We start from the raw sequence: 144,179 nt of genomic DNA, 5'->3' as shown, positions 1-144,179 counted from the left end.
AGTGAGGTTAGATATGGTTGTGTATGGTCTGTACATAACCTGAAAATCAGCCCCCCAGGAACGCATCTTCAATTTATATCACTGTCGATGGGAAAACATTTTTTTCATGCCACGCACTGTTTTCATTGACCGTGAGGTTCGTATAGCGAGGGGTGCCAGTACTTGGGTTTATAAGGTACTAGACGACCCGTGAACCCGTTGGGTTGTGACAGTGGTTGATGAAAAAAATCATTTCAAGAAAGAAAAAAAAGATAGCTCCAGCGAACTATACTGCTGAGGTTGTTTGCATTGATCAAGTTCTCCTGAAGAGTACTTGACTGAATCGGGAATTGATTTTTTAAATAATTATTTCATTGCCCGATTTGAACGAAACTTGATACTGCACACCGCAGGAGAATGGTGAGTAAGGTGGCTCTAAAAATTTTGCACTATTGTGTACAGTTTTGGCTGTATTTCGGGAACATACATACATACAAGATGAGAGTTTTAGTAATATATCGATAGATAATTTGCCCCAGAATTAATTGGGCATAATTTTTTTTTTGGGGGGGGGGGGGTTGCTTGCCCCAAAACGTCATGCTTTATCAATCAAGTAGTCCTGGGATTACAAACAATGGAAAAAAAAACCACTAGTGGCAAGAGTCACCCACTCAAATACCAGGGCCATCACGCCCAAACCAGGCTGCATACAAGTAGCCATTCAGCATCATTACGGGTGATGTAATCACACTTCTTGATTCTGTGCAGGAAGGATGTAAAATGGCGGACTTTCCCGAGTCTGTGCAGGCAGAGAGTTTATCTTGGAGCTCCACCAACCACACAAGTATGGTTATCAGTTTCACTCTGGTCAGGCCAGTTTGTACAGCATCAATTAAGAAGTTTGTGATGTCGCATGTAAAAACAAAATTATGTATGATGTATTATTTTGTGGCAGCCAGTGATAGTGTGAATGCAAAACGGGCCTAGTCCTATGTGGCCTCGAAGACTTCTTCGTTCGTATGCAGCACAAGGCTGTGGAGTAGCATCATTGCCTGTCGTTGTAGCTGTGCCCCCTTTAGGTTCGGAGAGGAATTTGTAATTTGGCCATCGTGCCAGCGAGAGCTCACCTCCTATTCGCAATGGACACCTTGGGATCTTTAATGTCCACCAAATGCTGGCAGATGGGACGCTCGTTTAATGTCCATCCAAGGGACGGCACACACATTGATACATCACCCTGCCTTTGAAGCACTGGGATGACGGTTTATAGCTGGGTCGGGATTTGAACCAAGGCTAGACAGCTTTAAAGGCAAGTGTGTGTTCCTTTCGGCCATCCTGTCAGCCCTGAGGATATGATCTAGATGAGCCTATTGTCTGAGTTTAATGGCTTTGTTTTTATTTTTTTTTTAATTGTTTTGTTTTTTTTTACTCCAGTGCTCAAATCTTGTCTGCTTTTCACTCCTCACTCTCCCCCACACCCCACATACATTCTCTAGTTTGAGCAGCACATGCTCTGGAATGTGAATCGCAGGACATCTCTGACCAAGAACCAGTTGACAAGCCCCATTTCTCAATAGGATTTTGGAATCTTGTTGAGGATCAGACATGCCCAGGCCATATTGTGGTTAAACCCTTGCTTATGATTCACCAGGATGCTTCATCATATCGCCCCCATTAGAGTTTTTATTTATGGCTTTTCTGAAATGTACATTTTGCATCTTAACAAAGGCATTTTCAGGTTATTTCTCTCTCGTGCTAAATGTTTACATGTCATATAGCTTATGCTTCATGGATTACAACGGCTATTTGGTGAACAATTTAATTTAATTCCAACAATTTGACAGTGCAGAAATACATCTCTCGCTTTATTACTCTGCCTAATAAAAATGGTTTTCTTTCTCTCATTCTCAGATAATGCATTTGGTGTAGGATATCCAATCACAGCTAATCAAATCAAAAGTGCACCAAAGTTATTGAGATTAAAGAAAAATTCTCCTGAACGTTGAGGCCAAGATGAAGTTGGTGTCCGCGCGGTTACTCTGCAGTGCATCCTAATTCGGCCCTAAAGATGGGCATCGATCAGACGGAGGAATGGAACTCGTGAAGACGCATTTAAATGCGAGGGGCGGCCATTGTTTCCGACATCCTGTGGTGATCCATCTCAAAAAACCGGTTCCTTGGACGTCATTGTATCTCATCTCATCATGTCACTGCCGTCCGTACATAGCCTGACCTTATGTGGTAAATAACCAGCCGAGCACCATTTCATTATAGATCTCCGGAGGGTGTTTTGTGTGGTAAACATGAAGATGGAAATGTTTTGCGCTCTTACAAACCCATTCGTTTTAGAAAAAAAATCGCTTGCCCTGCACACCTTTACACCCACCCAGTGTTTGAGCACTACGATCGAGAGTGAAAACACTGAAAGCAACACGTTGATGAAAAGTTTCATTACAAAGATGAAGCTGAGTGCTCTTTTCACCAGCAAAGGCCAAAGGGATCACAAAGTCTAAAACCGAGTTTGAGGCTGGTTGAATTAGGCCAGTGCATGAGCAGTTGTGCAGGTGGGCAGGTGATTTAAGGAGACAAGGCAATAAACGGAGGGGGGAAGTGTTTGGATGGGTGTATGGGTATGGGATACAAAAATATGAATGAGATTAGAACAGGGTGAGAGTTGGATGGGAGTATTGGGGATGAGGGTTTTGCCTGCATGCTTCATTGGCTGTCTGGATTTTGAAATCCATAGAGCACTTCACCAGCATGAAATCAAACTGAGACACGTGCGTTGACCTTTCTGCATTTCCATTCTTCTTTCAGCGCAAGATTATTTCACTTTGAAAACTCCAGTTGCAAACAACTCCCAACTTTTTTGGATTTTTTTATTTTATTTTATTTTTTTTGGAGTTTGGATTGTCATGCCCATACACCAGTCTGGAATGTCGGTTATTTAAGCTTCAAAAGCGTCGCATTAACCTATTACCAAGACTGGTGATTAATGCTTATCCCCACTAACCGCTAACGCGACAGTTAAGTTGCGTTTGTGTTGGGAATTATGTGATGGGCAAAGCCGTGTTTGGGCAGACTGGTGGTGACTGCATGCAGTTAGATAGGTGTGTGGGTTTTATTGAATTAAATTGCATTCCTTGATTTATACGTCACAGTCTGAGACATTGCGCCACTCCAACCTCGGTGTGAGATGTTTCCAAAACCTCTTCACCAAGACCCTCATGAGTATAAATCAGAGGCTTACCAGGAACGAATCCAGGATTTTTGCGAAAGGATTGGGGGGTGTATGCTCTCCATCAGGTCATGAAAGCTTTTGATATATCTCTTGGTTTGAGAGTCACCTTGCTTGCTTTGTGTAAAGACTACTTGTTCGCATCATTCAATGTGGACCCATAAAGCAAGTAATGAGTACATCTCGTGTGTTATGGTACAAATCTTTGTCTTGTTAGCTCAACTGGAACGTAGTTCGGGGAGTTTATGGGATGGCGTTTCGTCCGTCCATCCGCAAATACTTGCAACTTCTCCTCTGAAATTACATATGCGGTTTTGATGAAACTTTACCACAACATTCATCACCGTGTATGTACCAAAGTTTGTTCATGACAGTAGAAAAATTGGGGTCTCAGTGGGTGTAAGGTGCGGTTGCCCCCCAAAATATTATTTGCTTTCTTTTCCAAAACCACACACGATTCTGATGAAACTTGACCACCACCTTCATCACCCGTGATGGACTAAGGTTTGTTCACGACATTAAAAAGAAAAATCCATAGGTATTTACTTTCTTCTCCGTTACATATTTTGTGGGTCATCTTTGCCTACCAGTGGTTCCCTCCTTCTTATCCGGCCGTGACCAGGTGAGTGCCCAGGGGTTTTGCCCCTATGTTTTTGATCTTTTGTTTCGAAGTCACCAGAGGCATTATGTTTTTAGGTTGTCCGTCTGACCATGCGTCCATGATAGGTTTTCATTACCATGATAATTTAAGAACGGCTGAATGGATTGAAGTCAAACTTTCTACAAGTATGTATAATGATGTAAAGATGAATTGATTAGATTTTGGAGGCAAAAGGTCAGAGGCCATGTTTAGGTAAAAATGCTGTTACTGCGTGAACTTGTGAACCAGTGATTGTATTTTGACCAAACTTGATACTGAAGGGATCCAAGTCAAATTTGGTACAAGTATGTGTCATGACATATACATAAACTGATTCGATTATGGGGTCAAAGGTCATGGCAGGTAAAAATGTGGTATTTGAGAACAGCTGAAGGGATTTAAATCAAACTTGGTACAAATATGTATATAGATGTAAAAGAAAACAAAAAAAAACATTATGTTGACGGCTACAGGCACGGACTAAATAGTCCTCATCGAGGCCAAGCCTTAAATAATAGAACTGCATGAATGGAAAAGTAAGGAAAGAGAGAATAGTCTAAGTTTTTGTGAAAGTAAAAAAAAATCTGCTTTGTGCAAAGGGGAAGGTCATAAGTGTTTGGGAAGACATGAGAAGGTAAAGAGTTCCAGAGTTTGGCAGTGGAGGGGGAAGAAACAAACATCGTAATGGCCCACCCTTGAGTTGCCAATGGCCACACAATAATCATGTGATGTAGTGGCTTGTCGAGTATTCCTTGGTCTTGCTAATGGTGGAGGTACACAAGCAGCAAGTTGTCGTGAGCAGAAACTGAAGTAATATTTATAGAAAAGAGGAAGAGAGCCTTCTATGTGGCATAATTTGAGTGAGTCGAGTTTTGAGGTCACATTGGGAGAGTTGATAAGTCAAATAACTTTGGGTTTAAATTCTGTCCAGTAAGTATGTGGAACTAGAACCTCCCCAGATGTGAACGCAGTACTTTATACAAGGACAAATAAATCCTTTATAGAGTTGGAGCAACTGTTCAGAGGAGAAGAATCTTCGACATCTGAACAGGACTCCTAATTTATTCGAGGCAGCCTTCGCTATTTGTGTAATGTTTGGATTCCAGGATAAACTTGCTGTCAGTGTGATACCTAGTAGGTTTATTGCATCACATGGTGTAATTGTAGAGCTTTCAAAGGAGATTGGAGAGTTGAAGGGAGTTTTAGAAAGAGAGAGGAGAGGAGATTGGGACCATACTCTTTGCAGAGCGTTAGTGCTGCTTCAGCAGTCTCCTTGGTGATTGGGCACAATCCTGGATGGGTTGCCACTCCAACACAGTATACCAGCAAGCTGGCACTCATTTTGCCGACCTCGTAAGGATGACAGGCCGAGTTAACCCCACCTGGTATTAATTCAACAGCTGAGCGGGATTTGAACGCGGGACCCTCGGATCCAAAGCCCACCACCCTAACTATTAAGCCAACACCAGGTGTGAGAGAGGAGACAGATTGAGTTTTTGAAGCATTAAACTTAACTTGATTACATTTTCCCCACTGGGAGATCTTGTCCAAATCCGAATTTAAAGAGGTGGTTCTGATGAAACGAGATGTAGATCGAGTGAGGAAAGATATGGAGATGGAGGAATGTAATGTCGAGGCGTCAATATATGAGTACATTTGACTGTTTGTGGAAGAAAGAAGGTCATTGATAAAAAGAAGGAAGAGTGTTGGGGACAGAATGGAACCCTGAAGTACACCGCTGTTGATAGGGAAGGGTGGGGGAGATGTTGAACCATCAACAATTACGGAGACAGAGCGATTGGAGAGAAAGTTCGATATGAGAGAGCAGAGTGAAGGAGGAAAGCCGAAAGAGGGAAGCTTGGATATCAGATCCCGATGCCAAACTCTGTCAAAGGCAAACAAAGGATTCCCCAAAGTCTCTCAAAGAAGAGCCCCAGACATTCGTAATGTAACAAAGGATATCACCTGTAGATCCTGCCTTGCGAAAACCGTATTGGTGATCAGATAAAGTATTGTGAGATTCAAGATACTTGATAAAATGGGAATTGAGAAAACATTCAAAGACTTTGGAAACAGTAGAAGTCAGAGCAATAAGATGGTAGTTTGTAGAGTTTGAACAATCACCCTTCATTAAAATAGGTTGTACTAAGGCATGTTTACAGGTGAGAGGAAAAGTTTGGGTTTTTAAACAAAAACGAAACAAGCGAGCAAGCATGGGTACAAGTTCTGAAGCACATCCCTTTAAGACACCTTGGGCCATCTTGCCCGTAGGCCTTGCTTCTGTCCAGAGAGAGGAGTATTTTTTTGACTGCATGAAAAGAGATTGTAGGGAGGGACATTGGATTAGTGAGGGGAGCATCAGAGGGAGATGGAATGTTAGTCATCCAGTGTGGAGTTAGAGGAGAAAAGAGAAACAAAAAGAGTTGCTTTATCGGTTGAAGAGACAGCGATAGTATCATTGGAACGGAAAAGCGAAGGAAAGGTAGAGTTACAGAAGTTGTTGGAGATACTTTTAGCTAAGGACCAGAAAGATCTATTAGTGGAAGAAGATGAGAGGTTGTCGCGTGTTTTGAATAAAGGAATGCTTCGCCTCACGAATAACATATTTGCAATGATTTCTGGTGGATATGAAAGCTGAATGCGAGTCGGAGGAAGAAGGGTTATTCCACGTCCGATATGTGGCATCCCTTGCACGAATGGCCGCAGAGCAGGAATTATTGAACCAATAATTTGTCGGAGAGATGGATTTGAAAGAGAAGGAGATACAAGCTTCCATTCCTTCATCAATAACCTCAGATATACGTTCAGCAGAGATGGAGGCATCGCCCGAGGAGAGGCAGTAGTCTTTCCAGGAAAAGTCAGAAAAGAGGTTTCGTAAACCAGTCCAGTGAGCATTATTGAAATGCCAAGACTGGCATTTCGTCGGAGCAGTCGGATGAGAAGAAGTGGTGGTTAGTAAAATGATGTTCACAAGATTGTGGTCAGAAGAACCAATTGGAGGTGAAATTGTGTAGTTGTAATGCAACGGATTGGAAGTGAAGAATAAATCCAAAGTATTGGTAGTGTGGTCATGACGATCTGGGATATGGGAAGGGTGGGTGATAATTTGTTCCAAATCATGGAAAATGTAAGAGCTTCAATCCCCCCAGCCATCCGTGTGGGAAGATTTCAATCACTCCCTGTGGTGTACATTGAAGTCTCCGAGATGGAGAAATTCTGCTTGAGGGTGTTTGGATGTTATGGCAAGAGTTAAGATAGTCAAAGAAAGCTATAAAGTTTGTAGAATTGGGAGAGCAGTAAGTGAAACAGAGGAAGACATTGATGGGCGAGAGACAAATCTTAAGCCAGATGACATCAAAGTTTGGAGATTCGAGGTCCACAAGGTGGACAGCAGGCGTGTTGATGTTGGAGTGGACACAGACTCCTCCTTTGAAGGGGAATCGTGAGTGATGGTTGTAGTTCGAAATGTAAGAATTAACATGAAGGTCACGTGATAATCGGGTCTCTGTGAGAAGCGAGATATGAGGAGAGGAGCTTGCTTGATGATGTTCAACAGAGGAAAGATTCAAGGAAAGACCACGGATGTTGGTGAAATGAATTGAAAAAGAGTCACGTTGGTTCAAAAGGCAAGAGTCTTGGGAGGGACCGATACTACTACTACTACCTGAGCCCCCTCCCTCTCGTTGGCATCAGAGACAGGCAGATCAACGGAGATTCTTCGCACCCCATAATACCGGGAACTAGGGGCCATTAACTTTTTGGACTTTATCATATTTATATTTCATTGCAAGCTGTCTGAGGGAAATGAAAGGAAAGAAAAATAAAAGAGAGAATGTGAAGTGAGGAGTGAGTAAGAAAAGTGTATATTGTTTGTTTGCAAGAAAGAGATATTAGAGCAAGCCCAGTAGCTATAGTTTGAGTGAGACAGAAAGTAAGACCAGCAATCCTGACAAGTCCGTATGACATGTCCTGACACGGAGAGTGTAAGATGGTTCCGGCACCACTTTAACGCTCCTAAGTCAGAATGGTAGTACCAACCTGAGCAGTTGCTGTCAACAACCGACAACCTAAAAAACCTGTCTTTCCGGATGGGACACCATCTCCTTACTGGATGGCCGTTGGCTCCTTCAACGAGCTCATCCGCCCTTTAGCAAGTGTTGTTTTTAGTCCTGGCAGGGTGTCACAGTCACCCTCCCCACTGGCAAAGCTAGTGAAGGGTGTCGCTTTAGTCGCCGACTACTCGACCATGCGGCAGGTAGTACTAGGTTACATGTTACCAGTGGCAGTCAAGAAATCTGACTGACCTGACAGAATGATGATGAATGATGGGGGCGGAAGATCATCTGTCAGTGAGCAAACAGGAAAGCTTGAACGAGTTGCCTCGAATGTCCTTGCACCAGGACAACGGATTCCATCGACGGGAATTGCTCGTGTTATCCTCAGTCATCACAAACCTTGTGTAGGTCTTGGTCCTCTTCAGCTTTTGTAATGTTGATGGATCGAGTGGATGCCATCATGAGGAGGGAGCGAATGCTGGGGAAAGAATCGACATCACCAGCAGCAAAGACTGGATGCACATCCCTGCATGGGTGTCATCACCTTTCCATGCAAATCGTTCTACCATTTCACTTATGAATGAGGATGACCCAGACCTAAAGGTATGCACACTCGTCTCTGAGTCACCTAACCTGGTTTGAATCTCAGCCTAGCTATAAACTGTCATCCAGGTGTCTCTCAGGTAAGGCGAGGCATCGATGTGGGTGCTGTCCTTCTGGTGGACGTTAAACTGCACGTCTCATCAGAGCCCACGGTGTCCTTCGCGAAGAGTCTGTGAGCTATCACCAGAACCCTGAAGAAATTGCAAACTCCTGCTCTAACCTACAGGTGGCATTGCATCAGCGGCATAGTCATATGCAGCACAAGCCTGAAAGTTGCCATGCCACTCAGGCTTGTGCTGTATATGAAAGAAGAACTCCTCTACACTGACCCCAGTCAGCTGGATGATCCCATCATACTTAGAGCTGAAAATGCTGTTGATCTTTCTGCTGGTCTTGATGTTTTGAATAACTGTGTAACCATTCTGTGAGCTTCAAAGATATCTTTGTCATGCTTCTGGAAGTTGGTGGAGAACAGCTTCACTTCATCAATGATGATCTGGGTCATGATGAACACAGCCATTGTCTGGATGAAGAGGTGAAGCTTTCAGCCCTTGTGTATTCATCCCAGCATCTGTCTTTGAGGTCATCAAAAAGACATGAATTGGATGGGACGTGATAAGAGAAAATGGGATGATGTTGAAAGTGGTGTGAGAATTGCGGATCGAAGGTAAAACACTGAAATGGTAGAAAAGAGAAATCTGGATAAAATCACAAAATGGTCCAACACATGGAACATGTCTTTCAATCCTGACAAATGTCATACTCTCACTGTGTCTCTCCGAAAGGAACATCTGGAACCCCCCACCCTATCTACTTTCTCAACAATCCTCTTGAAAAAGTCCTTTCATTCAAGCTTCTGGGTCTCACTATCTGCCATGACCTTTCCTGGGAAAGCCATATTTCCAACCTGGCCTCCCAAACCAGTCGCCGACTGGGATTCCTCCATCGTGCAAAGTCCTTCCTCGGCCCACCCGAGCTCCTGACCACTTACAAAGCTTTCGTCCACAGCCTGATGGAGCACTGCTCTCCCCTCTGGGCTGGTGCTCCCACCTCTCCCTTTTCCTGACTTCACACTGTGGAGACCAAGGCATTTCGGATCATTGGTATCTCCCGCGATGAGGCTGAGTCTTTGGATCTCTCATTCTCTCACCGCAGGCAGGTCGGTGGTCTTTCTGTCTTCTACCGTCTCCTTTCCGGCCTCGCCCCCCTCCCCTGCCTTTCTCCATCTGCGATCTGTCCCCCCCCCATATTTCCGCAGGGGGCTCAAGGTCTGCCAGCTACCCCCTTCTGGCAAAACTACCAAAATCAAGAATCACTGCTCACCTTCACTCTTTCATTCCTCTTTTTCCCGCCTTTGGAACAAACTCCCACATTCTCTTCAATCCCACCCTTCTCTCCAGGTCTTCAAAACAGCTGTTCACCACCACCTCTTATCTTCCCCCATCCAAAACCATGATCTTTTCTACCCCCGTCAATCCACCCCAAACCAACCTCCTTCAAATTCCCTGCTTTCCTTCCTGAAAGTCCCTGTAATGTCCATCTTGTATACCCCGTGTTCCCCGCCCCATCCCTCTCCCTTCCACAGATCTCCTAATGTCTCTGCTCCTCAGGGTTTTGTGCCTCCCTCGCCCGCCCCTCTTTTAAGGCGTGTCTGGGCGGTGTTTATCTCTGCATGTTGTTTGTCTCCGGACGTGTCCAAGCAGAGTTTGTCTCCGGACATATCCAGGTGGAGTTTGTCTCCAAACGTGTCTGGGCGTTGTTTATCTCCGGACAGTGTTTGTTTATCTCCAGACAGTGTTTGTTTGTCCTCGGATCTGTCTGGGCGGTGTTTGTCTCTGGACAGCTTAGCTCTGGATGCATCCACACGGTGTTTGTCTCTGGACTTGTATGTGTGGTGTTTGTCTCTGAACGTGTCCAGTTGGTGTTTGTCTCCAGACAGCTTAGCTCCAGACGCGTCTGCGTGGTGTTTGCGAACGTATCCAGGTGATGTTTGTGTCCGACCAGAGAAATCTACAGAGTTTGTCTCCGAACGTGTCCAGGTGGTGTTTATCTCCAGGCAGTGTTTGTCTCCGTGCATGTCAGGACGAAGCTTGTCTCCTGACGTGTCCAGGCGGTGTTTGTCTCCGGACGTGTCCAGAGGGAGTTTCTCTCTGGACATATCCGGACAGAATTTGTCTCTGGACGTGTCCGGACTGTGTTTATCTCTGGACATGTCCACGTGATGTTTGTCTTTGGGCAGTATTTATAGTATGACCGGTAGAAAATGGATTCCAGACATTATTTTGTTTCCATCTTCACTGCTATTCTTTGTGGAAGCATTTTGATAAGACAGTATGAATCGTATTTAACACTCCACCACACGTCTGCCTTCCCTTCCTTTCATCTCTCGTTGCCTTCCCTTCCTCCATTCCTCCTCACTATCCCTCCCTCCTCGATCCCCCACCCCCTCCTCACTCTCCCTCCCTCTTCCCTCTTTCCCCCACCCATCCTCACTCTTCCTTACTCTTTCTCCCCCACCCCTCCTCACTCTTCCTCCCCCTCACCCCTCCTCACTCTTCCTCCCCCTCACCCCTCCTCACTCTTCCTCCCCCCCACCCCTCCTCACTCTTCCTCCCCCCACCCTCCTCACTCTTCCTCCCTCCCTGCTCCCCCCACCCCTCCTCACTCTTCCTCCCTCCTTGCTCCCCCACCCCTCCTCACTCTTCCTCCCTCCTTCCTCCCCCCACCCTCCTCACTCTTCCTCCCTCCTTGCTCCCCCACCCCTCCTCACTCTTCCTCCCTCCTTCCTCCCCCACCCCTCCTCACTCTTCCTCCCTCCTTCCTCCCCCACCCCTCCTCACTCTTCCTCCCCCCACCCTCTTCACTCTTCCTCCCCCCACCCTCCTCACTCTTCCTCCCTCCTTGCTCCCCCACCCCTCCTCATCCTCCCTCCTTGCTCCCCCCACCCCTCCGCACTCTCCCTTCCTTCTCCCTCTTTCCCCTCCACCACTTCACTCTCCTCCTCTTTTCCTCCTCCCCTTTAGTATTCCCATCAGCGAAGTGACGGGTGGTATTTGCTAGTTATTTAATAAATCGTTGAATCTTTGACTCGACATTTTGATTGGTCCATATATGTAACTTACATCACAAGTGACCCGTATTCTGTGGGTTTGACCCGTATTTTGTGGGTTTGACCCGTATTTTGTGGGTTTGACCCGTATTTTGTGGGTTTGACCCGTATTTTGTGGGTTTGACCCGTATTTTGCGGGTTTGACCTGTATTTTGCGGGTTTGACCTGTATTTTGTGGGTTTGACCCGTATTTTGCGGGTTTGACCCGTATTTTGCGGGTTTGACCCGTTTTCGTATTGTTAAAACACACAGAGTGACAGATCTGTAGGAATCTCGATCCGATATTCAAGGTACCACTCTCGTCTGACTCCATTGGCTGGGTGACGTCACGAGCCTCACCAAACCGACCAATTCCTTCAATCCTCACCTGAACTACCTGTACGCGTCACTTCCTCTCGTCTACCATTTGTCGTCACCTCGAATCAATCGGTCGGTCTATTTGTTTTCCAATTCGCTTTTTGACTCCTTACTGTGATATTTATCGGAACTTTTGAGTATTTTGAATGGGAGGATTCGATTCGGGTTGTTTTCATTGGTAGTGTTACGGCTGTGGAAATTCGCAATACACCATAAAGGGTCCTCAGATCAGTTATGACGCTAAGTTTATGTGCAGATAGTTCCCCACCGTTGTGTAGAGGGGATTCTTCATGTTCACCGGGCTGCGACCCTTTGAGATAGCCGTTTTTCTTTTTCTGTCGTTATTTTGTACCAACCACGTCTCAACCACCATTACAACAACCACCTTAACCACAATGCCAACCACGCCACCATCACAACAACCACGATCGCCTCAACAATCAACCACAAACGAACCACCACCACCAATGTCACTCTCAACAACCGCTTCCGAATGGCAGAAGGAAAAGCACTTGAGAAGCCTGTGGGTTTTTTTTCCCACCTGATTCTCCCGCCTGATCTTCCCCGCCCTTGGTGTGGAGGAGGTACGATCCGAGCGGGGATCAAAGGTCATGTGAAGGAGGGGTCTGATTTTGGGGGAATAATTCCCTGGCCCCGAGCCTAAACTGACTTTCCTCGTCCCCCGCACGGCACGGGGAGGGGGGAGTGAGAGGGCACGCCCCTTTTTGGGAAGCTTCCAGAAGGGAGGTGGAGCCAGAAACGGGGCGGGGTAAAGGGCGGAGCCCTGCTTTACAAAAGGCGAACAGACGCGAGGCTCGGGGGTCTCTTCTCGGTTCATGCTGGCTCGTTTGTTCTTGGTCTCGTGGTGCTGGTCACCCCTTGGGCTTCTCTTCTCCCTCCCTTCGTTTGGACCTCTTTGTTTGGACTCTTCGTTTTGGGCTTCTCTCTCTCTGGTCCTGAAGCCCCTTCTGCCCTTCACTCTTTTGCTTGTTTGGTCGTGGGTCGTGGAAGCACCAGCAGCAATGCCGGAGAGAGCTCGCTGACCACGCCAGGGCCCCAAAGTCAGGCGCAGCTTCGCAAGGCCGTGGGGAGTCGACGTCGCGACCTGCCCACCGTCGCGCCACGAGGGAGCGGGTAAGACCCTTCGGTCTCACGAGACCCGTTCGGTCCTCCAGGTCCCGTGCCATAAAGGTCCGCGGACCCTGTCTGCCACCCTCGTCCTTGGGGGTGGCCATTTCTTTGTTTTTGTATGCATGCTGTGGCGCCGTGTCCTGCCAAGTAGAAACTGTGTAACTGTGCATGTAAATTGATCCTTGCTTATAGTCGGTCGTATTGCTTTTGTTTTCTATTTATTGCTTGTATATTGCATGACTGCCTTGCTTATGAATACGTGTGCTGTATGAATAAATGTCCTTGTGTGAAACGTATCCCGTTCGTTGCGTCCATTTCCCTTTTGAAAGTGCCATCTTGCATCACGGAAGAAATTGGTAGAGGGGTGTAAGCACCCGGTAAACAGAATCACATCCGTCGAGGTCGGCGATAACACCGCTCGGTTATCACTGTAGCACGGAACAGACCGCTTAAGCGGTTCGTGTCCAAGGCCGACCTGTGGCGAGGTACGATCGCCCGGTCGACTACTCGCGCAGGTACTTAGGTAGGTCGAATCTGGCGAGCAACCCTATCCTGCGCGGGTGGGCAATTGGCACGATCGTGGTGAGGTTAAACCCCCACCCGTGACTGGCTCCTGGCGGTAGTTCCAGGAGGGTCACGACTGAATTGTCCATCCGGTGGGCGACGCGGTTGCGATTGGAGTTACGCAATCGCTCGCACGCCAGGCGGGCCAGAATTCGTAACAGTATACAGGGTGTCCACAAATTACCGTTCCAAATTCACACCGTCATGAAAACATGAATGGGATACAATCATGCGGTTTGATGGTTGTAAATAAACGAACATTTCTCAAAGTTTTATTGTCAAGGCTTGTCAAGATCATCATGTCGCACTGATCACCATTTATCATCACTTGGTCTTTGTAAACCAGGTAACACTGCTCTTTATTGTGGGGACGTTATTTCCAGTAAATGTGACGTCACGCGTCACAGGTGACAACTGAAAATGAATGAAGTAAATATATCTTGAGAAATGTTCTTGTTTTTTGAGAAATGTTCTGTATGTATGTTGTCTTACTTGCAATTTCCATCTCATTACTGATTAGTCAACCTCTTGATTCTCGTTTTTACCACGTTTGGTTAACCCTTTGCATGCTGCATTGTTTACAGCCGCATGGTTCCTGTTGTCTGATCTTTTTTTTTTCATAGGGTTGTGAATTTCAAGTGGTACTTGCAAAAAAACATTCTCAAATGAGCTAAGATCCTCGTCCTCTTAATGATGACGTCATAAAAAACGAATATGACGTCATTGTGATGTATCAGGTTTGCGATAAATGATCTGTGCTAATGCCCGGCTTGATTCCCGCAAACAAAATTCAAACAGCTTGCCAAGTTTCGGAGATAATGGTATAGGCGATTTCCATTAGCGGCGATATTATGACGTCAACTTTTTTTCTTGGAAGAATCTCCAAAATCGGACATGGTTACTGCCTGCGCGTGGGCTTTCTGCATATACATGGCAAGTTTCACGAAGATCCGATGAAAACTCTGAGTTGTGAAAGAAAAAATGTCAAAAAATAGAAATGACGTCATAAAAATTGATATGACGTCATACTGATGTATCATACGTGCGGTAATTCATCTCTGCTAATGCCCTGTTCGATTCCTGCAAACAGAATTCAAAAAGCTTGCCTAGTTTCGGAGATAATTTTTAGGCGATTTCCATTAGCGGAGATATTTTGATGTCATAATTTTTTTTCTCGGAGGAATTTCCAAAATCGGAGATTGTTACTGTCTGCGCAGGGTATTTTTACATATATATGCCAAGTTTCAGGAAGTTTCGACGAAAACTGCAGGTTGTGAAACAAAAAAGTCCACAAGAACAACAACGTAAGACTTGGAGATCCTCCACGAGGATCTAAAAACACAACTTGGGTGTTAAGTTAGACGGATGACCAAAATTAAAACAAAACAAAAAATTGTTTCAATTATTTTATCTCGTCACAAAAAAAAAAAACAACCTGCTTTCGATTCCCATCAACCCATCTTTTGTCACCTTCAACTTGCCATATATGATGTAATACAGTACAATCTGTATATAGGAACGATATGAAACTTGTTTTATAAAGTTTCTTTCATCCATATTATTAATCTTTACTGCTGTGTATAATGAACGTTGATTAAACAGAAAATTTCCATCTGTGATGGGCTCATTAAGTACACAATCCCATCTACAAATGACATACAATGAGGTATGAGAAGAAAATTGAAACTGCAGAAATGGGGAGGGTCGAGGATTATGGGAAGAGGTAGGGGTGGGTGGAATGTAAAGGAAATGTGGGGAGGATGTGGGATTGCGTCGTTATTTAAATACACCTAAACCACAGCAACCACGATATTGCCAATCTGCAGCAACCACGCGCAACTCCAGCAACCTGAACAATTGCATCCTCACTCCATCATTCCTGGCACACAAATGCACTCATTTTTGGAGTTGAGCAAGTAATGGAAAGAAAAATGATGAACTTTCTTGGGTTGTAACTTATCAGCCAATCCATCATTGCTGGTCCTCATCAACAGAATCCTCATCCTGGCGTTCATTCATTTCACCCACGCGCGCGTCATGTCGCGTCTCCTCGGGGAGAGTGAGAATGAAAATAAAGGTTAAACCTTCACGTTACTGTAATGTGAATATATAAATGAACGCTGTGTGGGTGCTGATTGTGTGACACAAAAAATAATCGATGAATGCAGGTTGAAGTTACAGGGAGGATGGGGTGGTGGTGGAGGTGGACGACTCGCTGTGTAATATTCAACACCATAAATCACCAGTTCCTGCATCGATGAGGAATCTTTGCTGCACATAGATCGAGGCTCATGAAAGAGTTCAAAATAATTGTGTGTGTGTGTGTGTATTATTCGTTATCTCCATATGTGGGTTTCAGAAGGTGGAACTTGTCGGTATCGAAGTATTCACCTCCGTTTCACTAAAAGCAGTCATGATTCATGGACCAAGCTGTGAAGTTTTGTTCCGAGGGCTCTTTTGAGGATTGGTACTGAGCCCCGGACAGCTTCCGATTGTTGTTTCTTTGAAGTAATATTCCCAGGGATGGTTTTTAAGATCTCTGTAAAGTTCATCTTCATCATTCCCTTTGCTTCAACTATCACTGATACAATTTTGGATCTCTTCAACTTCTAGGATCTTTTCACTTCATTTTAACATTTTGGTATTTGGTCATTTTCTTGATTTCTGCATCGTTTTGTCCAAAATCGCTGCTATTAACACCTCAGTTAGCAATGCCTTCTTCTCTTTTTCTGTTTTTTTTTTTTTTTGCATCAAAGTATGATATCTGGTCGCAATGCTTCGTTATCGATGTTCACACTCGAAGGGATCATTAGGTCGTATGTGAGTGGTACTGATTTCATTGATTGCGTTTTGTTCATGTTTCCATGAGTTTTCTGGAAGTGGGATATTGAAGCTTTTACAGATGTGCCAGCAGATTACGCTGCGTACTTTGTTGTGCCTTTGTGTGTACAGCTGCTTTGACATGAGTTTTTACATCCTAATAGGAGGCGGCTCGTGCTTTCTGTTTCTACCCTGAAAAAATCTACACTTGTCTCACCATTTTTTTTAAGTCATTGGTATAGTGTCCTTGGTTTTGGGCATTTATTATGATTCGTTCTCCATCTCAGTTGAGCGGACTTCTTCAAAGCCACTCCAATGAACCTTGTTTGTCTATTCCCAATCTATCCAACTCTTATTTTTTTTTTAGATGTACTGTATATACCTTCCTGCTCTTTTATCGTTCTCCCAGTTGTTAGTGTATAGCTGTTGATATTTCACTTTACATTTTTATTTTGTCGTTTTTGTAATCATCGGGGCTGTATTTGTTGCTGTTTCGGTTTCTTGTGTGACATCTTCTGCTCACACCTGTCCTTGGAATTTTTTTGCAAGGTAGGTTAGGGATACCTTTTCTAGCTTCTTTTCTTCATGTGTGCAAACAAATTGTATTCAATCGTCTGTTAAGCTTTTCATCTACTCAGCCAATCCTTCAGTTGTCACTCTGTACATGAAAGAAGAACTCCTCGACAATGACTTCAACCAGCTGGACGATCTCATCATACCTGGAGCTGAAAATGCTGTTGATCTTTCTGCTGGTCGTGATACTTTGGAGAACTTTTTCAACCTCAAATAAATCTTTGTCATGCTTCTGGAAGTTGGCAGGCAGCAGCTTCACTTCATCAATGCTATTCTTGGTCATTCTTGGGATGCATTGATTTTGTTAAACATTTTGTGGATGGTGAGGAGTTTCCTCGTTTTGATATTCAGTTTATTGATTTCTGATTGTGGCCAGTTTATTATTCCGCAACTGTACTGGAATACTGGTGTTGTAAGTTGGTTTATAGCTTTGATTTTGTTCCTTGGAGAAAGGTGTATGTTTTCAGGATCAGCCTCCTTCTACACAGGTATTCTTTGGTAATTGTTTTGGACATTTGTTTGTGACATGTTGGGGGGCCCTCTTCGACTCCGAGGTATTCTATGCTGTGATGCTTCGTTGTCTTGCACCTGTATTATATTTCTGTTGATATTTATGTGATCAATTTTTGTTGGTTTACCTTGCATGAATGTGCACTTGGCACACTTATCGAGGCCAAATTCCATTTGATTGTCGTGGTTCCATGAGATGGATTCATTATGGGCACGGCACTCATGATTTCCTTCTGCTGAACCTTCTCTGCTGCCATTGCAAAAGTTTCCTCTTTCCCTTGGACCTTTACTTTATCTATCCTTGAAGCATCGAATGATCTGAAGAGTTCCTTGTTTTACGTTACCTGTTTGAAAGTTCTGTTTTAACTGAAAGTTTACTGTTTTCCAAATGCAGCTTTGAGAATGCTCTTTTTGTAAATTGCACAACTTTCAGAGTTACCATTCATTCGTGTGGATTTCACAGTGCACCTCTGAACTGCTCAACAATGATCCTGATTTGCTTCATCCTGCTCATTATTCTCACCTATTGGAGGGAAGATGTACTGTGACGTGTTTGAGGATGTGCTCAGTAATGTGGAGAGGTTGTACTCAGTGACATGTTTGAGGAAGTGCTCAGTAATGTGGAGAGGTTGTACTCAGTGACATGTTTGAGGAAGTGCTCAGTAATGTGGAGAGGTTGTACTCAGTGAAGTGTTTGAGGATGTGCTCAGTAATGTGAAGAGGTTGTACTCAGTGAAGTGTTTGAGGATGTGCTCAGTAATGTGGAGAGCTTGTACTCAGTGAAGTGTTTGAGGATGTGCTCAGTAATGTGGAGAGGTTGTACTCAGTGAAGTGTTTGAGGATGTGCTCAGTAATGTGGGGGGGGGGGGGTTGTACTCAATGAAGTATTTGAGATCGGTGAACTGTTTGAGGATGTGCTCAGTATCGTTAGGAGGATGTACTCAGTGATGTTTTTGAGGATGTGCTCAGTATCATGGGGAAGATGCACTCAGTGATGTTTTTGAGGATGTGCTCAATAACGTGGAAAGGATGTACTCAGTGAAGTGCTTGAGGGTGTGCTCAGTATCGTGGAGAGAGTGCACTCAGTGATGTTTTTGAGGATGTGCTCAATAACATGGAAAGGATGCACTCAGTGAAGTGCTTGAGGATGTGCTCAGTATCGTCAGGAGGATGTACTCAATGACGTGTTTGGGGATGTGCTCAGTATCATGGGGAAGATGCACTCAGTGATGTTTTTGAGGATGTGCTCAGTAACGTGGAAAGGATGTACTCAGTGAAGTGCTTGAGGGTGTGCTCAGTATCGTGAGGAGGATGTACTCAGTGACGTATTTGAGGATGTGCTCAGTCATGTGTGGAGGTTGCACTCAGTGATGTATTTGAGGATGCACTCAATGATGTGGCTTGGATACGCTCATTGAAATACTGGAGGATGCACTTGATGACATAGAGGATGCACTCAGTAACATGTTTGAGGATGCACTCAGTAACATGTTTGACGATGCACTCAGTAACCTGTTTGAGGAGGCACTCAGTAACATGTTTGAGGAGGCACTCAGTAACATGTTTGACGAGGGACTCAGTAACATGTTTGAGGATGCACTCAGTAACATGTTTGACGATGCACTTGGTAACATGTTTGAGGATCCATTTAGTAACATGTTTGAGGATTCATTCAGTAAAATGTTTGAGGATGAACTCGGTAACATGTTTGAGGATCCACTCAGTGACCTTATGTCAGATGTGCTCAGTGATGTGTTTGAAGATTCACAGTAACATGTTTGAGGAATCATTTAGTAACATGTTTGAGGAGGCACTCGGTAACATGTTTGAGGAGGCACTCGGTAACATGTTTGAGGATTCACTCAGTGACCTTATGTCAGATGTGCTCAGTGATGTGTTTGAAGATTCACAGTAACATGTTTGAGGATCCACTCAGTAACATGTTTGAGGGTTCATTTAGTAACATGTTTGATGATGCATTTAGTAACATGTTTGAGGATGCATTTAGTAACATGTTTGAAGATGCACTTGGTAACATGTTTGAGGATTCAATTAGTAACATGTTTGAGGGTTCATTTAGTAACATGTTTGAGGATCCACCCAGTAACATGTTTAAGGATTCATTTAGTAACATGTTTGAGGATGCACTCAGTGACATGTTTGAGGATGCACTCGGTAACATGTTTGGGGATTCACTCAGTGACCTTATGTCAGATGTGCTCAGTGATGTGTTTGAAGATGCACAGTAACATGTTTGAGGATCCACTCAGTAACATGTTTGAGGATTCATTTAGTAACATGTTTGATGATGCATTTAGTAACATGTTTGAGGATGCATTTAGTAACATGTTTGAAGATGCTCTTGGTAACATGTTTGAGGATTCAATTAGTAACATGTTTGTGGGTTCATTTAGTAACATGTTTGAGGATCCACCCAGTAACATGTTTAAGGATTCATTTAGTAACATGTTTGAGGATGCACTCAGTGACATGTTTGAGGATTCATTTCGTAACATGTTTGAGGAGGCACTCGGTTACATGTTTGAGGTTTCATTTAGTAACATGTTTGAGGATGCATTTAGTAACATGTTTGAGGATTCATTTAGTAACGTGTTTGAGGATGCATTTAGTAACATGTTTGAGGATTCATTTAGTAACATGTTTGAGCATGCATTTAGTAACATGTTTGAGGATGCACTCAGTGACATGTTTGAGGCTTCATTTAGTAACATGTTTGAGGACGCACTCGGTAACATGTTTGAGGAGGCACTCGGTTACATGTTTGAGTTTCATTTAGTAACATGTTTGAGGATTCATTTAGTAACATGTTTGAGGATGCATTTAGTAACATGTTTGAGGATTCATTTAGTAACATGTTTGAGCATGCATTTAGTAACATGTTTGAGGATGCACTCAGTGACATGTTTGAGGCTTCATTTAGTAACATGTTTGAGGACGCACTCGGTAACATGTTTGAGGTTTCATTTAGTAACATGCTTGAGGATGCATTTAGTAATGTTTGAGGATGCATTGAGTGGATTCATTTAGTAACATGTTTGAGGATTCACTCAGTGACCTTATGTCAGATGTGCTCAGTGATGTGTTTGAAGATGCACAGTAACATGTTTGAGGATTCACTCACTGACCTTATGTCAGGTGTGTTCAGTGATGTGCTTGAAGATTCACAGTAACATGTTTGAGGATCCACCCAGTAACATGTTTGAGGATTCATTTAGTAACATGTTTGAGGATGCACTCAGTGACATTTTTGAGGATGCACTCAGTAACATGTTTGAGGAGGCACTCGGTAACATGTTTGAGGTTTCACTCACTGACCTTATGTCAGATGTGTTCAGTGATGTGTTTGAAGATTCACAGTAACATGTTTGAGGCTCCAGCCAGTAACATGTTTGAGTTTTCATTTCGTAACATGTTTGACGATGCACTCGGTAACATGTTTGAGGAGGCACTCAGTAACATGTTTGAGGGGGCACTCAGTAACATGTTTGAGGATGCACTTGGTAACATGTTTGAGGGTCATTTAGTAACATGTTTGAGGATGCACTCAGTAACATGTTTGAGGATGAACTCAGTAACATGTTTGAGGATGCACTCAGTAACATGTTTGAGGAGGCACTCAGTAACATGTTTGAGGATTCATTTAGTAACATGTTTGAGGATTCATTTCGTAACATGTTTGAGGATTCATTTCGTAACATGTTTGAGGATTCATTCAGTAACATGTTTGAGGATTCATTCAGTAACATGTTTGAGGATGAACTCTGTAACATGTTTGAGGATTCACTCAGTGACCTTATGTCAGATGTGCTCAGTGATGTGTTTGAAGATTCAGTGACATGTTTGAGGATCCACTCAGTAACATGTTTCAGGAGGCACTCGGTAACATGTTTGAGGATTCACTCGGTGACTTTATGTCAGATGTGCTCAATGATGTGTTTGAAGATTCACAGTAACATGTTTGAGGATGCACTCAGTAACATGTTTGAGGAGGCACTCGGTAACATGTTTGAGGAGGCACTCGGTAACATGTTTGAGGATTCACTCAGTGACCTTATGTCAGATGTGCTCAGTGATGTGTTTGAAGATTCACAGTAACATGTTTGAGGAATCATTTAGTAACAAGTTTGAGGAGGCACTCGGTAACATGTTTGAGGAGGCACTCTGTAACATGTTTGAGGATTCACTCAGTGACCTTATGTCAGATGTGCTCAGTGATGTGTTTGAAGATTCACAGTAACATGTTTGAGGATCCACTCAGTAACATGTTTGAGGATTCATTTCGTAAAATGTTTGAGGATGCATTTGGTAACATGTTTGATGATGCATTTAGTAACATGTTTGAGGATGCATTTAGTAACATGTTTGAAGATGCACTTGGTAACATGTTTGAGGATTCAATGAGTAACATGTTTGAGGGTTCATTTAGTAACATGTTTGAGGATCCACCCAGTAACATGTTTGAGGATTCATTTAGTAACATGTTTGAGGATGCACTCGGTAACATGTTTGGGGATTCACTCAGTGACCTTATGTCAGATGTGCTCAGTGATGTGTTTGAAGATTCACAGTAATATGTTTGAGGATCGACTCAGTAACATGTTAGAGGATTCATTTAGTAACATGTTTGAGGATGCACTTGGTAACATGTTTGAGGATGCACTTGGTAACATGTTTGAGGATTCATTTAGTAACATGTTTGAGCATGCATTTAGTAACATGTTTGAGGATGCACTCAGTGACATGTTTGAGGATTCATTTAGTAACATGTTTGAGGAGGCACTCGGTTACATGTTTGAGGTTTCATTTAGTAACATGTTTGAGGATTCATTTAGTAACATGTTTGAGGATGCATTTAGTAACATGTTTGAGGATTCATTTAGTAACATGTTTGAGGATTCATTTAGTAACATGTTTGAGCATGCATTTAGTAACATGTTTGAGGATGCACTCAGTGACATGTTTGAGGCTTCATTTAGTAACATGTTTGAGGACGCACTCGGTAACATGTTTGAGGTTTCATTTAGTAACATGTTTTAGGATGCATTTAGTAACATGTTTGAGGATGCATTTAGTGGATTCATTTAGTAACATGTTTGAGGATTCACTCAGTGACCTTATGTCAGATGTGCTCAGTGATGTGTTTGAAGATGCACAGTAACATGTTTGAGGATTCACTCACTGACCTTATGTCAGGTGTGTTCAGTGATGTGCTTGAAGATTCACAGTAACATGTTTGAGGATCCACCCAGTAACATGTTTGAGGATTCATTTAGTAACATGTTTGAGGGTGCTCTCAGTGACATTTTTGAGGATGCACTCAGTAACATGTTTGAGGAGGCACTCGGTAACATGTTTGAGGTTTCACTCACTGACCTTATGTCAGATGTGTTCAGTGATGTGTTTGAAGATTCACAGTAACATGTTTGAGGCTCCAGCCAGTAACATGTTTGAGTTTTCATTTAGTAACATGTTTGACGATGCACTCGGTAACATGTTTGAGGAGGCATTTAGTAACATGTTTGAGGATTCATTTAGTAACATGTTTGAGCATGCATTTAGTAACATGTTTGAGGATGCACTCAGTGACATGTTTGAGGATTCATTTAGTAACATGTTTGAGGACGCACTCGGTAACATGTTTGAGGTTTCATTCAGTAACATGTTTTAGGATGCATTTAGTAATGTTTGAGGATGCATTTAGTGGATTCATTTGGTAACATGTTTGAGGATTTACTCAGTGACCTTATGTCAGATGTACTCAGTGATGTGTTTGAAGATGCACAGTAACATGTTTGAGGATCCACTCAGTAACATGTTTGAGGATTCATTTAGTAACATGTTTGATGATGCATTTAGTAACATGTTTGAGGATGCATTTAGTAACATGTTTGAAGATGCTCTTGGTAACATGTTTGAGGATTCAATTAGTAACATGTTTGAGGGTTCATTTAGTAACATGTTTGAGGATCCACCCAGTAACATGTTTAAGGATTCATTTAGTAACATGTTTGAGGATGCACTCAGTGACATGTTTGAGGATGCACTCGGTAACATGTTTGGGGATTCACTCAGTGACCTTATGTCAGATGTGCTCAGTGATGTGTTTGAAGATTCACAGTAACATGTTTGAGGCTCCAGCCAGTAACATGTTTGAGTTTTCATTTAGTAACATGTTTGACGATGCACTCGGTAACATGTTTGAGGAGGCATTTAGTAACATGTTTGAGGATTCATTTAGTAACATGTTTGAGCATGCATTTAGTAACATGTTTGAGGATGCACTCAGTGACATGTTTGAGGATTCATTTAGTAACATGTTTGAGGACGCACTCGGTAACATGTTTGAGGTTTAATTTAGTAACATGTTTTAGGATGCATTTAGTAATGTTTGAGGATGCATTTAGTGGATTCATTTAGTAACATGTTTGAGGATTCACTCAGTGACCTTATGTCAGATGTGCTCAGTGATGTGTTTGAAGATGCACAGTAACATGTTTGAGGATCCACTCAGTAACATGTTTGAGGATTCATTTAGTAACATGTTTGATGATGCATTTAGTAACATGTTTGAGGATGCATTTAGTAACATGTTTGAAGATGCTCTTGGTAACATGTTTGAGGATTCAATTAGTAACATGTTTGAGGGTTCATTTAGTAACATGTTTGAGGATCCACCCAGTAACATGTTTAAGGATTCATTTAGTAACATGTTTGAGGATGCACTCAGTGACATGTTTGAGGATGCACTCGGTAACATGTTTGGGGATTCACTCAGTGACCTTATGTCAGATGTGCTCAGTGATGTGTTTGAAGATTCACAGTAACATGTTTGAGGCTCCAGCCAGTAACATGTTTGAGTTTTCATTTAGTAACATGTTTGACGATGCACTCGGTAACATGTTTGAGGAGGCATTTAGTAACATGTTTGAGGATTCATTTAGTAACATGTTTGAGCATGCATTTAGTAACATGTTTGAGGATGCACTCAGTGACATGTTTGAGGATTCATTTAGTAACATGTTTGAGGACGCACTCGGTAACATGTTTGAGGTTTCATTTAGTAACATGTTTTAGGATGCATTTAGTAATGTTTGAGGATGCATTTAGTGGATTCATTTAGTAACATGTTTGAGGATTCACTCAGTGACCTTATGTCAGATGTGCTCAGTGATGTGTTTGAAGATGCACAGTAACATGTTTGAGGATCCACTCAGTAACATGTTTGAGGATTAATTTAGTAACATGTTTGATGATGCATTTAGTAACATGTTTGAGGATGCATTTAGTAACATGTTTGAGGAGGCACTCAGTAACATGTTTGACGAGGCACTCAGTAACATGTTTGAGGATGCACTCAGTAACATGTTTGACGATGCACTTGGTAACATGTTTGAGGATCCATTTAGTAACATGTTTGAGGATTCATTCAGTAACATGTTTGAGGATGAACTCGGTAACATGTTTGAGGATTCACTCAGTGACCTTATGTCAGATGTGCTCAGTGATGTGTTTGAAGATTCACAGTAACATGTTTGAGGAATCATTTAGTAACATGTTTGAGGAGGCACTCGGTAACATGTTTGAGGAGGCACTCGGTAACATGTTTGAGGATTCACTCAGTGACCTTATGTCAGATGTGCTCAGTGATGTGTTTGAAGATTCACAGTAACATGTTTGAGGATCCACTCAGTAACATGTTTGAGGATTCATTTAGTAACATGTTTGATGATGCATTTAGTAACATGTTTGAGGATGCATTTAGTAACATGTTTGAAGATGCACTTGGTAACATGTTTGAGGATTCAATTAGTAACATGTTTGAGGGTTCATTTAGTAACATGTTTGAGGATCCACCCAGTAACATGTTTAAGGATTCATTTAGTAACATGTTTGAGGATGCACTCAGTGACATGTTTGAGGATGCACTCGGTAACATGTTTGGGGATTCACTCAGTGACCTTATGTCAGATGTGCTCAGTGATGTGTTTGAAGATGCACAGTAACATGTTTGAGGATCCACTCAGTAACATGTTTGAGGATTCATTTAGTAACATGTTTGATGATGCATTTAGTAACATGTTTGAGGATGCATTTAGTAACATGTTTGAAGATGCACTTGGTAACATGTTTGAGGATTCAATGAGTAACATGTTTGAGGGTTCATTTAGTAACATGTTTGAGGATCCACCCAGTAACATGTTTGAGGATTCATTTAGTAACATGTTTGAGGATGCACTCGGTAACATGTTTGGGGATTCACTCAGTGACCTTATGTCAGATGTGCTCAGTGATGTGTTTGAAGATTCACAGTAATATGTTTGAGGATCGACTCAGTAACATGTTAGAGGATTCATTTAGTAACATGTTTGAGGATTCATTTAGTAACATGTTTGAGGATGCATTTAGTAACATGTTTGAGGATTCATTTAGTAACATGTTTGAGCATGCATTTAGTAACATGTTTGAGGATGCACTCAGTGACATGTTTGAGGATTCATTTAGTAACATGTTTGAGGAGGCACTCGGTTACATGTTTGAGGTTTCATTTAGTAACATGTTTGAGGATTCATTTAGTAACATGTTTGAGGATGCATTTAGTAACATGTTTGAGGATTCATTTAGTAACATGTTTGAGGATTCATTTAGTAACATGTTTGAGCATGCATTTAGTAACATGTTTGAGGATGCACTCAGTGACATGTTTGAGGCTTCATTTAGTAACATGTTTGAGGACGCACTCGGTAACATGTTTGAGGTTTCATTTAGTAACATGTTTTAGGATGCATTTAGTAACATGTTTGAGGATGCATTTAGTGGATTCATTTAGTAACATGTTTGAGGATTCACTCAGTGACCTTATGTCAGATGTGCTCAGTGATGTGTTTGAAGATGCACAGTAACATGTTTGAGGATTCACTCACTGACCTTATGTCAGGTGTGTTCAGTGATGTGCTTGAAGATTCACAGTAACATGTTTGAGGATCCACCCAGTAACATGTTTGAGGATTCATTTAGTAACATGTTTGAGGATGCTCTCAGTGACATTTTTGAGGATGCACTCAGTAACATGTTTGAGGAGGCACTCGGTAACATGTTTGAGGTTTCACTCACTGACCTTATGTCAGATGTGTTCAGTGATGTGTTTGAAGATTCACAGTAACATGTTTGAGGCTCCAGCCAGTAACATGTTTGAGTTTTCATTTAGTAACATGTTTGACGATGCACTCGGTAACATGTTTGAGGAGGCATTCAGTAACATGTTTGACGATGCACTTGGTAACATGTTTGAGGATTCATTTAGTAACATGTTTGAGGATGCACTCAGTAACATGTTTGAGGATTCATTTAGTAACATGTTTGAGGACACACTCAGTAACATGTTTGAGGTTTCATTCAGTAACATGTTTGAGGATGCATTCAGTAACATGTTTGAGGATTGCACTCAGTAACATGTTTGAGGATTCATTTAGTAACATGTTTGAGGATGCACTCAGTGACATGTATGTCAGAGGTTGACTCAGTGATGTGTTTGAAGATGCACAGTAACATGTTTGAGGATCCACTCAGTAACATGTTTGAGGATTCATTTAGTAACATGTTTGATGATGCATCTAGTAACATGTTTGAGGATGCATTTAGTAACATGTTTGAAGATGCACTTGATAACATGTTTGAGGAAGCACTCGGTAACATGTTTGAAGATGCACTTGATAACATGTTTGAGGAAGCACTCGGTAACATGTTTGAAGATTCAATTAGTAACATGTTCAAGGATTCATTTAGTAACATGTTTAAGGATTCACTTGGTAACATGTTTGAGGATTCACTCAGTGACCTTATGTCAGATGTGCTCAGTGATGTGTTTGAAGATTCACAGTAACATGTTTGAGGATCCACCCAGTAACATGTTTAAGGATTCATTTAGTAACATGTTTGAGGATGCACTCAGTGACATGTTTGAGGATGCACTCGGTAACATGTTTGGGGATTCATTTAGTAACATGTTTGAGGATGCATTTAGTAACATGTTTGAGGATGCACTCAGTGACATGTTTGAGGATTCATTTAGTAACATGTTTGAGGATGCACTCGGTAACATGTTTGAGGTTTCATTTAGTAACATGTTTGAGGATGCATTTAGTAACATGTTTGAGGATGCATTCAGTAACATGTTTGAGGATGCATTTAGTAACATGTTTGAGGATTCACTCAGTGACCTTATGTCAGATGTGCTCAGTGATGTGTTTGAAGATTCACAGTAACATGTTTGAGGATCCACTCAGTAACATGTTTGAGGATTCATTTAGTAAAATGTTTGAGGATGCATTTGGTAACATGATTGATGATGCATTTAGTAACATGTTTGAAGATGCACTTGGTAACATGTTTGAGGATTCAATTAGTAACATGTTTGAGGGTTCATTTAGTAACATGTTTGAGGATGCACTCAGTGACATGTTTGAGGCTTCATTTAGTAACATGTTTGAGGACGCACTCGGTAACATGTTTGAGGTTTCATTTAGTAACATGCTTGAGGATTCACTCAGTGACCTTATGTCAGATGTGCTCAGTGATGTGTTTGAAGATTCACAGTAACATGTTTGAGGCTCCAGCCAGTAACATGTTTGAGTTTTCATTTAGTAACATGTTTGAGGCTCCACCCAGTAACATGTTTGAGGATTCATTTAGTAACATGTTTGAGGATGCATTTAGTAACATGTTTGAGCATGCATTTAGTAACATGTTTGAGGATGCACTCAGTGACATGTTTGAGGCTTCATTTAGTAACATGTTTGAGGTTTCATTTAGTAACATGTTTTAGGATGCATTTAGTAATGTTTGAGGGTGCATTTAGTGGATTCATTTAGTAACATGTTTGAGGATTCACTCAGTAACATGTTTGAGGATGCACTTAGTAACATGTTTGAGGATTCATTTAGTAACATGTTTGAGGATGCACTCAGTAACATGTTTGAGGATGCATTTAGTAACATGTTTGAGGATGCACTCAGTAACATGTTTGAGGATTCATTTAGTAACATGTTTGAGGATTCATTTAGGAACATGTTTGAGGATTCATTTAGTAACATGTTTGAGGATTCATTTCGTAACATGTTTGAGGTTTCATTCAGTAACATGTTTGAGGATGCACTCGGTAACATGTTTGAGGATTCATTTCGTAACATGTTTGAGGATGCACTCAGTAACATGTTTGAGGAGGCACTCGGTTACATGTTTGAGTTTCATTTAGTAACATGTTTGAGGATGCATTTAGTAACATGTTTGAGGATTCATTTAGTAACATGTTTGAGGATGCATTTAGTAACATGTTTGAGGATTCATTTAGTAACATGTTTGAGCATGCATTTAGTAACATGTTTGAGGATGCACTCAGTGACATGTTTGAGGCTTCATTTAGTAACATGTTTGAGGACGCACTCGGTAACATGTTTGAGGTTTCATTTAGTAACATGCTTGAGGATGCATTTAGAAATTTTTGAGGATGCATTTAGTAATGTTTGAGGATGCATTTAGTGGATTCATTTAGTAACATGTTTGAGGATTCACTCAGTGACCTTATGTCAGATGTGCTCAGTGATGTGTTTGAAGATGCACAGTAACATGTTTGAGGATTCACTCACTGACCTTATGTCAGGTGTGTTCAGTGATGTGCTTGAAGATTCACAGTAACATGTTTGAGGATCCACCCAGTAACATGTTTGAGGATTCATTTAGTAACATGTTTGAGGATGCACTCAGTGACATTTTTGAGGATGCACTCAGTAACATGTTTGAGGAGGCACTCGGTAACATGTTTGAGGTTTCACTCACTGACCTTATGTCAGATGTGTTCAGTGATGTGTTTGAAGATTCACAGTAACATGTTTGAGGCTCCAGCCAGTAACATGTTTGAGTTTTCATTTCGTAACATGTTTGACGATGCACTCGGTAACATGTTTGAGGGGCACTCAGTAACATGTTTGACGATGCACTTGGTAACATGTTAGAGGATTCATTTAGTAACATGTTTGAGGATGCACTTGGTAACATGTTTGAGGATTCATTTAGTAACATGTTTGAGGATTCATTTAGTAACATGTTTGAGGATGCACTCAGTAACATGTTTGAGGAGACACTCAGTAACATGTTTGAGGATTCATTTAGTAACATGTTTGAGGATTCATTTCGTAACATGTTTGAGGATTCATTTCGTAACATGTTTGAGGATTCATTCAGTAACATGTTTGAGGATGAACTCGGTAACATGTTTGAGGATGAACTCGGTAACATGTTTGAGGATTCACTCAGTGACCTTATGTCAGATGTGCTCAGTGATGTGTTTGAAGATTCACAGTGACATGTTTGAGGATCCACTCAGTAACATGTTTCAGGAGGCACTCGGTAACATGTTTGAGGATTCACTCAGTGACCTTATATCAGATGTGCTCAGTGATGTGTTTGAAGATTCACAGTAATATGTTTGAGGATCGACTCAGTAACATGTTTCAGGAGGCACTCGGTAACATGTTTGAGGATTCACTCAGTGACCTTATATCAGATGTGCTCAGTGATGTGTTTGAAGATTCACAGTAATATGTTTGAGGATCCACCCAGTAACATGTTTAAGGATTCATTTAGTAACATGTTTGAGGATGCACTCAGTGACATGTTTGAGGATGCACTCGGTAACATGTTTGAGGATGCACTTGGTAACATGTTTGAGGATTCATTTAGTAACATGTTTGAGGATTCATTTAGTAACATGTTTGAGGATGCACTCAGTAACATGTTTGAGGATTCATTTAGTAACATGTTTGAGGAGGCACTCGGTAACATGTTTGAGGAGGCACTCTGTAACATGTTTGAGGATTCACTCAGTGACCTTATGTCAGATGTGCTCAGTGATGTGTTTGAAGATTCACAGTAACATGTTTGAGGATCCACTCAGTAACATGTTTGAGGATTCATTTAGTAACATGTTTGAGGATGCACTTGGTAACATGTTTGAGGATGCACTTGGTAACATGTTTGAGGATTCATTTAGTAACATGTTTGAGCATGCATTTAGTAACATGTTTGAGGATGCACTCAGTGACATGTTTGAGGATTCATTTCGTAACATGTTTGAGGAAGCACTCGGTTACATGTTTGAGGTTTCATTTAGTAACATGTTTGAGGATGCATTTAGTAACATGTTTGAGGATTCATTTAGTAACGTGTTTGAGGATGCATTTAGTAACATGTTTGAGGATTCATTTAGTAACATGTTTGAGCATGCATTTAGTAACATGTTTGAGGAAGCACTCGGTTACATGTTTGAGGTTTCATTTAGTAACATGTTTGAGGATGCATTTAGTAACATGTTTGAGGATTCATTTAGTAACGTGTTTGAGGATGCATTTAGTAACATGTTTGAGGATTCATTTAGTAACATGTTTGAGCATGCATTTAGTAACATGTTTGAGGATGCACTCAGTGACATGTTTGAGGATTCATTTAGTAACGTGTTTGAGGATGCATTTAGTAACATGTTTGAGGATTCATTTAGTAACATGTTTGAGGATTCATTTAGTAACGTGTTTGAGGATGCATTTAGTAACATGTTTGAGGATTCATTTAGTAACATGTTTGAGCATGCATTTAGTAACATGTTTGAGGATGCACTCAGTGACATGTTTGAGGCTTCATTTAGTAACATGTTTGAGGACGCACTCGGTAACATGTTTGAGGTTTCATTTAGTAACATGTTTTAGGATGCATTTAGTAACATGTTTGAGGATGCATTTAGTGGATTCATTTAGTAACATGTTTGAGGATTCACTCAGTGACCTTATGGCAGATGTGCTCAGTGATGTGTTTGAAGATGCACAGTAACATGTTTGAGGATTCACTCACTGACCTTATGTCAGGTGTGTTCAGTGATGTGCTTGAAGATTCACAGTAACATGTTTGAGGATTCATTTAGTAACATGTTTGAGGGTGCTCTCAGTGACATTTTTGAGGATGCACTCAGTAACATGTTTGAGGAGGCACTCGGTAACATGTTTGAGGTTTCACTCACTGACCTTATGTCAGATGTGTTCAGTGATGTGTTTGAAGATTCACAGTAACATGTTTGAGGCTCCAGCCAGTAACATGTTTGAGTTTTCATTTAGTAACATGTTTGACGATGCACTCGGTAACATGTTTGAGGAGGCATTTAGTAACATGTTTGACAGTAACATGTTTGAGGATGTCAGTAACATGTTTGAGACATGTTTGAGGATTCATTTAGTAACATGTTTGAGGATGCATTTAGTAACATGTTTGAGGATGCACTCGGTAACATGTTTGAGGATTCATTTAGTAACATGTTTGAGGATGCACTCAGTAACATGTTTGAGGATGAACTCAGTAACATGTTTTAGGATGCATTTAGTAATGTTTGAGGGTGCATTTAGTGGATTCATTTAGTAACATGTTTGAGGATTCACTCAGTGACCTTATGTCAGATGTGCTCAGTGATGTGTTTGAAGATTCACAGTGACATGTTTGAGGCTCCACCCAGTAACATGTTTGAGGATTCATTTAGTAACATGTTTGAGGATGCATTTAGTAACATGTTTGAGGATGCATTTAGTAACATGTTTGAAGATGCTCTTGGTAACATGTTTGAGGATTCAATTAGTAACATGTTTGAGGGTTCATTTAGTAACATGTTTGAGGATCCACCCAGTAACATGTTTAAGGATTCATTTAGTAACATGTTTGAGGATGCACTCAGTGACATGTTTGAGGATGCACTCGGTAACATGTTTGGGGATTCACTCAGTGACCTTATGTCAGATGTGCTCAGTGATGTGTTTGAAGATGCACAGTAACATGTTTGAGGATTCACTCACTGACCTTATGTCAGGTGTGTTCAGTGATGTGCTTGAAGATTCACAGTAACATGTTTGAGGATCCACCCAGTAACATGTTTGAGGATTCATTTAGTAACATGTTTGAGGGTGCTCTCAGTGACATTTTTGAGGATGCACTCAGTAACATGTTTGAGGAGCCACTCGGTAACATGTTTGAGGTTTCACTCACTGACCTTATGTCAGATGTGTTCAGTGATGTGTTTGAAGATTCACAGTAACATGTTTGAGGCTCCAGCCAGTAACATGTTTGAGTTTTCATTTAGTAACATGTTTGACGATGCACTCGGTAACATGTTTGAGGAGGCATTTAGTAACATGTTTGAGGATTCATTTAGTAACATGTTTGAGCATGCATTTAGTAACATGTTTGAGGATGCACTCAGTGACATGTTTGAGGATTCATTTAGTAACATGTTTGAGGACGCACTCGGTAACATGTTTGAGGTTTCATTTAGTAACATGTTTTAGGATGCATTTAGTAATGTTTGAGGATGCATTTAGTGGATTCATTTAGTAACATGTTTGAGGATTCACTCAGTGACCTTATGTCAGATGTGCTCAGTGATGTGTTTGAAGATGCACAGTAACATGTTTGAGGATTCACTCACTGACCTTATGTCAGGTGTATTCAGTGATGTGCTTGAAGATTCACAGTAACATGTTTGAGGATCCACCCAGTAACATGTTTGAGGATTCATTTAGTAACATGTTTGAGGATGCTCTCAGTGACATTTTTGAGGATTCACTCAGTAACATGTTTGAGGAGGCACTCGGTAACATGTTTGAGGTTTCACTCACTGACCTTATGTCAGATGTGTTCAGTGATGTGTTTGAAGATTCACAGTAACATGTTTGAGGCTCCAGCCAGTAACATGTTTGAGTTTTCATTTAGTAACATGTTTGACTATGCACTCGGTAACATGTTTGAGGAGGCATTCAGTAACATGTTTGACGATGCACTCGGTAACATGTTTGAGGAGGCACTCAGTAACATGTTTGAGGAGGAACTCAGTAACATGTTTGAGGATGCACTTGGTAACATGTTTGAGGATTCATTTAGTAACATGTTTGAGGATTCATTTAGTAACATGTTTGAGGATTCATTTAGTAACATGTTTGAGGATGCACTCAGTAACATGTTTGAGGATGAACTCAGTAACATGTTTGAGGGTGCACTCAGTAACATGTTTGAGGAGACACTCAGTAACATGTTTGAGGATTCATTTAGTAACATGTTTGAGGATTCATTTCGTAACATGTTTGAGGATTCATTTCGTAACATGTTTGAGGTTTCATTCAGTACCCTGTTTGAGGATTCATTCAGTAACATGTTTGAGGATTCACTCAGTGACCTTATGTCAGATGTGCTCAGTGATGTGTTTGAAGATTCACAGTGACATGTTTGAGGATCCACTCAGTAACATGTTTCAGGAGGCACTCGGTAACATGTTTGAGGATTCACTCAGTGACCTTATATCAGATGTGCTCAGTGATGTGTTTAAAGAATCACAGTAACATGTTTGAGGATGCACTCGGTAACATGTTTGAGGATTCATTTCGTAACATGTTTGAGGATGCACTCAGTGACATTTTTGAGGATGCACTCAGTAACATGTTTGAGGAAGGAATTCGGTAACATGTTTGAGGTTTCACTCACTGACCTTATGTCAGATGTGTTCAGTGATGTGTTTGAAGATTCACAATGACATGTTTGAGGCTCCACCCAGTAACATGTTTGAGGATTCATTTAGTAACATGTTTGAGGATGCATTTAGTAACATGTTTGAGCATGCATTTAGTAACATGTTTGAGGATGCACTCAGTGACATGTTTGAGGCTTCATTTAGTAACATGTTTGAGGACGCACTCGGTAACATGTTTGAGGTTTCATTTAGTAACATGTTTTAGGATGCATTTCGTAATGTTTGAGGATGCATTTAGTGGATTCATTTAGTAACATGTTTGAGGATTCACTCAGTGACCTTATGTCAGATGTGCTCAGTGATGTGTTTGAAGATGCACAGTAACATGTTTGAGGATTCACTCACTGACCTTATGTCAGGTGTGTTCAGTGATGTGCTTGAAGATTCACAGTAACATGTTTGAGGATCCACCCAGTAACATGTTTGAGGATTCATTTAGTAACATGTTTGAGGATGCTCTCAGTGACATTTTTGAGGATGCACTCAGTAACATGTTTGAGGAGGCACTCGGTAACATGTTTGAGGTTTCACTCACTGACCTTATGTCAGATGTGTTCAGTGATGTGTTTGAAGATTCACAGTAACATGTTTGAGGCTCCAGCCAGTAACATGTTTGAGTTTTCATTTAGTAACATGTTTGACGATGCACTCGGTAACATGTTTGAGGAGGAATTCAGTAACATGTTTGACGATGCACTCGGTAACATGTTTGAGGAGGCACTCAGTAACATGTTTGAGGAGGCACTCAGTAACATGTTTGAGGATGCACTTGGTAACATGTTTGAGGATTCATTTAGTAACATGTTTGAGGATGCACTCAGTAACATGTTTGAGGTTGAACTCAGTAACATGTTTGAGGATGCACTCAGTAACATGTTTGAGGAGACACTCAGTAACATGTTTGAGGATTCATTTAGTAACATGTTTGAGGATTCTTTTCGTAACATGTTTGAGGATTCATTTCGTAACATGTTTGAGGAGGCACTCAGTAACATGTTTGAGGCTGCACTTGGTAACATGTTTGAGGATTCATTTAGTAACATGTTTGAGGATGCACTCAGTAACATGTTTGAGGTTGAAATCAGTCACATGTTTGAGGATGCACTCAGTAACATGTTTGAGGAGACACTCAGTAACATGTTTGAGGATTCATTTAGTAACATGTTTGAGGATTCATTTCGTAACATGTTTGAGGATTCATTTCGTAACATGTTTGAGGAGGCACTCAGTAACATGTTTGAGGCTGCACTTGGTAACATGTTTGAGGATTCATTTAGTAACATGTTTGAGGATGCACTCAGTAACATGTTTGAGGTTGAACTCAGTAACATGTTTGAGGATGCACTCAGTAACATGTTTGAGGAGACACTCAGTAACATGTTTGAGGATTCATTTAGTAACATGTTTGAGGATTCATTCAGTAACATGTTTGAGGATTCATTCAGTAACATGTTTCAGGAGGCACTCGGTAACATGTTTGAGGATTCACTCAGTGACCTTATATCAGATGTGCTCAGTGATGTGTTTAAAGAATCACAGTAACATGTTTGAGGATGCACTCGGTAACATGTTTGAGGATTCATTTCGTAACATGTTTGAGGATGCACTCAGTGACATTTTTGAGGATGCACTGAGTAACATGTTTGAGGAAGGAATTCGGTAACATGTTTGAGGTTTCACTCACTAACCTTATGTCAGATGTGTTCAGTGATGTGTTTGAAGATTCACAGTGACATGTTTGAGGCTCCACCCAGTAACATGTTTGAGGATTCATTTAGTAACATGTTTGAGGATGCACTCGATTACATGTTTGAGGATGCACTCGATTACATGTTTGAGGATGCACTTGGTAACATGTTTGAGGATGCACTCAGTAACATGTTTGAGGATGCACTTGGTAACATGTTTGAGGATTCACTCAGTAACATGTTTGAGGATTCACTCAGTGACCTTATGTCAGATGTGCTCAGTGGTGTTTGAAGATTCACAGTAACATGTTTGAGGATCCACTCAGTAACATGTTTGAGGTTGCACTTGGTAACATGTTTGAGGATTCATTTAGTAACATGTTTGACGATGCATTTCGCAACATGTTTGAGGATGCACTTGGTAACATGTTTGAGGATGCACTCAGTGATATGTTTGAGGATTCACTCAGTGACTTTATGTCAGATGTGCTCAGTGATGTGTTTGAAGATTCACAGTAACATGTTTGAGGATGCACTTGGTAACATGTTTGAGGAATCATTTAGTAACATGTTTGAGGATGCTCTCAGTGACATTTTTGAGGATGCACTCAGTAACATGTTTGAGGAGGCACTCGGTAACATGTTTGAGGATTCATTTAGTAACATGTTTGAGCATGCATTTCGTAACATGTTTGAGGATGCACTCAGTGACATGCTTGAGGATTCATTTAGTAACATGTTTGAGGACGCACTCAGTGACCTTATGTCAGATGTGCTCAGTGATGTGTTTGAAGATGCACAGTAACATGTTTGAGGATTCACTCACTGACCTTATGTCAGGTGTATTCAGTGATGTGCTTGAAGATTCACAGTAACATGTTTGAGGATCCACCCAGTAACATGTTTGAGGATTCATTTAGTAACATGTTTGAGGATGCTCTGAGTGACATTTTTGAGGATGCACTCAGTAACATGTTTGAGGAGGCACTCGGTAACATGTTTGAGGTTTCACTCACTGACCTTATGTCAGATGTGTTCAGTGATGTGTTTGAAGATTCACAGTAACATGTTTGAGGCTCCAGCCAGTAACATGTTTGAGTTTTCATTTAGTAACATGTTTGACGATGCACTCGGTAACATGTTTGAGGAGGCATTCAGTAACATGTTTGACGAGGCACTCAGTAACATGTTTGAGGTGCACTTGGTAACATGTTTGAGGATTCATTTAGTAACATGTTTGAGGATTCATTTAGTAACATGTTTGAGGATGCACTCAGTAACATGTTTGAGGATGAACTCAGTAACATGTTTGAGGGTGCACTCAGTAACATGTTTGAGGAGACACTCAGTAACATGTTTGAGGATTCATTTAGGAACATGTTTGAGGATTCATTTCGTAACATGTTTGAGGTTTCATTCAGTAACATGTTTGAGGATTCATTCAGTAACATGTTTGAGGATGCACTCGGTAACATGTTTGAGGATTCATTTCGTAACATGTTTGAGGATGCACTCAGTGACATTTTTGAGGATGCACTCAGTAACATGTTTGAGGAAGGAATTCAGTAACATGTTTGAGGTTTCACTCACTGACCTTATGTCAGATGTGTTCAGTGATGTGTTTGAAGATTCACAGTGACATGTTTGAGGCTCCACCCAGTAACATGTTTGAGGATTCATTTAGTAACATGTTTGAGGATGCATTTAGTAACATGTTTGAGCATGCATTTAGTAACATGTTTGAGGATGCACTCAGTGACATGTTTGAGGCTTCATTTAGTAACATGTTTGAGGACGCACTCGGTAACATGTTTGAGGTTTCATTTAGTAACATGTTTTAGGATGCATTTAGTAATGTTTGAGGGTGCATTTAGTGGATTCATTTAGTAACATGTTTGAGGATTCACTCAGTGACCTTATGTCAGATGTGCTCAGTGATGTGTTTGAAGATGCACAGTAACATGTTTGAGGATTCACTCACTGACCTTATGTCAGGTGTGTTCAGTGATGTGCTTGAAGATTCACAGTAACATGTTTGAGGATCCACCCAGTAACATGTTTGAGGATTCATTTAGTAACATGTTTGAGGATGCTCTCAGTGACATTTTTGAGGATGCACTCGGTAACATGTTTGAGGTTTCACTCACTGACCTTATGTCAGATGTGTTCAGTGATGTGTTTGAAGATTCACAGTAACATGTTTGAGGCTCCAGCCAGTAACATGTTTGAGTTTTCATTTAGTAACATGTTTGACGATGCACTCGGTAACATGTTTGAGGAGGCATTCAGTAACATGTTTGACGATGCACTCGGTAACATGTTTGAGGAGGCACTCGGTAACATGTTTGAGGATGCACTCGGTAACATGTTTGAGGATTCATTTAGTAACATGTTTGAGGATGCACTCAGTAACATGTTTGAGGATGAACTCAGTAACATGTTTGAGGATGCACTCAGTAACATGTTTGAGGAGACACTCAGTAACATGTTTGAGGATTCATTTAGTAACATGTTTGAGGATTCATTTCGTAACATGTTTGAGGATTCATTTCGTAACATGTTTGAGGATTCATTCAGTAACATGTTTGAGGATGAACTCGGTAACATGTTTGAGGATGAACTCGGTAACATGTTTGAGGATTCACTCAGTGACCTTATGTCAGATGTGCTCAGTGATGTGTTTGAAGATTCACAGTGACATGTTTGAGGATCCACTCAGTAACATGTTTCAGGAGGCACTCGGTAACATGTTTGAGGATTCACTCAGTGACCTTATATCAGATGTGCTCAGTGATGTGTTTAAAGAATCACAGTAACATGTTTGAGGATGCACTCGGTAACATGTTTGAGGATTCATTTCGTAACATGTTTGAGGATGCACTCAGTGACATTTTTGAGGATGCACTCAGTAACATGTTTGAGGAAGGAATTCGGTAACATGTTTGAGGTTTCACTCACTGACCTTATGTCAGATGTGTTCAGTGATGTGTTTGAAGATTCACAGTGACATGTTTGAGGCTCCACCCAGTAACATGTTTGAGGATTCATTTAGTAACATGTTTGAGGATGCATTTAGTAACATGTTTGAGGATGCACTCGATTACATGTTTGAGGATGCACTTGGTAACATGTTTGAGGATGCACTCAGTAACATGTTTGAGGATGCACTTGGTAACATGTTTGAGGATTCACTCAGTAACATGTTTGAGGATTCACTCAGTGACCTTATGTCAGATGTGCTCAGTGGTGTTTGAAGATTCACAGTAACATGTTTGAGGATCCACTCAGTAACATGTTTGAGGTTGCACTTGGTAACATGTTTGAGGATTCATTTAGTAACATGTTTGAGGATGCATTTAGCAACATGTTTGAGGATGCACTTGGTAACATGTTTGAGGATGCACTCAGTGATATGTTTGAGGATTCACTCAGTGACTTTATGTCAGATGTGCTCAGTGATGTGTTTGAAGATTCACAGTAACATGTTTGAGGATGCACTTGGTAACATGTTTGAGGATGCATTTAGTAACATGTTTGAGGATTCATTTAGTAACATGTTTGAGGATTCATTTGGTAACATGTTTGAGGATTCATTTGGTAACATGTTTGAGGATGCACTCAGTAACATGTTTGAGGATGCACTCAGTAACATGTTTGAGGAGACACTCAGTAACATGTTTGAGGATGTGCTCAGTGATGTGTTTGAAGATTCATAGTAACATGTTTGAGGAGGCACTCGGTAACATGTTTGATGATGCATTCGGTAACATGTTTGAAGATTCATTTGGTAACATGTTTGAGGATGCACTTGGTAACATGTTTGAGGATTCATTTAGTAACATATTTGAGGATTCACTCAGTGAACTTATGTCAGATGTGCTCAGTGATGTGTTTGAGGATATGATCAGTGTCATGTTTGAGCATTCACTCTGGAACAAATTTTGGAATGAAGTCAATGAATAACATTGCCAGATGTGCTCAGTGATGGGTTGGAGGATATGTTCATTGATATGTCGGAAGAAGTGCTCAGTCATGCTCCGGAGGACATTGGTGATGTCACGTTTTTAAAAAATTTATTTACTTATTTCACATTAATGAAAGGCTTATCATCGAGTTTATACACAACTCAAATGTGACAAAGAGGCAAGCAGACAGCAGTTTATTTCACACGTCATTAATTGGAAGACAATAAACAAATGAATGAAGTGTAGTACATGGGATTTGAATCTCCATTCCGAGCATCATGAGCCTTGGTTCTACAGGAACACGAAACAGGCAAACTTTCTCCTTATTAAAGGGGTTAGATTAATGTCAAATGAAACTCTTGATTAAATTCCGACAGCCATCAGTGGCATGCTTGAAAAATGAGGTCGTGGTTCCACTTTACCATCAAAAAGTGAACTGAACACTTTATAACTTACATTAAAAATTCATGTTTTCACTTTTCTACAAGGGACTGATTCTATTAAAATATGGAACGAAATTTCGATATTAAACTCAAATTAGGGCTGGCAGGACAGCCTTGGCCCTTGAGGTAGGCACACTCACCTGTAAAATATTTCGGCCTGGGTTTGAATCCCAACTCGGCGATAAACTATCATTGCGGTGTTTCGCACGCAGGGTAATTCATCAATGTGTGTGCCGTCCCTCGGATGGACGATAAACTGGGTGTCCTGTCTTCCGACATTAGGTGGTGGACGTTAGAGATCCCACGGTGTACAAATTCCAAATTTGGCCCGAATTACTGCTGGGATGGCAATGGCAAACCACCAAGTATAACCCTTGCAAAGAAACCACTTTGGCAGGAGCAGACGATGGGACACCAGAATCAGAGAAACTCAAATTGTATTTTTTTTTGTTTCTAGAGAAAGGCTTGAAAATGACGTAGGAACAGGATCGAGCGGGTTGGAGGGTATATTTTCCATCCAGATGGATTATTTCACTAACTGTACGAGTACACACCTTTAGCGGGTCCATCGCAAACGAAGATCCTTTGGATTACCACTTCACACTCATTTGGTGATGTGATCTGCAGTGAAGCTTTTGTCATCGCATTATGTTTCAAACGTATTTAGTACCCTCGCCAGAGAAGAGGGCATTGCATTTGGGTCCGTTTGTCTGTCTGTTTGTTTGTTTGTCCACACAGAAAGTGAGTATGGTTTTTCTCTGCAATCGCTTGTCGGATTGAGACGAAGTTTTTGCCATAAGAGCGACAACTCATGTCGATTGTTTTAATGATAATTGTGACATCATAGGTCATGTGGTGTGGCAGCCATGTTGGAAAAACTGAAAAACTTTGGACCTCTGTATCTTCGAAACCACACCAAGGAAAAAAATTTAAACTTGGCACATGGCAAGTACTCCTCATGCGGAATAACCGTGATTTTTTTATATGATGTCGAAGATGCTTTCTCTATGACGTTATAATTACATACATAGGATACATCCGAACAGTATGAACATTTTTGAGGTCATCTGGGGATAAATTGGTCGACAGAAAAAAATTGATGACGTCATTGATTGATCACTTGGTCAGCAGCGATTTTTTATTTATTTTTTATTTTCGATCGATCGACGTGCAACTTCACAATTGTGATCCAGTAGTGACGGGGAATAGGTGCTTTTAATTTCAACTTGATTCGATGCATGGTGTGGCAGCCAGAATTATTTAATTTTTTTGATCTGGGTTCTTTTTTTTCTTTTTTGTAAAAATCAGGCGAATAAGTACCTGGATGGGTTTGAGGGTAGAGGAGTAGCAGCTGCAACCCTAATCGTATCCAGGTTCCTCCTGATGACTTAATCTTTGATTTTTGCTTGTTCCGGTTCCTTCTGATGACTCCAATGCAGGACTGTCCTATTTGGTCTTCCATTTGATTTGAATTGAATTTATTTTAATCCCATTCTAAATTCAATTTAATAATAATAATAATACGTCAATAGTCAGGGTCAGGTGTCTGATCAAAGCGGGACGTCTTGGTACCCTGTCATCATTGCCAGCAGTTATAAAGTGGCAGTTCCAGTTATGTCTATTATTAATTACGTAGCACACCAGTACAAAAACGCCACACAAAACTACACAAACACCACACAAAAGTCCTGGCGAGGGTCTACGATCTCCGAGTGCTCTTTTTCTTGTTTGCTTATGGAATCAAGTAATTTGACGTGAGTTCGCCGTTAGGTTCTGATAAGTGGATTAAATTGACGAACCAAAGAGAATGTCCCATTTTAGAGGAGAAATGTAGCTCGAGGACGTCAGTGTCACAATTTTAAGGATGTAGTCCATGTGTTGGAGCCAGAGCCCTTGCTTTTTCATTCATAAAGTGGTGCAAGCTGTGGATGTGGTGCGCATTTTGTATCTCCCGTCTGACGTCAAACCGAGTCGGGCTCGTGATGTCAGCTCGAACTCGATATAAGAGGGCTGACTCGCGACAGACTCCTCGTCCAGGATCCGAGATCAGCTCAAACTTGGCTGCTTATAAGTTGTGCAGGTACTGCGTCTGCATGTCTCATTGTATGGAATCATTTCACGTCCATGGTATATATATATTTACACATAGTCGAATGCGGTGCTTTCGATGCGTGATGTTTGACATATTGTGCGGTCAAGTAATGCTGAAGGTGGACATTGAGTTAGACACTCCACAATGGACCAATTGATTTGTATGTATGGAGTTGTACGTGCCACCATTTGTAGGACGTGCTGTGTTCTGAGCTGTTAATTTACATACGTTCGACTTGGACGATTCGGACAAATCCGACATTATGAAATTTAAAGTTTTCTTTCATGTACTTGCACACTATGTACAACAGCCCCTTACTTCATCTTCCCTACAACTCACTCTTCATTGAGCCATCACTTCCTCCACGTGCACACATCTTCATGTTCTTCACATCACCTGTAGGACCTAGACTCCCTATACACCTACACATATCATGTTGACCGTATACATTTGATTTGAATGTTACATCTTCACCTTCTATGCTGTACTTGGCTCCTTCTGTAAGATGTGCAGCTGGGTACCATGACTGCGCCTCATCACTGTGCAACACGAAACCTCACCTCCTACCTTGTGTTCCACACCGCTACAGACTTGCAACATGTACACTGAACACACTTTCTGGAAAAATGGAAGACCGTACGAGTCCTTTTGTGCGTGTACACGGTACCGTAGAATCATGATGAATGAAGGTCTTTGCAATAACTTCATTAACGAGAGAAGGTGGCACGTGGAAGCATGTATGGTGAATCCGTATTGGACTGGGCCTCCGGTCTACAAATTAATTAGCCATTGTCTGTCCTGTCTCCCCGTGGTCCATGTTTACGTTGCTGACCTTTTCCCGCCCTTTTCCTTCCACCCGCCATGTGTCGATCAACCTGCGGTGCGTGCAGTACCGGGGCCATGAAACCCGCCACGCTGCTACCATTACTGCTGTTGCTGCTCCCGCCGGCCATCCGGCCCGGTCTCCCGCTTCGCAGTCCGTCACCCAAGACCCAGTGGGAGTGGGACCAGCGGTTGCTGCGAGACGGAGAGCTTCTTACGTTGCGCAGAGTCGCTCCTGAGCGCATGTCGACTCTGAGCATGATAGGCCACCGGTCGGGTCCCGAGCGGTCGTCACCTCCGCCCAAGCGTGCGGTCGGGCCCCCCATTTCGCTGGACCTCCCGCTGCACCTGCTCCGAAAGCTCCTGCACGCAGAGCGGCTCGAGAGGGAGCGCCAGCAAGCGGTGCACAACCTCATACTGATGCAGGAAGCGGGAAAGTGAAATCTTAGAAGGAGGAATGGAGAAGATGAAGGGGGGGGGGCACAGGGGCGTTGCAGTCGCTGTCTTTGTTTGTCATTACATCCTTACATCGTCTATGTTTTAAAGTAAAATTCGAATTTTTGCGCTTTGGATCATTAACTGTATACAGTACACGAAATATACTTTACAGCAGCAGTATTTTGGGGTTTTATTTTTTTACCAGAGTGTTTGTTTGGCCCCAAACTACAAAATTGGTTTATCGCTGCACATCCAGTTGGCTACAGTACGTTCAATCCATTGTTTGTTTGTTTTTTAAACGCTCGGAGGACAACGGCTTTTAGGCTACCTCCTTAAAGAATGTACAATGTGCACTCTCATTGAACGTGCTCTCCATGATGGTTCACTAATCTCACCTGTGCAAACCAAAACATGATCGTTTAGATTTTGCATATCCATCGCTTACTCTGCACGAACATAAAGTGTGATCTCAGCTTGGGCAACTGTACACAATGGTCTTCGCCCATGGGGTAGGGGAAGGTTCCCTGAATGGTGAGGCTGGTTCGAGCTCCCTCTGCGCTGTTGTTAATCGGTCCCTTTTCAAGCGCCGCTACGGATTCGAGTGAAATGTTAGTAAATCTTGTGTTGTGTTGATTAAATAAAGAAAACCATGTTGAATACAGCATTTTAACACTGTTTGTAATGATCATTCTCATATGTTATATCGTGTTGAGCGAATTGAAGTCCCCGATCATCAAAAAACAAGTGAAATCCTTCGATACAGCGCTTGTGGTGAAGCAAATGAGTACACTAATGTTAAAATATGCAATTTATGCTTCTTCAGTTGAAAAACAATTAAAAAGCGTACTTAATATTTGAAATGTAAAAATCTTGTTATTATTGTGATAAGCACCTTTATATATAACAGAAGGAATGAAATCGTTCGATACAGCGTGGCAGGGGACCGCAAAAGAATGATAGCATAAGAAGAACTTAGCTTTCAGCATTCGGCGATCGGCACGAAATGCGATGGTGGGCGGAAATGACGTCTTTCTTTCGTTCGTACATGAGGGGGGAGCGTTTCTTCGTTTTTTTCCGTCAAGCAATAAATTAAATGGTTTTCACATGTATAACACATAATAGTTTCACAAATTTCCATTGAAATACTCGGGTATTTCCGTCAATTGTCGCCATTTCCGTCGAGGTTAAGCACTGCATCTACCGGACGGCCGTCATTGGCTGTCTTGAGGCACGTGGGGGGGGGGGACACAGGGGACACTGGAGACGTGGGAGACGTGGTAGACACCGGCTGGGACATTTCAAACTCGGTGCAATTGTATACAGTGCACGCACTGTAACAGCGCACGCGCTGTAAAAACATTTTATGAACTGTGGCAAATAGATGCATGAAACATTATTTGTATCCATAGTTAAAGCTTTGAGGAAAGCACAAATGCATTTTGAAACTACAATGGTATTCGTAGAGTGCAGAGTCTCGGCTCGCATGTTCATGATGAACAAAGATACCATCATTAACTGAACACTCCCACTTTTATGGCCCACATATATACCTGGATCATCCATGCACCCCATTGTGACATACGTTGCCATTATCCATAGTTTTATTGATTATTAGGATATTTGATGACCACTTTTGTGTGACATGAAAGTTAAATTGTTTCAATGAAGATGAATATGAAAAAAAATTCAAAATATACTCCTCACGGCTCATCGATCACATGTATGTAGTTTCGCACCGATCTGTAAAGCGGTTCTGGAGCAAGAATTTTTTTTAACATTTTTACATTCAATCTAATATGGCCACCAGACCACGTGCTCAATGACATCACAAATTTAACCCTTGTATGCATTTGTTAATAAAGGAGAAGAAAACCTAAAAAAATTGGACCTCTGAACCTGTAGCTTCTCAGGGTCTTGGCCTAATGTTGGAACCCAAATTTGGTAGCATTCTGACTGGAGGGTCTGGAGAAGAAGGTTTTTGAAGGAATTCATGATTTTTCCAAAAATTGATTAAGACGACCATTTTGACACACTTCCGGTCATGTGATCGGCATGACATCTGCAATTTAACATCCTTACCTTGGCCTAATGTTGTAACCCAAATTTGGTAGCATTCTGACTGGTGGATCCAGAGAAGAAGATTTTTGCAAAAAATTTACTGAGTCGGCCGTTTTGACTGACTTAAAGTCATGTGACCGGAATGACCTTTTGCAATTCCTGTTACCAGTCAGGAGAGGAACGTTGCTGCCAAATTTCAGCTGGATCAGCCCAGCGGTCTGGCCGGAGAAGTCAAAATAGGAGACGGATGGATAGACGTTGTGCGAAGACAATACCTGATCTGAAATTTAAATTCCAGATCAGCTAAATATAACAGCTTCACATGCTTATCGCACCACATTGCATAGACGGCCGCACGAGTAGGTGAGGGTTGTCCAACGGCTCTCTCGAGCTTTGAAACAATGGAAAACGCGCTTTTTGTTTTGCAATTAGTCTCGCCCCAAAGGAGATACGAGACTTGTAATGCGTGTGTCTGTGTGTCCACGTCTATATATATTTTTTCTTTGATCTGTTTTTGCTGCAACCACTTATCCGATTGATACAAAACTTCAAATATTGGAATCGCTCTCCATGGAGAATATATTGTTACCGTGACGGATACCGAGAAACCAGCTGTCACTCAGGGGGATTAATCTCCGGTTGTCCTCGATGGAGCTGGACCTGGGGCCACCGCTCACAATTAACGTTATGGTTCGGTGGGTTGTTATAAAACCACGAAAGCCACCCAGTCAACCACGAGTTCCAGTGTCCGCTGTCTAATTATTCCGTTTAACTAGAGGTCACGTGGTTACCTGAGCGGGGAGCATGCCCTCACCAAAGCACCAATATTATCTGCTTAGATTTTAATAAGGGCGGCCGAGCATTTTAACCGCTGGTGCGTGCCGACGATTTTTTGGTCAAATCTGTGGTAATTACCTCCCAGTCTATCTCGGTTCGGACAATGCTAGACCAATGAAGGAAAGGACAAACACGGACAGGTTGGAAATCCACAAATAATTTATTAATAATAAAATAAATAAATAAGAAGAACTTTTTATTTGCTGAGGTAAATAAAGAATTTCAAAGCAAAATTAATCAAAATGCCAGGAAAGAGACAAAGAGCAGAAGCTTAACGGGGGTCGACTTACTTAGTACAGCTAAACACAGACAACGGTACCCAGCAGATCATTCAGGGGGAGGGGAGGGGGAGAAAATCGTCTCGCTCACTGGAAAGTCGTCCATGAAGCAAAAACATTCTGAAATGCGTGCGTGCGTGTCACGTCCGTCGCCAGCACCCAGCTTTGTTGTACAACCTCTCGCGGAGCAGCCTTGAACGCCAGTCCACATGGTCGCTTGCCGAAGCTCTGGGCAGGACGAACCGTCTCGCTGTTGGCGCTGGCCAGACACCCACACGCACGCTTCCTTTTCCTCTTTTGCGCGCCTACACCCTACACCCGCTTCTTGCTCGCTTCTCTCTCGTACCTCTTTTGTTCAATCTTTTTATTATCTCAGAACATATCTCTTTCTTCTTCAGAACGTATCGCTTTCGCTTTTTCCCCACTCTCAAAATGTATCTCCTCACAGAAAGTCTCTCTCGCTTCAGAACGTCCTTCTTTCGCCTTTTCCTCTCAGAACGTCTCTCCACAGAACGTCTTTTTATATCTTCAGGGGGTCTCCACGGGGTGCCGTCCACCCCAAGCTCACCCCACCCCACTGGGGCACGGTTACCATGAAGACCCGTGCGCTCTCAAAAAAGGCGGGCGTCGGAGCTCGCGAAAGAATGCTGCTGAGGAAAAATAAGGGCAGGCTTCAGAGTTCGTGAAACAAATGTGTGTGTATGAACGTGTCTGTCGTAAAGAAAAAAGCTTCCCATAAGAGAGGGGATCTGTCCTTTACCCTTCTCAACGCATCACATTTAAGATCCCATTTGACATGGGGATGGGGCTAATCTGAACATGCATTGAAGGAAATAACTGTCTGAGGACCTGGCTGTGTGGATGCATTCATCAGACCGGATTCTAAAATCCGTAACAATATTATTGACAACTCTGACATCATAGGTCACATGGTATGGCAGCCATGTTGGATAAAAGGGGAAAAAAATTGGACATCATCTTCTCGGAAGCAACTCAACGAAAAAAAATTAAACTTTGCATATGTCATCAACTCCCAATGGCGTATACCTGTATAGGCCGACAACGATGACATCATCGGTGTCATGGTATTCCAGCCATTATTGTTTCAACCCAACCCAATAATGTTCAACCCAATTATTGTTTCAACTGATACGACCCAATGTGAGTGAAGAATTAACTTTCCAGCTGTTTACCCACCTTATGAGTGCTATATAATAGGAATTTTCTGAGAGGACAAAGCTTGGACGCACATGCGCATTTTCCAGAAATCTTACGGTCCAAAACCCTCGAGCTGAGAGGGACGGAGGTTGCATCAAGCAAGCAAACTCGGTTTTATATCCAGTACATGTTGAAACTTTAAAAGGGGATCGTTCTCTCCAGATTATCATCTTACTTCTTTGGCACGGGTGCTATGGTTGTGGCAGAGCTTTTTTGTTTTTGCAAGGGTTCCATACATGTACTGGTGCAGTTGGGGTCGCATCTATTCCTGCGCTGTATGTTCTGCCATCACATGGCATGGAACGTTCTGAAAAAGGTCCAGGCTATTGCAGGTGCAGGTGCTTTGCTGCCCATCGTGGAGAGATCTCCGCACGGTCGATGGATCTCGTGGCTTGACGTGCTCCGTCCGGTCTGATATCATGACCGCGCTCAGCAACACCTGTCCTAGATAATAATTCTACAAGGATCTCTCTGGTTTTCTCGAGGTCATGAATTTCCAAAAGCATCAGCACCTGTTCTAGCTCCCTCATGCCGATTGCTCATTAAAATGATGTAAAATCAGCACGATCATTCGATATGAAGTGACAGCAGCATCACACAAGGGTCATTTCCATGGGGAAAGGGGAGCGCATTATGCATATAGTCAATCCACCATTGTCTAAATACTTGTACAACACAATACCGAAGCGCTTCTACAGGAGTGCTTGGCTGTTTGAGTGCTTATAAAGACTCCTTTCTTTCTCCATTCATACGCCGTGAGTTCGATTCTGATGCCGGCTCATTCTCACCAACATGCACTTGGCAGAGCAAGGGGCATGGGTCCTTCTGGTCGTGCAGTGGGTTAGAATTGCTTGAGGTTTGGTAGCCATTAAAATCAATAGCTTCTCAAATACCAGAATCGAAATTATTTGTTAAAATGGTGGAAAAAAATGTGAACACAAAACGATTATTATGATTTATAAACATATACTGCTAATACCCACAGTGCGTCTTCATCATCCGCGTACGTGTTGGTCTGAACCTTCTGCCCCCTCCGTGCGTACGTTATAAATAGATAGCCGATAGCACAATGTATCTGTCTTTTTCCATAATGCTGTGACAAATCATGGTGCCATTATAAATCAGACTGCATCGCTGGTCAATAAAGTTCTATTATGTGTTATATTATCCATATAGATGGGGTTTTAGTCTCGTGCACACCCCACACCGGGGGTCTGCAACCTGTGGCTCTTTAAGGGCTTATTTGCGGCTCCCGACCCTGATCGATCGAATCCCGTTTTTCTCTATAAATTTTCAGTAAAATCTTTGTAAGTATTGTGAAAGGATAAAATAAAATTTAAAATATCCCCATGGGGGTTTGACGGTTATTTCCCCAACAGGTGGGGTGAAAATGAGGGCTTATGGGGAAGGGGCATGCCCCCCCCCTTTCTAAAGTGGTACGGTCATGGGGAGCATAACTTAAGTTAATGGCATGGTCTTTATGTTTCATGAAGAGTTTGTTATGCATCTAGCCGTCGGTTTCTGAGATTTTATAATAGATTACCTGAATTTGAAGTGAACCCCCCCCCTTTACAGCCTCTTATGGGGGATGAATCCAGATGGGGAGCACAACCCCATGATACCTTACTGTTCTGATGTATCTTACCAAATTTGGTCCATATCGGTCATGTAGTTTGTGAGGAAAATATGTTTTAGTGAATATGAGGGATTAGGGGAGCGAGGCTGTGGCTCCATTTACAGTGGAGATACAGCCATGGGGAACACAACTTAAGATTCGGGTATGGTTACGATGCCACAAGGCCAGTTTGGTCTGGATCTGGCTATTAGTTTCTGAAAAGAAGATTTTTGAATGAAATACCAATATTTGGGGCAAACCCCCCCCCCCTTACCCACGATAAATGGGCGGATGCAGATGAGGAGCACAACCCCATGAGACCTCAATGTCCTGATTCATTGTACCAAATTTGTTCCATATCGCTAAAAGAGTTGTGGAGAAGATGTTTGAGTGAAAATTAGGGATTCGGGGAGTGGGTCCGTGGCTCCCTTTCTGGGAGAGATACAGCCATGAGAAGCACAACTTAAGGTTAGGGGATGGTCTCGATGTCTCGTGGTGAGGTTTGTCTGGATCTGTCAGGCGGTTTCTAAGAAGAAGATTTTTGAATAAAATACCAATATTTGGGGAAAACCTCCCTTTTACTCCCTTTATAGGGGGCACATCTGGATGGGGAGCACAACTGCATGAGACCTAGCTGTCCTGATGAATTGTACCAAATTTGGTCCATATCGGTTGGATCGTTTGTAAGATTTAAATCAAATGTTAACGGACAGACGGACAGACACCGGGACCCATTCTATCAGCTTATTTCGGAAAAAAATAACATAAAAATACTTGATAACTTTGGTAATGATAAACAGGAAAATAAATCTGACTACTATTCTGTGAGCACAACTTACACATTGTGCTCAGCACATCCTCCGCTCCAGTTATTGCGGCCATCTTGTCAGCATCAACCTGTTGCGCAGCCTCAATCTCCAGCCTCAGTTTAGAAATTGAACCCCCCTTGTAAAAAGATAGCGACACCCTGATCCTCGCTGAAAAGGTAAATGAGAATCCCAACAAGTAGCGGTACGGTTAAAGGACACCGCCCCCATGCCAAATAAATATATAACAAATCTTCCAGCCTTCGCCTCCAAGCGGTACCACCATGCAGCACATGGAGTCAGTATTGGGAGGGAGCATTGTACAATAATTGATTGATTCATTGCATAATTAAAATTAATAAATAATCATAAAATAATTAATTTCTCAATCAATTGCCAAATAGCATAGCTAAACCACTACTATGTCATCCGAATCTGTAACTTTTTGACAATGAAGTAATTAATCGAAAAATGATTAATTATTCAATTAATTGGTTAATCAATAAATCAAAAATACCCTTTATAGCCAAATCACTTGGTCACTGTCATGTCCAAATATCAGCTTCCTGGCTCAAAAGGTGCCTGAGATATTGCCCAGAAGAGAAATAAAATAAGTCATTAATAAATCGATAATAATTAATAAAAATTATTATATAATATAATATAATTAATAGGCTGCCGCTCAATGATTTAAATCATAACCGCACGAGAAATCGAAGTGTCAACATCACAGTCATGGCGAAGAAAAAAAAACCCAGGGAGTCTGGAACACTGACGCTAAACATTACCTCGACGTGTTTCGACTTATGAGTAACGTACAAGTAACGTGTGTCAACGATCGCGTAGCGTGCCTACAACTTATGCCAGCGTATGCGGAACGTGTGTCATACGTCGAGTACGTCGAGAAATTTTCAACATGCTGAAAATTTCTCGACTTACTCGGCGTATGACGACGTATGCCAGCATACTACGACGTATGCCAGCGTGTTCTTAACGTATACAAAACTTATCCATAACGTATTCCACGTGTGCCAGCTTGGTTCGGCAAATTTTTCATACGTCGGCATATGCTGGCTAAAACGTCAAGGTGTGACAGCGGCTTCACACTTCGATGTGTAGTGCGGTTATGATTTGAATCGTCGAGCCGCAGCCTATGAATAGCCTACGCCACTTGATCGTCGGCGATACGCTGCCGCACACTATGCATAAGTTAGGCTATCGTTGGGCATAGGTTGTGAACGCCGACAACACGCTCAGCATTTGTTGGTATAAGTTATCTATGTGATTAAAACGTTCTGTGAATGTTACCAATACGTTATGCATACATCCAACACGTTATTATACGCTCAAAACTTAAAAAACATCAATAGTTCAGTGTCCGCCAGCATTTTACATACATTTTGAGGAGCTTGCCATACGCTGGCTAAAACGTCAAGGTGTGACAGCCCCTTTAGAAACGGCTAGTTTGGCACACGATTACCAGCACATAAAACATTCACCTCCCGGAGAAGCCCGAAATGTCAAGCCACGAATGCTGATCTCTTCGGATGTTTGTAAGCATAACAATGCAATGTACACAGCGATTCATAGCTATGATGAACAGGCATTCGATAATATGAGTGAGGAAAGTGAAAAGAACAACTTTGTCGTCAAGAAATCATTGCGGCCTGTTCCAAGTCAAAGCAAGGTTCAGCAGGCCAAATAATATTGCGGCTTCAGACCCCAGCGAGGTTACCCAGGAAACGCCTTAAGACCCCAGCGAGGTTACCCAGGAAACGCCTTAAGACCTCAGCGAGGTTACCCAGGAAAGGCCTTCAGACCTCAGCGAGGTTACCCAGGAAAGGCCTTCAGACCCCAGACGGCGAGGTGGGCGAGGATTGCTTGATGAAGGATATAATAAAATAAGGTCGTTAATTATCTTCAAAAGGGGTGTTTAATTAACCCAAACCCCTAATTTTCACTCTTGCACTTCCTTGGAGTTTTCTTAGTATGCTTGCAAAGTTTCAGGCTGCTTGGTTTCCTGGTTTTGGAGTTATAGAAGAGTTATAGAAGAAAAAGACACAGACACAGACACACTGCTTTTTATTGGTTTTGATAAACAGCTGTGTGTGAACGGGTGAGAAAAAGAGAAAATGGCTCAGAAAAAAAAAATGGCAAACGGCTCAGAAATCTGGCGTTATCAAATATATTTTGCTTTGAAACTCACAAAGAGAAACATTTAACCTTTGTAAAGCAAATCCGATAACCAAATGCTTTAGAAACAGGCATGAGGACAAGAAAACCTGATAGAACCTCCATAGGATATGGGATGAAACTTTGCCACCACAGCACCAGTAACAGGCACGGCATGTCCACACACCCGCGGAGAGTCCATCCAGATCCAAATCTACCCATATGTACCATGTCCGTGTGTGCTGTACCCGTACCTCTAATTTATAGTAACTGTCGACTGCACATTCCGGTCAGGACTCAAACTGTATTGTACCGCTCGGTAAGTAGCTTAAGCACCAAAGCATTCCAGCGGAACGCCTGGCTTGGCAAGCGATTACCAATTGCCGTCGATCCAACTCTGCACCTGGAAACGCCGGTGCGATGTCCGAATAAGACAAATCAACACTTTTTGGGGGGAGTCGGAACTGCTGATACTTTCAAATCTGGGGCTTACATTTTCTAATAATGCTTAGTTTAAGAGATTCTCTCGCTTATTCAGATACGCAAATTAAATAAAGCCACAAATGCTGACGTCTCCAGGCGTTTATAAGCAATTGCAATGTACACAGCGATTCGTAGCGATGATGAACAGGCATTCGATCATATGATGAAAAAAAAAAAACTATCATTAAGAAATCGTTGCAGCCTGTTCCAAGTCAAAGCATGGTTGAGCAGGCCAAAAACATGGCAGCTTCAGACCCCAGCGAGGTTACCCAGGAAACGCCTTAAGACCCCAGAGAGCGAGGTGGCCGAGGATCGCCTGATGAAGGATACAATTAAATAAGGCTGTTAATTATCTTCAAAAGGGGTGTTTTAATTAACCCAAACACCCAATTTTCACTCGTGCACTTCCTTGGAGTTTTCTTCGTCGGCATGCAAAGTTTCAGGCTGATAGGTTTTATAGTTTTGGAGGAGACACACACACACACATTGCCTGTTGTTAATGTGTTTGTGTATATATATATATATATATATATATATATATATATATATATATATATATATATTGTTGCGGTTTTCGCGCCCGCCGGCGTGCGACGGCCACGTAACTCGAATCGCGGCACGTCGCCCACCGGACGGACAATCCAGTCGTGACCCTCTCGGACTAACGCCGGGAACCAGTCACGGGTGGACCTTTCGGTCTCACCGCGATCGAGCCAATCAGCCCCCGCGTGGGATAGGGTTGCTCGCCAAATTCGAACTACCTAAGTACCCACGCGGAGGGTAGACCGGGCGATCGCACCTCGCCGCAGGTCGACTTCGGACACGGGCCACTTAAGCGACCCGTTCCGTACTATCAGAATAACCGAGCGGTGTTATCGTCGACCTCGACGGTTCGATTAATTATCGGGCGTACTCAGCCCACTACCAACCCTTTACGTGAAGCAAGATGGGGGTTCAATGGGGAAAAAGACGAAGCGAAGCGGGAGAACAGTTCAACAATAAAGCACATTTATTCTCGGCACACGGGAAGCACACAAATACAATTCCACCAAATGCACACAAAAAGAAAACACAATTCCATTTACACAAAAAGCAAACATAAAAGTGAAAACACAGTGCAGAGCTAATACCGACTACCGAGCACACGGCAACACTTATACAATTCTACTTCACAGACGGCGCCGACAACACATACCCAAAACCAAGGAAAAGAAATACCCCAAGAATGAGGTAGGCCTGGGGCCGAGACCGGGTCGGGCCTACCCGTCTGGTGATGAGACGCGGAGCGGCGATGGCCCCGCAACCCGCGGGCCTCGTGGACAGTGCCTGGCAGGGGGTGGGAACGGGGCCCCCTTGGTCGCACTATCTCAGCGCGGGGGGGAACAGGAGGGGGTTGCTGATGCTCGGGGTATAGAGGATCTTTATTATTTGCGACGAGCGTCTCCACCTCGGCCAGGTCGCGCTGCCGGCCTCCTTCGGGTGCAGCTTCCTGCACGACGCGAGCACCCCCTCGTCTGGTGTCGCCGCCTTTCCACAGCTCCGTCCCCTCCGTTCCGACTCCAACGCACACGACGAGCAGCTCCACCGCCCGCGAAGTCTTGACCCTCTGCTTCCGACTCTCCTCTTCTTGACTCTCCGTTCTCGTTCTGCTGACTCTCCCTCGTTCTCTCTTGCGACTCCCCGACCCCTCGTTCTCGTTCTGCTGACTCTTTCGCTCCGACTTTTACGACTCCTTTGACTGACGAACACCGTCCTTTTTATCCCCCCCGTAACTTCGCCTTTGACCCCCTCCCTTTGACCTTTCACCTCGCTCCCCATTGGCCCGAGAAAAAGTGGGCGTGAAGGCTTTTTGATCCACAAATTTGCATATATCGATCGCCCTGGGGCGGGCCAATTCGCCCTCGCTCACCGATTGGACGGCAAAAAGTGGGCGTGTGTCGTTTTGGATCCGTTTTGAAGCAGAAAATCCGTGATTTTGTACACGCTGTTCAACGTGCGCCCTACACGAGTCCAGCATCGGTGCCCATGAGTGGCGCGAGATGACGGTGATGCGATGGTGGCGAGTTGCGACGGTAAAGGTCATGGCGGTTGTGGTGAAGCGGCGTTGTGGTTGGTGGTTGTTGTTGTGGTTGTGATGGTGGCGATTGGTCCAAAATAAAGATAGTAAAAGAAAAACGGCTATCCTGAAGAGTCGCAGCACGTATAAATGACATGTATTCCCACTAGACAACGGGTTTGGGCCTAACTACACATGCACTTACCGAGATACCTCACCTAAGGGACCTGAATGGTGGTTTGCGAATCTGGTAACCACAACAATATATATATATATATATATATATATGTATGTATATATATGTATGTATGTATATGTATGTATATGTATGTATATATATATATATATAATATATATGTATGTATATATATATATGTATGTATGTATATGTATGTATATCTATGTATATATATATATATATATATATATATATATATATATATTATATATATATATATTATATATAATATATATATATATGTATGTATATGTATGTATATGTATGTATATATATATATATATATATATATATATATATATATATATATATATATATATATTATATATAATATATATATATATAATATATATTATATATATATATATATATATTATATATATATTATATATAATATATATATATATATAATATATATATATATATATATATATATAATATATATATATATATATATATATAATATATATATATATATATATATATATATATATATATATATATATATATATATATATATATATATATATATATATAGATATGTATATATATTGTTGCGGTTGAGGAAATTCGCAAACCACCATTCAGGTCCCGTCGGTGAGATATCTCTGTAAGTACATGTGTAGTTAGCCCCAAACCCGTTGTTTAGGGGGAATAAATGTGATTCATTCGGGCTGCGACCCTTTAAGATAGCCGTTTTTCTGTTCTATCTTTATTTTGAGCCAACCACGTCTCAACCGCCATCACACAACAACCACCGACCGCAACGCCGCTTCACAACAACAACAACAACAACGCCAACAGCCACGACCTTTACCGTCACAGCACCATCCCGCAAACCTCGCATCACCGCCATTCCAAGCGTCACCGTGGCCAGGGACCGCCACTTTAGACCCTCCACCACCTTCGCCTCTCCTTCGGCCATTCCCGCACCACTGGTGGGCGCCGAGCGTCGGGCTGTCCTGGCCTCGTACAGGGCGCGCGCTGAGCCGCGGGTACAAAGAGCAGCCTTTCCGAGGGGAAGTCGGATCAGGAATGATACACGCCCACTTCCAATCCGTCCAATCATTAAGCGCGGGGCGATTTGGCTCCGCCTCCAGGCGCGTCGGAGTCGAATCGATATATGCAAATTCAAGGATCAGGGGAGGTTCACGCCCACTTTTCCTCCGTCCAATGGGCGAGCGTGGCTCCGCCCCCGAGCTCATCCTGATCCGGAAATTTGCATATGGGTTCTCCTGCCGCACTATAAAGCGCCAAGCGCGGGCGAATTGACAGTTTTTGCACTTGGGCAAGTTGGAGAGGTGTGGCGGTGGCGGAGTGTGACAGCAGCCGTCAAGACGGGTCTGGAGGAGAGTCAGTCTGTCGGAGTCAGAGTCCGTCGGGGAGCTGCAGAGAGGTGAAGCCGGGAGCGCGGTCGAGGTCGCAGTGGAGTCGCTCGTCGCAGGACCCAAGCAAGCCAGCTATCCTCTTTCCCCAGAGCATCAACAATTCCCCCCTCCCCCCCCGCACTGAGATAGTGCGGAAAGGGGGCCCCGTTCCCACCCCATTCCAAGCAGTGCCAACTAAACCCGCGGAGGAGTGCAGAGTCGGGGCACCGCCGCGACATTTGCAGCTCATCACAAGACGGGTAGGCTCCACCCGGTCTCGGCCCACAGGCCCGTCTGTCCCCTTGTCGTTGAGGGTGGCCCCTTTTCTTTTGCGTTTGAGTATATGTGTTGTTGGCGCCGTCTGTAAAGTAAAACTGTGTAAGTGTTGCCGTGTGCTCGCGTAGTCGGTAGTAGATCTGCATTGTTGTTTTGCTTTTGTTGCAATTGCTTTTGGTGCATAATTGTAATTGTATATGTGTGCTTTCCGTGTGCCGCGGAATAAATCTGCCTTATGTTGAACTGTTTTTCCCGTTTCGCTTCGTCTTTTCTTTAATTGAATCTCCATCTTACTTCACGTAAAGGGTTGGTAGTGGGCTAAATACGTCCGATAATTAATTGGAACCGTCGAGGTTGACGATAATACTGCTCGGTTATCCCGAAAGTACGGAACGGGTCGCTTAAAGTGGCCCGTGTCCGGAGTCGACCTGCGGCGAGGTGCGATCGCCCGGTCTACCCTCCGTGTGGGTACTTAGGTAGGTCGAATTTGGCGAACAACCCTATTCCACGCGGGGGGCCGATTGGCACGATCATGGTGAGGCCGAAAGGCCCATCCGTGACTAGTTCCCGGCGTTAGTCCGAGAGGGTCATGACAGAATTGTCCGTCCGGTGGGCGACGTGCCGCGATTCGAATTACGTGGCCGCTCGCACGCCGGCGGGCGCGAATTCGCAACAATATGTATGTATGTATGTATATATATATATATATATATATATATATATATATATATATATATATATATATATATATATATATATATATATATATATTTTCCCCCTCAGTTATAACTCACGACTCACCAGCTCATCTATCTCTTATTCCAGCAGTGTGTGTGTGTGTGTGTGTGTGTGTGTGTGTGTGTGTGTGTGTGTGTGTGTGTGTGTGTGTGTGTGTGTGTGTGTGTGTGTGTGTGTGTGTGTGTGTGACCGCTGTTTCTCGACAACCGCTGGTCTGATCTAATTGAAACTTGCCAGGTATATTGCTGGGGACCTGAGGATGTGCCTTTTCAAGGTTTGATATTAATCGGACGAGTGCTTCCCAAGTTATGGACATTTATTTACCAACCAATGACAGGAACTGTTGCTGCGGCCATTTTTTATCAACCAATGACAGGAAGCGTTGCTGCGTAGCTGCGGCCATTTTTTATCAACCAATGACAGGAAGCGTTGCTGCGTTGCCGTGGTCGATGGGGAAGAGAAACTCAGCCGCATTCACCATTACGGGTTTTTCTCCTTCTCCTTCTCCTTCTCCTTCCGAAAAGGCAAAATACGTTGGTGCTAATTGAATAATTGGTTAAAACTAATGATTTATCAAAACGGCAGATCCAGCAGCCTCCGTATTCTTGCCCTGGACGAGAAAACAAAGAAGAAGCGCCGTTTCCTCAGCGATGCTGTTTATGAAGAGGTGCTAACGAGATAAAGGTGTGTACAATGTACATGGAGACGATTTTTATTATTATTTATTTATTGAAGAAAAATTGTTCCAAAAATAATTTATCAAAAAAGTGCACAACTTTTTTTTGTTTCCAATTGTCAAAACGCTGTGGCCTTTGGAAGTGTTAAGGAATTCAGCTCTACTCGACATGCTTGCCAACGAAATACATCTCAATTTGGTGGTAAAAATGATTCACAACGACGGGTTTCCTTACTCATTGCTCTGCAGTCTGCATTCAACCCCTTCATTTGTCATCTCATTGACCTCATTTCATCTTTCTATAATTCCAGCAATCTGTGTGTGTGTCTGTGTGTGTTTCTGTGTGTCTGTGACCGCTGTTTCCCGACAACCACTGGTCCGATCTAATTGAAACTTGCCAGCTATATTGCTGGGACCTGAGTATGTGCCTTTTCAAGATTTGATATCAATCGGACAAGTGATTCCCAAGTTATGGCCATTTATTTACCAACCAATCACAGGACACATTGCTGCGTGGGCGTGGCTGCGTAGGCCGGTGCACGGCCGGCCGACGATGACGTCACGTGCTGTGCTGATAACAATGGGGATCGATCGGTGCCTTAGTTACCGTGGGGTAGGAGTGCCAATGGTAAATGGCAGTGAATGTCATGGCAAGCAAAGACAGGGAAGTAAACTTGATTTTAATTAACTCTGTGTGTGTAAGTATCACAGCAGTTGTTACTTCAATGCAAGCGATAATTCGTGGAATGATGTGAACATTCCGTACGGGCACGCACTACTTTTGGATAGTGATGACTAACTATATTCTAATAATTTCTTGATTTCTTATCCGCATTTATAGATAAACACAATGTCCCAATCCAGTCGTCATTTATGAGAGCGAAGGAATGGCCTGTGTGGTTGTTTGAAAGTTTCTTTTTTTTTGCATGTACGGCCACGCACATATGGGCACACGAGAGCGAAGGAACGGCCTGTGTGGTTGTTGTTTCTGGCACGCGGTTTGAAAGTTTTTTTTTATTTTTTTTGTATGTACGGGCACGCACGTATGGCCATGCACGTACGGACATGCACGTACGGCCACGCGAGAGCGAAGGAACGGCCTGTGTGGTTGTTTCTGGCAAGCGGTTTTAAAGTATATATATATATATATATATATATATATATATATATATATATATATATATATATATATATATATATATATATATATATACATATACATATATATATACATATATATATATATATACATATGCATATACATATACATATATATATATATATATATATATATATATATATATATATATTGTTGCGGATTCGCGCCCGCCGGCGTGCGAACGGCCACGTAACTCGAATCGCGGCACGTCGCCCACCGGACGGACAATCCAGTCGTGACCCTCTCGGACTAACGCCGGGAACCAGTCACGGGTGGACCTTTCGGTCTCACCGCGATCGAGCCAATCGGCCCCCGCGTGGGATAGGGTTGCTCGCCAAAGTCGACCGACCTAAGTACCCACACGGAGGGTAGACCGGGCGATCGCACCTCGCCGCAGGTCGACTTCGGACACGGGCCACTTAAGCGACCCGTTCCGTACTATCGGGATAACCGAGCGGTGTTATTCGTCGGCCTCGACGGTTCGATTAATTATCGGGCGTCTTAGCCCACGACCAACCCTTTACGTGAAGCAAGATGGGGATTCAATGAAAGAAATGACGAAGCGAAGCGGGAAAACAGTTCAACAATAAGCACATTTATTTCGCGATGAACGGAAAGCACACATATACAATTCCACCAAAAGCACATGGAAAAGAAGAAGACAAAAAGCAAATGCAACAATGCAGATCTATCCGACTACCGGGCATTCGGCAACACTTATACAATTTTACTTCACAGACGGCGCCGCCAACACACATTCCCAAAGCAAAAGAAAAGAGAACCACCCTCCAGGATGAGGGGGGTAGGCGGGCCTGGGGCCGAGACCGTGTCGGGCCTACCCGTCTGATGATGAGACACGGAGCGGCGGTGGTGCCCCAACTCCGCGGACCTCGCGGACAGTGTCTGGTAGGGGGTGGGAAAGGGGCCCTCTTGTCGCACTATCTCAGCGCGGGGGGAAACAGGAGGGGGTTGCTGATGCTCGGGGAAAGGAGGATTTCACAAAATCTCGGGTCCCGCGACGAATGTCTCCACCACGACCTCGGTCGCGCCGCCGGCCTCTCCCTCCGCAGTTCCCCGAATCCGACGCGAGCACCCCCTCAACCGCCTTCGCCTCTCCACAGCTCCGTCCTCTTCACTCCGACTCCACGAACTGCCAACTGCGAACTGCAACTGCGAACTGCAACTGCGAACTCCTACTCTTGACTGCGAACTCCTACTCTTGACTGCGAACTCCCCACTGCGAACTGCCATGGTCTGACGAACGCAGTCGTTTTTATAAGCCCCGTGGCTTCGCTCTTTCATCTTTGACCCTCTGCCTCCGACCTTTCACCTCGCTCCCCATTGGCCCGAGGAAAAGTGGGCGTGAATGCTTTTTGATCCATGAATTTGCATATAGCGACCGCCCTCCAACGCCCTGGAGGCGGGGCCAAATCGCCCCTTGCTCACCGATTGGACGGAACAAAAGTGGGCGTGAGTCGTTTTTGATCCGTTTTTCTTCAGAAAGTCCGCGATGCTTTTGAACACGCTGCTCGGTGCGCGCCCTACACGAGTCCAGCATCGGTGCCCACGAGTGGCGCGAGATGACGGTGATGCGATGGTGGCGAGTTGTGATGGTAAAGGTCGTGGCGGTTGTGGTGAAGCGGTGTTGTGGTTGGTGGTTGTTGTTGTGATGGCTGTTGAGACGTGGTTGGTGGTGGTAATAATGGCGGCTGGTCTAAAATAAAGATAGTAAAAGAAAAACGGCTATCCTGAAGAGTCGCAGCCCTCATGAATGGCATTTATTCCCTCTAGACAACGGGTTTGGGCCTAACTACACATATACTTACCGAGATATCTCACCTGAGGGACCTGAATGGTGGTTTGCGAATTTGGTCAACCACAACAATATTTTGCACGTACAGCCACGCACGTACGGGAACGTGAAAGCAAAGGAACGGCTTGTGTGGTTGTTGTTTCTGGCACACGGTTTGAGTTTTTTTTGCGGAGGGGGGGAGGGTGGGGGGGGGGGTTTGCACGTACGGCCACGCATCTACGGGCATGCACTAGTTCATATAAATTTTAATACTGTACTTCCTATGTGGGTTAGAAAGATGAAATTTGTCACACTAATGAAACTGAAAGCCACAATTCTAGAAAAACTAGAGTTCATAGAACACCTCACCTTGCACGGAGTTGAGAAAAATGGAGGGTCTTTTAAACCCTTGCTTTGCATTTTGCACTAAACAAACAGTGTGAGGCACCATCATATTTCTCTGAATGCTGAATGCTGAATGCCACAGTTACTCTGCCCTCAGGATATGGGATGGGATAAATATTTTTCCAAGTTCTGCTAAAAGGTCAGTTTCTGAAAGTGGTAAGAAGGTGATTTGTGTTCTTCAATGTTCAAGCATATTGTTGCGGTCTTCGCGCCCGCCGGCGTGCGGACGGCCACGTAACTCGAATCGCGGCACGTCGCCCACCGGACGGACAATCCAGTCGTGACCCTCTCGGACTAACGCCGGGAACCAGTCACGGGTGGACCTTTCGGTCTCACCGCGATCGAGCCAATCAGCCCCCGCGTGGGATAGGGTTGCTCGCCAAATTCGAACTACCTAAGTACCCACGCGGAGGGTAGACCGGGCGATCGCACCTCGCCGCAGGTCGACTTCGGACACGGGCCACTTAAGCGACCCGTTCCGTACTATCAGAATAACCGAGCGGTGTTATCGTCGACCTCGACGGTTCGATTAATTATCGGGCGTACTCAGCCCACTACCAACCCTTTACGTGAAGCAAGGTGGGGATTCAATGGAGGAAAAGACGAAGCGAAGCGGGAGAACAGTTCAACAATAAAGCACATTTATTCGCGACGAACGGAAAGCACACAAATACAATTCCACCAAATGCACACAAAAAAAGAAAACACAATTCCATTTACACAAAAAGCAAACATAAAAGTGAAAACACAGTGCAGAGCTAATACCGACTACCGAGCACACGGCAACACTTATACAATTCTACTTCACAGACGGCGCCGACAACACATACCCAAAAACCAAGGAAAAGAAATACCCCAAGAATGAGGTAGGCCTGGGGCCGAGACCGGGTCGGGCCTACCCGTCTGGTGATGAGACGCGGAGCGGCGATGGCCCCGCAACCCGCGGGCCTCGTGGACAGTGCCTGGCAGGGGGTGGGAACGGGGCCCCCTTGGTCGCACTATCTCAGCGCGGGGGAAACAGGAGGGGGTTGCTGATGCTCGGGGTATAGAGGATCTTTATTATATGCGACGAGCGTCTCCACCTCGGCCAGGTCGCGCTGTCGGCCTCCTTCGGGTGCAGCTTCCTGCACGACGCGAGCACCCCCTCGTCTGGTGTCGCCGCCTTTCCACAGCTCCGTCCCCTCCGTTCCGACTCCAACGCACACGACGAGCAGCTCCACCGCCCGCGAAGTCTTGACCCTCTGCTTCCGACTCTCCTCTTCTTGACTCTCCGTTCTCGTTCTGCTGACTCTCCCTCGTTCTCTCTTGCGACTCCCTCTTCTGACTGACGAACACCGTCCTTTTATCCCCCCCGTAACTTCGCCTTTGACCCCCTCCCTTTGACCTTTCACCTCGCTCCCCTTTGGCCCGAGAAAAAGTGGGCGTGAAGGCTTTTTGATCCACAAATTTGCATATATCGATCGTTCTGGAGGCGGGGCCAAATCGCCCCTCGCTCACCGATTGGACGGCAAAAAGTGGGCGTGTGTCGTTTTTGATCCGTTTTTGAAGCAGAAAATCCGTGATTTTGTACACGCTGTTCGACGCGCGTTCTGCATGAGTCCAACACCGGTACCCACAGCGGGGCAAGAACGGTGGCGATGCTACGGTTGTGAGGTGTGCGTGAAGGTCGTGGCGGTTGTGGTGAAGCGGTGGTTGGGGTCGGTGGTTGATGTTGTGGTTGTGATCATGGCGGTTGGTCCAAAATAAAGATAGTGAAAGAAAAACGGCTATCTTGAAGAGTCGCAGCACGTATAAATGACATGTATTCCCACTAGACAACGGGTTTGGGCCTAACTACACATGCACTTACCGAGATACCTCACCTAAGGGACCTGAATGGTGGTTTGCGAATCTGGTAACCACAACAATATAATTCAAATGAAATCAATAATACACCCAAGTGTGTTTGACGGTCAGCTCGGATACAACACTTGATGAAACCGAGTGTTAATCAACCTTAGCGACTACGGAAAGTGAAAACAGAATTCAAATTGAATTTAAAATAAACACGTGAGGCCGCTCAAAGCAAAAATCTCGATATTCTAGGAATCATTCCCAGCATCATTATACAATTTTCAAACCCGCGTTTATGGCCGTGAAATAAATACTCTAAGTGTGTGCATTTAATGGCTGTATCCAGGACAGAGCTGGACCCAAACTAAAAAGGACCCTCGGACCACCGAAAAGCTCAATCACTCACTACCTGCACATCTGTGCGGCGTCACGTGACCAGCCAGCTCACCATCGGATGAAATACCCCAACAGAATCTTAAAACATCCGTTTTTCACCAGAATTCTTTCAGATACTTGTAGAACACATCCCCAAACCATCTAAAATATTCTTGTGGTTACCAAATTCGCAAACCACCATTCAGGTCCCTTAGGTGAGGTATCTCGGTAAGTGCATGTGTAGTTAGGCCCAAACCCGTTGTCTAGTGGGAATACATGTCATTTATGCGAGCTGCGACTCTTCAGGATAGCCGTTTTTCTTTTACTATCTTTATTTTGGACCAACCGCCATGATCACAACCACAACATCAACCACCAACCACAACGCCGCTTCACCACAACCGCCACGACCTTCCCGTCACACCTCGCAACCGTAGCATCGCCACCGTTCTTGCCCCGCTGTGGGTACCGGTGTTGGACTCATGCAGAACGCGCGTCGAACAGCGTGTACAAAATCACGGATTTTGTGCTTCAAAAACGGATCAAAAACGACACACGCCCACTTTTTGCCGTCCAATCGGTGAGCGAGGGGCGATTTGGCCCCGCCTCTAGAACGATCGATATATGCAAATTTGTGGATCAAAAAGCCTTCACGCCCACTTTTTCTCGGGCCAATGGGGAGCGAGGTGAAAGGTCAAAGGGAGGGGGTCAAAGGCGAAGTTACGGGGGGATAAAAGGACGGTGTTCGTCAGTCAGTCAGAAGAAGAAGAAGAAGAAGAAGAAGAAGAAGAAGAAGAAGAAGAAGAAGAAGAAGGAGAACGAGAACGAGAACGAGAACGAGAACGAGAACGAGAACGAGAACGAGAACGAGAACGAGAACGAGAAGGAGAACGAGAAGGAGAACGAGAAGGAGAAGGAGAACGAGAAGGAGAACGAGAAGGAGAACGAGAAGAGTGTGGAAGTCTGGAGCCCGAAGCCTGCAGTAGCTGGAGAAGCTGAAGAGAGTCGCGAAGGGGAGAGTCGATCGGAGAGTCCAACGAGGAGAGCCCAAAGAGGAGTCCAGGGTGGAGAGTCCAGAGGCGGAGAGGCGGCAACGGCGAAGGCAGACGAGGGGGTGCTCGCGTCGGTGCCGGGAGCTGCACGCCCGAGGGAGGCCGGCAGCGCGACCTGGCCGAGGTGGAGACGCACACCAGGGATAATAAAGATCCTCTATACCCCGAGCATCAGCAACCCCCTCCTGTTTCCCCCCGCGCTGAGATAGTGCGACCAAGGGGGCCCCGTTCCCACCCCCTACCAGACACCGTCCACGAGGCCCGCGGGTTGCGGGGCCATCGCCGCTCCGCGTCTCATCACCAGACGGGTAGGCCCGACCCGGTCTCGGCCTCAGGCCCGCCTCATCCTTGAGGGTATTTCTTTTCCTTGGTTTTGGGTATGTGTTGTCGGCGCCGTCTGTGAAGTAAAATTGTATAAGTGTTGCCGTGTGCTCGGTAGTCGGTATTAGCTCTGCATTGTTTTCGCTTTTATATTTGCTTTTTGTGTAAATGGAATTGTGTTTTCTTTTTTTTTTGTGTGCATTTGGTGGAATTGTATTTGTGTGCTTCCCGTGTGCCGCGAATAAATGTGCTTTATTGTTGAACTGTTCTCCCGCTTCGCTTCGTCTTTTCCTCCATTGAATCCCCATCTTGCTTCACGTAAAGGGTTGGTAGTGGGCTGAATACGCCCGATAATTAATCGAACCGTCGAGGTCGACGATAACACCGCTCGGTTATTCTGATAGTACGGAACGGGTCGCTTAAGTGGCCCGTGTCCGAAAGTCGACCTGCGGCAGGTGCGATCGCCCGGTCTACCCTCCGCGTGGTGCTTAGGTAGTTCGAATTTGGCGAGCAACCCTATCCCACGCGGGGGCTGATTGGCTCGATCGCGGTGAGACCGAAAGGTCCACCCGTGACTGGTTCCCGGCGTTAGTCCGAGAGGGTCACGACTGGATTGTCCGTCCGGTGGGCGACGTGCCGCGATTCGAGTTACGTGGCCGTCGCACGCCGGCGGGCGCGAAAACTGCAACACTGGTGTCAGGTCGTGCGATACAAATTCATCGCCCTCCTCGCGGCACTGGTATCGGAGAACAGGAAAACGGGCTCTCCTGTCTCCGGCTAAATTCACGGGAATCGGTCCAGGGGTGAGAGAAGCGACCCCCGATTCCCTCCAAATTACGAGCGAGCAAATTAACCCTTTAAGAGAAGCAAGATGGCGTCTCAAGGCGAGCGGGAGCCGGGGGTATTAGAAATGTATATGTGTAGTAATGTAGAGTCCATGGTCCAGGATGGAATCCCCGAGCAGGAAATGTTGATTGTGCAGGAACACGGACTCGCCCAACTGAACCCAGGGCCCGAGGTGGGTGCGGCAGCGGCCGCGGTGTATGACACCTCCCCCCCCCTCTCCACCAAGACCCTTCCCCAACCCCTGCCGAAACGGCTCACTTGAGTGCATCCGACATGGCCCAGCTATTCACCATGCTGGCACAAATGAATGCGGAAATAAAAAACGAAATGAAAAGCATGGGCAAGCAAATGAAAAAAGAAATGAAAGAACTACGGGGTGAGACGCAGAACATGGGCCGATGCCTGCAGGCGGGCATGGAGGCCGTGAGCAGGGAACTTAAAATGGCGACTCCACGTGTGGGAGCAAACGAGCTGGAAGGGGGGGCAGCGGCTGACAGGCCCGCGGTGGAGGCGGGTAAGAAAATAATTCGGGAGACAAGAGACGAGGTGAAAGTAATTGGGAGGGAGAGAAAAGAACAATTAATACGGAAAGCAAGGATGAGGTACGCGGAGATCGTGAAAGAGCAAGGAGTGAAAAACAGGGAAGGACGGGAGCGACTTAAAGAGAAAGCAAGGTTGACCTACATAAAGATAAGGGAAAGACGCCAGAAAGAAGCAGAGACCAATAAACACGATGAAGACGGGGTAAGTGACGCGCACACACACACGGAGGTAGTGGAGGACAATGGGGGTGAGCTCGCGGAGCGTGTTGGGACCCGGTGCGAGCAGCTGGATGACCTCCTCCAGGAACAAGGGGAGGGAGTATGCCCCCTTGAGGCGAGTCACGACCAGGTGAGTTCGGTCGTGTTTTGCGAGGTTGAGGGGACGAGTGCTGTGGACAGGTGCACGGAGAGCTTGGGGGGTGTAGAGGCCCCGGAGACCCTTGTGGGGACACAAATCCCCAGTGTGGTTGTCCCTGTGTGTGTGGTGCAAGGTGTGAGTGCGTCCCCGTGTGTGGAAGCGACCCCGTGTGTGAGTGGTGTGGTGGCGATGGTGCCAGAGTACGTGCTTCCCAGCACGCCGTGTGAAAAAGGGGCACCGTGTGTGAGTGAGGCCGTGTGTGTGGATGAAACGGCCAGTGTGAGTGAGGCACCGCGGGTTAGTGCCCCCGTGTGTGTGAGTGAGGCACGGAGTGTGGATGAGGCACCGCGGGTGAGTGCCCCCGCGTGTGTAAGTAGTATGGTTTGTGTGAGTAGTGAGGCACGCGTGAGTGAACGGCCGAGTGTAAGGGAGACCGTGTGTGTGAGAGAGCGGTATGTAAGGGAGATGTCGGTGGGCATGCGGGAGCACGCATCCGCGTCTCCCGGTGTGAGTTTAATGGTGTGGACTGTGAGCGTCGTAACACGCGGGAGTGCGTGTGTGGAATGGAGACGGAGACGGCGACAGAGGAGAGAAAGCCGAGTAGCGGCTGTAGTTGTTTCGGGGACCGTGCCGGGTTCACCCAGCAGTGAGCACGAGGTCCGTGCTGTGCAACGCACGAGACCACCACGTGCTCGCTTGCGAGAGTGAAGTCCCGGTCCGGAAACGCACGCGGTGGATTTGCCGATCCCGCGGACGGACAAAGTTTAGGCAGGTAAATGGATTTGGACCGGACGGGTTCTCCACGCGATCGTGTGTGTTAAGCTCCAACGGGCAAAGCACATGTGTTCGCGTGGGGAACCCCTCGAGATGTGGGGCTTGTGTTTTTTTTTATGCGCACGGTGACGTCATGGCTGCACGTGGGGTTGGAATCCGGCAGGAGGGGTATCTCTGCCGGATGGTACCGTCCAAGGAGGGACGAGGTACACGTGCAGCTGCATGACGTCACGGACAGGTGCAAAGTGCGCGAGCTCTGAGTTGCCGCGCAGGTGCTGCGCATGGAAAAAAAAAAAAAAAAAGGCAAGCCTCACTTTCGGGTGCACAGGATTCCTGGGCAAGGGGTGAAAGACCCCCTTACCTGGGCACAGGATGGAAACTAGTTAGGGGGAAGGGTTAGCTTAGCTAGACCGACTTCATGGGGCAGGGGTAAGTCCTCATGGAGTCCGTGGAATGGATTAGTTAGAGGGATTGTAGCCAGATTTAGGTGGGGAAATAAAATGATTTATTTTGGAGACAGAGACAGACTTTGGATGTGTAGAGGGGACGTAGCTTAGCTACGTAGTGTTAAAAGGAACGTGCTGTAGTTTAAGGGACGACGTGGGAGCACGAGTTAGTTCGGGGATGTAGTTAGGATGGCAGAGTTCAGTGGTGTGTGTGTTGGAGAGTTGGTGAGTGAAGTGGAAGCATGTGCTTGGTGAGTGAGTGAGGCCAGCGGGTCTGTGTGTGTGGAGTGAATGGGGAATGCATGGTGCGATGAGTGATTGGGGGGAGGAGTGACTCCCGCCCAAGGGACCCCGGGGTCAGTGTAAAGTGAGTTAGCTGGATTAGTCAAATTGAAAAATGGAGGTCGTTTTGTTGTTGGTGGGAAAGTAGGCTCGAGACCCATTTGGAGGGGTGCAGGAGCCCTGTTGACGGGCTTGGGAGCGTGGCTGCGAAAGGTGAGTATCGCTGAGTGGGTACCCCGGGCACCAGGCTAGTCGGCCGCGGTAGGCCAAGGGCCCATGGGGGGCCGGGATAGAGTAGTGGGCACGGGTGCGCCTGCTTGGTGCGGGGGCCCGGGGCGCCATTAGCCGCGTGGGCAGTGTTGTGGGCACCCTCGGAAAGGGGCCCGGGAGGCCGGCCTGCCACGTGTGCGTTTCAGGGGAGGTGCCATGGGGGGCACTCCCCGGTGTTAGGGAGCTGGTAGGCTCGGAGGCAGTGTAGTGCCCGGGGGTGCCATAGCGGGAGATTCGGCAGAGGGTCGTGCCTGCCAAAGGGAGCCACGTGTCCCAGCCAGGAGACCGTGTGAGGGCACGGAGCGAAAATTGGGGGGCGAGGCCCGAAATTGTAAGGACACCAACACAGGCGACGGGAATCTGGGTTGTTAGAACCAATAGTTTAAGCAAGAGGCGCTTGTTGAAAGCCCCGGGGTAGTTTAACTGTTAAATGGTTAGGGTAGATTAGGAGATGTACCCCTCCGCACCATCCATCCCCTCGCTGTCGTTGTGGGCCGCTGGACCCACTTTGGTTATAGATCGCCGAACTCTGGGGAGGCCATTCTGAGGCTTCGTTGGGCCTCGACACAGGACGTTAGCTCTCCCTTGTTCCCCTCCGGGAAGGGAACGTAGGGGTTGGGAGTAGGCTCGGTAACAGAATAGGTTAGCCGAACAAGGACGATAAAGGGGGTTAGGGGACGATTTATAGTGGGGAAGTAAAAATAAAAAAAAACAAAAAAATTAAGGGGGCTAAATTGGTTTTTCACAAATTAAGGGAGTGGGTATGTACAGTGACAGGCAAAGGCGATAGGTTGGGAGGGAGACAGGTAGGTAGGTCCGAGCCCGCCTTCCAAGTGGCCAGCACCACCGCACTCCCTCCACCAACCTCCACTGAACGGCAAAGGCTGGCCAGCTTCATCTGCTGGCTGCGTTACTTCAAGGCCTGTGCCGGCCCACTTGATCGGCAGCTGTTGTGTTGCTGCAAGGCCTGTGCCGGCCACTTCGTCTGCAGCTGTGGTACTTCAAGGCCTGTGCCGGCCAGTTCATCTGCCGGCTGTGTTTGCCTGCAGCGGCCTCCTTCTGCGGGCTGTGTTTGCCTGCTGCCTTTGCCATGCCATGCCCACTGCCCACGTTCACCAGCCCCGTTCAATTTTGCTTTGCCCCCCCCCTGTTCATTTCCATGTGCGCCAGGATCCGCAAGGCAACAGTTTGCAAGCTGCGAGAACTGCCCTGTTGGCAGCTACAACACGGGCCTGCAGTGGCGGCCCGTGCACCGTGTTTGTGTTCATGCATCCATTCGTTGTGCTCATTGCGTGTGCCACTTGAGCTGGCACGGAGACTGCGTTTGTGCAGCCCATGCACCGTTGTGGTTCACTGCGTTCAGTTCAAAAGGGGAGGCCTTGGACTGCGTGTGAGCAGCCAGCCACGTTCCCTGTCACCTGCATTGTTTTGAGCCAGAGACTGCATGCGGGCAGCCTGGCTCCCTGCTAACTGCTTTCTTTTTGCAGAGTTCATTGATCCTGGGCCATGGTTTAGTGTAAAATTTGTAAGTTAAGGTTAAGATGTACTGTAAATATGAGTGCGCCCCCGGCATGTATGTCTTAGCGCCGGCAATTTTATTTAAGTCGTCCGTGTGAGTGAGTTTGTTTAGATAGTTACGCAGCCCTCAGGTTATTTATTTTGGGGACACGAATACCATGAATGTCGCACTCAGGGATCCGTAGGTAAAATGTACTAGGGGAAAACTACACATGATGGCACACGAAAATTTGACGACTCGGGACGAGTCTGTAAAAAGGAGAGGGGGTAGTGTTGTGGTTACCAAATTCGCAAACCACCATTCAGGTCCCTTAGGTGAGGTATCTCGGTAAGTGCATGTGTAGTTAGGCCCAAACCCGTTGTCTAGTGGGAATACATGTCATTTATGCGAGCTGCGACTCTTCAGGATAGCCGTTTTTCTTTTACTATCTTTATTTTGGACCAACCGCCATGATCACAACCACAACATCAACCACCAACCACAACGCCGCTTCACCACAACCGCCACGACCTTCCCGTCACACCTCGCAACCGTAGCATCGCCACCGTTCTTGCCCCGCTGTGGGTACCGGTGTTGGACTCATGCAGAACGCGCGTCGAACAGCGTGTACAAAATCACGGATTTTGTGCTTCAAAAACGGATCAAAAACGACACACGCCCACTTTTTGCCGTCCAATCGGTGAGCGAGGGGCGATTTGGCCCCGCCTCCAGAACGATCGATATATGCAAATTTGTGGATCAAAAAGCCTTCACGCCCACTTTTTCTCGGGCCAATGGGGAGCGAGGTGAAAGGTCAAAGGGAGGGGGTCAAAGGCGAAGTTACGGGGGGATAAAAGGACGGTGTTCGTCAGTCAGAAGAAGAAGAAGGAGAACGAGAACGAGAAGGAGTCGGAGAAGAGAGAGAAGAGTGTGGAAGTCTGGAGCCCGAAGCCTGCAGTAGCTGGAGAAGCTGAAGAGAGTCGCGAAGGGGAGAGTCGATCGGAGAGTCCAACGAGGAGAGCCCAAAGAGGAGTCCAGGGTGGAGAGTCCAGAGGCGGAGAGGCGGCAACGGCGAAGGCAGACGAGGGGGTGCTCGCGTCGGTGCCGGGAGCTGCACGCCCGAGGGAGGCCGGCAGCGCGACCTGGCCGAGGTGGAGACGCACACCAGGGATAATAAAGATCCTCTATACCCCGAGCATCAGCAACCCCCTCCTGTTTCCCCCCGCGCTGAGATAGTGCGACCAAGGGGGGCCCCGTTCCCACCCCCTACCAGACACCGTCCACGAGGCCCGCGGGTTGCGGAGACCATCGCCGCTCCGCCTCTCATCACCAGACGGGTAGGCCCGACCCGGTCTCGGCCTCAGGCCCGCCTCATCCTTGAGGGTATTTCTTTTCCTTGGTTTTGGGTATGTGTTGTCGGCGCCGTCTGTGAAGTAAAATTGTATAAGTGTTGCCGTGTGCTCGGTAGTCGGTATTAGCTCTGCATTGTTTTCGCTTTTATATTTGCTTTTTGTGTAAATGGAATTGTGTTTTCTTTTTTTTTTGTGTGCATTTGGTGGAATTGTATTTGTGTGCTTCCCGTGTGCCGCGAATAAATGTGCTTTATTGTTGAACTGTTCTCCCGCTTCGCTTCGTCTTTTCCTCCATTGAATCCCCATCTTGCTTCACGTAAAGGGTTGGTAGTGGGCTGAATACACCCGATAATTAATCGAACCGTCGAGGTCGACGATAACACCGCTCGGTTATTCTGATAGTACGGAACGGGTCGCTTAAGTGGCCCGTGTCCGAAGTCGACCTGCGGCGAGGTGCGATCGCCCGGTCTACCCTCCGCGTGGGTACTTAGGTAGTTCGAATTTGGCGAGCAACCCTATCCCACGCGGGGGCTGATTGGCTCGATCGCGGTGAGACCGAAAGGTCCACCCGTGACTGGTTCCCGGCGTTAGTCCGAGAGGGTCACGACTGGATTGTCCGTCCGGTGGGCGACGTGCCGCGATTCGAGTTACGTGGCCGTCGCACGCCGGCGGGCGCGAAAACCGCAACAATATAAACATTAATCTCACATGCTATGAATAAGCAGTCCCTCAAGAGGACAGGTTACGAGGTGAAGCAGTGAACGGAAAGCATGTGGTGTCCAGTCCAGTTTCATGGTTATTTGAATTGAATATATTTTCCTCATGAAAAGTTTGTTTCTGAGTGGATTTGCACGAAAATTATCTTCATTAAATGTGTAGCTACACCAGAAGGTCCCAAAAGTGGAAAGAGAAATCAACTAGAACTTAAGATAGCCTCGTTATATGGCATGGAAACGGATGGAAGCCCATGGAAGCTTCATCTCGCTGCAATGCATTCCACACAGACTGAGGATATAAACATTCATTTTCACAAAACTTGATGCAACCGTGTGTTGAACAACCTTAGCAACTACGGAAAGTGAAAACAGAATTTAAATTGAACTTAAAATAACCGCGCGAAGCCGTGTTGAAGTCAGCGGACCTCGTGTTGCCCAATAAACAGGACCAGACGACAGAAGTAACGAGAAACTAGCTGGTCGAATTAAATCTTCTTTATAATCCAAATGAAACCCATTATGTATTATAGCTGTCCCATGCTTCCTTTAGGCCATTCGACCAATCGGTCATTTTGCACTTGATGACCCTGTAACCTTGACCCCGAGGCGAAAATGCGAAAAAGGGCTCAGACGATCTATAGAGAGGAACTAGTATTATCATCGTGTCAAGTTAGAACTCAATCGGCCGAGACGTCTCGGAGGAGATAGAAAAATAAAAATTAACAGACGGCCGGACGGACAGACAGATCTGAGCACATCGAATGGTTTTATTAGGTCAGCGAGCTGACCTAAAAATAGATTTCAAAGGCTGTCGAACAAAAAATTCAGAAGTTTACCGCTGTCGATGCACCATCTTTAACATGTTAAATTAGTTATGTGTAAACCTGGTGTTGGCTTCGTGGTTAGGGTGCCTGGCTTGGGATCTTAGGGTCCTGAATTTGAGCCCTGTTGGCCAGTGAATTAACACAAGGAAGGATTGATTCAGCCCGTCATCCTTCCGAGGTCGGTGAAATGAGTACCACTATACTGTATTGGGGCACAGCATCAGCGGCATAGTTGCGCCCCAACGAAATGATAGCTACCCAGCAGCCAAGCTGCTATACGTGAGAAGTAATTATTGGTGCCTGTTGTTTGTGTCCTTTATGATGTCTCCAAAAACAGTAAGTTTCCTGTTTGGAATGATTTTCAATTCTGTTTGACTGGCGGACAGGCGGACAGACGAAAAAAATTACTTCGGAACCAGATTCTGTACAATTTTCAAAATTCAGAACCAAAGTACGTACAGCAAAACTGCAGGTTCGTGTTCCGATTCATGATCTACAGTGTTCAAAATATAACATTCAATTAAAATTAAGTAGTTCCTTGATCATTGACTGACATCTGTAACAGACAGACAAAGTGAACCAATCGCATAATCTTGCTTTTCACTTTGCATGCATGGGGTAATAATCACAAAACAGTCCATAAATAGTTAGGCGGTGGAGCCTTGTTCTTTCAGCCAGGAGAGAGGTGGAGCTCGAACTGTGCCAGTCACATGCCACTTCCACAGTGGGGAGAGCCGAGAGGGGCAGAGCTTCAACTCTGCATAAATAAAGAGCTTGTACTGCTCACAGATTCTTCAATTACTTGATTCATTTATCTGCTCACAAAGTGCAAGCACAATCCACAAGTTTTAATATAAACTGTAACCAGGAAAAAGGCACACTCTATTTAAAAAAAAACAATCTTCAGATCTTTTGATGACAAGCAAATGCAAGTATCAAAATGCCGGTGTACGTATTCCACAATAAAATGTTCTGTCTGTGACATGCCGAGCAGTACTGTATATCATATTATCTGATTTTTATCCCTTATAATACATAGCTCAGTTGTACCAGTCAAGATACGCATCCAGAGGACAGTACCATTGAGTTCCCCCATACCAGTCCTGCTCTGTGCAGCAGGTGATCACACAAACAACCTTCATGAAAGATGTACAAAGCAAGAAAAAGATACTTTTGTATTTTATTAAATGTCAAAAATTTTTAGTCACTCAGATCTCGATAATGGCATGTATTGCAACTTTCACTTACACTTTAAAAACACAAGAGGCAAAGCAAATGTAGAAACGATACAATTAAAACAGTATTAGAATAATCACACCAACATGCAGATTGTACCCGTCTACAGCCAGCAGAGCATGGGAGCAGGACATTGATGGGATGGAAACCTTGATAGAACAAAGCTGGAAAACCAAAGGAATCAAGTTCATTTTGTTTCTTCAATCTCTGCAAAAAAAGGTTTTCAGTGGGGTTCCAAAAAGGGCTGTTGGCAAATTGATCTGCCGATTCTCAGCTTGGGATACTTTCACTCGACCACAAACAATCCATTCTCCATTCTCAGGAGACGATAAACTCAATGTCACATTGAAGAGCTTTGGACAGGCTTGTATGTGGGTATTTGTCAGGATCTTGCTGTCCAGCAGGTCTGCAAAACAGTTGTGGATTAAATGGTCAATACGAGTAATGTCCCACACAATAAAGGGAAACCTCTGCAGAAACTACCTCGATAGAAACTGGAATGGCAACCTCAGCAGAAACAATCTAGTTTCTACAGACGATGAGGCTCAAGGAATGATAAAGGGTTAAAATGATTGGAATGTGATCGAAGCAAATGTGTTTGCAGATGTACAGTGAGGAATTTACAAGCGATCACGATAGAAATGTGGATGATGCAATTATTGAATTCGGAGTGTTTAATAGATTTTTGTACATTTGCATGTAGCTCTGGCAGGGTTAATTTGAATGACAACCTCAAATATTTAATTATATATACAGTTCTATACAATATTTGGGTATTCCATTGTAGCTTTGGCTGTGTGCTTTGGGTCGTTGTCATGCTGAAAGGTGAACTTCCGTCACAATTTTAACTTTCTTGCAGAGGGCAGCAGGTTTTCCTCAGATTTTTCTGTATTTTTCTCCATCCATTTTCCCTTCTTTCCGAACAAGTGCCCCAGTCCCTGTTGATGAGAAACCTCCCCATAACATGATGCTGTCACCCAAATGCTTCCTAGTTGGGATGGTGTTCTTTGGGTGATGTGCTGTGTAGGGGTTTGTGACAAATGTAACGTTTTGCGTTTCAGCAAAGAGTTCCATCTTGGTTTCGTCAGACCACAAAACTTTTTGTCACATGGCTTCAGAATCTCCAGTGGTTTTTTGCAGACTTCAAATGGCACAGAAGGTAGGCTTTTTTGAGTAATGACTTCCTTCTTGCCACCCCACCATACAGGCCAGACTTGTGGAGTGCTTGGGATATTGTTGTCACATGCACACAGTGACCAGTCTTTGCCATGAAGGCATGTAGCTCTTTCAAAGTTGCCATTGGCCTCTCGGAAGCCTCTATGATCAGTCTCCTCCTTGCTTGGTCATCCAGTTTGGCGGGATGGCCTGATCTCAGCAGGGTCTTGATATACCCTACACTTCTTAATTATTGTGTTGACTGTGCTCCAAGGGATATTCAAGGTCTTTGAAATATTTTTATATCCATCCCCTGAGCTGTGCCTTTCCACAACTTTATCCTTGAGGGCTTTTGAAAGCTCCTTGGTGCTCATGGTTGAGTCTTTGCTGTGAAATTCACCATCCAGCAGAGGAAACCGACAGGAACAGCTGATTTTATTCTGAAATATTCAGGATCACTATAATTTAACACAGGTGGAGACCAACTAAATTGGTGTGTGATTTTAAAGGTGAATGGCTACAGCTCAGGTAATTTACAATTGCTATTATAAGATATTCTATGTTATCCAACCAAGATATTCTAGTTTTGTATTTTTAATTAATTTTCTGAAATTCGTAGAATTTGTTTTTCACTTGGAACTTGTGGGTTACGATGTATAAATAAAGGTGGAAAAAGTCTGATTTAATGCAGTTTAATTCCAGGCTATAAGGTAACAAAAGGTGAAAAATTTGAAAGGGGGTGTAGGCTTTCTATAGGTACTGCATCTGCTTAATTTCCAATGTTGTTCTTTCCGTTTTATGACTTTTGATAAAACAAACATGCTCAGCCAATAAATGTTACGCAACTTGGCATTGTGCAATGTGTGTAGCACGTCTCCACTGCAACACAAGTGAATAACTGCAGATACAGGTGGATTTACAGTATAACCACAGACAGAATGCCCCTGTACAGTTAAAATATATATATATATATATATATATATATATATATATATATATATATATATATATATATATATATATATGGGCAATTTATAAATATCAATAAAAGGGTAAAAGCAGAGATAACAAGAACGGCGCTCAGTAGAGCGCATACCTTCACCAAGCTGCACCGTACTTGGACCACCAAAATAGAATCAATTAATCCTTGTCCACCAAATTTCGTCTGAATTTCTCCACAACTTTTTGAAATATCCTGCTCACAGACAAACAGACAGACAAGCCGGTAGGCGGCGATGGGTCGCCGAGCATGGAAACTATAAGATATAGAGCAAAATGGATGTCATACATAGCGCATAGGGAATCACCTTAAGATGATGCATATCAAATCTCATCCAGTTCCATCTACTGATAACTACTCGGTATCCATTTGAATGAAAAGTACCGAAAATGCGGTTTGAAATCGGAAATCCCCAAAGTTCGAGGGGGTGCTATGGGTGAACAAAGATCTAAGTCGAAAATCCGGCTCGATCGTTTGTGCACAATGTATTCCAGACGATTCGTGTGAATTTTCATGACGATCTGACCATAACCCTAGGAGTAGCAGCATTTGGCGCGAAGGCACCTCCAGCTCTCGCATATTATCGATTTTTGCACTAATTGATCTTTGATCCCTGACCAAAGCGAAATCTGTCAATATTTCCTGAGACAAAGTTGTAGTACTCATTGAATACCATGAACCTGCAAAGTTTCATTCGTATCGATGCACTCACCTGGTCGCTAGGGGGCCTTCAATTTTCGCCAATTTTTGCGCATACCCTAATTGTTGGGGGCGCTGTGGGTAAAGTATTCCATATATCACAAAACCGGAATATATTTGATAGAGCATCACTTGTAGATCATTCGTGCCAAATTTCATAACCCTTTGTGGGATAATGGCTTTCGGAATTGATTTCGTGTGAATGGTACCGATTTTGAAGGTTTTTCGGTTGTTGCTAGGGAACCAAAGCGTCCCGAGCAACCATCACAGTTTCCAAAGCACGGGGTCATAAGATGTACCTACCACCCCAGTTTGGTCAAAATCCGCCCACGTTTACTACCAATTATGCTGATGACAAACGAACAAACATCCAAACAAAGACAGAATTACTGACAATAAGGGTCACCTATTTCTGCGACCCAACATACATACATACAGGGGTGAAAACACAACCACCCGTCCACCTTCGGTGGTGGAGTTAATTGTAGTATCCGGAACTTCACAGAAATGTAACAAATTCATCCTTGTTACACACCCAAGCTGTCCACCAAGCTTTGTCTGAATACAACCATAGCTTTTTGAGATATCCTGCTCAGACAGAGATAGACAAATAGGGGTGAAAACATAACCGCCATCCATCTTTGGTAGCAGAGGTAACTACAACCACTCGGTAAAGCGCATACCTCCACCAAGCTGAACAGTTTAGGTTTTGTATGCCACCGATAGTTGTTATAATCAATTTGTTGTTTCGTCGATGGAAAACTTTGTATCACTTGTTCTGACTATCACATACCCAACTCACCCATCATGTTTCGGCCGAATCCGTATACAAGTTTTTGAGATATCATGCGATATATATATGCCTGGTGTTGGCTAAATGGTTATGGTGGTGGGCTGTGGATCCTAGGATCCTGAGTTCAAATCCCCCTTGGCTGTTGAATTAATACCAGGTGGGGTTGAATCTGCCTGTCATCCTTCCGAGGTCAGCAAAATGAGTGCCAGTTTGCTGGTATCCTGTGTCGGAGTGGTGACCCGTCCAGGATTGTACCCAATAGCCAAGGAGACTGCCGAGGCAGCACCAACGCTCTGCACAGAGTGTGGTCTCAGTGAATGAATGCTATATGTCATTTTAAGCCCCATCTATCAATGGTGAAGAATCATTTAAAAGATTCTAAAATCCGGATTTCTATCCGGACCTTCACCAAAATAGTTAGCTTTTTCTCATCACATGCCCAACCTGTCCACCAAGTTTTGTCCGAATCCATAACTTTTTGAGATGTCTTGCGCACAAACAAACAGTGGTGAATACATAACCTCCATCCACTTCTGGTGGCAGAGATAATTAGAATGTGCTGAGTTTTGTGGTGATCAAGACGTTCTGCAAGCATGCAAGGCCAACCTCGTGTGGCTCTCCTACCTGTGCCCCTTGCTGTAAATGAACACGTTATCCTCGTGCACTACCTAGTAATATGGCTGCATTATCTGTGTATATTCACATGAACACAGCTTGTACCTTGAGGAAATTGTGGTTCAATCATCATGGCTGTGCACACAATGCGCCTCTCAGTGAGGGTCGATTTCTATATGCACCTGAAAAATAAACAACAAAAAAACAGCCAATCAAGAGCAAACGAGAAGAAAGGTTTTTGAACTATAAAGGACATTTTAAAAGACTTGCATATTAAGTCAGCTTAGTTTAGGTGATGTAATAAAAGGATTCATACATGGAGTGAAATGGCACACATTATAGGTCTTTGTGAACTTGATAATTAGGAAAACACATTTCTTATGGATATGAACGAGCAAAAAAAAAACATTTTTAGTTATTCAACTATTAATTTACATTTGGTCACTGGCTTTGACACCAATACACTTTTATTATGGACACTTGGCATCGTAAAGCTAAGTATAACAAACAAACAGTTTCAAATGGACCACCTTACTGCCATTAGAGCATTTAAATTGCATCAGCTGTGGCAATAAATGTGAATCGTTTCTCCCTGCTTGCCGGCAAATGACAGAAGACGCCATTTGCATTTGGGCCTCCTTTCATCCCTACCCCGTCTGGAATCCCATGCAGGCATGGACAACTTGCACATCAAAAATAAAGATCATTATTGCTCAAAAGGAGAGCAAGTCTGGAGACGGCGATGGTTCACGAGCAATGTACACGGTTCGCCTTTTTTATTTTTTGACCTTCGAGGGGACGCCACGGGCAAACTGGCGGGAATCGGGAAAAACGTAAATAATGAAAGTTGTAGTACTCAAAGAGCACTACTTGCATACGAACTTTCATTCGAAACAGTTGAAAACCCTAGGACAGGGGTCGGGAACGTGTGGCTCGCGAGCCAGGTATGGCTCTTTTGATGATTGCATCTGGCTCGCAGATAAAATTGGAGTTTGAAACTTGGAAAGCCCAATATTTCTCGCAGAAGCTTTACCTATAGTTTGAATGGTGTCGTGCTTCATTCACGTGCAGGGCTGAACTTGGCAGAAGGAGAGAAGAAAAAACACCTCCGAATTGTCTGAAGCGGTTTTTGTTTCGTCCAGTCATGCGGCCGACGCGAGTAGTGATTTCGGTTCCTCCAATGACGTGCCGCCGCCGAGACGCGTCACGGAATTCATCTCGACCAATCACGCGCCACCGCTGAGGCGACTCGTGATTTCGGTTCCTCCAATGACGTGCCGCCGCCGAGACGCGTCACGGAATTCATCTCGACCAATCACGCGCCACCGCTGAGGCGACTCGTGATTTCGGTTCCTCCAATGACGTGCCGCCGCCGAGACGCGTCACGGAATTCATCTCGACCAATCACGTGCCACCGCTGAGGCGACAGCATCCCAGAGTCGGCCGGCCGCGCCGCACCTCTCGAGTATGTCAGCCCGTGCGCAGGCCAGCCAGACTCACTTGGGTCAACATCTCCCTCTCTCTCATTTGCTCAAAGCTAACCCTTCAATGAAGAAGATGGCGAAAAGAAAAAAAGATGAGGAGTATCATTCATTTCAGGACGAATGGGCCGAAGAATTCGCCTTTGTGGAGAGAGCAGGTTCTGTGGTGTGTCTAATTTGCAATGACAAAATTGCATCGATGAAACGGTCGAATATAAAGCGGCACTTCGACACGCGCCATGCTACCTTTGCATCAAAATACCCTGTGGGAGACAGCAGAAAGAAAGCGTGCCAAGAGCTACTGAGCAGGGTGCAAGCCAGCCAGCAGCAACTCCGCGTATGGACCCGGCAAGGTGACTATAATTCCGCCAGCTTTGCTGGATCTTTCGCAATAGTGAGGAACGGAAAACCATTCACAGATGTCGAGTATGCAAAAACGTTCATGCTGGATGTCGCCAATGAACTTTTTGATGATCTTCCGAACAAAGACAAGATAATCAAACGGATACAAGACATTTCTCTGTCGGCAAGAACTGTTCATGATCGTACCATCATGATGGCAAACCAAGTGGAGGAAACGCAAGTGAAGGACATAAATACAGCGCCGTTCTTTTCCCTGGCTTTGGATCAGTCAACAGACATAAGCCATTTGTCACAGTTCAGTGTGATTGCAAGATATGCTGCTGGTGATACACTGCGAGAAGAAAGTCTTGCTGTTCTGCCAATAAAAGGGTCCACAAGAGGTGAGTATTTATTCAAGTCTTTCATGGAGTTCGCTCAAGAAAAAAATCTACGAATGGATAAACTTATCTCGGTGTGTACTGATGGTGCTCCGTGTATGGTGGGGAAAAACAAAGGATTTGTGGCGCTTCTCCGTGAACATGAAATAGACCCATCCTAAGTTTCCATTGCATTCTAGACCAGGAGGCACTTTGTGCTCAGATGTGTGATGGGCAGCTTGGCGAAGTGATTTCGCTGGTCATTCGTGTGATCAACTTTATTGTTGCCCGAGCCTTAAATGCTCGCCAGTTTAAAACACTGCTGGATGAAGTTGGAAATAACTATCACAGTCTGCTTTTGCACAGCAATGCGCGTTGGTTGTCAAGAGGGAAGGTGCTTAGCCGTTTTGCGGCTTGCCTGAAGGAAATCCGGACTTTCCTTGAAATGAAAGGGATTGAGCATCCTGAGCTAGCCGAAACTGAGTGGCTCCTCAAGTTTTACTATCTCGTGGATATGACTGAACATCTGAACGAGCTCAACGTGAAAATGCAAGGCATTGGAAATACAGTGTTATCCCTTCAACAAGCCGTGTTTGCTTTTGAAAACAAGCTGGAGCTCTTTATCATGGATCTTGAAACAGGTAGTTTACTACATTTTGAAAAACAGACAATTTAAAGATGCATGCACAGCAAGTGAGCCCACTCAAAGCTTTGATCTCCACCAGTTAGCTGGCTTCACATCCAGTCTCCTACAGTCATTCAAAGCACGCTTTGGAGAATTTCGTGAGCACACTCGTCTTTTTAAGTTCATCACCCATCCAAACGAGTGTTCACTGAACACAGCCGACCTGAGTTACATTCCTGGTGTCTCCGTCAGAGATTTTGAAGCAGAAGTGGCTGACCTGAAGGCCTCAGACATGTGGGTGAATAAGATCAAGTCACTGAATGAAGATTTGGAAAGAATCGCACGACAGAAAGCAGAGTTGGCGAGCAAGCACATGTGGACAGAAATGAAAAAACTTCAACCCGAAGACGAGCTGATTATCAAAACTTGGAACGCGCTTCCTGTCACACACCTCACACTGCAGCGTGTGAGTATTGCTGTATTGACCTTGTTTGGATCTACGTATGCATGTGAGCAGTCATTCTCACATCTTAAAAACATCAAGTCCAACCTACGATCACGTCTAACGGATGAAAGCCTCAACGCTTGCATGAAGCTTAACCTCACCAAGTACCAACCAGACTACAAAGCCATCAGCAAATCCATGCAGCACCAGAAGTCCCATTAATGGTGAGTATTATAACAACATTATTTAAAAGAATAAATTCAGAGGCTTATTATACTCACATTTAGTTGAATTCAGTCTTAGAATATATTATATGGCTCTCACTGAAATAGATTTCCAAATATTTTGCTTTAATGGCTCTCTGAGTCAAAAACGTTCCCGACCCCTGCCCTAGGAGCTCGATGCCCAATTTATTGATTTTTTTTTGACATTTTCTAAGCTTGTGACCTTGCGACCTTGACCTTGGGACGAAAATGAAAAAAAAAAAAAAAAATCGAGCTCCGTGGGGCTAACCAAATACCAAAATCCCTGCCAGATTCAACAAACCTCCTCGGAGAAGATGTAACTTGAAACTGGCTACCCCCAAAAAACATCTTTTTTGGGCGTGGCTCCACCCATAATGGGCGCACCACGGCCATTCTTAGGAAAACACAACTAGATCATGATACAAACCTCACACCATAATTTTATCAAGATCAGATCAAAACCCACGGAGCTATGCTCGGGACAGATAGACAGACACACACCCATAACGAATATAGTGGTCACTTACTGACTCGTGACCAATAAGGCTCATGGAGGACATAGGTCATCTCAGACATTTGGGGGTCAAAGAAAGCCAAAGACATATATGCGCCACTTTCCCATTTTGAAGATTCTGAAGATCTATCATGGGAAGTCTTTATTTTTCATTTACACCGCTTTTTAAAAAAATTTCACTTGGTTTGCTCAGGTGAGCTGGTCCCCTTCTGAGTTCATGTATCTGTTGAAGACAGGAGGTTTAAAGCAGTGCGGTTCTTTCACTAGGAGGTACTGTTGCTGGTAGGGCTACATGCAGTGGGTTAATGAATCCCATATGGGCATCTATTGCCTTCTTAGATGAGTGACGTTCCAGGCTGCACAGATTTTAACATTACAGAACTGCTGACAACATTGTAATCGACTTATTTGATGTTATACCTTTAGGGAATAGCCATGGAGATTACTTTTTTTTTCTGCTCAACTTGAATAGTTAACCAGATCCGTCACATACTGTTAAGTATCTGTAAGTCAGTATGAGGTATCGTCCTAGTCTGCTGTACTCAAAGGAAAAGAAGAGGAGGATAGACCACCTCTCATACGGCAGGTTAGTAAGATACAAATTAGCTTGGTGGTTCAACCCCATACGCACTCTAGCAACGCCACATCCTTCTGAAGATAGGGAGACCATTCCAAGCAGCAGTATTCCAGATTCGATCTTACGTAAGAGTTGTGGACTCAGAGTCTGTCCTAAATCACAAGCAAATATTGCAGACATCTTTGTACCATTGGAGTAATTAAAAGGGCATTAGAAGACAAGAGGCAAATCAACAGTCCATGGGAATTGAACCTGGCATCCCAGTATCATGAGACAAGTACTCACTCAAATGGGAGCACCAAAGATGTGAACACATTTGATTGAGAAATCTTCAGGCAAGTGGTGCACCACAATGTCGTGTCATCCGCCATCACTTTGACCCTACCCACTATCATATCATTTCTACCACCATTTATCCTATCTAACCCATCCCTTTTACTTGCAGTTGCTATGTTCATGCATTCCCCCACCTGCATTGATCTGTGGCCCCACCATCAATATGTTGCCTTTTGGCCTTGTCCTCTCTCTCTATATTTACAATGAGCCGAGATCTTGTGCACAAAAAGAACAAAAAAAGTCATCACATCTTTATAATGCATCCCAAGTGCCCCCTCCCCACATTTCCCATATCGGAATGCCGGTGATACACACCTGAAGACGCACATTGAGCGCCATAAAAGAAATGAGGTACACAAAGGGAAATCGGATGCGGAAGGTCCATGCGAGTTCGAAGAAGAGTATGAGTGATCGACGGAGGATGTGTAGGAAATTGGAACAGAGAGGAGCCATGGACTGCTGTGGTCATGGTTCATACTGGGTGTGTAAGGATACAGGAAAGGAAAGGAAAGGTGGGGTGATAGCAGGAAATAAGTAAAACAAGCATGAAGCTGAATCCACTCTGGAGTAAACAATTTTAATCTCCTCATTTTCACTTCTTGTAATACTCAGTTAATTAAAACTGAACTTGCATTTTCCTCTCTGATTGAGATACAAGAGGTGTCCCTCCCTACATGTACAATCCTTCACTTAGTTGATCAGTTCAACCCAAACCTTATCATTCAAGACAATCAACGCACAAATGAGTTATTGCCATGCTTCCTCATAATCACGACAAAAGCTAAGGGACCGTTGGATGTGGGACCTTCGCACAAAGTCGGTGATGTTTTGTTCATTTCATGACCTGCCCTTGATCATATGTTGCGACACAACGCTTTTAATGTGCAAACAACTGGTTTCTGATCACATTAACTCATGCAGTCTCTACCATCAAGTTACTAACCAATACGTGACTATCAAAATTATGTAAGAATGCTAAATGAGACGTGTGTGTGTGTGTGTGTGTGTGTGTGTGTGTGTGTGTGTGTGTGTGTGTGTGTGTGTGTGTGTGTGTGTGTGTGTGTGTGTGTGTGTGTGTGTGTGTGTGTGTGTGTGTGTGTGTGTCAGGTTTGCTCACCGGGCACTTTTAACCTGCCGTTGTTCATGCAAAATCTGCAATTCCAATCGTCTGTGAAACATAATTTTTAGCATTTAGAGTTTAGACGAAACAGTGGTGATTTGAAAATGGTTAACCAGAATTGTTCTGCTCCTGAATGCAAATCAGACTCATGGAAATATGAGAAATATCCTTGGATGAGTGGTGTTGGTTTCGTACCATTTCCTGCTCGTACAAGCGAGCGGAGCAGTGGACATAACACAAATACGGACAGACGCTTCTCTTTTTACCAACAGATGCAAAAATCTAGTTTAATTTCTCTTATGGCCCCAGAACCAAACAAAAAATATTTAATTATAACAGCCATCACAGCCAACACAACTCCTCTCCTCTCAAACATGATTAATAGTAAATCTTTTTAAACTTACCCTGTGCATCGACAAGCCCAAGATATGACCTTCCCTTCAGTGTTAAGAAGCACTAAGGTTTGGTTAGAACGCACCAGTCTACAAACCTTTGGGCCTTGCACCGGTCCACGTCCTTGGGAGTTTGCAGTATGGGGAGCTGCAAGCTATCAGCTTTTTGGGCGAGTTCAGAAAGTCCAACAATTCTTTCGTTGTTTAAAGGCACACCCCTTTCTCGCAGATATGTTTCCAAGTATTTTCGAGTTTTTTTTTTTAGAAACTTTGTGAGCCATTTTAGGTAACAACCATTGTCATTCACACACTATGTATATTTTATGTTGTTCCGGACACCACCGTTTCCCAAGGTTTCTACGCATGTGCACCGTATTTTCCTGTCTATAATCCACACTCTTATCAGCAAAAAAAAGGTAAAAGTTGGGGGTGCGGTTAATACAAGGGTATAAGGGGTGGGTGGGTGGGGGGGGAACAGTCAGAACTGCTGTTAAGCTCAATTCCGCCATTTAAATTTTGAAAATCGGTTCAGGTTAAGAGTTTGTACAGCGTTCTATTAACCATGTGTGAAAACTAAATTAATAAAAAATAGACATACCCGGAGTTTGGGTGCGTGGCGTACATAGAACCTCGCGGCTCTGATAATGCCATTAAACACAAGTGGAGCAAAATAAAAAAAAGAATACCTGGTCTCACATCAAAAGAAGAATTATTCACAATAGCTGGAGTCCAATAACAGAGCAGCTGGATTTTCGACCCAGATTCCGAGGAGCATGCCTGGTGTTTCCTTAATGGTTAGGGTTGTGGGCTTGGGATCCTAATGTCCTGAGTTAAAATCCCGCTTGGTCATCAAATTAATACCAGGTGGGGTTGACTCAGGCTGTCATCCTTCTGAGGTCGGCAAAATAAGTACCAGCTTGCTGGGATGATTAAGTCATTTGAGTATCCTGTGTCAGAGTGGTGACCCATCCAGGATTGTGCCCAATACCCCAGGAGACTGCTTTGACAGCACCAACACTCTGTACAGAGTTTGGTCCCAATGGAATGGAATGGAATTACAAGGAGCAGTAGCCACATGCATCTTGGTTGAACTTTCACCATTACTCCTGTCACTACGTTGGCTGAGCATTATGTTGACTGGGAGACTGCCGGCGTTCATCGGGAGGATGAGAAAGGTCGAAATGAGATGAGATGAGAAAAACATGGGTGCAGGTAATACACCAGGAATTTTTTGTTGCTGTTGTTGTTAGGGTGAAAAACTGGGGTGTGGTCAATACATGGCCGTGGTTTATACACGGGAAATATGATATTCAAGACACAATTGTGGCGTCTCAACTCACTGGGATAATAGGAGCCAATTCCTGTCAACTCGTTGCTTGGAGATGAAGCATGAGAACCAACTCCAAGGTGAAAGACCCAAAGAGCACAACGCCCATCTTGAATGTTTCAGTTTAAATGTGACATTTTGAAACTGCCAATGATTCGATGGCAAGTGACCCACGTCATGCGTTTGGCCCGTTTTGTTTCTGAAAACCCGGAGCTCTGTTCTCGTATCATCAATACCCATATTGGATGGAAAGTACTTGAAAAACTAGTAGAGTACCTGCCCGACAAGTGATCTTGTTCCAAGCATGCAACACGTTCTTCTGACACATGCCTTAATTTGGGTAATCTATCGGCAACTGACTGACGAGCCTGGTGTGTTGGCGCAGTGGTAAGGGCAGCGGCTTGGGATCCAAAAGGTCCTGAGTTCAAGCCCCGTTGGGCCACCGAATTAATACACCAGGGGGTTGACTCAGCCTGTCATCCTTCCGAGGTCGGCGAAATGAGTACCAGTATACTGGGCCGGTGTATACCCCGGTTAAAAAAATAGGTGTACCATATCCCTGTGTCGTAAGAGGCGACCAGGGTTGCGTCAGGAAGGGCATCCGGCGTAAAACATGTGCCAAATCACGATGCGGATCATACGGATGATCCGCTGTGGCGACCCCTAACGGGAGCAGCCGAAAGAAGAAGAAAAAGAAGATCGGCAACTGACAACTGCCTCAATTGCTTCCGAAAATAAATTTAAAAATAGTGACAATACCCCTGGGCACTCACCTGGTAGCAGCTGGATAAGAAAACTAAGGAACCGCTGGTAGGTGTGGATAACAAACAAAGTTTTAACGGAGAAGAAAATAAATAACTATAGACTTTTTTTTTAATGCCATGAACAAACTTTGGTACATCATGGGTGATGAAGGTTGTGGTCAAATTTCATCGAAATTGTGTGTGTAGTTTCTGAGAAGAGAGCAAATATCTATTTTGAGGGGCAACCCCCATTGAGAACAAAGCCCCTCCCATCTGGCCCACCTTAGGGCCCGATTTTTCTTAATGCCATGAACAAATTTTGGTATATAAACGGTGATGAACGTTGTGGTGAAGTTTCATTAAAATCGTGTGTGTAGTTTCAGAGAAGTTGCAAATGTTTGTGGACGAACGGACGGACTGACGACGTGCCATCCCATAATCTCCCCGGAACGATTTTACAGGTGAGCTGAAAACCAAGGTTATGTGCACGAAGAAAACACATACCTACTGCTTATAATTCAAAACACCTCACTGCACTGGAAAATGTGGGGACAGGAATACTGAACTGTAAATGGTGGAGACTTGTAATACCCTCCCCCATCTGGAGGTGACACGATACGATACACATTTACATAGAGAATTTATGTCCCCCCCCTACTATCAAGACCAACGGTGAAGATAAAAAGACCCCAATACATTAATTGGGGTCATGCTGATCCTATGTAGCAAGTCTGGATGTAATCGGCCCACAACTGCAAGTGGAGTAGGGCGACAAGCGAACAAACACACAAGCAAACAACACTCCGTGAATTATAGTAAAGATGCAATATTTCCCTTCCATTACACTCGCAAGTCCCCCACCCCTTTTTCAAAGTCTCAACCACCCCTCCCATCTGGCCCATCTTTGCTGCTTGACCCCTCCGAACCCCAACTCTCTGTCCAGCAACCCTCCTCTCGCTCATAAAATCGAAAATACAACTTGTCGCTTCCCTTACGAGGATATTGTTGCGGATTCGCGCCCGCCGGCGTGCGAACGGCCACGTAACTCGAATCGCGGCACGTCGCCCACCGGACGGACAATCCCGTCGTGACCCTCTCGGACTAACGCCGGGAACTAGTCACGGGTGGGTCTTTCGGCCTCACCACGATCGTGCCAATCGGCCCCCCGCGTGGGATAGGGTTGCTCGCCAAATTCGACCTACCTAAGTACCCACACGGAGGGTAGACCGGGCGACCGCACCTCGCCGCAGGTCGACTTCGGACACGGGCCACTTTAAGCGACCCGTTCCGTACTATCGGGATAACCGAGCGGTGTTATCGTCGGCCTCGACGGTTCGATTAATTATCGGGCGTTTTAGCCCACGACCAACCCTTTACGTGAAGTAAGATGGAGATTCAATAAAGGAAAAGACGAAGCGAAACGGGAAAACAGTTCAACAATAAGCACATTTATTTCGCGATGAACGGAAAGCGCACATATACAATTACACCAAAAGCAAATGTAATAGAAGAAGAAACACAATAATACACAAAAAGCAAATATAAAAGCAAAACACAATGCAGAGCTAACCGACTACCGAGCACACGACAACACTTGTACAGTTTTACTTCACAGACGGCGCCGACAACACATATACTCAAAGCAAAAGAAAAGGACCACCCTCAAGGATGAGGGGGGCAGGCGGGCCTGGGGCCGAGACCGCGTCGGGCCTACCCGTCTGGTGATGAGCCGCAAAATGGCGCTGGCGCCCCGACTCCGCGGGCCTCGCTGGGACTGCCTGGTATGGGTGGGAACGGGGCCCCCTTCTCGCACTATCTCAGCGCGGGGGGAAACAGGAGGGGGTTGTTGATGCTCGGGGGAAGGAGGATATCTCCCTGTCTCGGGTCCCGCGACGAGCGTCTCCACCACGACCTTGGTCGCGTTGCTGGCCTCTCCCCTCCGCAGCTCCCCGACTCTGACACGAGCACCCCCTCGACCACCTTCGCCGCCGCCACCTCTCCAACTCTCCACAGCTCCGTCCAACTGCCTTCTCCGACTCCTCCCTTGACTGGCTCTTCCCAACTCAACTCCGAACTCCACTTGACTGACTACGACTGCTTCTTCTTCCCAACTCAACTCCGAACTGACGAACGCGGCCCTTTATATCCCCCGTGGCCTCGCTCCTTCACCTTCGACCCTTTACCTCTGACCCTTCACCTCCGGCTGGCTCCCCATTGGACAGAGGAAAGGTGGGCGTGAATGCTTTTTGATCCATGAATTTGCATATAGCGACCACACTCCAACGCACCTGGAGGCGGGGCCAAATCGCCCCACGCTCGCCGATAGGACGGAACAGAAGTGGGCGTGAGTCGTTTTTGATCCGTTTTCTTCGGAAAGGCTGTGATGTTTCTGCACACGCTGCTCGGTGCGCGCCTTGCACGAGTCCAGTATCAGTGCCCACAAGCGGCGCGGAAATGGCGGTGATGCGATGGTTGCTAGGGCGAGTTGTGACGGTAAAGGTCGTGGCTGTTGGCGTTGTTGTTGTTGTGAAGCGGCGTTGCGGTTGGTGGTTGTTGTGTGATGGCTGTTGAGACGTGGTTGGTGGTGGTAGTAATGGCGGCTGGTCCAAAATAAAGATAGTAAAAGAAAAACGGCTATCTAAAGGGGTCGCAGCCCGAATGAATGACATTTATTCCCTCTAAACAACGGGTTTGGGCCTAACTACACGTATACTTACAGAGATATCTCACCTAAGGGACCTGAATGGTGGTTTGCGAATTTCGTCAACCACAACAATATTATGGGTGGAGGGGAGAGAGAGGACAGAGCAGAGGCAGGGGAGTGGAAGCGGGCTAGGAAGAGGGAAGAGTGAGGAAGGGGGAGGTCGGAAGAGCGATGCCTCACCAAATGTTGCTATACACTGTGGGAGGAATGGGTGTGAGGAAGGGGGAGAGAGAGAGGGAGAGATGAATTTTATTAGGCGGGGGGGGGGGGGACGATGAGGGGCCAGAGAAGAAAGAGTGAGGTGTGGGGGAAGAGAGAAAGGTGAGGGGAGGAGGGTGGGGTTAGCAAAGAGAATGATATGTTATGCGTAATGACCGAACGAACGCATGCATGCACTCTAAATGATGTTTCAGTACTCAGCAATTTTGGCCTAAACAATGCAGAAATCAAGAAAATGACCAAATACCAAGATTCCAAAAAGAAGTGAAAAGACCCTGGAAGATGAAGAGATCCGAAATTGTACCAGTGGTCACTGAAACAACGGTAATGATGAAGAAAAACCTTACAGACATCTAAAAAGCATCCCTGGGAATATTACTGCAACCAAACTACATTTGGAAGCTGTCCGGGACTCAGTGACGATCCTCAAAAGAGCCCTCGGAACAAAACTTCACACCTTGGTCCATGATTCATCACTGCCCTTACCGAAATGGAGGTGAATACTTCGAAACCTGCAAGGACTCTTCAACACCTTCTAAAACCCGCATATGGAGAACCTGTTCTAACACCAGTTCTTCCTCGAGGTTTCGATCCTTTAAGCCCAGGACCTCTCCAAACGGCGGATCCACAACCCTGGTCACGGATCCACATCAGTAGATCCACAACCTCAGTTGTGTCCAGGCGGTCAGTCAACCCATCAATGCAATATCACTATAATCAGACTTTACTCAATGGAGGATTTAATGTATTATTACATCGTTACAACTCCCATCACACATTTTATTTTATGGTAATACATTAAATCATGCACATCTTACCTTGAATATAACACGTCCACCAACAAACATGATCACCGCACTCACCTCTGGATCAAAATGTTGTTCAAATATTCAAATGGTTATTTATAAACGGTGTTTTACTGGCTTTCTTGTCTCCTAGCAACCATTTTAGGAGGTTTGAATGGTGTATATATATATATATATATATATATATATATATATATATATATATATATATATATATATATATATATATATATATATTAGTAGCCTGGTGTTGGCGTAGTGGTTAGGGTAGCAGCTTGGGATCCAAAAGGTCCTGAGTTCAAGCCCCGTTGGCCGCTTGAATTAATACACACCAGGAGGTTGACTCAGCCTGTCATCCTTCCGAGGTCGGCAAAGAGTACCAGTGTACTGGGCCTGGTGTATGCCCCGGTTAGAATAGGTGTACCATATCCCTGTATCGTAAGAGGTGACCAGGGTTGCAAATCAATATGCGGATCATAACGGATGATCCGCTGTGGCGACCCCTTACGGGAGCAGCCGAAAGAAGAACACACACACATATATATATATATATATATATATATATATATATATATATATATATATATATATATATATATATATATATATATATATATATATATATATATATATATATATATACATATACATATATATATATATATATATTATATTTTTACGATTCATTTTGTATTTCAATAATTATATTTGGTGTCAGTTTATGATTTTAAAGAAAACTTGTTTTAATCCGCTAACTGTAGCTCCGTGTTAGCATACGTCTGACGAGTTGTTACTTACGAAATCTTTAGCTTTCGTAAGTATATTGATGACTTCCGTCCTCTGTTTGTGTGTTTGTTTGTTTGTGTGTTTGTTACTTATGAAATCTAAAGATTTCGTAAGTATATTGATGCTTTCCGTTTCTGTTTGTTAGTTTGTTTGTTTGTTTGTAGGCACGATAACTCGAGAACGGAAGAAGCTACCAATGTCAAATAACACCACGTGATTCAGGAGGAAGATGGCTAGTGCTGATTAGATTTTGGCCAAAATCGGTCAAAGGTCAAGGTCACAGTGAGGTCAAACATTCGATTTTTGATGATTTGGTACAGAATCATCGTAGAAACTTCTGGTTTGCGTCGCTACCTTCTCGAGAGACAGCTTTTATTAGACAAGGTCAGAGATCAAGTTGACGATTTCGTAAGTACCAGTCTATGACTGTTTGTTTGTTTTTTGTTTGTAGGCACGATAACTCGAGAACGGAAGAAGCTACCAATGTCAAATAACACCACGTGATTCAGGAGGGTGATGGCTAGTGCTGATTAGATTTTGGTCAAAATCGGTCAAAGGTCAAGGTCACAGTGAGGTCAAACATCCAAAAAGTGATAACTCGAGAACGGAAGAAGCTACCAATGTCAAATTACACCACGTGATTCAGGAGGGTGATGGCTGGCGCTGATTAGATTTTGGTCAAAATCGGTCAAAGGTCAAGGTCACAGTGAGGTCAAACATCCAAAACATTCGATTTTTGATGGTTTGGTACAGAATCATTGTAGAAACTTCTGGTTTGCGTCGCTACCTTCTCAAGAGACAGCTTTTATTAGACAAGGTCAGAGGTCAAGTTGATGATTTCGTAAGTACCAGTTTATGACTGCTTGTTTTAATATATTAACAAGTTCAGTGCAGTATGTGGTTTCTCTCACAATCCTAATTATTAACCTCCGCCATCGTAGATGGACGGAGGTTACTGTTTTCACCCCTGTCTGTTTGTAGATTTCGTAAGTGTATTGATGACTTCAGTCCTCTGTTTGTGTGTTTGTTTGTAGGCACGATAACTCAAGAACGGAAGAAGCTACCAATGTCAAATTACACCACGTGATTCAGGAGGGTGGTGGCTAGTGCCGATTAGATTTTGGTCAAAATCGTTCAAGGTCAAGGTCACAGTGAGGTCAAACATTCGATTTTTGATGGTTTGGTACAGAATTATCGTAGAAACTTCTGGTTTGTGTCGCTACCTTCTTTGGAGACAGCTTTTATTAGACAAGGTCAGAGGACAAGTTGACGATTTCATAAGTACCAGTCTATGACTGCTTGTTTGTTTGTTTGTGAACAGTATTACGGAAAAACTCCTGGACGGATTTCGACGAAACTTGGTGGGGGGATTAGGTATGGTCCAAGGATCATGCCATTAGATTTTGGACTTGGTCCAAAGTCCAATCTGGCCGCTATGGCGGCCATTTCGAAAAAATATTTGAATTATCGTTTTTGCATTTCTACATGTTTTCAGTGATTTCCAACCCCAAAAAAAAATTGTTAGAGAAAAAAAAAAAATTTGCAACTTTTTTTCAAAAAAATTTCGATTTTATTTGAAAAATATTTGAATTTTTTTTTTTTTGCATTTCTACATGTTTTAAGTGATTTCCAACCCCCCCCCAAAAAAATTGTTAGAGAAAAAAAAAACCCACAAATTTTGCAACTTTTTTTTTCAAAAAAATTTCGATTTTTTTTTTGGTCATTTCTACATGCGCGTCGATCTAGTTTTGTTTATTCAATCGTGGTTCAGTAGAGTCTGATCGGTTTTGACCTACAATGAATAGGATATCAGGTTCACTTAAGTGACCCAGCACTATTGGCGGCGGAGGTTTTGCACTCTACAGAGTGCTCCCCCTCTAGTTTCACCTGCAACTGTACCATATGATAACTTCTTCGGAACATTGCTGTCGAAGAAAGGCATTCATTCAATGTGCAATGGAAAAGTATCTCGTTTAATCAAACAAAATATTGAGAAATTTATTATTATTGACATCGATTTGTAATTCTAAAAGAAACTGAAGTGCGAGTTTGGTTTTCCTTTTTTAAATGAGTTATTTTTTTATATCATCATGAAGCTAATCAAACACACACACACACACACACACACACACACACACACACACACACACACACACACACACACACACACACACACACACACACACACACACACACACGTTCCTAACAATTCTATCACACACAAAATAAATAAAAACACATAAACACACACATTCCTAACAATTCTATCACACACACAAAATAAATAAATAGATAAAAACATACACAAACACATACCCAAACAAAAAAAAAAACACGCGCAAACAAAAACACACTTTCCTGACCTCATGGATCATCACCTGGACACCGTTCTTCCTTAAGGTTTTGATCCTTTCAGCCCAGAACCTCTCTAAACAGCAGATCCACAACCTTGGTTACGGATTCACATCAGTAAATCCACAACCCCAGTTGTGTCCAGGCAGTCAATCAACCCATACTTTTCACAAATACACAAGAATCATATAAATACATAAGAAACATATTAATAGTGAAGAAACAGTACAGTGCATTTTTCACCAAAAGGTAATGACAAATCACACACACACACACACACACACACACACACACACACACACACACACACACACACACACACACACACACACACACACACACACACACACACACACACACACACACACACACACACACACACACACACACACACACACACACACACACACACACACACACACACACACACTAAAGACCTGGGGCGGGAACATTTAAACCCCACACCGTCTGCCTGCATGTATGCTCGTACGTGCAGCGACCTTTATACCCCTGCGGTCGGCTCACTCCGAATACGATTCGTACATGCTACAGTCCCCTCAAAAGAGGGGGAGCGGTGGGGGCAGGAGCGGTAGGAGAGAGAGGATGTAGGGTTGGAAAGAGGTTGAGGGGTAGGAGAGAGGGGGGCAGAGTTGGGAGGGAGAGATAGGGTGAGAGAGGCAGAGGAGAGGAGTGAGAGGGGTGAGAGATTCGCACTTGCTAGGTTTCATAGCTTTGGAGTTATGGAGGACGGACGCATGCACACACACAGTGCAGATATAGTATCACCAACACAATCACCGAGTTTGAAGTTCTTTTTTGGAACCTCCTTATCATCAATAAACGACTAATAAATCTCAGTGTTCTGGTGAGTTTTGCGTCACCGCCAACCACGATAAATGGTAATTAATAAATCAATTAATTAATAAATAATAATAAAAATAAAACCCGCTTTTCATCGCCTCCAACTTTCCACGTGTGCAAATGCCTCACCTGTCAATGCGGTTCACGGGGTCTCCCCAGGTACAACAACATAAGTACAACAAAGGGGAGGTAAAAATTATTTAAATAAACCTTCGTCCTTGAAGACAATAAATTGGTCAATCGATCCAATGGCGTCGAAATATTAATTTATAAAACGACACGTAATTGATGCTTCAATGGGACCATTCACCTGCGTGCTGTACGTTATGTTACGTTAAAATAGCGTCCGTCGTCTCAAACCAAAGGATACAGAACGAGTACGAACCCCACACGTCATTCCATATCGGGATGAAAGAGAAATGGAGGAAGACCTTGTTTGTTTACTGTAATTACCAAGGAAACTTCGCAGTGTTTAGGAGGGTTGGGGGAAGGGGAGGTTGAGGAGTTGGGGGAAGGGGAGGTTGAGGAGTTGGGGGAAGGGGAGGTTGAGGAGTTGGGGGAAGGGGAGGTTGAGGAGTTGGGGGAAGGGGAGGTTGAGGAGTTGGGGGAAGGGGAGGTTGAGGGGTTGGGGGAAGGGGAGGTTGAGGGGTTGGGGAAGGGGAGGTTGAGGGGTTGGGGGAAGGGGAGGTTGAGGGGTTGGGGGAAGGGGAGGTTGAGGGGAAGGGAGGTTGAGGGGTTGGGGGAAGGGGAGGTTGAGGAGTTGGGGGAAGGGGAGGTTGAGGAGTTGGGGGAAGGGGAGGTTGAGGAGTTGGGGGAAGGGGAGGTTGAGGGGTTGGGGGAAGGGAGGTTGAGGGGTTGGGGAAGGGGAGGTTGAGGGGTTGGGGAGGTTGGGGGGTTGAGGGAGGGGGAGGTTGAGGGGTTGGGGGAGGGGGAGGTTGAGGGGTTGGGGGAGGGGGAGTTCCATTCATAGCATCGTCAGAATTGGCCGTGTACAGCTCGGCTCATTGGAGCATTTTATATTTACAACGGTCATTCGAAGGACGTTTCTGATGGCGAACGTGCCTCGGGTTCGGGGGTGACATGGGAATTAAACCAACACATGCCTGATTACAAGATGTTCGCCGTGGAACTCACTGCCATCACACCGAGTACACCAAAGAAGCCAAACACCAACGTCATAATCAATTAGAATCTATAAATAAATACCAGCGATCAACCAAGCAACGCTGCAAAACTACACCGCCTGGATGCTCACCACAGGAAAAGAAGAAGAGCGGAGAGTCGAAGTCGAAAAAGGCAGAGAGGGAAGATAAGACGTCGGGAAGATGGCGAGATCGAGGGAGGTTCGAGGCGGGAACGCGAAGGATAACGGATTTAAACCATTGACCGAGAGGGACCTGTTTACATGAACAGGAAAAACTGTACATCGACTGCCATTTAAACTTTTGCGTCGTTGATTTATGTTCAGCAAACTTGATCTTGATAGTATAATCTTTTTATTATATACAAATGACAAAAAATGTAATCGTTTACAATATCATTATGACGGGAAAACATGACGTCACAAGACAGCCTCGACACGTCACAAACAATACACACATACACATATATTTTTATTTATTTAAATCTTTCGCTATAACATAATTTTATCAACGCGGCTTTTGTTATTAAAATAACATAAGATACATCAAATTTTGATAAACTAAAAAAAAATAAAAATCCCTGATTCTTGCCAATACATTCCACAGCCAACTACACCACCATGTCGTATAGCACGAGGTAAAATTCGAATAGGAGATATTCTCAAAAAGAACTGAAGTTAAAGGGATAATATTTTAGTGTATGAGATGTTCAGTGTCAAGCCCGTTATTACACAATTTATTTATAGTTGATAAGTACTATAACGGGCTTTGTTCATTTTTGCTGCAGTCGAGTTGCGACGGCTCATGAATAAATCCAATGTTCAAACATGACATAAAAAAGATAATGACTCTCGAAGTCATAAATGTAAATCAATCATTTGTACTTCAGGAAGTACAGCATGAGGTCGACAAGGGATGTGTTTATGTTCAGTTACCAAGTTTTTTTATACAGCGCTCACCAAGCGGCTTAAGCACTCAAGCAAGCACTATTCGAAACCATTGCGATAAGGAACGGATAGCTTGGCAAGCGCTGCCTTGCTGTTTGGTAACTGAACACACCCCTGCTAATTAAAGGTGTGATAACTGATTATTGTCCATTAACGTTTAATTGTCCTTTAGTTCAGTTCCAGTTATTCGTCCTTATTCGTTATTCAAGATAAGAATCAAGTTTCATTCAAGATTGGGGGACGGGGGGGGGGAAACATTTAAACTCAAAATATTGGGTCAATCCGAGTGGAATTTTATCTCAAAATCTTCCAAATTCCCTTGAGGTGTGTGTGGTGGAAGTTTGCGATTTCGCGCCATCGACTTCACACCGGTTTCCATGAGGACCGAACGTGCGTCATCTGTCACGTGCTTGAACCTTTGCACTATTTGATAGTCCCGGCGGTGTAGTTAGTTGCAGAGACGAGGTTATTCAGGATTGATGTGTTGCTGTTGGCCATTTCGTTTTAAACCAGATTTATTTAAGGTTTCGCGTGGGATGCGTCAGTAATTACTAAACTGAAATGGGATGTTCGACCGAGAATATGTTAAAATGATGAGGTTTCCGTTCGTTAATTTTGTGCAATGGCGGAGGTTTTTATGGACCGACGATTAGTGCGCTGTTGAAAGTGCAGACTTGTGGAGTGATCGTGTGTGTGAAAATCGTTCGGTGGAAGATCGAACGAGGAGTGAACCCGCCATAATGGGGCGGCGATCCACCAGCTCCACGAAGAGTGGGAAGTTCATGAACCCGACTGATCAGGCCCGTAAGAGATGCACATGGGATGGCATGAGTAGTTTTTGTGTGACAAGTCACAACCATTTTCACCCGAACATGCCCGTCCACCTTCACGGCTCTCACACCCTCACCTTCACGGCTCTCACACCCTCACCTTCACGGCTCTCACACCCTCACCTTCACGGCTCTCACACCCTCACCTTCACGGCTCTCACACCCTCACCTTCAAGGCTCTCACACCCTCACCTTCAAGGCTCTCACACCCTCACCTTCACGGCTCTCACACCCTCACCTTCACGGCTCTCACACCCTCACCTTCAAGGCTCTCACATCCTCACCTTCAAGGGTCTCACACCCTCACCTTCAAGGCTCTCACACCCTCACCTTCACGGCTCTCACACCCTCACCTTCACGGCTCTCACACCCTCACCTTCACGGCTCTCACACCCTCACCTTCAAGGCTCTCACACCCTCACCTTCAAGGCTCTCACACCCTCACCTTCAAGGCTCTCACACCCTCACCTTCACGGCTCTCACACCCTCACCTTCACGGCTCTCACACCCTCACCTTCACGGCTCTCACACCCTCACCTTCACGGCTCTCACACCCTCACCTTCACGGCTCTCACACCCTCACCTTCACGGCTCTCACACCCTCACCTTCACGGCTCTCACACCCTCACCTTCACGGCTCTCACACCCTCACCTTCACGGCTCTCACACCCTCACCTTCAAGGCTCTCACACCCTCACCTTCACGGCTCTCACACCCTCACCTTCACGGCTCTCACACCCTCACCTTCACGGCTCTCACACCCTCACCTTCAAGGCTCTCACACCCTCACCTTCACGGCTCTCACACCCTCACCTTCACGGCTCTCACACCCTCACCTTCACGGCTCCTCACACCCTCACCTTCGCAGCTCTCACACCCTCACCTTCGCGGCTCCTCGCACCCTCACCTTCGCGGCTGGCTCCTCGCATCCTCACCTTCGCGGCTGGCTCCTCGCATCCTCACCTTCGCGGCTGGCTCATCGCATCCTCACCTTCGCGGCTGGCTCCTCGCATCCTCACCTTCACGGTCCTCGCATCCTCACCGTCACGGTCCTCGCATCCTCACCTTCACGGTCCTCGCATCCTCACCTTCACGGCTCTCACACCCTCACCTTCACGGTTCTCACACCCTCACCTTCACGGCTTTCACACCCTCACCTTCACGGTCCTCGCATCCTCACCTTCACGGCTCTCACACCCTCACCTTCAAGGCTCTCACACCCTCACCTTCAAGGGTCTCACACCCTCACCTTCACGGCTCTCACACCCTCACCTTCAAGGCTCTCACACCCTCACCTTCAAGGCTCTCACACCCTCACCTTCACGGCTCTCACACCCTCACCTTCAAGGCTCTCACACCCTCACCTTCAAGGCTCTCACACCCTCACCTTCACGGCTCTCACACCCTCACCTTCAAGGCTCTCACACCCTCACCTTCACGGCTCTCACACCCTCACCTTCACGGCTCTCACACCCTCACCTTCAAGGCTCTCACACCCTCACCTTCACGGCTCTCACACCCTCACCTTCACGGCTCTCACACCCTCAGCTTCACGGCTCTCACACCCTCAGCTTCACGGCTCTCACACCCTCACCTTCACGGCTCTCACACCCTCACCTTCAAGGCTCTCACACCCTCACCTTCACGGCTCTCACACCCTCACCTTCACGGATCCTCACACCCTCACCTTTGCAGCTCTCACACCCTCACCTTCACGGCTCTCACACCCTCACCTTCGCAGCTCTCACACCCTCACCTTCACGGCTCTCACACCCTCACCTTCACGGCTCTCACACCCTCACCTTCACGGCTCTCACACCCTCACCTTCGCAGCTCTCAACCTCACCTTCACGGCTCCTCACACCCTCACCTTCACGGCTCTCACACCCTCACCTTCGCAGCTCTCAACCTCACCTTCACGGCTCTCACACCCTCACCTTCAAGGCTCTCACACCCTCACCTTCACGGCTCTCACACCCTCACCTTCAAGGCTCTCACACCCTCACCTTCAAGGGTCTCACACCCTCACCTTCAAGGGTCTCACACCCTCACCTTCAAGGCTCTCACACCCTCACCTTCACGGCTCTCACACCCTCACCTTCAAGGCTCTCACACCCTCACCTTCACGGCTCTCACACCCTCACCTTCACGGCTCTCACACCCTCACCTTCAAGGGTCTCACACCCTCACCTTCAAGGCTCTCACACCCTCACCTTCAAGGCTCTCACACCCTCACCTTCAAGGCTCTCACACCCTCACCTTCACGGCTCTCACACCCTCACCTTCACGGCTCTCACACCCTCACCTTCAAGGCTCTCACACCCTCACCTTCACGGCTCTCACACCCTCACCTTCACGGCTCTCACACCCTCACCTTCACGGCTCTCACACCCTCACCTTCACGGCTCTCACACCCTCACCTTCACGGCTCTCACACCCTCACCTTCAAGGCTCTCACACCCTCACCTTCAAGGCTCTCACACCCTCACCTTCAAGGGTCTCACACCCTCACCTTCAAGGCTCTCACACCCTCACCTTCACGGCTCTCACACCCTCACCTTCAAGGCTCTCACACCCTCACCTTCACGGCTCTCACACCCTCACCTTCACGGCTCTCACACCCTCACCTTCACGGCTCTCACACCCTCACCTTCACGGCTCTCACACCCTCACCTTCAAGGCTCTCACACCCTCACCTTCAAGGGTCTCACACCCTCACCTTCAAGGCTCTCACACCCTCACCTTCACGGCTCTCACACCCTCACCTTCAAGGCTCTCACACCCTCACCTTCACGGCTCTCACACCCTCACCTTCACGGCTCTCACACCCTCACCTTCAAGGGTCTCACACCCTCACCTTCAAGGCTCTCACACCCTCACCTTCACGGCTCTCACACCCTCACCTTCAAGGCTCTCACACCCTCACCTTCACGGCTCTCACACCCTCACCTTCACGGCTCTCACACCCTCACCTTCACGGCTCTCACACCCTCACCTTCAAGGCTCTCACACCCTCACCTTCACGGCTCTCACACCCTCACCTTCACGGCTCTCACACCCTCACCTTCACGGCTCTCACACCCTCACCTTCACGGCTCTCACACCCTCACCTTCACGGCTCTCACACCCTCACCTTCAAGGCTCTCACACCCTCACCTTCACGGCTCTCACACCCTCACCTTCAAGGCTCTCACACCCTCACCTTCAAGGCTCTCACACCCTCACCTTCAAGGGTCTCACACCCTCACCTTCAAGGCTCCCACCCCCTCACCTTCACGGCTCTCACACCCTCACCTTCAAGGCTCTCACACCCTCACCTTCACGGCTCTCACACCCTCACCTTCACGGCTCTCACACCCTCACCTTCAAGGCTCTCACACCCTCACCTTCACGGCTCTCACACCCTCACCTTCACGGCTCTCACACCCTCACCTTCACGGCTCTCACACCCTCAGCTTCACGGCTCTCACACCCTCACCTTCAAGGCTCTCACACCCTCACCTTCACGGCTCTCACACCCTCACCTTCACGGCTCTCACACCCTCACCTTCACGGCTCTCACACCCTCACCTTCACGGCTCTCACACCCTCACCTTCACGGCTCTCACACCCTCACCTTCACGGCTCTCACACCCTCACCTTCACGGCTCTCACACCCTCACCTTCACGGCTCTCACACCCTCACCTTCACGGCTCCTTACACCCTCACCTTCGCAGCTCTCACACCCTCACCTTCGCGGCTCCTCGCACCCTCACCTTCGCGGCTGGCTCCTCGCACCCTCACCTTCGCGGCTGGCTCCTCGCATCCTCACCTTCGCGGCTGGCTCATCGCATCCTCACCTTCGCGGCTGGCTCCTCGCATCCTCACCTTCACGGTCCTCGCATCCTCACCTTCACGGTCCTCGCATCCTTACCTTCACGGCTCTCACACCCTCACCTTCACGGTTCTCACACCCTCACCTTCACGGCTTTCACACCCTCACCTTCACGGTCCTCGCATCCTCACCTTCACGGCTCTCACACCCTCACCTTCAAGGCTCTCACACCCTCACCTTCAAGGGTCTCACACCCTCACCTTCAAGGGTCTCACACCCTCACCTTCACGGCTCTCACACCCTCACCTTCAAGGCTCTCACACCCTCACCTTCACGGCTCTCACACCCTCACCTTCACGGCTCTCACACCCTCACCTTCACGGCTCTCACACCCTCACCTTCACGGCTCTCACACCCTCACCTTCACGGCTCTCACACCCTCACCTTCACGGCTCTCACACCCTCACCTTCACGGCTCTCACACCCTCACCTTCACGGCTCTCACACCCTCACCTTCACGGCTCTCACACCCTCACCTTCAAGGCTCTCACACCCTCACCTTCACGGCTCTCACACCCTCACCTTCACGGCTCTCACACCCTCACCTTCACGGCTCCTCACACCCTCACCTTCACGGCTCCTCACACCCTCACCTTCGCAGCTCTCACACCCTCACCTTCGCGGCTCCTCGCACCCTCACCTTCGCGGCTGGCTCCTCGCATCCTCACCTTCGCGGCTGGCTCCTCGCATCCTCACCTTCGCGGCTGGCTCCTCGCATCCTCACCTTCGCGGCTGGCTCATCGCATCCTCACCTTCGCGGTCCTCGCATCCTCACCGTCACGGTCCTCGCATCCTCACCTTCACGGTCCTCGCATCCTTACCTTCACGGCTCTCACACCCTCACCTTCACGGTTCTCACACCCTCACCTTCACGGCTTTCACACCCTCACCTTCACGGTCCTCGCATCCTCACCTTCACGGCTCTCACACCCTCACCTTCAAGGCTCTCACACCCTCACCTTCAAGGGTCTCACACCCTCACCTTCACGGCTCTCACACCCTCACCTTCAAGGCTCTCACACCCTCACCTTCAAGGCTCTCACACCCTCACCTTCACGGCTCTCACACCCTCACCTTCAAGGCTCTCACACCCTCACCTTCAAGGCTCTCACACCCTCACCTTCACGGCTCTCACACCCTCACCTTCACGGCTCTCACACCCTCACCTTCAAGGCTCTCACACCCTCACCTTCACGGCTCTCACACCCTCACCTTCACGGCTCCTCACACCCTCACCTTCGCAGCTCTCACACCCTCACCTTCACGGCTCTCACACCCTCACCTTCACGGCTCTCACACCCTCACCTTCACGGCTCTCACACCCTCACCTTCGCAGCTCTCAACCTCACCTTCACGGCTCCTCACACCCTCACCTTCGCAGCTCTCACATTCTCACCTTCACGGTTCTCACACCCTCACCTTCACGGCTTTCACACCCTCACCTTCACGGTCCTCGCACCCTCACCTTCGCGGCTCCTCACACCCTCACCTCCGCGGTCCCTCACACTCTCACCTTCACGGTCCTCACACCCTCACCTTCGCGGCTCCTCGCACCCTCACCTTCGCGGCTCCTCGCACCCTCACCTTCGCGGCTCCTCGCACCCTCACCTTCGCGGCTGGCTCCTCGCATCCTCACCTTCGCAGCTGGCTCATCGCATCCTCACCTTCGCGGCTGGCTCCTCGCATCCTCACCTTCACGGTCCTCGCATCCTCACCTTCACGGTCCTCGCATCCTTACCTTCACGGTCCTCGCATCCTTACCTTCACAGCTCTCACACCCTCACCTTCACGGTTCTCACACCCTCACCTTCACGGTTCTCACACCCTCACCTTCACGGTTCTCACACCCTCACCTTCACGGCTTTCACACCCTCACCTTCACGGTCCTCGCATCCTCACCTTCGCAGCTCTCACACCCTCACCTTCGCGGCTCTCATCCTCACCTTCGCGGTCCTCACACCCTCACCTTCGCGGCTCTCATCCTCACATTCGCGACTCCTCGCACCCTCACCTTTGTGGATCTCACACCCTCACCTCCATGGCTCCTCACACCCTCACCTTCGCAGCTCTCACACCCTCACCTTCGCGGCCCTCACACCCTCACCTTCGCGGCTCTCATCCTCGCCTTCGCGGCCGCTCGCACCCTCGCCTCCGCGGCCGCTCGCACCCTCGCCTTCGCGGCCACTCGCACCCTCGCCTTCACTACAATTCACACCCTCGCCTTCGCGGCCGCTCGCACCCTCGCCTTCGCGGCCGCTCGCACCCTCGCCTTCGCTACAATTCACACCCTCACCTTCGCGGCTCTCATCTTCACATTCGCGGCTCCTCGCACCCTCGCCTTCGCGGCCGCTCTGCTCGAGAAGCACAAGGATGACAGTTTATATTAGTCTGACTCAAGCGAGACGGCTAAGAGGCGAGTGGGCATAAATCAAGGCTATCCTGCCAGCCCAAACAGTTTGATAATCCCATCATCACCTCCGCCACCGAACCTGGAAAGAGGTTATGTTTTCACCCCTGTCTGTCCATCTGTCTGTCTCTGTCTGTGAACAAAATATCTCAAAAGTTGTGCATGGATTTGGACGAAATTTTGTGGAGAGTTTGAGTGTGTGACAAGGACGAAATGCTTAGATTTTGGTGAAGATCCAAATCCGGATCTGGATCTGAATTTTTTTCAGTGATTCTTCACCATTGAGAGATAGAGCTAAAATGATATATTGGTGTGGTGCTGGGTTTCGGTTTCAAGGATGACCGCCAGATGGAGCAGATGGGCCATCTCCCCTCCGAACACCTGGAATTGAAGGTCGTCACTACGGATAACTTGGAAGTCAACGGGTCACTTAATGGACCGTGGATGGCAATATTTCGACCGCGCGGTTAGGGTCTTTTTGTCTTCCAATTTACCTAATTAGCCGTGCGGTCAAGCTCCCGGGGAAGCCACACCCTCGACCTGCTTTGTCCGAACAGAGTCACTGTTACCGACTCGGATCCGGCGTAACCGAGCGGGAATTACCAAAGCCGCGCCGGCCCAAATGACAATTTACAACATATCGGCCTCCCTAATTCTCGGGCTCAAACTATACTGGGTCAATGAAAGAAAACACAGAAAACAAACTGGAAAATTTAAGTTATTTATTTACAAGGTAATAGGGAGGGAAACACAGAGCAGACTTAATCACGAATATAAATGTCGGCAAATGTGCAATGGCAATCACTTAACAGTTTTACTTACAGACTGGCACCACACACAGACACACACACCCAAAAAGAAATGGAGCCAGCTGGCCTTTATTGGACCCTCCAGCCACGGAGGATAGGCAAGCTGGGGGTCAGAGTCTGGTCGTGTACCTGGCCGCCTTGTGCGGTTTTACTGACTCGCACTTGTGGAGCTCGGAGTCTGTGGACGGGAACGGGGATCCCCAGCTCGAGCGCTCCAACACAACCCACCACAGTGGGACTCTAACTCACGAACCAGAATCCAACGAGTGCAGCCAGGATCCTACGAACGATCCGGCCAGCCACGAACGATGACCGACGACCAGGAGAGCCCAGCAGACCAGAAGCAAGGAGCGACCTCCAAGGAACCAACTCACGGATACAGCTCGTGATCCTTCTTATTCCTCCCCCATGCGGGGGGGGGGGAGGGATCCACTCTCCTACAACTCGCCTCCAGATTGGATGGGGCGTTTTCGGGTGTCGTGGTGGTCAGCCGCGATTGGAGGAGGGGGGCATGTCTGCGTCTCGCTGCTCCTCCCCCGAGAGAGGCTCTTTTGTTGTCTTCCCCAGTGTTGAGAGGGGAGACATTCTTCTATGATGGGGTGAAGTCAGAGGTGAGGCGATCTCACCCCTGATTGGACGGGATGAACATTCCATCTTGCTAGGGCGGAGTCGGCTCTGAGGCGAGCGGGGCTCCGCCCACGTCCGTAGTCAGAAACACGTGTGTTATGGCGCCGTGGTGTGAAGTGAAAGCTGGGTGGGTGAAGCGCTTGTTCTCCTGCAGAGTGGGAGGAGGAGTGAAGCGAGGGTTCCGCTGGCATCGGTAGATTTAAAGATGTAAAAAACCTGACTATAAAAGAAACCCGTAGCGCACACATGAAATTATCCCATTTGACATAGGGGAGAGATTCTAACTATCCACATATACTTAACGAAATAACTAAACTTTGGGTCAACTGTATGTGTGAATGCGAATGGTTTCCAGATTCGTAACAATATAGCATGATATTTCAAAAAGTTATTGACGGAATCGGTCGAAACTTGGTGGATGAGTTTGTTAGCTGACAAGAACAAGCTCATTAAGTTTTAGTTCAGGTCCGAATCCAGATCCGGCCTATCAGTGGGATACAAAACGTAAACTAATCAGCCTGACTGAGGTATGTGCTCTACCGAGTGCCTTTCTAGTATTTTTATTTACTTATTGATTTTGGTGCTAAAATTGGTTTTACTAGTACGGGCCCGTAGGTGCGTGTCCGTAGGTGAGTGCCAGTATGTGCAGCCCTCTCTCGCCCCCTCTCTCTCGTCCCCTCTCTCAGTCCCCCTCTCTCGCCCCCCTCTCTCGCCCCCCTCTCTTGCCCCCCACTCTCGCCCCCTCTCTCTCGCCCCTCTCTCACCCCCCCCTCTCTCGCCCCCCTCTCTCTTTTGAGTCTTTTTTGAGGCTATCGAAGTTACGCTTGAAAATGTTCATTTAATCTCCATGCTACAGCTGACAGCTCATATAATTATTTATACCCATTCATGTGAACTTTCTGTGTTTGTTTTGCTCGTCAGGTAAGGAAGCCAGGAAGAGAGAACTTAAAAAGGTGCGTGTTGTGTTCCCTTGGTTGTTGCATGCAATTAGCCGTAGACATCTGTTCATGAAGCAAATCGAAATTTGTCTTCCATTTGATTTCCCTCCCAGAACAAAAAGCAGCGCATGATGGTCCGGACGGCGGTGTTGAAGATGAAAGACCCACGACAAATACTAAAGGACATGGAAAAGATTGACGAGATGGGTAAAATGTCCGACGTGTGCTGGTTTTTCCACATTACAAGTTATTGTTCATAAAACGTAGATCCCACGCGCCAGAGCCGTGTACACACCGCAAACTCTTTCCACAGAGTTCAACCCAACGCATGGCCCGATGCTCAACGAGAAGGTTCTCAGAGATAAGCGGAAGAAGCTGCACGAGACATTTGAGCGCATAATGCGTCTTTATGAGAAAGAGAACCCCGAGCAGGTGAAGGACCTTCGGCAGCAGGAGACCGAGTATGGGCAGCGCCGTGCACACCTGGCCCAGCACTACGAGGCCGTCAAGGTGAGAAATACCGAGAGACTGACACATTCGTCCATGTGGAATGTCAGACTGTTTTTTTTGTTTTGTTTTGTTTTTTAACTTTGTTACCCCCACGTATGTGAGGCAAAAGTGGGGTTAAGCAATTGGTTCACTTTATCTGGGTCTGTCCTTGCTTCTACAAACGTCGGTTTATGATTGAGGAACTGCTTAATTTCAATCGAATGTTAGATTTTGAACACAAATCGGAAAACAAATCTGCAGTTTAGCAGTACTTTGGCTCTGAGTTTGCCCCAATCGTGCATGTGCAGAGAGGAGTGAGATGTAATTTTTTTTACTCCGTTTGCCTCAAAATACAACGTTGATAAAATTGAAAGTCAAATCAAATTGAAAATCATTCCAAACAGGAAACTCACTGTTTTAATGATGCCATGAAGGACACAAACAACCACGATGAACTAATGTAACCTGTTAAATAAGTTGGTGTAAAAGACGCTGCAGCAAGGGTAGTAAACTTCTGAAAAAAATTTGATACAACTTGTAAAATCTATAGTTTGTTAATTTAAATATATACTTGAACACTGGAGAATACAAATCTTCTTATTGGCACTTCAAAAAACCCTTTTGGTCTCAAAAAGGCCACCATCTCCTCCATTATGGCATTTTACATCTTGACCAATCAAATTTGCTGTTTGTAGACCCCGCCCATGTCCTTTTGTTTTCTCAAGACCTCACGGGGTAAGGTATTCTATAAACTAGTTTTAAAAGCGTTTAAAGTTACGGTTATCTGGTCGAATAGCTTATACATCCCAACATTATACCCTTGGACGGCCTGTTTGCTTATTCAATCTCAGTCGGCACAATTTCTCCTCATCTCCTTCTGAAAATCTATTCTATGTACTGTATAAAGTTGTATTTTCTGTCTGTCCATCGATATAATTGACCCCACTCGTAATAACCTCAGTCGCCCCATCATATTGCATACCATTGGAATCTTCTTGGCAAATGGAGATGCAAGAAAACATTTTCAAACCTACAGGGTAGGGGTTTCTGGGTTGGGGGAAGACCCCAATTCTCTCCATGACAATGTGTATAATATAGTGCCACCCAGTGGTGGGCAGTGTTACAAATCATCTTATCTATATTGCCAAGTTAATAATTCTTGCACCCAACAACCAGACTTGAAATGTTGTCTATCTAGTGAACACTGCAGTATTCATTATTTTGTAGTATTGCCTTATTGTCTCGTATTATTGCCTGTTTTTCCTGTTATTTTATATTCAATATTGTATTAATCGTTACATTATTATTAGTATTTCTTATTAGTATAGTATTACCTGCTAAATTATATGTGATGAATTAGTTAGAATTGTACAAAGTACCTGGCTCTCTTTTTCCAAACTCTAAATTCCTTGTGCATGAGGTGTGGGTATCTCTGCTTGTACTTAATAATGTTACAGACAGTTAAGGCCTTTTCAGGTGCTGGGAATTAAATGTTTCGCTTGAATATCTGACATCTGTGATAACTAGGAGGAAAGACCTTCGGATTCTTAAATATTAGTGTTTTTATTTCACGATTTATTTTTATAGTCACCTAAGGTGGCATTTCTCTTGCCCACTCCAAGTGGCCCTGGTTGGGGAGGGGGGCATTGAGTGGACCTTAATTTGTCAACTGACACCACAGTTGGAGCAGGCAGATTACCCGCTCCTTTAAAGTTGTTAATGAGTCAACTTGGTGTTAAAAATAGTGATTCTGGCAGTTTTCTTGAGACTAGCTCAGTTTCCAACTTCACACAGCTACGTTGCACCACATTTGACCAAACAATTTCTGGGATGACAGTTAATTCTCCTCAAAACTGTCACCATCATTTTTTAGCCGTGTCTCACATAGCGAACGCTGGCTCTAAGAAAGCTCTGCGTTGTTCTTCTTCTGTTGTTGTTGTTGTTGTTGTTGTTGTTGTTGTTGTTCTGGTGAAGACAAAACCTTTAGGACGTGGCTCTTTTATATACAGGATCCGGATCTCCTTAAATACTAAACACCTGTACACATCCTCGCATTGAGGGTTCCTTTTGAGAGCGTCTTTCATGAACTTTTAAATATATTCGGACATTTGTTTTAAAGTTTTGAAAAGTTCACGTTACTATTTAATGTGTTGTAATTTCGTAAATACACGATTTTCTCGTCATGAACGAGAAGCCTCCATGACTGGTCTCGCTATTGGCTCCATCAAGGCACGTGACGAAATATCGGAAGTTGTTGTTCTTCTTCTTCTGGTGAAGACAAAACCTTTAGGATGCGGCTCTTGGACACATTTGTCCTTGTTTGATAATTGTCTACCTTCAAAACCCTCTGCAGTGGATTTGAGAAGCAAAATTAGAATCTATTTATTTTCGTTGACTGGCTGGTCTTGCCAAACTTTGGCAGTATTATGCCAATCAAATTGTATTTCTTTTTATGCTTTTTGTTGTTGGGAAGACTTAAAACACACAGGACGACTGGACAGCAGTCGTATCTCGGGCATGTTAAATTGTGAGATGGCCATGCCTTGTGTACATTACTGATGACGATGAAATGTGTTGTTTGTCCCAGAATGCACAGCATGTGGAAATCGACACGATCCCCTTACCTGATATGCCCCATGCTCCATCGAACATCACTTCCATCCAAGACATCCCTCTCCCGGGTGCTCAACCACCCTCCATCCTGAAGAAAAGCGGGTCCTTTGGGTATATGTGCATCTCCTTTACACAGCATTCCTCGATTGCACAAGGGAATGTTTATGACCAATGGTACACTATTGTAGTGATTATAGTGTGAAGGGGTAGTGAAGGTCTGAAGGGGTGGGGCAGAGGTGTGTTGAGTTGGGGGAAGAGAGGGATTGAGTGTTTGACATTACAAAAGCATGATGAATTTGTATTATGTGGTTCTGTACTTTGCTCGTCCTGATCACTTGCACCCTTTTTTTTGTTTTTGTTTTGTTCCATATTCTTTGTTGTTCCATGAGTGCAGCACCACTCAAGTGCCCGTCGGTCCGAGCCTAGGGGTGCCTAAGTTACCTCCCTCAAAAAGACCACCAGGTCCTCCACCCGGTCCCCCACCTCCACAGGTTCTCATGACAGCTAAGCAGCACCCTGCCCACACTCTCCCTCTTCGGGATGAAGACGAAATATATGATCCAGAGACTGGCAAGTCTTTTGGCCTTGGGATGAAATGGTTGCTGATCTTGTAAAATGCCCAGCATTGAGATGTTTACCGTTGTGCAAATGTGACACTTTCGTTCAACACAGCCATGGAGGACATTGGAGAAGCCATCGAACCTGTGGACATTGACGCTGAACCGAGCTCGAGTGAAGACGAGGATGAGAAGAACCAGGAAATAGACGAGCAACCACCAGGAGAGGGAGAGCGACCTGGTAGTACATTTTTGCATACTTCCTCAATGGCTTTCCTATCATGGGACTGTTGAAGTAAAACTGTCTCAAGTTTTGAAACGAGCAGAAACTTTTAGCTGTCGTTCTAATGTTAACGAAACCATGGTATGTGAAAACGGTGACATCACTGATAGAACGCTGTTGCAATGCCAACGTGTAATTCTTCCCTCTTGCTGCTGTTTACGTTATGTTTACCCTGATGTATTGTGGTTTTTACGAAATCAACTCTATTTTCCAGGCCGTGTGGTCCGTTTTGCTGAGGGAGAAGGAGGTGTGAAGGGTAAAAAGAAGGAAGGGCTAACACCGCTGCAGGCAATGATGTTGAGGATGGCAGGTAAGAGGTCCACCAAATGATCCGCTGTTTTACCCATCATGCTTGCATTTGACACCGCATGACCACATTGTACTTGTACCCGTTATTACTTCACAGACAATGAACAAAGTAATATGAGATTCAAACTCACACTTTTTCTCTCCTGAGGCTTGGATTATTTGTGGTCATCTGTTTATCTACTAAGGTGTAAGCGCTTTCAATTTCATTCACAAAACATGTGGCACACAGTTGGGGATAAAGTTTAAAATGTATTGATTTATGAAAATGTCTTCAAGATGTTGTCATTATTAATGTTCAAAATCCATTCCTTGGATCGCATGATTTGTTTAATTGCTTGGGTTTATTGTTATTAGGGCTTCAAGCATGGCTGAAGCCCTATTGAATTCGTTAGTATTATTATTATTATTATTAACGGCGTTTTTATGTTCTACTGACCGATTTTGTGGCGGATCTGGAGGGAAAACTGTCGGATGAAATTCAACGAAACTTAACAGGATTATTACTCACCACCTGAAGTTTATACTATGAAACATTTGATGACGTAGGTCACGTGGTATGGCGGCCATATTGGATTTTATCCAAAACCTAAAAACATCTTCTTCTCCAGAAGGGATAATCAGACAGCCTCAATCTTTTGCACACATTTGCCAAGTTGCTTGGGAATGTAAAGTTGTTAATTTGGTTGAAATCGTTATTTAATTTATATGATTTTAAATGATGCCGATTCGCCTCATTAAATATGCAAAATATGCAAATGAGAGTTGAAAAAATTTAATGACAGATTTAGATAGTACATAAACAGGGGACTCCCAATATATTTATACGATGTCTGTATTTGACCCCAATGAGCCCCCAGCGCCCCCCAAAGTTGAAAATGACCCATTTTTGAAATGTCATAAAATGAAAACAACGCTTCGAGTAAATTCAATGAAACTTATCAATTTAATTACTCTCCACCTGAGGTTTATACTTTAAAAATTTTGATGACGTAGGTCACGTGGTCTGGCGGCCATATTGGATTTTATCCAAAACCTAAAAAGATCTTCTTCTCCAGAAGGGATAATCCGACAGCCTCAATCTTTTGCACACATTTGCTAAGTTCGATGTTAATGTGAATTTGTTAATTTGGTCGAAATCGTTAAATAATTAATATGATTTTAAATGATGCCGATTCGCCTCATTAGATATGCAAAATATGCAAATGAGAGTTGAAAAAATTTAATGACAAATTTAGATGGCACATAAACAGGGGACTCCCAATATATTTATACTATGTCTGTATTTGACCCCAGTGAGCCCCCAGAGCCCCCCAAAGTTGAAAATGACCCATTTTTTAAATGTCATAAAATAAAAACAACGCTTGGATGAAATTCAATGAAACTTATCCATTTAATAACTCTCCACCTGAAGATTATACTTTGAAAATTTTGATGACGTCGGTCACGTGGTATGGCGGCCATATTGGATTTTATCCAAAACCTAAAAACATCTTCTCCAGAAGGGATAATCTGACAGCCTCAATCTTTTGCACACATTTGCTAAGTTCCATGGTAATGTTAATTTGTTAATTTGGTCGAAATCGTTAAATAATTAATATGATTTTAAATGATGCCGATTCGCCTCATTAGATATGCAAAATATGCAAATGAGAGTTGAAAAAATTTAATGACAGATTTAGATAGTACATAAACAGGGGACTCCCAATATATTTATACGATGTCTGTATTTGACCCCAATGAGCCCCCAGCGCCCCCCAAAGTTGAAAATGACCCATTTTTGAAATGTCATAAAATGAAAACAACGCTTCGAGTAAATTCAATGAAACTTATCAATTTAATTACTCTCCACCTGAGGTTTATACTTTAAAAATTTTGATGACGTAGGTCACGTGGTCTGGCGGCCATATTGGATTTTATCCAAAACCTAAAAAGATCTTCTTCTCCAGAAGGGATAATCCGACAGCCTCAATCTTTTGCACACATTTGCTAAGTTCGATGTTAATGTGAATTTGTTAATTTGGTCGAAATCGTTAAATAATTAATATGATTTTAAATGATGCCGATTCGCCTCATTAGATATGCAAAATATGCAAATGAGAGTTGAAAAAATTTAATGACAAATTTAGATAGCACATAAACAGGGGACTCCCAATATATTTATACTATGTCTGTATTTGACCCCAGTGAGCCCCCAGAGCCCCCCAAAGTTGAAAATGACCCATTTTTTAAATGTCATAAAATAAAAACAACGCTTGGATGAAATTCAATGAAACTTATCCATTTAATAACTCTCCACCTGAAGATTATACTTTGAAAATTTTGATGACGTCGGTCACGTGGTATGGCGGCCATATTGGATTTTATCCAAAACCTAAAAACATCTTCTCCAGAAGGGATAATCTGACAGCCTCAATCTTTTGCACACATTTGCTAAGTTCCATGGTAATGTTAATTTGTTAATTTAGTCGAAATCGTTATTTAATTTATATGATTTTAAATGATGCCGATTCGCCTCATTAAATATGCAAAATATGCAAATGAGAGTTGAAAAAATTTAATGACAAATTTAGATAGCACATAAACAGCGGACTCCCAATATATTTATACTATGTCTGTATTTGACCCCAGTGAGCCCCCAGCGCCCCCCAAAGTTGAAAATGACCCATTTTTGAAATGTCATAAAATAAAAACAACGCTTGGATGAAATTCAATGAAACTTATCCATTGAATAACTCTCCACCTGAAGTTTATACTTTGAAAATTTTGATGACGTAGGTCACGTGGTCTGGCGGCCATATTGGATTTTCTCCAAAACCTAAAAACATCTTCTTCTCCAGAAGGGGTAATACGACAGCCTCAAACTTTTGCACACATTTGCAAGGTTCCATTGCAATGTTAAGTTGTTAATTTCGTCGAAATCGTTACATAATTTATATGATTAAAATGATGCCGATTCGCCTCATTAAATATGCCAAATATGCAAATGAGAGTTGAAAAAATTTAATGACAGATTCTGATAGGCCTTGAAGAGGGGACTCCAAATATGTTTACACTATGTCTGTATTTTACCCCAGTGAGGCCCCAGAGCCCCCCAAAGTTTAAAATCACCCATTTTTGACATGTCGTAAAATGAAAACCAAAGAAGATAGACAAAAAGTGCCCACACATTCTGGAAGATATTTTAACTTTCTACAAGTTCGCCATTTACATTAATATGTAAATGTGGAGTTATTGGACTTTTTTGGGGACTTGAAAATTTGTCCAGCCTCGATTTGTCCAATGTGAAGTTTCTTTCTCTATCATGTATTGCTATGGGCTTTTCAATCCTTCATTGATATAACATGAGGGACCCCGTAGCTGGGCCACATTGCAGACATGAACTAACTTTCTAACTCGGAAAACCCACATCATGTGACAGGGTGATGGTGTTGAAATTTGTTAAAATGGAGGCACGCCTTGAAGCCCGGGATTACTGGTTTACCAGTTTTAATTATTATTATTATTGTTGCTGTTGAAGTGCTGTGGCCGTTTTTATGATCCTCCCAGTGGCCCCCGTTCCTATAGGTTCTTCTTACCTCCACCACCGAAGGTGGATGGGGGTTATGTTTTCACCACTGTCTGTTTGTCTATGTGTTGGTTTGTTTGTGAACAGTACATCTTAAAAAGTTGAGGACGGATTTGGACGAAATTTTGTGGAGAAGTTGGGTGTGTCACAAGGACAAAATCATTCGATTTTGGTGAAGAACCGGATCCGGCTAATATTTTTTAAAAGTGATTCTTCACCATTGAGAGGTGGGGCCAAAAACGATGTATAACATGATGTCTCAAAGTTATGGACGGATTCTGCAGAAACTTGGTGGACAGGTTGGGTGTGTGACAAGGATTGATTTGATTTTGGTGAAGATCCGGATCTGAGAATTTTAAATGTCATTCTTCACCATTGAGATATATTTCAAAAAATTGTGGACGAGTTATGACAACAATAGGTGGATGAGTTTGTTAGGTGACGAGAACAAGCCAATATGATTTTGTTTCAGGTCTGGATCTAGATCAGGCCTATCGGTGGGATACAAAACGTAAACTGTTCAGCCTGGCAGAGGTATGCTCTCTACCGAGTTCCCGATCGGTGTTATAGTTTTCCTACTGTTCCCACTATCCTATTTTATGAAGGCTTCATGCATGTGCTCAACTGTAACATTACAATTTCTTTAACTACCACAATAATTCTCACCTTCAATCCATCCATCCATTGGGACCATACTCTGGAGAGACCGTCAGTGCTGCCAAAGCAGTCTTTTGGGCTATTGGGCACAATCCTGGATGGGTCGCAATTCCAACACAGGATACTCAAATGGCTCAATCATCCCAGTAAGCTGGTACTCATTTTGCTGACCTCGGAAGGATGACAGGTTGAGTCAACCCCACCTGGTATGAATTCAATGGCAGAGCGGGATCCCAAGCCCACCACCCTAACCATTAAGCCAACACCAGGTATATTCTCACCTTGTGGGGTCAGAAATGGTGTACATTTTAGCCTGGGTTTTTGGGCTCCGACGCCAGTGGCTGGCCAGGCTTGACATTCAACTGGAGCCAATTTAGACCGCAAGTTGGAATTTGTTGAGGGTTCCTGCAGCAATAATTTCCTTTTCTGCGGATGACGAAACCCTGAGATTGTTGACATCAGAATAATGACCGAAGATTGGTCACCCAGCCAGCGCAATTTGTGATGCAAAGCCCTGTCTGCAAAGCACTAATATTGTAGTTTAAAGTTGGGTTCGCAGTCGAACGCAGGCTCGGCAGCTTAAAAGCAAGTATGCACCATCCTGTCATTCACGCTTTTGTGATTTGTTTGAAATAAGCAAAAAGAAACTTGCAGATCCACGATGTTTTGCACATATGATGGTCATCATGGAAGTTCTGCCAACCTCACCCACATGACAGACCAAGTGCAATTGAGAACCCTTTTTCACATTATATCATTCTACGTGATCTCCTTCTCATTCGATACCCTTCGTCCATCAGGCAATCAATGTACGAATCCCTTGAGAGACTTGATATGTACCAGAAATATCGGTAAATGAGACTGCACGCGTGTAATTTTGCCAACGAGACGTATCATGATACCATCACCATTGTGATTATTTTAATATTGCTACAAAATGATTGTTCACATGCACCTCATCAATTTATCTTCACGGTGGTGCCTTCATCAGCGGGCCCGTCCAGAGAGCACGCTCTTCAGACGAGCCGTTCTCACGCAAGTCGTTGCGTTGATTTAGAAAGCATGGAGGCGGTTGTGGAAAATGAATATTCCATTAGCCTCAGGGTTATGTTAAACATGCTTCTTCTTCTTCTTCTTTTTGTTCTTCTTGTTCTTCTTGTTCTTCTTGTTCTTCTTGTTCTTCTTGTTCTTCTTGTTCTTCTTGTTCTTCTTGTTCTTCTTGTTCTTCTTGTTCTTCTTGTTCTTGTTCCCCTCGCCAAAGGAGAGGGTGTTGCATTTGGGTCCGTTTCTTTGTCTGCACAGAACTTTAATGGGGTTTTTTTTCCCACAACCGCTTGTCTGATTGAGACAATTTTCACCATCGGAGCGACTACTCAGGTAGAATGTTTTGGTGATCATTATGATGTCGTAGGTCACATGGTAGCCATGTTGAAAAAACGGAAAAACTTTGACTTCTGTGTCTCTGAAACTGTACCAAGGTAAAAATTGAAACTTGGCACACAGCAAGTACTCCTCGTAGAAATGTGATTTTTAGCTCGCCTGTTCGAAGAACAGAGAGCTATAGCCATACCCCCAGTGTGAGCATCAGCGTGAAAATGTTAAAGTTTTTGGTGCAAGTTATTTTTTCCTTTCCATTGTTTTTGTCTACCACACTTTTTTATACGCCCCGATATATATATATATATATATATATATATATATATATATATATATATATATATATATATATATATATATATATATATATATATATATATATATATATATATATATATATATATATATATATATATATATATATATATATCGGGGCGTATTATGTGATACCGGTCGTCCGTCTGTCTGTCTGGCCGTCCGTCCGTCCGTTCCTGTCCACACTCTAACTCCCAAAGTTTTCAACTTTCACGTTTCATATTTGGTACATAGGTACAGACTGTGGAGACGGTGTGTGCGACATACGTTCGTCATCTAAAGTGGTTGCTGTTTTCCATCTATTCCTGTCCGCACTGTTAACTCCCAAAGTTTTCAACTTTCACGTTTCATATTTGGTACACAGGTACAGACTGTGGAGACGGTGTGTCACGACATACGTTCGTCATCAAAAGTGGTTGCCATGGCAACCAGGATGCTGTTTTCCATCCGTTCCTGTCTGCACTCTAACTCCCAAAGTTTTCAACTTTCACGTTTCATATTTGGTGCATAGGTACAGACTGTGTAGACGGTGTGTCGCGACATACGTTTGTCATCTAAAGTGGTTGCCATGGCAACCAGGATGCTGTTTTTCATGTCGTAGCACAATTCTGTGTTCACACCTTCTTGTTTATTATTATTATATATATATATATATATATATATATATATATATATATATATATATATATATATATATATATATATATCTTCTTCTTCTCCTTTCGGCTGCTCCCGTTAGGGGTCGCCACAGCGGATCATCCGATCCGCATAGTGATTTGGCACATGTTTTACGCCGGATGCCCTTCCTGACGCAACCCTGGTCGCCTCTTACGACACAGGGATATGGTACACCTATTTTAACCGGGGTATACACCGGCCCAGTATACTGGTACTCATTTTGCCGACCTCGGAAGGATGACAGGCTGAGTCAACCCCCTGGTGTATTAATTCAGTGGCCCAACGGGGCTTGAACCCAGGACCTTTTGGATCCCAAGCCGCTGCCCTAACCACTGCGCCAACACACCAGGTCTCTGGTCACACCAGGCTTTGGGAGGCTGGATATATATATATATATATATTTTGAGTAAGTCTCACTTGGCTGTGCCTTGATCGGTTTGAGGGTAGAGGAGTAGCATCTGAAACGCAATCCTATCCAGGTTCTTCCTGATGATGTCATCCTTGCTTTTTGCTTGTTCGGGTTCCTTACGATTACTCCAATGCAGGACTGTACCTATTTGGTCTTCCATTTGATTTGAATTTAAATCATTTTAATCCCATTCTAAATGCAATTAAGTCATAATAAACGTCATGAGTCAGGGTCAGGTGTCCGATCAAAGCAGGATGTCTTGATACCCGGTCATCATTGCCAGTTGTTATAAAGTGGCAGTTTCAGTTCCCATATTTTCCGGTGTTTCAACTATGGCTGTGCATTAACTGCACCCCTATTTTTCACCCTCCAAACCCCCCCCCCAAAAAAAACATATTTCTGGTGTATTAACCACACCCATGTTTTTCATCCTCAAAATAAATGAATATATTGATCTTTTTTTTTTCTGATCTAGATCTAAATATGTTTGTACATTAACTTTGTATGGAACAAAGTGACAGAGGTATCAACATGCTTACTCGCACGTCCGCTTAATTTAGTCTAATGGTCATATTTTCATTTTCAAGAAGTTGAAGAGAGAGAAGAGAATACCAAGAAGTTTTTATTTTTCTTTCTTATTTTTACCATCGCTGAAGGAGAAGTTATTGCATTTGGGTCCGTATTTGTTTGTCCGCACAGAACTTTCGTGTTTTTCTCCGCAATCACTTGGTGGATTGAGACAAAATTTTCACCATTGGTGCGACTACTCATGTGGTATGTTTTAATGCTATGACGTCATAGGTCATGTGGTGTGGCAGCCATATTGGAAAAACTTTGGACCTTTGCATCACTGAAACCACACCAAGGAAAAATATTGAAACTTGGCACACAAGTACTTCTCATGGGGAAGGAGTGATTTATTAATTTATTTATTTTTAAATGACGCCATAGGTGCCTTCGTTTTGACATCTTAAATGCATGTGTCGAACACTACATCCAATCAGTATGAAAATATAAGTGTCATCTCAGGATAAAATGGTCCACAAAAATCTTTGGATGACATCATTGGTCACGTGATTTGGCAGCCATATTCCTTAAAAAAAAAAGCCTTCAAAAATCTTCTCTGAAATGGCTGAACCTGTCATCACCGCCAGCAGTTATGAAGTGGCAGTTCCAATTTTGTCTCATTAATTACGTAACACACCAGTACACAAACTCCTCACAAAATACACCACACAAAACAAGTCCTGACAAGGGTCTGCAATCTCTGATTGCTCTATTTCTTGTTTAATATTGTAAAGAGGATTTTTTTTTTGTTACGAGAAAAAGGAAGAAAATGGATTCATACCTGTATCTCGCATTTCATGTGGATTTATGGCTCTGAAAAAGGGCCGTTTGGGTTTGATGAAGCTTTTCAGTTAAACCTGAGGAAATCTTTGTCAATGCTTTCCTCATCGAAGACTGCTCGTAACTTCTTTTCTGAATCAGGGTAGAACAAGTCCCCATCGCTGTCGCCGTCATTTGCAACCTCCTCCAAAATTATATTGTCCTCTGTGCCATCCATGTTGTTGGAGATATGCAGCATTTCAGAAATGCTCGCTTGATGATGTCTGACGGTATCTCCTCCCACACTTTGACGATCCAGAAGGTCGACCTTTCCCATCCTCCTGCTCTTGGTGTAGGTCTGCTCCCCACTCATTATCCAGTCGGACCAGCAGCGATGTAGCCCGTCCTTGAACGGCTTGTTGATGGACACATTGAGGAGCTGCAGCAGCGGTCATCCCACCTGGGATGATGATGAGATCGGTGTTGGTCCGATGGAGCAGCGCTTTAGTGTCGTCGGTCTTGTGATAAATGATGGCATCCAGGCCTAGCATGCTCCGTCATCGGGAGAGACTGCCATCTGCCCCACTACTCCAGACTGTGTGCCCCCATTCCTGGACCAGTCCCTCATCTATGCACCCCTACTGCTTCACACGAAGAATGACACCGGCTGGAAACTTGTCTTTGGGCATTGTCTTCCTCTTCAACATGACAAACACGGGAAGCTTGCCACCATCTGCAGTGCAGACGAACATGACGGTGAACAGTAGTGTTGATCGTCACATTGCGCGCAAGTTTATTTGAAGTGGGTGCTCCGTTATTACCCCTCAGCCCAAATTGGCTAAGGGGTATTGTCGTCATAGGCGTTGCCCGGGCGTCCGTCCGTCTGTCAACTTTTGGTTTCCGTCAATTTCAAGAACTCCTTGTCCGATTAAATCCATTTTTGCAGGGTGTGTTGGGGTTGAACAGAAGAAGGTTCCTTTCGAAAATGGGTGTGCTGCTATTTTCAATGTGGCCTCCATGGCAGCCATCTTGAAATTGGTTTCCGTTGATTTCGAGAACGCCTTGTCCGATTAAATCCATTTTACAGGGTGTGTTGGGGCTGGGTAGAGGAAGTTTCCTTTCGATATTCAGTGTGATGCGATATCCAATATGGCGGCTAGGGCAGCCATCTTGAATTTGGTTTCCGGATAATAACTTGAGAACGGCTTGACAGATTGATTTTATTTTCATGGGGGTGGTTAGAAGAAGGTTCCTTTCAATATAAAACACAATACGATATCCAATATGGCGGCTAGGGCAGCCATCTTGAATTTGGTTTCCGGACAATAACTTGAGAACGGCTTGACTTATTGATTTCATTTTTGTGTGATATAATGGGGATGTTTAGCGGAAGGTTCCTTTCGATATTCAGCGCAATCCGATATCCAATATGGCGGCAAGAGCAGCCATCTTGAATTTGGTTTCCAGACAATAACTTGAGAATGGCTTCACACATTGCTTTTATTCTGGCGAGGTATAATGGGGTTGAGTAGAGGAAGGTTCCTTTCCAAAATGGGCATGCTGCGATTTTCACTGTGGCCGCCACGGCAGCCATCTTGAAATTGGTTTCCGTCAATTTTGAGGAGAACGCCTTGTCCGATTAAATCCACTTTTGCTGGGTGTGTTGGGGTTGAGTAGAGGAAGGTTCCTTTCGAAAATTGGCGTGCTGTGATTTTCAATATGGCCACCATCTTGAAATTGGTTTGCGTCAAGGGGCTGATGGGTTACGACCGCTTTGCGGTGCTATTTTTAGACTTGTGGTCCTTTCCTTCCAGAGACCGGATCGCATCAGTTTGCTCGTCGAACGTAACCGGTGTGTTTTCCCTTTAACGGAGGAGGGACAAAAAGAGGTGGAGCTGAGAGTGAGTTACGAGAGGTTCGGTGCAAGGCTTAACCTGAAGGACGCTTTCGCTGTTGTTTTTCTTGTTTGCTATATTTGGAGTGTTAATAAAGTTATTATACACTCGATCTGCAAGTCCCCTCGCCAAAGACTCCAGCTATTGTGCATAATTCTTATTTTGATGTGAGACCAAGTGTTCTTTTGTGTTTAATGGCGTTTTCAGAGCCGCAAAGCTCTACATATGCCACACACCTAAACTCCAGGCGTCTCCAGTTTTTTTATTATTTAATTTCCACACACGGTTAACATAACGCTATAGGAACTTTTAACCTGAACTGATTTTCAAAATGTAAATGGTGAAATTTAGCTTAACAGCAGTTCTGACTGCTAAAAAAAAAGAAAAAGTGTTCATTTGGAATATAATTGAAATTCATCATTGATCGTTTTTAAGACTGATTTGTTTTTTTCTTTACCTGTTTTTTTTTGTTTGTTTGTTTGTTTTTTTGTATACCTTGTCGAGGCTCGTATGATTGGCGCAATCAGCAATCTTCATGCTGCTGATGCGAGATATCACGATGACTGCAGAAAGTCCTTCATGGCACCCCGTTCTGTTGAGTGGCAGCACACAGTGGCAGAGAAACTCAGGACTTTCAGCCAGCTGTCAGTTCTACCATTCTATCGATGAAAAACGACAAGTTGTGCATCTGGAATTCAGTGGAACTCTACAATATGTACAAGGATCATGGAGGAAAGCTATACTCTCGACGAACCCTGTTATCCAAATTGTTGGATAGACTTGCCTCTGAGCTTCTGGTTCTGTCTGGTGAAGGTGTCGCTGGTTTAATCTTGTTTCGCAGCAGAGCGTCTACTGCGATCAACTTGGTAGCAAAAGATGAAGATGACGCCATTGATGTTTCCATCGAACGAATTGCCAAGAAAGTTGCACAGGAATCTAAGCAGTTATCGTCCGACCACAGTTCCTATCAGACGAGAATTAATATAGATATTGCTAATGAAGCAGTGAGTTCAACCCTTCAATTGCTACTCTCCAAAATATCAGCTAAACTGGACTGCACACTTCCAGGAGCTCTGATAGGAAACATCATAACAAATATGATCACCAGTCGACCAACTACACTCCAAATAGCATTGGGAGTTCTAGTCAGTCGTAAAAGCCTCATTGAGCAATTGTACAACTATCGTGTGACCTGTTCCTATGATGAGTTTCAGCGTTTCAAGGGATCAGCAGTAAAGGCTGCAACTGTTCACTCCGGGATTAGGGGAACTGCCAATGCTGAATCTGACCTCTTTGAGGTTGTTGCTGACAACTTCGACACAATATCTCATCCCAGAATGGACTAGTTTCAACACATTCTCTTGCAGTTGCTCTCCTACTTACCATAAAAGATCAGGAGATATCTTCCACATCTGAAGATGAAGCCATCATCAGACGATTGACCCGTGATGAAATGAAGACACCTGTGACAGAAGACATTTTGGTTCAAAGGTACAAGGGACCTGAGAAACTAGCGATGCCAGTTGAAGAAGCCACATGTGTGGTGTTACCGCTCCACGTATTGGCTCATCAAGCTATACAACTTAGGAGAGTTCAAGATATGGATTTCTCTTTTCTGAAGCAAATCACTTCTGATCAGAACACACCAGAGTTTGGTGGCTTTAATACGAAGCTCTGCAGAGAGCAAGGACGATCCATCCAACCTGCAACGAGGGTCATTTATGCACCACTCATAGATATGGATCCAGCTGATCTGGACATGATGTTTACAGCAATGGAGGGGGCGAAAACGCTTGCCACAGAGTGTGGACAAACCGTAACCATCTTCACAAATGACCAACAGCTGTATCGAGTGGACGTTAATGTTAAATGGGTTTATCCTGAGCGATTTGCCCAGTTCATACTAAGGCTGGGTGGCATGCACACCCTTATGAGTTTCATCGGTTGTGTGGGGAACTTGATGGCTGAAAGTGGGCTGGAAGACGTGATGAAATCTGCCTTTGGAGGTGTTGCTCATATGCTTGGTGGAAAAAAGTTTCCCCAAAACTTCAGGTCCCTGCGATTGGTGACTGAGGAGGTCCTTCGTTCCAGCGTGGTTTAGGCAGAAAGCCATGAAGACTTAATGGACACTCTTGAAACCAAAGCAACAAAGAGCATGACCACACAACTATGGGTACAGAACCTTGTGAAACCTGTATTCATCATGATGGTGTTTGTTTGTGCTGAGCGTGAAGGAGACTGGCCATTGCATCTTTTTGGTTATGAAGGAGATGCTCCCCTACTTCTTCGCAGCTGGACATCACAACTATGCTAGATATGGGCTCTTCTACCTTTGATTGATGGAAAGGCTTCATGGAGACATTCTGGAAATGTTCTTAAAAGGAGATCACGTGATGCGGCACAAGAAGGGCCTATGGAACAACATATGGTCGGATATGTACATCGAGTCCATGTTCATGCGCTACGGTCATGGCATACATGGAATCGTTGGCATTACACTGAAGCCTTCCACATTGAAGAAGTGGGCCTATAGTATGCACACATTTAGTCAGGTAGTCCACGATCTCACAGATATGTCTGAGGGGCACAAAGTCACAGAGGTGACCATTTACAAGGAAGAGAAGCCATCACGCATACGGTTTTATGCAGAGGACCGAGATAAGATAAGGAGAAAACTCCAGTCCTGTATCGATCCACTTGACCCAAACGAGCATGCAGACAGAGTTGTCAACATTGTAACTGGCAGAATTGAACCGGAGAAGGTGAACGCGCCAAGGGCAGTTGACAATGGCCGAGCACAGATGCATTCGTATGAAGAAAGCTGGCCAGCAGGATCCAACGCTCCCTTATCTAAACAAGTCATAACTATGGCAGTGACACGGAAAGTCATGCGTGTGGGATCTACTGAAGTTTGTGATCTAAATCTCATCTACTCCAGGGTTATGGGACTCCAACAAAGTTGAAACATCAAACTATGTGACGTCTTAGAGTACGACCTTGCACCTGTGCCAACATCAATATTCGATGAAAAGGGGGAGATGAGATTAGCAAAGACCAAGTCGACATTGAAGAAGAATCTTCAAGTGGAAATCTCAACAAGACTGGGTCCACAACCTGAAGTCACCATCATAGATGGTTGTGCAATCCTCTGGGTTATTCATTGGCCGAACAGGGGAATTGTGCAAGACTTTGTTGACAACTTCACGAGCTACATCATGGCAAAGGTGGACATATCAGATGTATATCTGGTATTTGACAGTTATCGTGATATCAGCATCAACATTGGAACAAGATTAGCAAGAGCTGGGCAGCAAGCTAGCAGGCACCACAGGTTGAACCGCCAGACTCCACTGCCTCCACAGCTGGTGGTTCTGTCAGTAACTGAGAACAAAGTTCAGCTGATAGAACTGATTTGCCAGAATTTGATTGACGTGAGCCAACACAGGCTCGTCCTTACGGGACAGGAGTCTACCCCTGTGGAAATACACCACGGAGCCCAAAGGTGTCGCACTGATTTGAAGACGACGCATGAGGAGGCAGATGTCATCATGATTCAGCAAGTCGCTAAAGTTTCTGAAGATGGCGCAAAATGCATCACAGTCATCTGTGATACTTATGTGTTCATCTTGCTTGTGTATCACTTTGCAGAACTTCATCTGCAATGCTGCGTAACAATGGAAGCAACATGTCCTGGCCGATCGTTGATCGACATTGGGGCCACTGCCAGAAAGCATGCCGGGGTGGTGCAAGACATACTAGCTTTACACGCACTGAAAGGTTGCGACACCGTTGCCCAGATGTATGGTCGAGGTAAACTGACTGGCAAGAAGACACTCGCAGCAGGCCATTCACTTCAAAAACTTGGGAATGTGGATGCATCTATTGACGATGTCATCGCCGAAGCCACTGCGTTCATGGCTGTTTGCTATGGTAGCATGGAGATAAGCAACATGTCTGATGTTCGCAAAGAGGTGTAGTGGGGCAGATAACAGCAATTTTTGAGAGGAATCGTGCAAATGATGATACAAGCATCAAATTTGGCACATTTTTCTCCAGGGGATTCTAATCAAATCTGCCTGATTGGCCATTTGAAAATCCAAGATGGTGGCCATTTTTCAAGATGGCTGCCAAGTTAGCCTCCTGAAGCTGACTTTTTGCTTAGAAGTATTTGTAGTTGTCCGATTTGCATGATCTAGGTGTGGATCCCTATGTTTTCAAGCCTGCTGAAGTGGATTTTCCTGTTTTTAAAGCCCCCTGACACACACGTTTTTCTGATTTTGCACCACTTTAATGATTGTCATATGAAGCTAAGGCCTTTCTGCAGCCGGGCCCTGGCTAGTAAATGTTCAAAGTTATGCATACCATGCGAATGTTCCTCCAGCTGCTGCTGTCCACATATGCAGCTGCAGAGTGCTGTGCAGGGGAGCCCTGACTGAAAGCACTTGCATCTCCGGTTGCAACCTTTCTTACAGGAACACTTGGTCAGTTCCTGACAGCTGGCTGCAATAGGGGGTAGTGTTGTTCAACATATTTGCCACATCTCTCCTTTCTGTGTCCATCCCCATTCAGCGGGACTGGAGATGGTTGCCTGGCCCCAGATGATCCCAGCCTGATAGGCCGCATACTTTGCATGTTCTCTGAGGGCTGGCTGTGTTGGTGGAATTGAGTTGTACGGCCTCTGCTTGCGGGCAAAGAGATCCAGTCTTGCTCCGTCCATACCAGTGGCTGCGCTTGATCTGTCATACATAGGACAACGAATCTCTCCAGTCTCTGCAGGTCAAGATCACGAATCAATGTTGGATGCTGGCTGAGATTGGTGAATGTTTCAGAAACATCGTCAAAGACGTTCCAAGTCTGCCATGCAGTTTTCTTCCCTTTACCGCGGAAGGCAGACACGCAGACACGACGTCACATCCAGTGAACGCATGGAAGTATGGGATCCCTCTAGCTTTCTCAGGCCCGATTGCAGAAACTACCTCATGGACTGGAATCCATCGCGCCTTGGCTCCTTGGCCAAAGGCAATCCACATGTTCTCAAGACCTAGTTCCTGTGAGGATGGCAGTACAGATATTGCTATGACTAGTACGTCCGTGTCATTAGCCTTAATGATGATGGACTTGCTACCATCCGTCGTTGCATCCCTGGCATGTACAAATATTTGAGTGTCAGCTTCTTCACGACAACATGGGGACACAGCATCCAGTGACTTCCTTGTGTTGCTAATGGCATCTTCTCCTTTTGTGACAATGACTGTGCTTGTTGTCTGTGCTTCACACATCTTTTCCGCAAGGAAGTGAAACAGCTCAGTCTTGTTGCTGTCATCTTGAAGAAAGTTTCTCCAGTTACTTGGGGTCTTACTGGTTCCTGTCACTCTTCTTGTGATTCCTTTCCCCCTTTTCGACGTTGCCTCGAACTTCAGACTTGACTTCTTGTACACATCAAACACTACGTCCACCCTCTCGTACCTGGCACCATAGGATTCCACCTTTGGGATGATGTCTTCTTTAGCATAGTCATCAAATATCTTTGAAGTGCGTGGAGGTAGGGCATTTATAAGTGCTGAGCCATCAATGATGAGTGCATCTCCCCTTGGTTCTCTGTCTGGGATGTTCACTTGCGCTTCAAGAATTTCAGCCAGCTGTGACTTCTGACATGTATGAAGCTTGCCGCTGTCACTGAGAGATGCAGGGTGTGACTGATTCTCATGCTTGAATAATTCTTGCAAGTCACACTGCCTGTTCTGGCATGAGATGAACAGTCGTGAGAACAGCTGACAGTCATCTTTCAGGACTTTCTCCTTAGCACTTCCCCCAGCTTGCTCTTGTTTGAAGAAAGAAACAATGTTTTTCTTGATTGGATGATAGAAAGGACATTCACCTTCATTCTGTAGCCCTCCATGAATGAATGGAACTGCTCTTTTCCCCGCTGGTGATGTGTAGCTACCATTTCGGCTAGAGTTGGGTCTGCAATGTTCTTCATGTCTCGTACCAGTAGCTCGGCTGATTCTTCATGGAATGGGTTGCCCATCTCCTGCATTACTGTTAGGGCTCAGGTTCTCAGCAAAAAGTCAACTTTGGGAGGCTAACTTGGTGGCCATCTTGAAAAATGGCCGCCATCTTGGATTTTCAAATGGCCAATCAGGCAGATTTGATCAGAGCCCTGCAGAACAGAAATGCCAAATTTGATGCTTGTATCATAATTTGCACGATTTTTCTACGATCTACTACAGGAGTGTGGTCAATGAAGATGGTGAAACCAAATGCCATCAAAGCACCAGACCTAAAGGCTCTGCCACCAACTACAGAGTCCTTTGAACAAAACGTGTGATGTGCTCATATCCAGACAGCAATATGGAAGTCAGCTGCTGAGCTGCAGCCACCACCTCTGGATCCCACTCAGTACGGATGGAAACATGATGAGGCATCAAGATCATTACTTCCAATTATGCTGCCGCCCAACGTCGCTCTTGCACCACCAGAGATCTTGGAGCTAATACGATGTGGATGTTCATCCGACAAGCAATGCTACACAGCTCAATGCTGCTGCACAGCAGCCAAGTTACCATGCACAGTTTTCTGTTCGTGCCATGGAGATACTGGCTGCAGGAATGAGCGCACCAAAACAGCTGCTGCATTTGCCCTTGATGATTACTCTGACACTGCATGAGACACCAAGCACTGAAGTAGCCTTCATAAGGTTTACAAACCTGTTGTATATATATGTATATATATATGTATATATATATATATATATATATATATATATATATATATGTATATATATATATATATATATATATATATATATATATATATATACATATATATATATATATATATATATATATATATATATATATATATGTATATATATATATATATATATATATATATATATATATATATATATATATATATATATATATATATACACATCGTTATGAATTCTGGCTCACCCGGCGTGCGAGCGGCCGCGTACCTCTAATTGGCAGCCGCGTCGCCCACCGGACAGACAATTCAGTCGTGACCCTCCTGGAACTACCGCCAGGAACCAGTCACGGGTGGGGGTTTAACCTCATCACAACCCAGTCCGCATTCTACCTGCGCGAGATAGGGTGAATCGCCAAATTTGATATACCTAAATACCCACGCGGGTAACCTACCGAGGAGTTGCACCACGCCGCAGGTCGGCTCAGGACACGAACCGCTAAAGCGGTTCGTTCCGTACTACAGGGATAACTGAGCGGTGTTATCGCCGACCTTGACGGTTCAGATTCTCTTCTTTACCCGGGTGTTCAAACGCAACTACTCATTCCACGATGCAAGATGGCACTTTCAATGTGGTGAAAGGAGGACGCAACGAACGGGATACGTTGCACACAAGAACATTTATTTACAACAACACGTATACAGTCATGCAACATACAAGCGACAAATAGAAGGCAAAAGCAATACCACTGACTACGATTATTATTTACAAGCAGTCACTCCCACAGTTTCTACTTGGCAGGACACTGCGCCACAGCATGCATACAACAACAAAGAAAAACCCTCCCCATAGGCAGGGAGGTAGACGGGGTTCGTAAACCTTTATGGCATGGGACCTGGAGGACCGAACCTGAGACCGAAAGGTCTTACCCGTGCCCTCGTGGAGCGACGGTGGGCAGGTCGCGACGTCGACTCCCCACGGCCTTGCGTAGCCGCGCCTGACCTTGGGCCGCTGGCGTGGTCAGCGAGGTCTCTCCGGCGTTGCTGCTGGTGCTTTCACGACCCACGACCGAACAAGAATAGACTGAAGGGCAGAAGGGGCTTCAGGACCAGAGAGAGGGTGAGCCTCGTGCGCGTCCGCCCTTTTATAATCTGATGCTCTGCCCTTCGCCCCACCCCGCTTCTGGCTCCACCTCCCTTCGAGAAGGTTCCCGAAAAGGGGCGTTCCCTCACCCCGACCGCCTCACGCTGTTCATCCACCAATTGGTGGCGAGCTTCCCTCCCCCTGCCTCCGTCACACTCCTAGGAGAAACAGGCGGGAAAAATCCGGGCGCCCATCGGAACTCCTCTGGTTTCCTTTTGCGTTCGGTTTTCAACGCGGCTTGTTGATTGCGTGGAGGTTTGTTCAAAATAACAACAGAAAAGAAAAACGGCTATCTCAAAGAGTCGCAGCCCGGTGAACACGAAGAAAACCCTTTAAACAACGGTGGGGACCTATCTGAACACTCACTGACCGGCATGGCTAATCTAAGGACCCTTTATGGTGTATTGCGAATTTCCACAGCCGCAACACTTCCCCCTCCCTTTTTTACAGACTCGTCCCGAGTCGTCAAATTTTCATGTGCCATCATGTGTAAGTTCTCCCCTAGTACGATTTACCTTCGGATCCCTGAGTGCGACATTCAGTGTATTCGTGTCCTCAAAATAAATAACCTACAGGCTGAGTATCTAACGAAACAAACCCACTCAAACAGACGACTTAAATAAATTGCCGGCGCTAAGACTCACATGCCGGGGGCGCAAAACACATTTACAAGTACATCTTAACCTTACAAATTTACTCTAAACCATGGCCCAGGATCTATGGACTCTGTGGAAAAAAAAAAAAAAAACAAGAGCTAGCAGGGAGCCAGGCTGCTCACACACAGTCTCTGGCTCATGCAACAATGCAGGTGATGGAATGTGGCCGGCTGCACACACGCAGTCCATGGCCTCCCCTTTGGAATGGGCGCAGTGAACGCAACGGTGCACGGGCTGCACAACCGCAGTCTCCGGGTGCGGCTGCCTACCGGGCAGTCCCTGTGGCACGCGAGGGTGCTGACTCAAACAGCACAAGCTATGAACGGTGGATGGATGGATGAAAACAAAAACATGGCGCACGGGCTGCTGGTGCAGTCCCGTGTTGCAGCTGCCATCAAAGCAGTCCCTGCAAATTTGCGCGAGGATCCTGGCGCACATGTCAATGAACACGGGGTGGGGGGGGGGGGAGAAATGCAAAACAGAACAGGGCAAGAAGAACAAGGGCAGCAGGCATGGGCCAAGGCAAAGGCAGGCAGACAAGGCATGGCATGACAAGGCCGCTGTCGCAAACACAGCCGGCAGATGAAGTGACCGGCACAGGCCTTGAAGCAAAAACAGCCGGCAGACGATCTGACCGGCACAGGCCTTGAAGCAAAAACATCCGGCAGTCGATCGACCGGCACAGGCCTCGTAGCAAACACAGCCAGCAGATGACGTGGCCTACCTCTTGCCTTGAAATGGAGGTTGGTGGAGGGAGTGCGGTGGTGCTGGCCACTCGGAAGGCAGGCTCGGACCTACCCGACTGTCTCCCTCCCAACCTATCGCCTTTGCCTGTCTCTGTCCATACCCACCCCCTTAATTTGTCAAAGATCAATTTAGCCCCAACTTATTTTTTTGTTTTTATTTTTATTTTTACTTCCCCCACTATAATTTCGTCCCCTAACCCCCTTTATCATCTTTGTTCGGCTAACCTATCGTCTCCAAGCCTACTCCCAATCCCTACGTTCCCTTCCTAGAGGGGAATGAGGGAGAGCTGGTGTCCTGCGTCGAGGCCCAATTCAAGCCTCAGAATGGCCTCCTCAGACTTCAGCGATCTAACCCAAAGTGGGTCCAGCGGCCCACAACGAGAGCGAAGGGATGGATGGTGCGGAGGGGTACACTTCCTATCTACCCTAACCATTATTACTTAAACTACCCCGGGGCTTTCAACAAGTGCCTCTCGCTTACACTATCGGTTCTAACAACCAAGATTCCCGTCGCCTGTGTTGGTGTCCTCACAATTTCGGGCCTCGCCCTCCAATTTTCCTCCCGTGCCCTCACACGGTTTCATGGCTGGGACGCGTGGCTCCCTTGGCAGGAACTACCCTCTGCTGATTCTCCAACGATGGCACCCCCAGGCACTACACTGCCTCCGAGCCTACCAGCTCCCTAAACTGGGGAGTGCCCTCCCTGGCAACTCCCCACCGATGCCCACGTGGCGTGTTGGTGCCCCGGGTCCCTTTCCGAGGGTCGCCCGTGCCCAGTACACTGCCCCCGTGGCATATGGCGCCCCGGGCCCCGCATCATGCGGGCGCACCCGTGCCCATGACGCTATTCCGGCTCCCACTGGACCCTTGGCCTACCACGGCCGACTAGCCCGGGGTACCCACTCAGCGATACTCACCGTTCGTAGCCACGCTCCCAGCCAGTCAACAGGGCTTCTGCACCCCTCCAAATGGGTATCGAGCCTACTTCCCCACCAACAGCAAAACGACCTACATTTTGTCAATTTGACTAACCCCCTAACTCTCACCTTACACTGACCCCGGGGTCCCTTGGGCGGGAGTCACTCCTCCCCCCAATCACTCATCGCACCATGCATTCCCCATTCGCTCCATTCACACAGATCCGCTGGCCTCACTCGCTCAACAAGTCTCCTTTCCGCTCTTCAACTCACCCATCGCTGATCTCTGCCATCCTGCTCAGTACTTCCCCAAACTACCTCGTGCTCCCACGTCATCCCTTACACTACAGCACGTTCCTTTTAACACTACGTAGCTAAGCTACGTCCCCTCGACACACTCACAGTCTGTCACTGTTCTCAAATCCATTTCCCATCCTAAATCTCAACTACAATCCGTCCAACTAATCCATTCCATGGGCCCCATGAGGACTTATCCTTGCCCCATGGAGCCGGTCTCGCTATCACTAACCCTTCCCCCTAACTAGTTCCATCCTGTGCCCTGGCAAGGGGGTCTTCCACCCCTTACCCGGGAATCCTGTTCACCCGAAGCGAGGCTTGCTTTTTTTTTCTTTTTCTTTTTATGCGCGTGCACCAGCGCGGCAACTCGCAACCTGCGCACCTTGCCCGTGACGTCATGGCAGCTGTTCGCGTACCTCGTCCCTCTTGGATGGTACCATCCGGCAGGGATCTCTCCTCCTGCCGGATTCCAACCCTACATGCAGCCATGACGTCACCCTGCGCATTCAAAACAAGCCTCGCGTTTTGAGGGGTTCCCCACGCGAACACATGTTCTCTGCTCGTCGGAGCTTTACACAAACACGCTCATGTGGAGAACCCATCTGGTCCAAATCCGTCTATCCCAGCCTAGCTTTTGTCCGTCGCGGGATCGGCTACATCCACAGCGGGCGTTTCCGGACCGGGTTTTACTCCCGCAAGTGCGCACGTGGCAGCCTCGTGCGAAGCACGGCACGAACCTCGCGCTCGCTGCCTTGCAAACCCGGCACGGTCCCCGATCCAGCTACGGCCGCTACTCGGCCTTTGTCCCTCTGTCGCCGTCTCCGTCCCCATTCCACCTACGCACACCTGCATGTCACGACGCTCATACACCACTCCATTACATTCACACCGGGAGACGCGGCTGCGTGCTCCCGCATGCCCACCGTCATCTCCCTTGCATACCGCTCTCTCACACACACGGTCTCTCTTGCACTCGGCCGTTCACTCACGCATGCCATTTCCCTTCCACACGTGGTTCCACTCACTCGCGGCCTTTCACTCACTCCCGTGGTTTGTTCCACACACGGCGTGCTGGGCGGCACACACTTCGGCTCACTCGCAACCACACCACTCACACCCAGGGTCTCTTTTGTACACGGGGTCTCATCCACACAAACCTTTTCACTTACACACGCGGTCTCTCTGACACGTGGTGCTTCATCCACACATGCGGTCGCTCTCACACACGCCCTTGCACCCACGCCAGGTGCGCTTTGCAGCACACATTTCGCCACACTTGTAAACACACACCTCGACACCACACACACCGGGACCACACTCGTAACCACACTGGGGATTTGTGCCACCCCAAGGGTTTCCGGGGCCTCTATACCCCCCAAGCTCTCCGTGCACCCGTTCGCAGCAGTCGCCCCCCTCTACCTCGCCTGACACGACCGAACCCACCTGGTCGCGATCAACTTCAAGGAAGCATAGCGTCTCCCTCCGTTCCCGAAGGAGGCTATCCAGCTGCTCGCACCGGGTCACGAAACAGTCCACCAGCTCGCCCCCATGGTCCTCCACTACCTCCGTGTGTGTGTGTGTGTGTGTGTGTGAGTGTGAGTGTGAGTGTGAGTGTGTGTGTGTGCTCGTCTTTCACCCCGTCTTTATCGTGTAGTCTCTCCTCTACCGTTTCTACCTCCCGTGTCTCTGTACATTTTATGTCCTTTATTATCTCTGTCGTCTCCACGTGTCTCTTACACGTCACAGTCACCACATTTACTTTTTCCCTCTGTGTCACCGTCACTTCCTTTGTCACCTGCTCGAGTCTCACCCAACGCGTCTCCCGAATTAATTTGGCCCCACCCGCCTCCATTGCGGGCCTGACAGCCGTTGCACTCCCCCCCAACTCGTTCGCTCCAGCACGTGGCATCGCCATTTTCTCGCCCGCGGTCCGCGTTTCGCTGCACGCAAATGCTATTATGCCTGCCTATTTGCTGCATCTCACCCCGCATTCCTTTCATTTCTTCTTTCATTCCGTTCTTCATCTGTTGTATATTCGCATTCATGTGATTATTCATTCTGTACACATTTGTTTTTATTTCGTTCATTTGTTGCCGATTTCCATCCATTTTTTCGTTCATTTATTGCGTATTTCCATCCATCTTTTCGTTCATTTGTTGCATCATCCCGCTTTTTGCCTGCAAAATCATGTTTACCTGGCCCACGTTAAGTGGGTCTGCAGCAATCGCTTCGCCCTCAGGCGCGGGTCTGCTGGGGACTGGGGGAGGACTTTGATGGAGGTGGGGTGGGGGGGGGTGTCATACACCGCGGCCTCTACCGCTGCCGCGCCCATTTCGAGTTCCGTGTTTGGTTGGGGAAATTCATCCTGTCCGGACATGTCCTGCTCGGGGATTTCATCCTGGGCCATGGATTCTATTAATTCTAACTCCATTTCTAATTCCCCTGGCACCCGTTAGCCTTGAAAAGCCATCTTATTTCGTGGAATAAATTGATTTAACTGCCCGTAATTTGGTGGGAATCGGGGGTCGCTCCACTCACCCCTGAACCGATTCCCGTGAATTTAGTAGGAGACGGGGTGGATTCGAATCTCACTCCCAGACACCAGTGTTACGAATTCTGGCCCGCCCGGCGTGCGAGCAGCCGCGTACCTCTAATGGCAGCCGCGTCGCCCACCGGACAGACAATTCAGTCGTGACCCTCCTGGAACTCCCGCCAGGAGCCAGTCACGGGTGGGGGTTTAACCTCATCACAAGATAGGGTGAATCACCAAATTCGATAAACCTAAATACCCGCGTGGGTAACCTACCGAGGAGTTGCACCACGCCGCAGGTCGGCTCAGGTCACGAACCGCTTAAGCAGTTGGTTCCCTACTACAGGGATAATCGAGCGGTGTTATCGCCGACCTCGACGATTCAGATTCTCTTCTTTACCCGGGTGTTCAAACCCTACTACTCATTCCACGATGCAAGATGGCACTTTCAATGTGGTGAAAGGAGGACGCGACAAACTAGATCCGTTGCACACAAGGACATTTATTTACAACAACACGTATACAGTCATGCAATGTAAAAGCGACAAATAGAAGGCAAAAGCAATACCACTGACTACGATTATTATTTACAAGCACAGTCACTCCCACAGTTTCTACTTGGCAGGACACTGCGCCACAGCATGCATACAACAACAAAGAAAAACCCTCCCCATAGGCAGGGAGGTAGACGGGGTTCGTAAACCTTTATGACACGGGACCTGGAGGACCGAACGGGTCCCGTGAGACCGAAGGGTCTTACCCGCGCCCTCGTGGCGCAACGCTGGGCAGGTCGCGACGTCGACTCCCCACGGCCTTGCGTAGCCGCGCCTGACTTCAGGCCCCTGGCATGGTCAGCGAGCTCTCTCCGGCGTTGCTGCTGGTGCTTTCACGACCCACGACCGAACAAGAAAAGACTGAAGGGCAGAATGGGGCTTCAGAACCAGAGAGAGAGAGCGAGCCTCGTGCGCGTCAACCCTTTTATAATCCGAGGCTCCGCCCGTCGCCCCACCCCGCTTCTGGCTCCACCTCCCTTCGAGAAGGTTCCCAAAAAGGGGGGTTCCCTCACCCCGACCGCGTCACGCTGTTCATCCACCACTCAGCGGCGAGCTGCCCTCCCCCTGCCTCCGTCACACTCCTCGGAGAAACAGCTGGGAAAAATCTGCGCGCCCATCGGAACTCCTCTGGTTTCCTTTTGCGTTCGACGGTTTTCAACGCGGCTTGTTGCTTGCGTGGAGGTTTGTTCAAAATAACAATATAAAAAGAAAAACGGCTATCTCAGAGTCGCGGCCCGGTGAACACGAAGAAATCCCTTTAAACAACGGTGGGGACCTATCTGAACACTCACTTACCGGCATAGCTAATCTAAGGACCCTTTATGGTGTATTGCGAATTTCCACAGCCGTAACTATATATATATATATATATATATATATATATATATATATATATATATATATATATATACAGTATATATATATATATATATATATATATATACAGTATATATATATATATATATATATATATACAGTATATATATATATATATATACAGTATATATATATATATATATATATATATATATATATACAGTACATATATATATATATATATATACAGTATATATATATATATATATATATAATATGAACATTTGATTTCCACAGGAATGTCTTCTTTTTTCATGTTGTGAGCTGCTTTCATTGCATACTGTCAAATTGTTGAATCTGTATGAATAATAAAGTGATCTATATTCACAAAGACTGAAGTGTTTTTTTTTATCTGTATGTCTATTTATCTACATTTTCAATAATGGCGACTGCTAATTTGCATATTAATGAGCTAAATTTCAATGTTATCAAATTGTAAGTGGGTTTATCATGACCAATGACCCTAAAAACATGGATTTGGACACCTCAGCCAGGCTGTTTGGATGCTTACTTTTGGAGATATTAAGAAAAATAGTAATTTTGACAATGGCCACTACTAATTTGCATATTAATGGGTTTCTACAAATATGCTCAAGGGTGCCAGAGTGGCATCAATCAGAATATTCATTCAGATGGTCTAGTGATCACAAAAATGCAGAAAAACATTGTGCGGACCCCAATGCAAGGTCATCTTGAAAAATGGTGTTTGACATCCGGACGACAGTGGCTGGACGTTGAACTCAGCACTCGCCTGCCTGGAAGAGCGGACGGTGAGATGCTGCACTCCCACGGAGAAGGCGTGGTGTCTGTTGAGAGAGTGCACAATGACCAAGTCTGTGCAACATCAGCTCACCTCATGGCTCATTTTCATCACTGTGCCCACATTCGATCATTTCCTGAGAGTATACTTTCCTCAATCATTGGATTTGTGGTGTAAGATGAAAGGCAACAATGCCTTTATTCAGATTACGTGCATGTGTAGTTGCACTACCTTTAATTGGGAAACAGTGATCTTGTTTCTGGTGTGCATTTGTTTTCCTGGGGCTAAGACCACATGCAAGTGTAAGGGTGACCATAGTCAGCTGGAATTTGACCTCGTAGCAAGGACTAATTAATAATCGTGGTGGTCACTTAAAAATCGATAAAAGGTCTTAATTTGAGAATTAAGGAAATATAAAATGTTTCGTATTTTGAATTCAAATGGAATGTGTGAATAAAATGGAAGTATTTCTGAAGCTATTGTTGGTCAAAGTAACTACACAATAGTCATCTTTGTGTTGTCATCTTCAGGCCAAGAAATACCAACACAGGACGAACGAGACAACGAGGAAGAGGAAGAGCGTGAAGAGTTTAAGGGTGGTCAGGCTCAGCCAAATAAAGATGCTAATAAAGGTTCCAAGGCTGAGAGCAATGAAGAAGGAAAGGCTACTGCTTCCAACTTTCAGAAACCCTCCGGACCCTTGCCACACGTTCCGCATCAGATCCCTGTAGCATCACCGGCTCCATCTCCGTCAGTGGTTGCACCTCCCCAAGGTCCGCCGCCAATGGCTCCCCCAGGAATCCCACCTTTGAGACCCCCTGGACCACCTTCCGGTCCCCCACCTGCTCCCCCTCCTGGTAAGGCCAAAACAGCATTGTGAAGTTACATTTATTTGAGACATGTAAATGCACATTTCTAATCATGCTTATGATTGACTGTATCATCTTGTTCTCGTTCGCATTGAGTATATTCTTTTGCTCCAATTTACTGCAGAGTAATGAATGATGAAAACCCTGATGTTGAACCTGATTATTGGGGAAACCCTGTCATGGGGTTGTTCCTTCATAATCAGATTTCCCAAGTTTGAAATTGACTTTTGGAGGCAGCATATCGCTCTCACTCTCTCCCTCTTTCGCGCTCTCCTTCCTCCTCTCTCTTTATCCCTCTCATTGGTGTTCCCTTTCCCTGAACAGGTGTTCCACCCTTCCTCCGTCCTCTTGGGATTCTGGGAATGCGAGCACCTCCACCCCGTCTGCTGCCTCCGGGGCCCCCTCCAGGTCGTCCTCCAGGACCTCCACCGGGCCTCCCCCCTGGTCCTCCACCTCGAGCACCACCTCCTCGTTTGCTTCCACCTGGTACATCACTTGTCTTGCATTATGTCAATCGCTCAGCAACACTTTTATGTTGGCCGTTCTTTTTCCCTCTTCCATTGTCTTTTATTTTTGTTCACTAGAAGGGCATACAAAGGTTGAGTGAGCTTCTCCCTGGTTATAAAGGGTGGAAGAGTTTTTTTCAGTTACTGAAGGGGTTGTTGAGTGGGGGGGGGGAGTGGTGATAGGTTTTTCTGACATTGTTTTTGAACTTCTCATCCTTTAATTTTTTTGTTCATCATTACCCTTCCACCAAAGGAATTCCTCCACCTCCACGTCATGGAATGCTGAGACCGCCAGGCATTGCGCCTCCCATGGTGCCTCTCATGTTCCCTCCACCGGGTACAAATCCTCCCGGGGTTCTGAGCGCTCCTCCGAGTCTCATCTCTCGGCCAAAGGGTGACGAAGGCAAGGCTGGTCCTGGTATTGGGCAAACGGCACAACTAGGTCAGTCCAGTGTCGTCTCGGCTGCAGCAGCCGCGGCTGCAGTGGCTCAGGCCGGCAGCATGGCTACTATAGAGAAGGCAGCAATGGCGACGATAAGCGCTAAGCCCCAGATCACTAACCCCAAAGCAGACGTCACACGCTTCATGCCCACGTCGCTGCGCGTCAAGCGTGAAGCTAAGGGCCGTGTGGTGCCTGCACGAAGACCTGAGGACGAAACAATGGGAGGCACTATCACAGCTGTTTCCACTCCCAAACCTGCATCAAAAATAACCGCAAGCATGCCAACAAAGGATGACATGTACGAGGCCTTTATGAAGGAAATGGAGGGCCTCCTGTAAATTGGGCCTCGCTTATAAGCACCAAGTGTTTATAAGGGTGGCATTTCTCATCAACCTTTTCTCCCTCACAGCACCCAGAACATTTATCTGTGAAATCACATTCTGCTTTGAGGTTTTTTTAATTTTTTTTTTTTTTTGTCCCTTCAAATGTATTGCTCCTTATCTGTTTTGTATCGCAGCCATTATCCAATCGTGACGCGCAGGTGGTGCATGTGAATGGCTTGAAGCAATTTATAAAAATATAGAAAACTTAATTTAGCTGTAACTCTGCACCCCAAAGAAAAATATTCTTTGTTGTTTTTTTTTGTTTTTTGTTTCTTTTAACCAAGGAATTGTGAAAAGGGTTAACTTCATTACCTTGTTTAAATAACACCTTTTCCTTCGTGTTTACCATTAGCTTAATGACACCATTATTTGTACATTTTTCATTGTTATCCAGTGATGGCTGATGATGTCCATAATACAGTTTGATTTTTAAATTGTTTTTGTATATATATATATATATATATATATATATATATATATATATATATATATATATATATATATATATATATATATATATATATATATATATATATATTTTCCCCTCAAACTGGTAACAAAACGGTGAACGTTTCCACTTTTACCGAGGATGGCATTCACTCGACCACTGATGCAACTATTCCAGTGAGACTCGAGATAGATAAAATAATATGAAACTTCATGACTCAACATCATTGAAATGAACTTTTCTCAGATTGCATCCGATTATCAAATCCCTAAATCCGCTCAATGGAAGGACTGCTTCAGGTACAGGCTGTGCATCTTTCTTCTGTTCATGGTTTAGGGAGGTTGGAGATGGAATGAGAAGTGCAAGGGATACAATACTTAAATACAAAGAGTTCGTCACACTGTCTCACCATATCCCAAATGTTTTGGAAAAGGAAACCTTTATCTGAATGTCAGAGGCTGATGAGCAGATGTCATCTGATGTTCGAGGAAGGGGACGGGTTGTGCAGTTCAGCTTTCTGAGAGCGAGGAGATGCATCGGTGAGTAATTTAGGCCTACTCATAGAAGGTTTAGCCATCTGAGTGTAAAACCAAGTTGCTTAGTAGCAAATACCGTTCCATGTGCATTCTGTGTACCAGTGCTTGGATGAAGGATAGTTGTGTTTAAGATGGGCTGAACAAGAACAATAGAAAAAACATTTTGTAGAAATGGATTTGTGAACATGTCATCCTAAGACGTTTGGCCAGTCATTGTATGTGATAAAGATCCAGTAAAAACAGATATTTGCTGGATCTAAGACCCCACGTGAGTGGTAAAGAGTAACAGCTTTGACCCTAAACTCAAAATACCTCATATGGGCTTTTGATGTCCTGCATTCTCGAGGTACACGTTCTCACCACGAAGCTGTCTTTCCTGTGTTCAAATCTCGGCCCAGCTATAAACTGTCATCCCGGTGTTTCACAAGCAGGGTGATTCATCATTTTGCGTGCCGTCCCTCAGATGGACGTTAAACTCGGCATTCCATCTGCCAGCATTAGTTGGCAGATGTTAAAGATTCTACGGTGTCGTTAGCGAAGAATACCATGATCCAATTCCAAATTTCTGCCTGGACTTCCTGAGTCAGAGTCGTGACCTGACCAGAATTGTAGCATTGTAACTGTTCCAGCAACAACAACACTCTACATAGAATATGGTGCATGATAATAGGTTGGAAGTGGGATTCTCCACCATTCCTCGGATTGACGTATGCACCATATTTCTTCCAGATTTTGTGGTTCTTGTCAAGCTGATAATGGTTATTGTTCAAACATTCCATGGACCCTGCTGTGAGACTTGCATTACAAAACCTGCTTCCATATTTTGAGGTCCGAAAATTTTATTCACTTTTGCTTATCATGAAATCACCTGATAGAGACATTCCCTCACCTGCCGTTTCATTGATGCCTTACCCACCCACTTACTCCAATTCTCTCCCAAACTTATTTTACTTCTCTCAGTCCATGCTCCAAATCCTCTCTCCCATCAGCTTCATTTCTGATATTAATTTTGTTTTTCTCAATTCCCCACCCTCACACCTGTTTGTTGTACATCATAAAGTAAATATCCACGCCAGGTGTTTTTTTTTTTTAATGATCAGGGTTGATGCTGCGTTTGCTGCCTGAAGTTTCCCACTTCATGATATCGTTCCGTATCATTGATTTGGGTATATACATATATATATATATATATATATATATATATATATATATATATATATATATACATATACATATATATATACATATATATATATATAAATACATCAGTTGAAATAGTCCTGATGGACTCCAACAGTCGATTATAATTCCACTCTGAGTTTCCATCAACTCTTTCCTCTTGGACACGACTCGAAACCTTGATTATATTCATCGATAGAATGTGTGTGGACAATTCTCATCACTGGAAAATGTTATCCTATGACTTTGTGTCATAGTGTAAGTCATATGTTGATGTATTTTAACTTTGTCTGTTGTCCAAACCTTAAGACCTTGTGAAATGGTCTTTATAAATATCATTTAAGTATAACAATTAAGGTTCATGTACCATGTTCTATAGTGTTGGTTCTTCCAAAGCAGTTTCCTGGCTGGGGTTATAATTCTGGACAGGAAGACACTATGCCATAGGTCACCATTTAACATTCACCAACTAATGCTGGCAGATGTGATGGCTGGGTTAACGTCCATCCGGTGGAGGGCACACATTGATGAATCACCATCCCGGTGAAACACCAGGATGACAGTTTATAGTTGGGTCGGGATTCGAACCCAGGATATAGACAGATCAGAGGCGAGTGTGCATACCTTTAGGAGTCTAGGTCATCCTGCCACCCCAAGACACAACAATCGGGCTGCAAATTGTGCCGTGTGCTATTAAACAGTAATCAATAAAATCATTTCCCAGCATAAGTTAAATAGCCTGCAGTGATTGACAGGTCATCATAGACACAGGATTTTCCCATCACGGTGAAAGGAGCGTCGCAAACACGATACAGCGTGAGCACGTTGACTGCACACGTGACGTAAGCAATGAGCCACTAGACGGAGTTCAGTGACTGCTCATATATTTCATCGGGATTCTCATGACATTAATCAGTGATCCGTGAGTTCCACACAAACACTGCTGTGAGCGACCGTGAGAGGCGCCCAGTTTACCCCAGCCGGCGATCCAAGCACCGTAACGTCTTCAAGGTCAAAGGAATGGTCGGTCTGTCGTGATCAAAGGTTCACAGCGCACTTACTGGACACTCATTAACCACAACCCGACCAGCAATGGCAGGGAAACGGACGTGGTCACGTGGAGTGCACATGCGTAAATCACGATCCGTGCTCCTTTCTGTCTGATGTTAATGTAATGCATTTACAAACAAGAAAAATAGCAATCAGAGATTGCAGAGCCTTGCCAGGACTTTTGTGTGGTGTTTGTGTAGTTTGGTGTGATGTATTTTGTGTGGCGTTTGTGTACTGGTGTGTTACGTAATTAATAAGAGACATAATTAGAACTGCCACTTTATAAATGTGGGCAGTGATGACTGGTTCAGCCATTTCAGAGAAGATTTTTGAAGTTTTGTTTTTTTATCCCCCGCCACATGGCGGAAGGGGGATATTGTTGTCACCCAGATCATCCGGCTGTCCGTCCGTCCGTCCGGGCGTCAACATTTATAGCTGTGAGTGTGATAACTCATAAACTGTTCGCCATATCGATTTGAAATTTGGGTCACACATGTACCACCTGAAAAGGAAGAACCTTATTAATTTTGGGCATGGCCGGATCCAAGATGGCAGACTGGGGCGGCCATCTTGAAAAAATGTTTTTTATAATAAATGGAAAACCGCTTATCTGATTTCAATTATTTTTGGTTAGTACGTTCCTCACCCCCCTGGGGAACTTTTTCGAGATGATGACCAAATGGTGTCTTGTTTCCAATTCACCTCCCTCATTATCTGGAATATGTATGACCTTTTTCATTCAATGGTGGGGGATTCCCCATCTCTGATGGTATATTTAAACAATATGGCTGCCAAATCACATGACTGATGAAGTCATCAAAAATTTTTGTCATCCATTTTATCCCAAGATGACCCTAAAAATTTTTTCATAATTACACGTAGCGTTTTACATATGACATTATGACGTCATAATGCAGGCACCAATGACATCATAAAAAACTCCTGATAAGTACTTGCTTGCTATGTGCCAAGTTTCAATTTTTTTCCTTGGTGCGGTTTCAGAGATACAGAGGTTCAAAGTTTTTCCCATGTGGTTGCCACACTTCGTGACCTATGACGTCATAATTATGTTTAAAACATTCTATATGAGTAGTCCCACCAATGGTGAAAATTTCCTCTCGATCCGACAAGCAGTTAGGAAGAAAAACATGAAAGTTCTGTGCGAACAAACAAACAAACACCCAAATGCAATGCCCTCTCCTTAACTGGAAGGGTAACTAGAAGGACACTCGGTAGAGCGCACACCTCCGCCACACATTGTCTGATCCACGAGAACATATCGGGCCCAATAACCTTTTGAAATACCATGCTATATTGTTGCGAATCTGGAAGCCATGAGCACTCAACATACAGGTCCTATAGATCAGTTATATCGGTAAGTACGTTGCTAATTAGGGTCCCGACCCTAGTCTAGTGGGTAATTAAATGTTCCTGTGCTGTGGAGTTATTTTAATAGTCAGGTTTTGTTTTCGTTTATTTTTACACCACCAACATCAACACCGACGACACCGCATCACCCTCATCTTCACTTCGCTTCCTTCACCTCGCTCTGGCCGACGTCATGGTGGGCGGAGTTCAAGGAGGAGCCGCGCGGCGGCCCTCGACCAATCAGCGTGCAACGGGTGAGGTGACCGTCGCCCTGCCAATCAGATCCTGCGACAGGAGGAAAGGGCTCCGCGTGATGTCACCACCCCCCCGGGCCAATCACGGAGCTTGCCGCCCGTTTTGGCCAGTGGGAGAGAGGAAGAGCGATTTGCGTGCCAAAACCAGCCAGTGAGAGAGGGAGGGTCGCGAGGAAGCCCCCCCCCCCTTCTGAAGAGGGGGTACACACATATATATATATATATATATATATATATATATATACATATATATATATATACATATACATATACATATACATATACATATACATATACATATACATATACATATACATATATATATATATATATATTGTTGCGGAAATGGCCCTTAGTATGCTATTAAATATAGGATTAGCCCAGACCCCACAATAAATGCATGTTTAGTCAGGTTGTTCGAGAAATGGACGCTACATGTGTGTCGGGATGTGCAGGATACATGTTGATTGTTCGTACATTGGTGGTGTACCGAGTGATTCTTCTTCTTCCTTCCCCTCTCCGGACGAGGCCCCGCCCAGTCGGTTGAGAGGGAATGGCCGAGAGAAGGAAGTGAAACTAAGGGGAGGAGCCAGCAGGCTTGGAGGTGAGCGAATGAAGGAAAAGCAGTGTGGATCTGCAACGAGAGCGCTGAGGTCGAGTCTGCCATCGGCAGTAGGAAAAACTGCATGAGGGTTTTTGCTATCGGTTTTTCGTAAAGAGCGAGCCGAAAGAAAGGCAAGGAAGGGAGTGAATGAGGTCTGTCTGCCATCGGCTGGGAGAGGATCTGCCTGAGGTCGAGTGTGCGATCGGCAGTTGGAGGAACTGAACCTGAGGGTCGAAT

At 45.1% G+C, this 144,179-nt stretch overlaps 3 protein-coding genes across 17 annotated transcripts in view; 2 read left to right on the top strand and 1 right to left on the bottom strand.

The window, feature by feature from the left end:
- The window catches only part of LOC147034437 (mitochondrial fission regulator 1-like), a 29,054-nt gene extending 27,171 nt beyond the window's left edge, over positions 1-1,883 (top strand). For 4 of the 5 annotated variants that reach the window (XM_085883316.1, XM_085883311.1, XM_085883306.1 and 1 more), the window contains exon 8: positions 1,476-1,883. In XM_085883316.1, coding sequence (XP_085739442.1) covers positions 1,476-1,556 — 81 coding nt within the window. In that variant the 3' untranslated portion in view covers positions 1,557-1,883. Of the gene's footprint in view, positions 1-747; positions 824-1,475 lie in introns of all 5 variants that reach the window. The other variant, XM_085883297.1, reaches the window with a different exon arrangement.
- Positions 1,884-74,483: 72,600 nt separating this feature from the next.
- On the bottom strand, positions 74,484-96,605 carry LOC147034436 (small integral membrane protein 10-like protein 3). Of its 11 annotated transcripts, XR_015058685.1 has the most exons (6): positions 95,438-95,452; positions 85,368-85,431; positions 84,875-84,925; positions 84,073-84,234; positions 78,921-78,997; positions 74,484-74,959 (listed from the first exon to the last, which is right to left on the bottom strand). XR_015058685.1 is itself a non-coding variant. In XM_085883225.1 (5 exons), exons 3-4 carry the CDS (start codon positions 84,208-84,210, stop codon positions 78,971-78,973), a joined length of 165 nt encoding a protein of 54 aa, XP_085739351.1. In that variant the 5' UTR covers positions 84,211-84,234; positions 84,875-84,925; positions 96,323-96,605; the 3' UTR covers positions 74,484-74,959; positions 78,921-78,970. The 11 variants fall into 11 exon arrangements, 10 of the variants coding, with proteins under 10 accessions (XP_085739351.1, XP_085739341.1, XP_085739371.1 ...); XM_085883225.1 differs by lacking the exons at positions 85,368-85,431; positions 95,438-95,452 and adding an exon at positions 96,323-96,605; XM_085883215.1 differs by lacking the exons at positions 85,368-85,431; positions 95,438-95,452 and adding an exon at positions 96,171-96,272.
- A 1,124-nt stretch (positions 96,606-97,729) lies between these two features.
- Positions 97,730-142,325, top strand: WBP11 (WW domain binding protein 11). Its single transcript, XM_085883191.1, has 11 exons — positions 97,730-97,960; positions 106,626-106,657; positions 106,756-106,849; positions 106,956-107,152; positions 109,719-109,855; positions 110,139-110,314; positions 110,417-110,542; positions 110,799-110,894; positions 136,834-137,160; positions 137,497-137,658; positions 137,932-142,325. The coding sequence occupies exons 1-11, from the start codon at positions 97,897-97,899 to the stop codon at positions 138,456-138,458; spliced, it is 1,938 nt and encodes a 645-aa protein (XP_085739317.1). The 5' UTR covers positions 97,730-97,896; the 3' UTR covers positions 138,459-142,325.
- The last annotated feature ends 1,854 nt before the right edge of the window (positions 142,326-144,179 follow it).

Source organism: Eptatretus burgeri, chromosome 1 (assembly GCF_056783735.1).
Source record: "Eptatretus burgeri isolate ZD-2024b chromosome 1, Ebu_testis_v1, whole genome shotgun sequence".
Classification (NCBI taxonomy): domain Eukaryota; kingdom Metazoa; phylum Chordata; class Myxini; order Myxiniformes; family Myxinidae; genus Eptatretus; species Eptatretus burgeri.
This window is presented reverse-complemented; position numbering and strand designations above follow the sequence as displayed.

Excerpts from the sequence above, each read along its gene's own strand:
- LOC147034436 (XM_085883225.1), bottom strand. The coding sequence starts at position 84,210 with ATGGCTCCTCTCTGTTCCAATTTCCTACACATCCTCCGTCGATCACTC. Across the intron at positions 78,998-84,072 it reads CGCTCAATGTGCGTCTTCAG|GTGCATATAGAAATCGACCC; the intron begins GTGTGTATCACC and ends TTTATTTTTCAG.
- WBP11 (XM_085883191.1), top strand. The coding sequence starts at position 97,897 with ATGGGGCGGCGATCCACCAGCTCCACGAAGAGTGGGAAGTTCATGAAC. Across the intron at positions 97,961-106,625 it reads GAACCCGACTGATCAGGCCC|GTAAGGAAGCCAGGAAGAGA; the intron begins GTAAGAGATGCA and ends TTTGCTCGTCAG. Across the intron at positions 137,659-137,931 it reads TCCTCGTTTGCTTCCACCTG|GAATTCCTCCACCTCCACGT; the intron begins GTACATCACTTG and ends CTTCCACCAAAG.